Below are 106,997 nucleotides of genomic sequence, written 5' to 3' on the forward strand. Positions count from 1 at the left end.
TTTCTGTATTTGGCTCTGTGTGTGTGTGTGTGTGTGTGTATGTGTGTATGTATGTGTATGTTTGTGTATGTGTGTGTGTATGTATATGTGTGTATGTGTGTGTGTATGTATATGTGTGTATGTGTGTGTATGTGTGTGTGTATGTTTGTGTATATGTGTGTGTGTGTGTATATGTGTGTATATGTGTGTGTTTGTGTGTGTGTGTGTATGTGTGTGTGTATTCTTCTTTCTGTCCACATCTTAAGGAGAGAGAACATTTTTGAGAGGGCTGAAGTGGTAAGCAGAGGACTGCCATGAGATGGGTTTCTGGAACTGAGGGAGAGACAGTGACTGCCCACAATGTGAAGTAGAGAACAGCAGATCTGCCACACACAGGGAACAACCAAGATAGAGCCCAGTGAGTCAGGAGGCTCCTTAATCCAGTCTCAGATATCTCCTTAATATGGAGTCTCAAATGTTGCCTAATCGGACCTCAAAGTCCTGGATCCAAGTGCTCCCCTGCTTCAGCCCCCCAGTAGCTGGGACTCAGATGCACGCCATCATACCCAGCTTGAGATTTCTTGAAGACAAGTTGGCTGAATGCCCGATGGATTTGGCTTCAGTGGAAGGAGAATCGCACGCCTGGAGAAAAGCTCTGGCGAAAAGCTCGGGAACAGACCAGTGCACCACAAGCAATACTTGTTTGTCTGCTTGTTTTTAAAGGTCATTATTGAAAGAAGCCATGCATGACACGACTTGGATAACTATGTGCACTTCAACAGTCACAGGGAAGCTTATATTGAATAGCAACATGATCAAATGTTGAAGTAACCAATTTAAGGAGGCAGGATTGTGTGAATGGTGGGGGCGGGGAAGCACACAAAATGTCTCCCAATGCAGGGCCAGGGCTCAGCAGGAAAAAAAAAAAAAAAAAAAAAAATCACAGGTTAAGTACATGCCATTTGAGAACATAAAGATCAAACCAGTGAGTGGAAGAGGTTTTCTCTCTACAGAGCCCAAGGTAAGCAGGGGATTAGGGGACTGTTTTTGTTTGTTTTACCTCAGTATATACTTGGCCCATGTATTAGAAGGTATGTCCCTGCTGGAGTAGGTGTGTCACTGTGGGCATGGGCTTTAAGACCCTCATCCTAGCTGCCTGGAAGCCAGTATTCTCCTAGCAGCCTTCAGATGAAGATACAGAATTCCCAGCTCCTCCTGCACCATGCCTGCCTAGACGCTGCCATGTTCCCACCTTGATGATAATGGACTGAACCTCTGAACCTGTAAGCCAGCTCCAATTAAATGTTTTCCTTATAAGAGTTGCCTTGGTCATGGTGTCTGTTCACAGCAGTAAAACCCTAAGACATGTCTATTTCAAGACTTTCATAATAAGTGATGACAACCAAGTTAATGGCATAAATACACTCAACTTGTTTTGATAATTGGCAAGGTTTGTATGGGAGAGAATATGTATTTTAAAATGTCAGGGGGCTGGGATGGCTCAGTGGTTAAGACTGCTGGCTGCTCTTGCAGAAGACCTGGCTTCAGTTCCCAACACCCACATGACAGCTTACAACAGGCTGTAACTCCGGTTCCAAGTGACCCAACGCACTCTTTTGGCCTCTGCAGGCACCAGGCCCAAGTGGGGTGCGTGCGTAGGCATACCTGTAGGCAAAGCAGTAATATACAGAAGAAAATAAAAATTCATTTCTTTTTAAGCCAGAAAAACAATCATGCCAGAGGCTGGAGATTCAGCTAAGAGTGGGACTCTTGCAGAGCCCTATTCCCAGCCAGGCTCACACAACCACCCAAAGCTGTACCCAAGGGACCCTACGCCACTGGCTTCTACGGGCACCTGCTCTCATAGGTACATAAACATGTACATGATTTTTTTTAATGAAACTTTTTTAAAAAAGAAAAAATTATGCCAAAGGGGAATACTGTATCCAGCCTTGAAATGAATCTAAGAAACTAGCTAGCAGCGTACAGGCTTCTGAATAAAGGTGTGAAAGGGGAGGCTGGATGAAGTCACAGAGTGACTGAGAAATTTAATCGTTTACCCTCCAGATAGATACAAAGCACCTGGAGTGTGATGCCCCAACCAAAGGTGTCTCGGTGAGCAGGCTCAGGCACATGCTCCTGACTGTGGCCTCGGCCCTCCAAGCCTCAGTTTTTTTCTCTGCAGGACAGTGATAAGCCACTGAGCACAAGGCACACGCCTGTGGCCTTGGGAGTAGGGTGCAGGGAGAGGCACCCTGGGGTTGTCCAGGGAGAGCTGAAAGGGCTTAGGGTCCTTGTTTGAAGAGTGGTCTCCAGCAAAAGCCAAGGGTCTCCTACAGGCTAACCTGTGCAACTGCTCAGTTAGGAAGGTCACCTCTCAGTCAGCTGGGACCGGATGCATTTCAGTGTCTCTCATCACACTGTCACAGACTGAAAAGTTCATGTGGGTACGAATTTATTGACAGAATTTCCTTTAGCAATTATTTGAACACAAGAGAGTGTACTGTACAGCTGCAGACATGACAGCGAACCCACAGGCTCTAAAAGGCTGTAAGGCTTGTCACCTTCAAGGGACACGGGGGAAGGGGAGGGAAAGGGATGGAGAGATGTGGCAAGGGAGAGAATCTTTTAAAAGGAATCTGAGATGTCTTTCAGTTTTCAATTATAGGAAGAAATGACAATACAGGAAGTAATGACATCTGACAATTTAAGCATTTTATCCAGAAACATATATCTATTCCATAGATACCAAATCCATTACCATATAATTGAGTTTGAAAATATACAAAATATTTGTTGTTCTTACATACTGAAATTAAATCCTAATTTTAAAAAGTGCACAGTAAAAACAGCGTAAGGAAACCTACAATATCCACGGGTATGTGTACTGTTTTCCATCTGACTGTCAACATGGGATTCTGTATTTGCCTTCTGTTTACAAACATACTTCAAATGTCTCCAGGTCACAGATAGCACTGGCTCATCCACCAACTCCAACGGCACATGGCTTCCCAGCGGGCACCAGCACTGGCTGTGGAGTCTGGCTCGAGTCTCGGGGCAGAACAGTCACTGCAGTGGCAGGCCTAGGTCATCAACTACCGATTCCGGGTCTTCTTAGAATTTCCCTGTGCAAAGAAAAGTGTCCACCATAAGAACTCAACTTTCACAAGTGTTCTCACAGCGTCTAAAGCAAGCTGCCAGCGGCCTTGCTGTGCCGTGCAGCACGGTGGCCTCCCACACAGAGAACAGCTGACAGACAACCTGCATGGCAGCTGTCACTCAGCAATCACAAAGCTCCCGACTCTCCCCGCTCCCAATCCCAGACCCAATCTCTCTCAGGGCCGAGGGCGGATGAGATAGAAAAGCGAGTGAATACCCAGTTTACCGAAATTCCTTTTCTTACGAAATTTCATGAAACAAAATAGTTTTGGCCCAAATATTTTTGTTGTTGCTTAAATCCACAGGTTTTGGAGCAGTGGCTCTCGACCTTTCTGATCCCCGAGCATAACATTTTTGTTGCGACTTCATAGCTGTAATTCTGATACTGCTATGAATTGTAATGTCAGTAACTGTGTTTTCCAAGGGTCTCAGGTGGCCCTGAGAGAGGGTCATTCAAGCCGCAGGGTGGAAACCGCTGTTTTAGAGTTCAGAGTACTGGCACAGAGCTCTCTCACAGGATGCTCTCACAACGTTCTCCTCTCTCTGGAGAGGGTCGCTTCTTAGGACTACATTCTTTTTTTTAAAATATTTTTATTAGCTATTTTCCTCATTTACATTTCCAATGCTATCCCAAAAGTCCCCCATACACTCCCCCCACTCCCCTACCCACCCACTCCCACTTTTTGGCCCTGGCATTCCCCTGTACTGGGGCATATAAAGTTTCCAAGTCCAATGGGCCTCTTTCCAGTGATGGCCGACTAGGCCATCTTTTGATACATATGCAGCTAGAGTCAAGAGCTCTGGGGTACTGGTTAGTTCATAATGTTGTTCCACCTATAGGGTTGCAGATCCCTTTAGCTCCTTGGGTACTTTCTCTAGCTCCTTTAGGACTACATTCTAATGAAGTCCCTAAATGATAACTTCCACACATTATTTCTTCCCATAAGTGGGCAACATTGGCAGAGTACAGATGCTGAGAACAAGATTACGGCACACATGGTAGAGATTGTACTCAGCATCCAGTGGATAAATGCTCGCTCAGCACAAGGAGACAGTACAGCAATAGAAACAGCCAGAAAGTAGGGTGTGTGCTGGACAGTTTATGTCCAGTTGACACAGCTACAGTCATCTGAGAGGAGGGAACATCAATTAAGAAAATACCTCCATAAGATCAGGCTGTTGGCAAGCCCATAGGGAATTTTCTAAATTAATGATTGATGGGGGAAAGCCCAGTCCATATGGGTGGTGCCATCCCTGGGCTGGTGGTCCTGGGTTCTGTAAAAAACCAGGCTGAGCAAGCTATGAAAAGCAAGCCAGTAAGCAGTACTCTCTATGGCCTCTGCATCAGCTCCTGCCTCCAGATTCCTACCATTTGAGTTCCAGTTCTGACTTCCTTCAGTGATGAGCAGCAATGTGGAAGTCTAGGCCGAATAAACCCTTTCCTCCCCAAGCTGCTTTTGGTCACAGGGTTTCACTGCAGCAGTAGAAACCCTGACCAGAGCTGACAGAGTGGCCCGAGAAGGATTATGAACACCACTCTGAACTAGAGAGGTCTCCTATCTGAATTGGTGTCTTTTGAGACAATGTTAGACTCACTATCCCCCTTGCTGGCCTCCCAGGATGCATGTGTACCTGGGGGAATGAAGGGCTTCTCTGGGATCACAGTCACTGCTTCGTAAAGCCTACACCTAGCTTTCTCAAAGTCATCTACCACACATTAAATCATAGAGAAACTAAGTACGATCTCTTTAGTGTGTGTGCTTCCTACTGTGACTAGAAATATAATCAAGTCATGAAAATAAGGGGAGGCAGTCACAGAAAGGAGCCTGCCCACTCTCTGTTCCCTGTTCCCAAGGTGGCTGGTAACCAGCACAGAGATGGCCCAGATAAGTAGGAGCAACACATCCCCCCCCCACAGGGAGAAGGCAGTGAGTATCCTGAACTGATCGATCCTGAGAAGTGGAAAGTGATGCACAGCACACTCCTCCGATGGAGAACACAGTATATTCTCCAAGGAGACCTCGCTGATCAGAGCCCTGGTCTACACCACTGGCACAAAGCTGCCGCTGTGCCTCTCTACTGCCGCTTCAGCTCACAAATGGGTGCACGAGCTATGGACGTGCAGGGATCATCTGAGATGAGACACAGAACTGAACGCCTTCAAGTTTACATGGAAAAGAAGTCACCATTCAGTAACACAGACATGGAATATGTTAATGTACCCCAGCCTAAGCACATTATCCAGTTATCTAGCGAGACTCCCTCAGACTAAGGATCTCTGAGAAACAAAACCACCAGGAATCCTGGAGAACGCTTAGCATCCCTAGGTTCTATGGACAGCTGTGAGAATAAATAAAAGGCTCTATTCCACTCTGGGGCATATACACAAGATAGCCTGCAATGGTTTGTATGTGCTCAGCCCAGGGAGTGAGTGGCACTATGAGAAGGTTTGGCCCCATTGGAGTAGGTGTGTCGCTGTGGGCTTTAAGACATTCATCCTAGCTGCCTGGAAGTCAGTATTCTGCTAGCAGCTTTCAGATGAAGATGTAGAACTCTCAGCTCCTCCTGAACCATGCCTGCCGAGATGCTGCCATGTTCCTACCTTAATGATTTTGGACTGAAGCTCTGAACCTGTAAGCCAGCCCCAGTTAGATGCTGTCCTTAGTTGCCTTGGGGGGCTAGAGAGATGGCTCAGCGGTTAAGAGCACCTACTGCTTTTCCGGAGATCCTGAATTCAATTTCCAGCAACCACATGGTGGCTCACATCCATCTGCAATGGAATCTGATGCCCCTTCTGGTGTGTCTGAAGGTAGCTACAGTGCACTCATATAAATAAAATAAATAAATCTTAAAAAAAAAAAATAATAAAGAGTTGCATTGGTCATGGTGTCTGTTCACAGCAGTAAAACCCTAACTAAGACACGGACATATCCCACCCCAGAGATGCCTGCACATACAAGTTTATTGCTGCTGTATTCACAGTAACAAGGGAAGGAACCCAGCCTAGATGCCCAACAACAGATAAAGAGATGATGAAAATGTGAGATATTATAATTTCCAATATTATTCAACTGTAAAATAATGAGATCTGCAGGAAAATGGATGGACTTGTGCTACATCCACTCCAGTAGTGACAAGCATGACAGGCCAAAAGCCTGGATGCAGTCCTGAGGCAAAGAGTTTCACAGAAACTTAGTCTCCTGGAACTGTGGCATCCCATAGCACGTATGCTCCAATTTTGTCCTTGCGAATGGATCTGTGTGCTTCCTTTCAGGATTGTTTTGTTATAGGTGCCTCCAAGCAATGACTTGCCAAATACCTAAGCAAAACCGAACTTTGCTTCCTGGCCTTCACCAATGCCCTAGGTAGTCCTTGAGCTGACCCTGGGCTTGGAATTCAGTAAGAATGTTGCCTATTCAGTGACATTCAGAATTGCCTCTGGTATTACACTATCACTTAGAATAAAAGCCAAGTTGCTCTCATATACAGGAATTTACAATGGTTTAGGAAGTAGATCTGGCTGTGGTTTTAGAGTACTGCATTATTCATGAGATGGTTAGCTAGAGTGGAGCTCCCTAATTAGAACCATGACTTGGGTATGAAAGCCTTTGCCCTAGGAGTGTAAAGACCTCACACCTGGCTTCTAAGACTATGGCTGAGCTTAGATAGAGCTGACTTTGTCTCAGTTGTTTTATTGCCTAGTTCCTGCCAGTCTTTGTGTTTGCATTCCTCTGTTTTGTGTAAGAGTCATTAAGCATCCGGTAATATCATTTGTACCTTGCAGATGTGTCACCTAACTTCCCTATTTTCTTCTGTATAAAAAGTTTGATGCTCAATTTGACAAATTACATTCAGATTCTACACAACCTCTCCTGTGTGCATCTGTCTTAATTCAATTCCCTCCAACTCCTTGCCTACCTGTGACCAGAGACCTGTTCCACACAGACAAAGGGACCCAGAGGGTCTGCAGCAGACTTGGGAGGTATAGTAATAGCTAATATTATAATACTATTATGATTATAATAATAATAGAGGTAGCCTAAACTGAAACAGAAAAAGGACCATGTTCCCCCTCATATATGGATCCTAGCCGCTGATGTAGACCTGGATGCATGGACCAGGCAAGCCTAAGTGTGGACATGGGACAACGCAGAGAAGAAACCGAGGGGCTGACAGTGAGTGACGAGGAGGACCATGCAAGCACAGAGACACAGGATCCATGGAAGAGGTTCCTTCTTTTATCTTGTGGTGGATAACTGAATAAAGATGTAATGGAAGCCAGGCATTGGCGCACACCTTTCATCCCAGCACTCAAGAGGCAGGGGCAGGCATGAGTTCCAGGCCACCCTGGTCTATATAACAAGTTCCCAGACAGACAGGGCTACACAGAGAAACCCTGCCTCAGGAAAGAAAAAGAAAAAGAAACAACAAACAAACAAAAAGCATAAAAAGAACAAAACACAAAACAAACAAACAATAAAAAGGAACAGGTAGTGAACGTGTAACCTAGTGAGGCCTGTGGTCTCAGAACGCAGGATTCACTGAGAGTCAAGAGCTTGGGATGGGGTGTTTGAGCGGCTTCCTGAAGCTGTGTGTGGCTTTTATTTGTGAATTAACTAGAATACAGATTGTCCTGAAGAAAGCACTTTGCTAAGGGCTACCCAGTAACCATTAGGGTCTCATACAGAGAGCCCGGCATGCCCCTCCTGAAGCCATCTTCTAGTCCCTCACTCTGACACCATGTCAAGAGGCAGCAAGCCAGACCGCAGCTTAGACTCAGCCAAAGAAATATACTTTTCTTTTGGGAGGGGAAAGTGATGTGAAGGAAGAGGAGTCCCAAGTACTTTCCTCTTACAGGCAGAACAGTGCGGTATTTTCTAGCAGCTGCACTAAACACATCTGTGTGTCTGTCAGGCTGCCCCTACACACCTTACTGGACATCTTGAGCGTGTCAATCTCTTCCCTCTGTTTGGACAGTGTCTCGTTCATGCTGCACAGGTGGTCGCTCATCATGCTCAGCTGATCCTCGTAGCTCCTCTTGGTGGTCATCAGCTCGTCCTAAACAGCAGGGGAAAGAAGAAAGGTCGTCAAAGACCCCAGCCACCACCCAGAGGTATCCTTTAGTACAAATATCTGTGAGAGCAGCCCATCGCGATGCCCCGAGTTGATCAGTTAACGCAGGGTTAAGTAAGGCACTGGCCGAATGGAAGACCCAAGTTAAAAGAACTAGGAGAAAATGTGTCAGCCTTCAAAGAGTGTGCTCATGACTCATTTGCAAAACAATTCAGGGCTGGAGGCTGTAGCAAAAAGGTGTTTGCCTTGGAGTGGGAGGCCCCAAGTTCCATCCCTAGAAGTAAAAAGAAGGTGGACCTGGGTGTGCACACTAGGAATCCCAGCCCTGGGGAGAGGGGGACAGATCCTGAGACTCCCTGATAAACTAGCCAGCCTACTGAGGCAAAGAGACCCAGTCTCAAAAGAAAAAGGTGGTCAGCTCTTAAGGAGCACCACCCAAGGCTGTCCTCTGGTCTCCACACGCATGCTCACACACATGTACCTGTGCTTACAAAATCCAAGCACTCTCTTCTTGGCTGGGTACAGAACTGTCAAAAGTCTGAAGGTGAAATGACACTTCCGAACCTTCCTGGTGTTGAAACCTCTGCCCAGGCCCCAGGCATCTGCACCTTCCCCGAAGGCAGCTCCTCTCCTCCCACCTCCTCTCTCCTCAGCCTCTTGAATAAACTGCAGTAATCCTAACTACCTGAGAACAGGTTGCTGTGTTCCAGCGTTTTCCCATGCCTACCTCTTGTTGATACCAAGATTAGCAGGTTATAGTCACCAAAGCCAAAGAGCACTCATTCATTCATTCACTCATTCATTCATTCCAAAACTCTCTGCTGAATACAGACGGTGGAGAACACAGAAAATGTGGCCCCACCCTCTTGTTTTAACAAGATGAAAGAGGCCAGCAGTCCAGCTCAACGGGGGTTTCCTGAAAGGCAAGGTTTGAAACTGGAATCTGATTTATCTCCTTATGTATTTATTTAATTAATTATATATTAAATTAAATACATATGTTTTATAACCCCACTCAGGTTTATTTAGGTCAGTTCTGAAACAAGACAGAATACTATGTATAGCCCAATCCTCCAGCCAATCCTGAGTGTTCACAAGAAAGGGGAAACAAATAGCAAATGCAGACTGTGAAAGGATTTAAAACTAGCTTCAAGTCAGATACAAAGACGGCCAGTCTCTGTCTGGTCTGAGTAACTGTGACTCTAAGGTGACTGAGAAATAAAGTGGTGTGGAGCATGTGTCAAAGCCAGACATCGCTGCTTCCCACGGAAGGCTGGCTTCACTGTCCTCGCAGAAGTCAGTGAAAAACACGAATGTGCTGAGGTCACACGGAGGAGCTCACCTGAAGCCTGCTGATGTTCTGACTGGCTAGCCTCATCTCCTCTGTCAGTGTCTCCTTCGACTTCTCCGCCAGGGCTAGTCTCTTAGAGAGCGCACGGCACTGTACAATCAAAACACCAAATCTTATCCTCGGAAAGGTAGCAGGTTATACTCACCAAAGCCAAAGGTCACTCATTCATTCCCTCCCTCCCTCCCTCATTTATTCATTCCAAAACTCTCTGCTGAATACCTCTGCACAGCCCCCAGGTATCTACACCTTCAGAGGCGGCCCAGCTCAGCAGTCTAATGGCTAATGGTTACAAAGCGCATAAGAACATTCTCCATGTTCACAGAACCCATTTGTACTAGTGAGGATAAAGGACTGTAGTTATCTCAAAAGTGACCGCAGGCTGACAAGCATGGCAGACTTGGGTTCTAAGTTCTTCACTAAAGGTCTCAATCCCAGAACCAAAATATCCTTATAACCTACCCAATAGCCTCACACGTCCACCTGGGGAGGGCAGGTGGTTTTTCTAGGAGTTTTACTAAACCCAGATGGTGCAAGACAGAGCAGGTGAAAGGAAGAAGAGAAAACTTGATTTCACACTATTGTTCAACAAGGAGGATGTGCAGAGAGAGACACGTGTGAATGCTGTGTGGACACCAGCTGTCTGTTCTCGTACTGGGTGGCAGTACTTCCTGTTTATAGATGAGAACAAACTAGGGCAATCTAAAACCTCTTGTACCATAATCGTGCTGAAAACATTTACTAAAGTAGGCAGATCTCATGAAAACCAGACAGCCTAAAACCCCCTAGTTATTATTTGTTCTCAAGAGAATCTCAGGACAGTTTGTACAATCAATCTAACCACTTCCCTCTGTGCTCAGCAATGAACTCCCAAGAGAGAGAGAACATGCAAGACACAGGCCCCAGGAAGATGACAATCACAGCTGGGACACCAACCCAGAGAGCAGGCAGGGAACCAGAAATGATGGCATCAGCTGCGGACATGGCTCAAGAAATAACAGTCCACTGTCAGCCAGGTCCCCAACTCTCTACACTGTAACATGCAGTCACACATGACCAACCCATCAAAGGTGGGTGCGGCAGCTTCTTAAACATTGGACTAGACACAGTCTTATTTTAACAAGAAAAACTCAAAGTCCTTCTCTACCTTTAGCAAACTGACTGGCTATTAACCTCTTCATTCCTGCGGTGTTCAACACAAGCCTAGATAAAGCTAGTGTGCCATCCCTCCCTTTTTGCTTTAACAACTTAGGTAGTGTAATTCTCCGCCTGCCATCTGTGATTAATTCTTACTATAAAGTGTCGAATCAAAGGCTTAAAGACCCTGCATGCACCCACCCAACCTTCTATCTTCTTTATTTAATAATACTTGATAATGATTAAGATAAGTATTTAATAATACTTATCTCATTCACTTCCTCTCCACACACACACACACACACACACACACACACACACACAAGGATCCTGCAGTCTGGTCCCTGGAACCCATGCAGTGGAAGAGGGTTACAACTCATGTAAGCTGTTTTCTCCCATCTCCCTGTGCTGTGACACTCACACACATACAGAGCAAGCAAACATAAAGACAAAACATATCAGGCACACCCGGCTTATCACCTTGTGCTTGTAAAAGCCCCGTATCTGTGCATGTCCTCTACCACCAAGACAAGTAATCTCTACTAATCCTACAAAACCCGCAGCACGGGGCCATGGAAAGGCTGCCGTAACTCCATCCTCTCTCGGGCAGTAACTTGGAAATGACACAGGAAGCTGTACACTTGATGAAATGAACATTCTGGAGCGGTTCAGACTAATCACCATGAGCTACAAACAATCCAGACATAGAAAGACATAGACAGAAAGTGCAGGTGACGGTGGCTCTCTTCCATCAGATAAGAGAACAGCACAGTGGTCTGACTCTAGCAGGGTCAGGGAGAGGTGGCAGTCTCATCGTGTCCACTCACCTCGGCGTAGAAGTGCACTGACTTACTGTCAGCCAGCTGCAGCTGGGATGTGAGCTCCGCTATCCTGGCCATGTAGTGACTCTTAATTAGGTCTTCACGGGACTCAACATCCGGAGCCTAAACAGAACACGAACGCACCAGAGATGCCAGTGAGCAGGGCAATTCTGGCAAAGGACACAAGGACCACGGCTCAGCCCTCTTTACTGGACCCTCACAGGACCCACACAGTTCCCAAACGTCAGTCATGGCAGGAAAACAGACCAGATTTCCTTAGCCAGCACCTGTGGGTCTGTGTCTTCGTGCTCCCCAGAAGGCAGCAGCACTGTGGTGATATAGGGAAGCCCCGTGGCACCACATTTTTCACTCATCTGTTCATTCATTCATTCATTCATTCATGGTCTTTGAGGTGTTTGCTTGTTTTTAAGTTTGAAGGTCGCTGAGCATCCAGGGCTAAATGCAAATTCACCATCTTCCTTATTGACAGACATGAGGCACCACGCACAGTTCTGACCAGCTTTTAGCAGCTACAAACCTAACTTTCAAAATCTCCATGTTTCGGACAAATATGAGGGCTTGGAATTGGGGGAGGGTATTTATTGGAAACACTCTGTTTTTTATTAGCATATAATCATTTTATATATATAGCACTGGGTTTCAGTTTGTATAAGTATATTATACATTTTGCCTGTGCCCCAATTCCCCATCTTCTCCTTTTTTCCCCCTTCTCCCATTAGTTCTATCATTCTTTCTATAGTCACAGATATGCTTTTCTGTATCTTTATATAATCTAGGACCCACAAATGGAGAAAATATAACATTTATTTTTCTGAGCCTGACCTTATCTACTTTACATGATAATCTCTAGTTATATCCATTTTCTTGCAATATCATTGTTTATGGCTTCATGAAATTCCACTGTGTATACACAGCATATTTTCATTGCCATTTCTCTGCTGACGGGCACCTAGATTGACTGCATGACCTGATCCTCTGAACACTGCTGCAATAAACATCTAAGTGAATAGTGCTGGGCTGTGTTCACTCACAGCCCTTCTAAATTTAGAACAGTAATTTTTTTACCCTTAAATTTTCTTCAGGAAAATGTAAAGCTCTTAAAAATACTAATAAATTAAATAAAACTGCAAGGTTTTATGGCCTTTGTTTCAGACTGGTATTTTCCCTGGTTGCACTACCAATAAAACACAATTGATCCAAACTTAAAAATATACAAATCTCAATATTACCCTTGACATAAATAGGGAAATCACAGAATCTGCCGGCCTCCTAGGACCACAGCATCTACACTAAGCAATGACCTCAGTTACCTCAGTTTTCTTTTTCTGGTCACTTGCAAAACCATGATCTTCAAGTACTTCAAAATTCAAATGTGTAAGCTCACAGAGGCCTAAAAAGCCAAGCCTTCCCAGCTGCCCTCGGCCTCACACACCTGGCACAGATTACAGAGCAATGGCCAGTGGCCAGGCAGGGGTGCATCAGTCCAACTCTGAACGCTGGCCACTGAACAAGACATTTGCTAAACCAGGCTCTAACGTCCTTCTAGTGAAGAAGGATAGCATGCAGGAAGTGAGAAAGGCAGCCTGGAAGCATCGTTGAGAGGGAAGCACAAAGACAGCTACCACACGACTCTGCTCGCAAATCTGCACCACACACAGGCTAAGGAGCACCATGATCCGAGCACACATTACCTCACTGTCTGGCATCCTGGTTAACATCCCAACCTAGAACATAAAGAAAAATCCTGTTAGAGCAGGAGGCTTACATCTCAGACACAGAGGCTAACAGTCTAGAGCGCATGCTCTTCTCAGTCTGTGCTGGAGCACGGAACATTTATATCACGGCTCTGAGCGCTCAGCACAGCTTCTGCCTTGAGGCTGAATGGCCACTGCCAAATGCTCGAGCGAAATGCTGATTAACCCAACAAACTATGGGAAGAGCAAGAGGATGATGGACTCTGACCCTGTTATATCATTTCCAGAGCAGTAGCCAGAGATGGCTGTATGGAGACCACAAATCTAACAATGTGCTGAATGAAAATCATAAAAAAAACCACATAAAAACTCAAAAGGAAAAGGCATACTTCAACATGCTGTTATGAAGACATTAACATTTGAAACTTAAATATATAAGCTTAGGTAAATTATAGGACAACTCCACTTTGTCTGGTTTGCTTTTGTAGATTAAGACTCTAAAGACAGGATAGAGGTGGCTCAATGGTAAGACAGCCTGCCTCATATTCACAGACCCTCGGTTCAATCTTGACCACTACTACCACCACCCCTTAAAAAACAGAAAAGATGTCAAAAACAGGTATAACTACAAGATTTAAGCTACTGTCCAGGGTGGTAGGTTGGGTCAAGGGCAGAAGGACTTAAGGGAACAACTACTGGGTCATTCTAAGAGGGTTCTACTTTACTGTCAGTGGGTTCCACCTCACTCTCATAAGTTCTGACCATCAGGGAGGACCTCCAGCCGGCAGTTCTCACACACTCTCAACCACCCTCAAGTGTACCATTCGTCCATCCCAGGCCTCTGACCACTCCCTTTGTAAAGCTGCGTAGTGTTTGAATGTGCTTGATCTAGAGAGTGGTACTATTAGGAGGTGTGGCCTTGCTAGAGGAAGTGTGTCATTGTTGGTGTGGCTTTAAGACCCTCATCCTAGCTGCCTGGAAGCCAGTCTTCTCCTGCCTGCCTTTGGGTGAAGACATAGAATGCTCAGCTCCTCCTGCTCCAGGCCTGTCTGGATGCTGCCATGCTCCCACCTTGATGGTAATGGACTGAGCCTCTATTTAAAGCAATAGAAACCTGTATGTAATTTATATGGGCTTGTTTATGTCTCTCTAAATTCACAGGTGATGAGGAGGGGCTCTTGGGAGATGGCCTCCTGGACATTTATAAAACAGAGGCCCAGGTTGCTCATTCACTACTTATGCATGTGACAACATGGAGTGCAAAGACAGTCAACAGTGACACGGAAGTACACCCTGGGGAAGCCGGAAGTGCACCCTGGACAGACACCTACCCGCTCTTTGGATTTCCCAGCCTCCTGCTGTTCATAAGCCACCCAGTTTCTACCATTTTGTTGTAGGAGCAGGACTGGATAGGTTGGGTCTTTACCAACAGGAAGACTCACCAGACTGGTGTGCTGCACAGGCTCTGTCGGGACCTTGGCTGCAGCCTCCTCCTGGCTGGAAGCAGTGGGCACCGTCGCGTTCTCCTGGGCCAGCCCAGGCAGCTGGGCACTGCTGGTGCTCCTCAGCTTGTCTGCAATCCGTTGGTTTTCTTTCTCCAGCTTGATTTTGGCTAACTGTGCTTCTAGCATCCAATGTTCTTTCTCCTGCTCCAGCTTAGAAATCTTTTCCAAACTCTGCTGAACCTTGAAAAGCACCAGGGTTTAGAGAATGACAGGGACAGAATGTAGTGGGGACAGAGACTGCACAGAACAGGAGCCAGAAAAACAGCACAGACGAACACTATACAAGGGGACACCAAGGAACAACCTGAAATTCAAAAACTGAACTAACTATTTAAAAGGCTGTATCCATCAACAGCCTTTGTGGGAAGACAGTTCAGACAGAGAAGTGTGCATCTGAGTTTGTTGGCTCAGCACTTCTGTTAACAAACTGGAAGTGCGCACTTACAGTCCCAGCTCTAGGCACTGAAGAGAGGTGGGCCCACAGGGCGACTTCCAGAGCAATGAGAGAGCTCTCTTGGGAAAAAAGAAAAAAAGGTGGATATTGCCTGAGGAACAAGAATGGCTCGAGCCTCCTCTGGCCTCCCTGGGCCTGCACACAGACAGGGAAAAGGAGTTCAAAGGTGAAGGTGGTTAGAAAATCATCCAATAAAGACATGTTCCATGGAACACAGGAAGAATCCTTCATGGACAGGCATGTGTTTCGGTGATCCTCAAGTCTTATATATACTTCCTAAGAAGAGACACCAGAGCAGAAAAAGCCAGCAAAAATGAAAACAAAATCAGAAGCACTAGAATATACCACAGACACCCAGGCCCTGCGTGTCACCAGGCAGTAAGGAGACACAGCCTCTCACTGTGCTAGAGAACCAAGCACAAAGGCAGGTGTTGGGGGACACGTGAACTTTCCCTCATGAGTGATGAACGCAGGTCAGGCCAGAGAGAGCTTATGCACGCTACACAGCAGAACTGCATTTGTAAAGGCTCCATATCGGCCAACAAACAAAACCAGTCTACAAAAATGAATTTAAAAAAAAAGACAAGAAACAAAGGCGATCTGTGGTGTTAGAATGTAAGACAAGAGGCAACCGCAATTACAGAGGACCTGTGGAAGGCCTTGATCCTGGGGCACACCTTCCACAGCGAAGCACCAGCCCTCCACACCCCACCCCGACACACACGCTTCAGAACTTTAGGTCCTGGTTACAGTAGTGAGGTCACTCGTGAAAACTGTGCCATGCATTAGTGATCGGGATACTTTCCTGTATGTTACACTTTTAATTTTTTAAAGTCATTTGGGAGGCTGGAGAGATGGCTCAGCAGTTAATAGCACTGGCAGCTCTTGCACAGTACCCGAATTAGGTTCCTAGCACCCACATCAGGTGCCCACAGAGGCGAGAAGAGGGCATCAGATCCCCCTGCTACATGGGAGCTGGGAATCAGACCAATGTCCTCTGGAAATCAGCCAGTGGGAAGCAGGGTCGTGCTATGGAAAAACAGTCAGTGTGAACCATGGTAGTGCTATGGAAAGCAGTCAGTGTGAACCATGGTAGTGCTATGGAAAGCAGTCAGTGTGAACCATGGTAGTGCTATGGAAAGCAGTCAGTGTGAACCATGGTAGTGCTATGGAAAAAGCAGCCAGTGCTCTTAATGACTATGCCATTTCCTAGTCCTGTGAGAAGAATTCCCCCTAAGTACAATAAGTCAGACATTCAAGTAAATTAAATAAATACCTGACAAATCTAAATTGATCAGTTTATACCAATTTCTAAAAGAAATAGTGCCTTCCATGCCATCTACTGCCCCCGATTCCACTGACCAGCAAAGGGAAAGTCCTACTCACATAAGAGGAAAACCCTGACTGACGAGCCCCTCCCTCCCTCCCCCTGCCTCAGTATTCTGACGTCCATTTGTTGTGCTACTACTGAGCACCAACCATGACAGTATCTAAGGCAAGAAGCCCTAGGTGTCAGTGGACAATGCCTCTGGTCCTCATCCTCTCTCAAACCTCAGCCGTACATGCCACAGACAGCCATCTGACTGCTGGAGCTCTCTGTGCCCCTCACTGCTCCATCTTTAACCCTCCAACAGGATTGACCACCTCTGCCTTTTTACCAGACTCTGTTCCCATACCTGCTGTGCAAGGCCTTCCCGACTCTCTGTAGAGCTGAGAAGAACCCGGCGGTTGGCCACAGCTTCCCCGTAAGGCACAGACTCTGCGAGGGGCTAGGAAGAAAGCACTGTAGTCATTAACACGAAATGGAGTGTGATCCTAAGCCAAGATGGCGGTCAACATGGATGATTTCCTTTATTGCGAGTCAAAGGAAAACAAAAGACAGTTGTCCCCTCTCCAGCTCAAACTCTATGCACTTGAACCAAAACACAGGCGGTGGCAAGGCAGGAAATGCCGAGCAGACAGCCCACAGGCCTCTGCTGTGGGACAAATGGGGCATCCAGCTCAGTGAGGAAAGGAAGGCCTGACAGACAGAACAGAGAGGTGCTTCTCTCTCATGTAGTCATCACAGATCAGAGATAAAACACTTCAAAGTTAGATGAGGAAAGCTATCTAAAGAAAGCACGGCTCATGTTTCTATAACCTTGGGAAAGGGGCCTTGACTGAGAATGACCACCATGGAAGAAAAAGACCTATTGGGCAGAGGGGGGCGGGGGGCGGGGAGGAAGACAGACAAAAAAAAAGAAAGAAAGAAAGAAAGAAAGAAAGAAAGAAAGAAAGAAAGAAAGAAAGAAAGAAAGAAAGAAAGAAAGACAGACAGGAAAAGACCTGTTGCATGGCAAATAACATAAGGATCAAAATGTGTAGAATGCTGACTGTGTCAGTGGGCTTGCTGTCAGGCCTGACAAGCTGAGTTCCAGCCAAGGGACCCCTGTGGCGGAGAGAAGACGTCTTCAAGTTGTCCTCAAGGTTCTACATACATACATGGTTCCTGCGCACTGCTCCTACCCACTCAGAATAAATACAATTAAAAAGTTCTACTCTAAAAACAATACTATACCAAAACAGTAGAGAATATTTTCTACATGAAAAAAAAGATTTTTAATCGTGTTTATGTAGAAAATATATAGAGATAGGGTTTCTCTGTATAGCCCTGGCTGCCCTGGAACTCACTCTGTAGACCAGGCTGGCCTCGAACTCAGAAATATGCCTGCCTCTGCCTCCCAAGTGCTGAGATTAAAGGCGTGCGCCACCACTGCCCGGCTACGACAAAAATTCTTAATACAGGCTATCCAGGAGATACTGGGATGGATAAATTCTTAATACAGGCTATCCAGGAGATACTGGGATGGATAAATTCTTAATACAGGCTATCCAGGAGATACTGGGATGGATAAATTCTTAATACAGGCTATCCAGGAGATACTGGGATGGATAAATTCTTAATACAGGCTATCCAGGAGATACTGGGATGGATAAATTCTTAACACAGGCTATCCAGGAGATATTGGGATGGATAAATTCTTAATACAGGCTATCCAGGAGATATTGGGATGGATAAATTCTTAATACAGGCTATCCAGGAGATATTGCGATGGATATGACCTAGACATACTGCGTAAACGTAAGAAACTGTGAACAAATAGATTTTAAATATTCTTTAAAATTCTTAATATATAGGGAACTCTTTCAATTCTAGCTAGGGATATTTAATTTTAAAAGAGACTTAAACAGAACAAAGGTAACCATGAAAAACTAGTCTACTTCACCAGTCAGCAGAGACACACACAGCACATTAAAACAATAAGAAACTACTCTCTGAGCCAGATGAAATACATACATACTAAGCTTGCGTAGGAATAGGTGAGAGTAATGAAGTGTAGTCTGCATTATTTAAAGTTGCAGAAGTAGAAAAAAATGAAACACATTTGTAATTTTGTCTAACTAGAGTAAGAATCTGTGATGATCACGTGAGAAATGCGGCAGAACGCTGCTTTATGCCCAATCTCACCACTCACGTGACTCTCCCATGTTAAAACTGTCTACATGCAGAAACCTGACTGTACACATATCTCATGTGCACACAGAGACTATAAGACCAAAATGTATGTCTTTTAGAAGTTTACCCTTCTGATGCAATGTGTACATATTTCATTCATATGGCATGTGTGTAGGGTGTGAGCTGTTACAGTGACTGGATGGATGCATATGCATGCTTCTCACCTGACGGCTCTAGTACTTCATTCTGTGAATCAGTAAGGCTTTAACCATTGCACTGCCGGTGGGTATGTAGGCTGTTGCCTGGCTTTCACCCTTACATGCAGTGCTACAGAGAGTATAGTTTGTGTTTTAGGGTTCCAACTACAAAACACATACAGACATTCTTAAGGTAAAACATTCCAGGTAATTTCAGCTTCAGCTCATGGGTAATAATAATTACCAGCCTGACATGTCTGTCTGGACCCTTGGCACATTTATAAGCACCTGTATAAATCTACGCATGCTGTGCAAAACTCCTTTTTGCTATTTTGTAAAACCTAGGTTTCACTGTACACTTTGCTCTTTGCGTTCAGAATGTTTTAGGAGTCTGCCTGTCACACTGCATACGGTGCCCACTGCATCCCTGCTGAAACGCTGCATAGGTTTACAATATGGACGATCCACGGTTCATTTAAGCTTCTTCAGGTGGATGAGCTCTGAGAGCCACAGCCATGTGTAGACTACAGACAAGGTGAGTGCTCAAGCCACCTAGTTTGTATGCTTTATAGTTCTCCATGCCATCTCTTCTCTGAAGGGCATCCCTGGCCATATATAAGGCTACCTGGTACCCTAGAGTTGTCTAACTGACGTCTTTCTGACTTATTCTCCCGAAGAGAATTGATTGAGAGTCTGTGAATACAGCATTCCAAAAGAAGAACAGAAGAAGACATGGATGCTGTGGTGGACCAGCCCAACACAAGACCAAGTACATAAATGATTGTTAGCAGGACCCCACGAACCGTTCTCAAAGACTTCATATAGGCAGCAGCCTTCTTCTTGTACTGCAGCATGCACTCAGCCGAAAGGGGACTAATGAATCCGCTGGCTGTCTTGGGCCCATAGCTCAGTGAAGCAATGAAGTAGTCCACGTTGTTGCCGAAGAAAGATGCGATCTAAACACAGCAAGACAGGAAAACATTGTTCATTCTGCAGTGGTCTGAATGAGAATGGGCCCCAGAGCCTCACATGCTTAAATGTTTGGTTCTCCATTAGTGGAACTGTTTGGGAAGGATTAGGAGATGTGGCCCTGTTAGAGAAGGTATGGACTTGTTGGAGAAAAAGTGTCACCAGGGCTGGGCTTTGAGGCTTCAAAAGCCCGTGCCAGACCCAGTCTCTGTCTACCTACAACTTTCAGATGTGCATTCTCACCTATTGCTCCAGCTCCACACCTGTCTGCCTGTCACCAAGTCCCCTGCCATGACTCATGGACTCACCCTCTGAAGCAGTAAGCAGGCCCCATTTCAATGCTACCCTTCATAGGTTTCCATAATATTTCGTCACAGCAATTGAACTACAAGATTGCAGACACGCCCTGCTCTTTACAGTTTCTGTCCCTCCTCAAAGCTAAGACTGATGCATAATTAGTCTGTAGGTGACTAACTGATACTCTTTTTTGAGCTCAATATGTAGCTCTGGCTAATTTAGAACTCACCATGTAGACCAGGCTAGCCTTGAGCTCACAGAGATCCACCTCCCTAGGATTAAGGGCATGTGGCATGCACAGCTGTAGGTATTTCTCACAAACTATAACTTCTGTAATGATCTTAAAGTATCTATTTTTGTTTTTTTATGTTAACTTTGAATATCTCATATTTCAACAAAATAGATATGACATAAGCCTCTTAAAGTCATAATCACTACCAAAACTTAGTTCTGTACAATCTTAACTTATTAATTATAAGTAGAACAGAAAACAAGACTAAAAGCTCTGTAGATTCTTAGCATTTGTTCAGTCCATAGAACGCTACAAACATCCACAATGACAATTTTTCTGAGCTATGATTTTTAATTCTACAGTGCTACATGGAATGAAGAAATAAAGAAAATGACTGGCTAAATATCCTAGATACAAAAAAAAAAGTTCTGAGGGCTGAAGAGATGGCTCAGCGATTAAGAGCACTGACTGCTCTTCCAGAGGTCCTGAGTTTGATTCCCAGCAACCACATGGTGGCTCACAACCATCTGTCATGGGATCTGATGCCCTCTTCTGGTTCGCCTGAAGACAGTGACACAGTGTACTCAAATACATAAAATAAATAAATCTTTTAGAAAGAAAGGGAGGGGGGGGGGTAAGAAAGAAAGAGAGAGAGAGAGAGAGGAGGAGGAAATTCTGCATGCTGGTGCTCTATCTTGTAAACCTAGATCAGTGTTTGTGAGGGTTCAATCTTGGTAAATATTGCTCAAAACTAAGCAGCCACACTCCAGAAGTCTACACGCCTTACTTTGTATCAATCTTTTACCTCACCATGTGAATGAAACTCAGTGTTAGGAACTATCTGATCCATGTGAGGGAACATTCAGTAGCAGCGGTGGTGTTCTGAGAGGTTGTGGGGTCTTGCTGGAGGAAGCAGGACACTGGGGGATGGGCCTCCTGGTAACAGCTCTCCCGGTTCCTACAGTGCTCTGCTTCCTGACTGCAAATGCAATGTCGCCAGCTCCACATGCTCTACAGCCACGGATCCACCACGCTTTCCCCACCGCTGCAGATCTATCACCACAAAGGAGGAGCCAAGTACAACCACAGACATTGCAAAGTGAACAGGGGAAAGACCCAAGGAACCACAGGCAACCAAGGGATGCTGAGAGTCCCCTGGGAAGAGCACACCAGTTAGTTATCCAAGATCAAGTAAATGGTCAACCCTGAACACATGCATACGAGTGACACGGGCTGAATGCTGTGGGAACCTTTCTGGAATAAGCACTCCATTGCTGAAAATGGAGGAGACAAGATGCCACCAGCGGACTGAAGCCAGGACAGCTCCTGAAAGGTTTCAATCCCAGGTCCAGCTTCCATTCTCTGTTTGTGCTCTAACAAGCAGGGCAGTTTTCACTGGTGTTTATGGCCGGTACCAGGTTGCTAAGGGCAACAACCCATTGTTTCAGCTATTCCTCAAGGTCATTCTGTCCCAGATAGCCAGTGAGATCACGCTTGGAAAATAGTGCAGGCAGTGCTTTCAGTAAATCACTAAAGAAATCACCCTATCAGTACCTCATAATTGGTCTTTTCTTCCTTACTATGCTTCATTAGCAGGTAATACATAGGAGTGTGTGTGTGTGTGTGTGTGTGTGTGTGTGTGTGTGTGTGTGTATGCATGTGCAGAGATGCTCATGTAACAATTAATGAAAAATGAGATCATGAATTTGAAAGACAGCCGAAAGTGGTACATGGGAGGGTTTAGAGGGAAGAAAGGGGAAAGGAAAATGATTTAATTATATTAAAATCTCCAAAGTAAAAGCAATAATTAAAAAATAAATCTATCCTTCCTTTAATTGTTTCTTGCAAGGCATCTGGTCACAGACAAGGGAACTAATCTGTGTAGAGATCACAGGCTCTGTACAAGTACAGGCTCTGTCCAACAAAATCAGCACCTGGGGCTGGGAAGATGGCGACTGCGTTGCTGCCACGCTGCCAAGCTGAGTCCCATCTCCAGGGTCCACAGGGTAGAAAGAAAGACTGACTCCCACAAGCTGTCCTCTCACCTCTTTGGCTGGGGCAAATAAAAATAATGGTAAAGATGTTGTTGTATTATAAATGAGTAATAATATATTACTAAAAGAACCATAGGCTACAGATGTGTGTGTGTGTTTGCACATGTTTATTTGTGTGTGACATGCGAACCAAAAGAGAACTGTTTGGAAGGGGAGAAGAGACCAGTGGGAAGGGAAGGGAAGGGAAAAGGGACAAGAAGGCCATGGGGGTAGAATATAACAAAGTACAGGGACAGATATGTAAGAGATATTATAATGAAGCCCGTTGTTTTGTATATGAAATAAAAACATTGAAAACTACTTTGGTTTTGAAAACTAGTGAGTGAGCCGCTCATTCACCACAGCGCTCAATAGTCGCTGCCATGGGGTTTCAGACAGGCAGATGGTTCCGTGAAAAACACTAGGGGAAAGGTGCTGGGCAATGACAAAGAAAAGTAAGACATTGTCTTAGAAAACAGAAAAGGATACAGCACAGTGGCCGGGGGTCTGCCTGCCAGGCACAGGGCCCTGGGTCAGTCCCCAGACTCCTCCTCTTCTTTCTCCCAGCTACACACACACACACACACACACACACAGACCTTATAGTCCACGGTCCTTTTATACATCAATTTTCCCAACATTTCTTTTTAGGGAGCACGTGCAGCGAGCTGGCTTTACACTCACCTTGCCCGCTCCGTTTGTTAACGTCACTGCTGAGGACAAGATGCAGTCGTTAGTCGTAACTAGCTTCTGTGTTGCTGTTGGAAGTTCATGCTCTATGGAAGCCTTCTGACTATAGTGTTTGGAAATATCTACAAGAAATGATGAAGTGAAAACATGTCTGTTCACATACAAGCCGCATGCAGCTAGCCAGCCGGACCGATTCTCACAGCTGCCCTTCACGATTTGTTAAGTGCATTGGAAAACAATGACTTCAAGAATCAAGACTTTGCTACATCATCTGATCACAAAGTAAACGGGGGAGAGGGGTAACAGAAATGCACAGGTCTCTGTGAGTGTATGCACATATGCGTGCACAGGTGCCCAAGGAGGCCAGACGACAGTACCGGAGTCACTGAAGCTGGAGTTATAAGCATTTATGAGCCATCTGATGAGGGATCTTGGATTGCAACCCAGGTCCTAATGATTAAGCATCAAAAGCTCTTAACCAGTGAACCATCTCCAGCCCCTATATGCAACTTGTAGCACACTTTTCTGTTCAGAGAAAAGTTACAGAGGCTTTCTACATCCCTCAGCCAGATTTCCTCCTTACATAAGTCATTTTCTGTTCTGTTTTGTTTTTCTTTCAGTAGCAAGGATCAAAACCAGGGCCCCCTGTGTTCTGGCAAGTGCTCTAACCTCTGAGCCTGAATGTCCATTTTTACATCGTGGTGTTACTATTATAGCTGTCCCTCTAAAGAACCAACAGGCTGGCACCTGGCTATCGTGTTCCGTATTTGTTTAAATAAACGGCTCAAGCATGCCACAGCATGGGTGTGGAAGTCAGGGGACGCCTACGGTGGTTCTCAGTTCTCTCCTACACCAGGTGGGGTCCAGCAATCAAGCTCAGGTGCTCAGTCCTGGGGACAGACACTTTTATCCACTGAGCGACTTTGCAGCCCTCGGCTTCAATGCAACCCCACATACAGCACACATTTTGATAACTCCCATGCTTTCCTTTCACACTAACAACCTACCACCACCCTGCCTGGACATCCTCCCTACATCCAAATTAGAGCAAGCAACTATTATTGTTCAGGGAAAGGTAGAAGGGTAGAGGGTTACAATGAAGGTTGTCTTAAAAACCAAGATTCTGCCAGGCCTTGTGGTGCAGGCCTTGTGGCAATTCCATTCTCAGGAGTCTGAGGCTACTTTGAAACTAGCCTGGGCTTTAGGGTAAGACCCTGACCAAATAAAACCAAGCACCTAAGCAACAACAAAGAGATACTTCTGTTAACGCCAGTTAATACACTCTGCATTCTCATCACACAACAGGCTTCTGAGGTAGGCAAGCAGACAGACTGAAACCGTTGCCCTAGCAACAAGGCCCCATAGTCACTTCCCTGGATCCTTCCTGTTTCCCGCCTTTCTCTTCTTTTGTTAAATTCATTTTCAAGAGTAGAAACAAGCTTGAAAATGTCATAATGGAACACGTTATTTTCTCACTAAACTGAAAAAGAGAAGAAACAGCAGCGGCAACACAAGGACGGAGGAGCCCAGCTCTCCACCGCCGCCGAGCGAGAGAAGGACAACGCTCTGTCCTGGGCAGCGCAGCAGCATCTTGACTTCAGAAAGTGTGCAAACTAAAGCGTGCTAATGCCTCTAAAGCACTTTAGGCTCCTGAGGATGTAACTGGTGAGTTAAAATGTCAACATAAAGATATTTTGTCATGCCAATCTTGCAGGGGACACTAATTATATCCCTCCTACACATTATACAAAATACTTTTACATCAAAAAAAAAAACAAAAACAAATTATTTCCTGTAAAATAATCGCTATCAATAGTGTGGTGAACCATCCAGGAGCTTAAGCTGGTTACACAGTCCTTCAAACAGCTCCTGTACCTTCCCCTTTCCCACAGTCTCAGAAGGGGAAAGGGGCAGGGGACAGGACATCTAGAAGCAACGCAGCTACAAATTGACTGTTACTAAGAATCACTCAAGAAGCACAAGAAGAACCTTAAGAGACGTCCCTCAACCCCTGGGCCAATTATGTTCTTTGGGGGTGGGGGTGCAATGGTGGCAAAACAGGGTTTCTCTGCATAGCTCTGGCTGTCCTGGAACTCATGCTATAGATGAGGCTGGAGGAGAACTCAGAGATACACGCTGATACATGCAGGGATTAATCGAGTGCCACCACTCCCCAGAAGCCAACTGTTTTTAAAAGCATAGAACCAAATGAAAACTGGACAGGCCCTTAAAACAGACATTTATTTATTATTCAGTCATTTACTTATTTATTTATTGACACAGGGGGTATCTATGTAGGCCAAGCTGGCCTAGAACTCAGAGGTCCTCCTGTCCCTACCTCTCTATACTGGAACTAAAGGTCTGTGCCACTACACCTGAGATCTTTATTTCTTAAATGTTATGCTCAACAAGACCAGATTTAAAACAGGCATTTTAGATACCAAAGTATGAGCTTGGAATGTAGCTCAGTGTAGAACAGTAATGTAACCTGTTTAGGGCCCTAGGTTCAATCCCCAGCACTAAGCAACACTAAGAAGGATGCCAGTGAGGCGCTGGGCACAGTGTGCGCCTGTAACCCCAGCATCCCAGAGCAGAGGCAGGAAGGCCACAAGCTTCAACTATCTAGAGAGATCTACGTAGCCAAGACTACGTAGTAAGGCTGTCAGGATAAGGAGGCACTAGGATACCATTCGTGCATGCTTGAGTTCTAACAAGTATAACAGACTTTGCTGAGTGTCTGATGGGGTCCAACCCCGATTCCATGCAGATCACCACAGCGTGCTTCCTGTGAAGCACTGTGCCAAGGTCTGCTCTTGGGTACTGTGTTTACTTTCAGCAGTGAAGCAGATGGAAGAGCAGAAGGCTGTAGCTGTGCACTTTCACAGAATCCAAAGGCTGCTGAGCCTTTTTCTGGGTCTGTAACCCTCAGCAGTGTTTAAGCAAAATGCAGGCAGATCTCAAAAATGAAGGTTTTCACAGACTCAGGCTCCGGTTCAAAGCTCACCTTTCATGACATCATGAAAGCCATGCAGAGCAGCACCAACATTTGTTAAGACGGAAGTGTAGTTTGTTCGAAGGAGTCCATCTGGCTCTGTACCTAGAAAGAAAACAGTCACAAGTCCATGAGCATTTCCCTGGGAAGGTGACAGTGTGTGCACACATGGACATACACACATCACATTGAACTTACACACAATAAACGAAGAGGAGAAAGTCAGTAACGACTCGGAAGGAAGAGCACAAGTCTGTCGTAAGTGAGCCAAGTCTCCCCCGCCCCAGCTCAGTGCATCAGAAATCCCACCGCCTACAGGCACAGCCCAGCACAAAGGCATCCCTCTCCTGTTTCCGAGATACGGCTGGATGTCTCCTCTTTCTCCCAGCCACTGGCTGATGAGGTTAAGTTCTGATCAGGTCTGGCCAAGAAGTGGGGAGGGACCCCTTCCTTCACCTACTCTCCCACGTCTGAGATGAGGTTCTACCTTGACCAAGTGCTGCGGAGAACGTTGTGACCCTTGTCACCCCTGGCAAGCCAAAGAGACCTGAGATACAACTGTCCCCAACACTTCAACTGAAGCTCTGAGACTGAGCTCTAGAAAGAAAAAAAAAAAAAGCAGCAAGGAAATGCTGTCCCCTGGGAGAAGTGAAGACGTCATCAAGCCTATGGCTCTCACTCAATAAACTGTGGTGAAAGCACAGGAGAGACTGGCCAATTCACTGACCCAGACTATAGGCTGGTAAGTTACCACAGTGAGAAGAAAGACACAGTCCTCTGGCAGCCACAAATCATGAACACTAACCTCAAAAATTGAACCAGCTTGCTATATATGTTAACTCTAAAGAAGCCTGTATTGAATGCAATTGTTTTTAAGTGACACATGCCCCAAAGCCTTCAAAAAAGCCCAGAGCCACAATCAGAGGAGCTTAATCCAGGGTCTAATTAGGGAAGGAGAGGCCGCAAAGTCACTCACTATCATCCTGACTGTGCATGCCCAAGGCTGAGGCCCAGGAGCAGCAGCAGGAGTAAGTCCCAGGCCCCCACAACTACACTGCTTAAGGAAACACCATGTTCATGGGTCAGAAGACCTGAGAAGCAATACTCTCAGTATATTTCCCGGGGCTACTCTAACAAAGTACCTACCACAAATGAGACACTTACGCTATAGAACCCCACAAGCTGCTGCTGCAATTCATAAGAAGGGATCCTGAACAACCAAAACACTCTTGAAAAAGAAGAAAGTAGGAGGGCTCACACTTCCTCATCTCAAAAGTTACTACAAAGCAACAGTCATCAGAACGGTGTGTGACTGCCCAGGAGACACGTAGATTCAGAAACAATACTGGAAGTCCAGGAATAAACTCATACATGTATGGTCAACTGACTTTGAATGAGGGTGCAGGACCAGTTGCCACAATGAACTGTCCTCTGGACACATGGACCAAGATGCTGGGCAGCCACATGAAAAGGAGGAGTCAGAGCCTCACCCTGCACCACACACCCAAATTAACTCCAAATGGATCAAAGACCCAAGTGTAACCATAAACATTGTTAAGCTCTTAGAAGTAAACAAGGCCTCGTAACGTTGGACTTGACAAGGGGTCTTTACATATGGGAAAAGCAGGACCCCTCCCCAACAGAAAGAATTAACAGTTAAACGGATAATTAACAGACTTTCATCACACTTAAAGATATCTGTGTTTTAAAGCATGTTGCAGACAAAGAAAAAACAAGCCCCAAAGTAGAAGAAAATTCAGTGGATCACATATCCAACAAGGGACTTGGCTGTGGAATATATAAAGAACTGTCATAACTCAATGATAAGAAGGCAAACAACTGAACCCCACTTAAAACGAAGAAGAGATCCAAACAGACGTTTCACCAAAGAAATAAACATGCATCTGGCAAGCCAGACAGCAGGGAAAAGGAAGTCAAACCACAGCAAAGGGTCCCTTCAGAACCACTAGGACGGCCAAGACCAAAGTCCAATAACAGCAACTGTTAGTGCGGACGAGGAAAAATTTAACTCTCACATATTGCTGGCAGGAGGAAAATGGTCTTGTTAACTTTTCAGATAGTTCAATATAGCCAACCATCTGACCTAGGTATAGGAGGGTGTCACCAGACCCAGAGAATGAAAAGATAAACCCACATAAAAGCTCATATGCTAATGTCTGTAGCATTATTGTTCGTAATAGTCAAACGATCCCAATTTTTTGATGGATGCACATTGTACTATTTGGTATTCTGCAATAAAAAGGTATGGAGAGTGGACACGTGCTCTACATTTTGCATCAGTCTCGCAAGCTTTATTACATGAAAGCTAACAGACCCACCCAATTACATATAGTGGATCCATTTGTTAATCTGGAGACGGGAATTAGAGAAGTAGCTGCTTGGTGTTAGGCAGGAAAGCTATAGCTAAAGAACTAAAGGGTCTTCAGGCGACTAAATGGTGTAAAGCGGTCTGCACTGTAGGGCAAGGCATGAGCACACTGAAAGCAACTGGGCTGGGCTTTAAGTGGGTAACTGCAGTAGGTAACTGAGAGCACAGAGGAGACAAAAACAGGCGCTTTTCTTTTTTTTGGGGGGGGGGTTGTTTGTTTGTTTGTTTTGTTTTGTTTTTTCAAGACAGGGTTTCTCTGTGTAGCCCTGGCTGTTCTGGAACTCACTCTGTAGACCAGGCTGGCCTCGAACTCAGAAACCCGCCTGCCTCTACCCTCCATGTGCTGGGATTTAAGGCGTGCACCACCACCTGGCTAAGGCACTTTCCTTATGCTGTCGCTCATGTGCCCGTAATCGTCCCTCCCTCCTTCCCTCCCTCCCTCCTTCTCTCCCTTTCCCCTCCCTCTCTCCCTTCTCCTTTCCCTCCCTCCCCCTCCTTCCATCCCTCCTCTCTCTCCCTCCCTCCTGCCTTTAAAGCCCAGGCTGTGAAGAAATGCAGGGAACTTAGGGTACTTTTGCCTCAGCTTCCTGGGTCTCAAGATCACAGATGTACCTCCAGGCCCAGCTAAAACCACAGCATTCTTAAAAACACCACTGAAACTGAAGTCCTCAGTGACTGCCTGAGTATTTTTCTCTAGTTAGGCCAAAGGGAGACAATCCACAGCTTTAAAAGCTCCCATGCGCTGTGGCTGCTACCAAATGACCCTGATGCCCCTGTGGCTCCCTTAGTGAAGCGTTGTTACGCTCACCCTATAAACTGTCATGACTCTACCGTCTCCACTTAAGAAAAGAGGAGAGAGTGTGAATTCATATTTAATGCATGGTTAATGCCCAATAGTTTATCTCACCTTCATAGCACAGCACTCAAATCCACTTACCCTTGAATTCCCTAACTCTAGCTCACTGAATGCAGGGTTTTCTGCCCCCAGACCTTCTGTTCTGCCCACTCTCCCGAGCTGACCCACACCCTTTCCAGCCTCTGCGCTGCCCGGCCCTTGCAGCTGAGCCGTGGGCCGTGGTCTCACTTACTTGGCAAGGCGAGGAGAGTGACGTACGTCTGCAGCTTCTCAAACACGGCTGTCATCCTCTTCACGTCCTGGGACAGCTCCAGGTTCCTGGCTCTCAGTGCAGGTGTGCAGAGGGAAGAGTCACACTCTTCTTCTAAACTGGGAACGGCAGGGTTGGAAGGTGAGCATCCGTCATGACGTCCCTTTTCTTGTCTCTGTGCAGCCCTGGCTGTCCTGGAGCTCACTCTGTAGACCAGGCTGGCCTTGAACTCAGAGATCTGCCTGCCTCTGCCTCTGAATTAAAAGTGTGCACCACTATGCCTGGCTTCCGTTTTTCTTTTATAAAAAAAAAATTTGTCTAAATGTTTAGATAGATAGATAGATAGATAGATAGATAGATAGATAGATAAGAAAAGTAGATACACACTCATACACATATACATATACAATTTTTTATTTGTCTAAATGCTTTGCCTGCATATGTCTGTGTACCATTTGTGTGTCTGGTTCACGAGGAGGCCAGAAGAGGTTTCACATGCCCTGGACCTGGAGTTATGGGTGGTTGTGAGCTACCTACCGTGTAGAAGCTAGAACTCACAGCCAGGTGCTCAAGAAGAACAAAATGTGCTCTTAATCGCTGAGCCACATCTCCAGCATGACAGAAGTGTATTGTTAGGTATTGAAATTATTTTTTGAAAAAGTTATTTATGTGGATGCACATGCCACCGCATCAGTGTGGCCTCAGAAGGCCACCTGCAGCAGTGGGTTCTATCCTTCCGCCATGTGAGTCTCAACAGCCGAGCAGCACAAGTCTTTGCCTACTGAGCCACCGTCTGGACTGTATGACGGTCTTAAAATAGACATGTGTCACGCGGCTTCTCATCACGACCTCTCGCAGGACTTTAAGAGAGTCAACAGTTCCAAGAAACAAAAGCAAAACTGTCCCATTTCCCTATGGATTTGCTTGAAATCTGGTAACAAAACGGTGTGAGACAAACAAGAGAAGGCATGGAGGAGAACCAGGCTGCCTCTGTGCAGCTGACACCAGGGGCACAACTGCGCTGTGAACCTCGGTGGAGATCACCGCAGCAGACAGAGCTGGACACTCCCATGTCTGGAGAGAGGGCACGGGAACGCGGGGCCTGCCTTGCTTTCTTTTTTTTCCTGCTCTATGTGAGTGAATTGTTGGTTCAGTAATAAACACATAGAACCTTTGCTAGGGAAAACCTCAAATTATTTACAGAAGACTTTTCATTTAACTGAATCCCTAAAGAGAATTAAATAAACAAAAACCGGTATTGCTGCTACTATAGGCTCACATTTAAACGTTCCTAGTTGTCTTAGTCAGGGTTTCTATTCCTGCACAAACATCATGGGGAGGAAAGGGTTTATTCAGCTTACACCTTCCACACTGCTGTTCATCACCAAAGGAAGTCAGGACTGGAACTCAAGCAGGTCAGGAAGCAGGAGCTGATGCAGAGGCCATGGAGGGATGTTCTTTACTGGCTTGCTTCTCCTGGCTTGCTCAGTCTGCTCTCTTATAGAACCAAGACTACCAGCCCAGAGATGGTCCCACCCACAAGGGGCCTTTCCCTCTTGATCACTAATTGAGAAAATGCCTTACAGCTGGATCTCATGGAGGCATTTCCCCAACTGAAGCTCCTTTCTCTGTGATAACTCCAGCCTGTGTCAAGTTGACACACAAAACCAGCCAGTACACTAATATTATCAAAAATATATTTTACCATTTTCAACTTTAAGTAGGTACTTTATAAGGTTCTTTAAATGTGGATTCTTAATAATGTTTATTTAACAGTGCATAGTAATCAAGTAAAAAGGTCCATACATAACGAGGGAGGTGAGCTTCAGGGGCAGCCTGAGCCATGCAGCCAAACTCTGTTCCCACCCTCAAAACAAAACCAAACCTAGAAATGTTAACAAGGAGACGCGATTCCATCTCCTCCCTTCCTCTCCCCTAGTCACCTGCTCTATTCAATTCTGCTCCCAAAGGGGTTATTTAGACAGACAGATAGACAGACAGATGATAGAGCATAAAAATACATAGCCAGAGAGAAAGAGAAAGCATAAAAATGATAGCCATGTAAAATATCAAATACTTCCGAGACACGGTTCTTCACTGTGCTGCACACTGACCTAGAGTGTATAATCAGCCTGCCCGTTTCCCACGGGCTGGGGCTCAGGGTGTGCTCTGCCAAGCTGACTTTACAATGCTTCTGAAACACACAGTCTTCTCAAAGAAGCCGCACCAGTACTGTCTATTCTGTTTTAAAGTCTTGTTTTTAAAGATTAATTTATTCACATATTATATATATATGAGTGCTCTGTTTTTGCGCACACTAAAATGAGGGAATCAAATCTATTACAGATGTTTGTGAGCCATCATGTGGTGGCTGGAAATAAACTCAGGACCTCCGGAAGAGCAGCCAAGTGCTCTTAAGTGCTCTTAACTGCTGAGCCATCTCTCTAGCCCCTGTCATAAAGTGTTTAAATCTTCTCATATGCACAAACCTTAGCATCTGCTTACCCAAATACCTGGAAAGCTTAGAATTCAGAAATAAGATGTCACATAAAATGTATTAATTCTTAAAAATGAAACTCTACTTTTAAAATATCAATAGTAAATTTATGTAGTTTCTAATTTTGTAATACTTTATATTTCAAGAAAATTTTTTGTTCCATTGTTTTATTCCTTAATTAAAAAAAAAAAACAAAAAAGGTTTAGGTGAAAAAGATAACTTTGTAGTTTTAGTTCAAATATCAAAGTATTAAAACTTGCCAGATGGGCCTGTTTACGCCTTAATCCTACCATTCAGAAAGCTGAGGCGGGTGGATCTCTATAAATTCATGGTTAGGCTGGTCTGCATTGCAAGCTTTACCAGTCAAGACTGCATAATCAAATCTTGTCTCAAAACAAACAAACAAAAAAGTATTAAAAGTTACAAGCAATTTTATCAAATTTCTAGTACATTTTTATGCCTTTCTAGAAATTTAACATGTGTAGTAAAGGTTCCTGAATATTTAGGGTAGAATATTAAAGGACCTGGGTTCAGAGTAGATAAATATTTTACTTTATAATTTAAATAAGGCAACAATAATAACAATAAAAAGATATCATTTCAAAAATACCTAAGGATTAAGATTCAAATGCAGATGTTAAATATTCTAACTCCCATGTAGATATTAACAACAAAGGAATAATATGAACTCAAAGCCAAAATTTTTCTTCCAAAAAAAAAATGTGGCATTCTCAATTATTGAAACCACTGCTTATGGCCTTGTGCGATGCTAACAGTCGGCAGAGTAAAGGGCAGCTGAGAACCACCTGACTGACTGACTGACCACTCGGACTATTAACTCCAGGGCAAGTCAGGTCCCATCTGCAGCTTCCTCAGCTCCCCGCCTCTAGGGGAATGCATACCTTTTTAACTGATAAGGAAGGATCTTCCTCAGGAAGCGTACGTAGGAAGTTAGATGATCTGAAAACATTTTCAATTTCACAGTTGTCTCCTGGATAAAAAAGCAATTTCACAGTTAAAAGCGTTACCGGCCAATAAGAGCTCCCATTTTCTGCTGTAAAACAAGGAGGGAATTACCAGGACAGTCACAGTATCCTCTGTAATGCTCTCGAACAAGTGCAGCATTCCTTCCTCAAGGGGGCGGACATACGATGCGTTTTCATGAAGGTATTGGGAGAACTGAAAATGAGAGAGAAGCATTTGAATGAATTTGCTGGAAGATTAGCATCAGCATGCAGGAGGTGGACTGGAAGTGTGCTACCTCACTTCTGGAAAGCCCCTCTAAAGTCCCACATAATATTCTGTGGCCCTCTTCCCAATCCAAATCAAGGAAGCTGGAGAGGATGACAGGATGAGCAAACAATCAGGCATTTGAAGAAACAGGAGGAGACAGCACAGCACAGAGGGCCAGCATCCCTGAGCACAGGGTAGACTCTGTGTTATGGCCCTCACTGTTCAAAACAAGCCTGCCTGGCAGCTTTTCGTTTTACTCTGTACACTACTCAAGGTTAACAAATGCCAGGACTGAAATCAAGACGAGTTAAAACGTTTATTATCATCACTGATATCAGTATGCAAACACAGCCCAGTAGCATATTCTGTATGCTTAGCATTTGTGAGGCTCTAGGTTAAATCCCATCATAGGGAGGGGGACCCCACTATATTTTTAGACAATTTAAAAACAAAGGGGTTTCACTTACTAAACATCTCAGCCATCTAGATATGTTTGAGTTCCTGCTGATACACATGCACTACTGTCTTATCTTCTACAACACTCAGGTGACCTATGGGAACTGCACACTAGCACCGTCCTGAACAGCTCAAGCACTCCAGAGTCCATTGCCCACATCCGTAAAGTATGAGTTCTCTGCTACTTTACAACTCTAGGAATTAGTTTACACATTTTGGTCATCTTTTAGCAAAAGGTTTCTAAACCTTCAATATTATAGACTTTTTAAGAAAATCAGAGGGGCTTTCACAGGCTAAACAACAGAAGATGAAATACTGAGAAGTGAATGAATTCTTCAAAATAGTGAGGTGTTCTGCACAAATTCAGATTGCAGAAGTTATTTTCCTGGGCTTCAGTGGACTTGTGGGATGAGAACTGGTGAAAGCCAGGCAGTGTTGAGACACAGAATGGTAACTGGCTAACTTCTGCCCACTGCTCACTGCATGCAGCCACTCAGTACTTCATTCACCGCATATGGATCTACCTGGGAAATGGGCATGCCCCTCTCCCATTTTAAAGACAAGGAAACCAATACAGAGGGATTTAAGTAGAGCTCCAAGGTTGGCACAACATGACAGAGCTAGAGTGGGAATCCAAGAAGTCCGTCTTCAGAGTTCAGGTCTTCGCTAAATTAGTAAGCAGTTGGGGTATCTGCAGACACGAGTATATCCAACCCCTAGAAGTACTACACTATGGACACACACGGGCGCGCGCTCTCACACACACACACACACACTCACTCCAGGAAGAGTTCCTCAAAGTAGAAAAGCAAGGCTGATCACAGGTCACGTGTCAGGCCAGTAGAGCCTGCAACAGGATTCCTACTCCCCTTGTGTGTGAGCTGGCCTCAGTGGCATCCATGTATTATTTCTTGCCTTTGAACACTTCCCACTCAAACTGTTTCAGGGTCAGTCAGTGTGACCAAAATCACAACAGGAATGCCAATGGGGCTAGACAAGGGTCCCATAAGACTATAGCTTCCACATCTTTTGAAGCAAACTCCCTAAGAGATGTTAGGTGTCATGTCATGAGAACATCAAATGCCCTCCAGAGAAGGGCACATGAGGAACAGACTTCAAGCCTCCCTCTAGCACTAAGTTACCAGGCTTGTGAATAAATAAATTTCAGCCTCTTGAGGTAAATCCCCTAGACAGTGCCGCCTTCAATGACTGCAGCCCCAGTGTCAGGGAAGTCAGGAGCCACAACTCCCTAGTCAGCTGACCAGAAAACCAGGGGATAGCCAATGTCTGCTGTTTGAAACTACTAAGTCCAGGGTATCTTACTGTCCAGTCAGACAAACTGGACATACTCATTAGCATTTTAGCTTTTTTAGTTAAATAAACTCTTGCAGACATCTTTATATCCTTTTTAGAATTACCTGGGTAGGCGGGCAAAATCTCTTGGGCAAAAGAAAGCACGGGGACGCCGGGCGTGGTGGCGCACGCCTTTAATCCCAGCACTCGGGAGGCAGAGGCAGGCGGATATCTGAGTTCGAGGCCAGCCTGGTCTACAAAGTGAGTTCCAGGACAGCCAGGGCTACACAGAGAAACCCTGTCTCGAAAAACCAAAAAAAAAAAAAAAAAAAAGAAAGCACGGGGACTGAGGGAAATAGCAAGCAAATCTCTTTTGCTCTCAGTTCAGCCACACCAACCCTGAAGAGCCACCGTACTAACTGGATATGCCCTGTCCCACGAGACGCCTCAGCAGAAGGAACGAGAGCGGGCAGGGTGCAGTGGCTTCCTGGCCCAATGACAGAATCACTGCCACTGCACACGGGACAGAAACATGCCAGCAAATCAGCCCTCCCAGCAAACAAATGGAAACGACCACTGTGCCAGCACTGTCAAAAGGTTGCACAGGTCTCAGTAAGGGAAGGCTTCTGCCCTAGCTCACCCTCCGGGCCTCCAGGAAAGCCACTTGGCTCTCCTGGCCTTCATCCCATTCCTCCCCTCCGGGACGTCACATTCCAGTCACAAGTTCGCTCAGCATCCCCCATCAGCCCCCACCCACCATGCTTTCCTGCTCCACGGTTCCTGCCACACAGCTACTTCTGGGAGTTGAAATAAACAAATACAAACAAAAATCACTACCTCTTTTACTCCCTTCAAATCCTGCTCAGTCTTCAAGGTGCTCAGATGAGAGCAGCACGCACCTCCCTGGCCCACTGGCTCCCACACGCCGACCACACTGGATGCTGGCCACGTGCTCCCTCGCTCATTCAGCGTGTCCCTTGATGGCTCCCTCTGCAGTCTCCTAATAACTCCTCTAGCAATAATCTCGTAACACCCTGCATTTGCCATACACTGTTTTCATGAAGACCATGACTTCCAATTCCTTCCCCGTCTTGGCTCATACACACAAGTAGTCTGGAAAGCATCCCCTATTTGTTGTCCCCATTTGTCCAGGGCAACAGAAGGAATTTTGAGCATTTTACCTTCTGATTCAACGGTGATATAGCGTCTATGGCAGAATCAACAGGGAAAATCTGAATCCTCTGTTCTGTGTAGGTGTGAAAGTTCAGAAGAGCCGGTACAAGATCCTGAACAAAAGCCAGGGCCTGCCCAGCAATATCTCGCATCTTCAGCTTTAAAATGCAAAATACGCAGAGTCAGACAGTTGCTTTCAAACACTTGAACCCCAGTGACACCACGAAGGTCTTACATCCACTTGTTCCCACTTGGATACCGGTGCCCTCCTGTCCAAGTTAACTTAGGAAGCCTACTCCCCAAAACAAAAGCCTGCCTCAAAAAGGAAGACATCCCATAACTCAATTCTAATATGAGAAAATGAAAGAAATATTTTCAAAATCAGTAGTACTATTATGTTAGCACATGCTTTTAATCCCATCACCTGAGATGCAGAGGCAGGGGGATCTCTCTGAGTTCAAGGCCAGCCTGGTCTACAAACTAAGCTCCAAGCCAGCCAGGGATATATGCAGTGAGATACTGTTTCAATAAAATTAAGTCATTGGTATAGTACTAGGTAAAGGTGCTTGCCGCCAGTGCTGCCAAGGCTGCTGATCAGAGTCCAGGACACCATAGGAGGAGAAAATAAACTCAGACAAGTTGTCCTCAGGCCTCTGCCTGTGAGCTCTCCCCACAATAACATAAAAAATAAATTAAAAAAATTTTAGCCGGGCGTGGTGGCGCACGCCTTTAATCCCAGCACTCGGGAGGCAGAGACAGGCGGATTTCTGAGTTCGAGGCCAGCCTGGTCTACAAAGTGAGTGCCAGGACAGCCAGGGCTACACAGAGAAACCCTGTCTCAAAAAAAAACCAAAAAAACAAAACAAAACAAAAAAATTTTAAACCATTAGCACCTGAACTCAATAAAAGCAATTCACACAGTTTAAAGAAACGGATGTGAGTAGCACATGAGCTGGCACACGCGGCAGAGAGCCAACACTGACTTGACTCCGTGGGATGCTGTGTGCCCCGCAGAAACCAAGAACACACTCACTCCATCCTTTACCTGGTGTCGCCTATTGTGCAAGGGAACGTTGAGAGCGTTGTACAGATGACACTCTACAAAACAAAAGGGGGGCGTTAGAGCTCACCTCAGCCTTCACAAGACGAGCAACTGCAAAGTCAGCTTCCTCAGTACCCGAGATGCAGTACCTCAGTCACAGCACGGGTGTGTGTGGTGTGTGTGTGTGGTGTGTGGGTGGGGGTGTGTGTGGGGTGTGTGTGTGTGTGTGTGTGGCATGCACAGGGAATGTGGTCTCTCAGTAAGCAGCAACTGTTTCCTTCTTTAACTCCTGCAGCTCTTGGTGATGTCCCTGCTGTCGTCAGCCATTCTATAAGAACCCTGGCCAGACTGCCACACTGGCCTCCAAACAAAAGGCTTCCCTGACAGAGCCACACTTTCAAACCCACCGCAGCCTGATGCTGCTGGTCCCAGTACCTCAGTTCTCTTCCCCGGGCGGTTCCAGTCTCCTCCAGCCTCTTCGTGTACAGGCTGCCACCTGCCTCTGGTGTTGCCCAGTGCCAGGCAGCACACTGCTTGTAGCTGTTTCTAAGGCCCTTCGCCTCCTCTTAGCACGTCAGTCACTCTGTCCTCTGTTTCTCATCACCTCGGCCTTCTCGCAGTGCCCCTGGAGCCTTGCTTCTTGTCCCTCTGATGCTGGTCTATCACTTCAAAAATGCCCTTTGTTAACAACACCAGAGGCAGGTCTGCTGCACTAGTCAACGTAACTTCACTGGGGCCTTCAATTATGCCAGGAAATCATCTGTCTGCTAGGACCAATCTGCTGTCTGCTAGGACCAAGCCAAAGTGAAAATAATTTTTAAAAAGAAAATATCTGTGTGTGTGAGTGTGATTATATATATATCACACATGTGCAGGTGTCCAGCAAGGCAAGGAGGGATGCAGACTCGCCAGCGTTTGCCTGAGGTGGGTGCTGGGAGTCAAACTCAGGCCTTCTGCAAGAGAAGCACGTGCTCTTGACTGCTAAGCCATACCTCCAGCCCCATAGTGCTCTTAAACTCCCTGACTCCACATCAGAGTCTGAAGTCCACAGCTCAGCTAATCCTCTTCCTGGGCTATAGCAATAGTTCCTCCTGACTGACTGGGAGACCGAGTACATCTCTTCCTCTTCATTCTACTCCTCTCCTCTCCTCTCCTCTCCTCCCCTCTCCCTCTCTCCCCTCTCCTCCTCTCTGAAACAGGGTCTTTCTATATATCCCAGGCTAGTCTCAAGCCTGCACTCTCAGGGCCTCAGCCTTCCCAATGCTAGTATGACAGGAGGCATGCAGCACATATCCAGCCCTCCCTCCTTTACCTAGCCCATAACCGATCCTCTCTGCCCTCGCCCATTTCTTTGCTCCCACTGGCTAGATAAGCGTCACTTTGTCAGTCCCCTAACATCTACCTCTGGGTCCTTGTGCTAGCAACTGAGTAGACATAGAAGTCCTTCCCTCAAACATTACTAGCCCTCTTAAAGTCACAAGATCCAGTCAGCAGGCTCAGCTGTCTTTCCAGTGAACTGTCTCTGACCTCCCCAAAAGCTGGGTGCAGCAATGAACAACATCACCGGAAATACTTCCCGTCATGAAAATCTGTGCTGTTTCCCTGACCTTCCTCTGCCTCCGCCCCTCACTCTCCAAGGGGCCTGCACAGGCCCCTCACACTGTGTCCTTGTTCCCAGGCCCACACAGTGCTCATCGGGGCCAGCAGGACCAGCATGCTTCACTCCTGAGCTATGTGAGACAGTGTTAAACCTTTCCATCACCCGGACGGAGCCCAGGTGCACCTCACTATTCACATCCTGCTCCCCCTCTCCAGTAACAGCTTAGACCACAGACACCTCCCAGAGGCCAGTGCGTCAGAGGTGCAGCGGACATGTTAGAGTGCTATTATGGGTGGAAGGAACGTTCTGGTGAGATCCCATGCAGAAAATTACATCACTGAAAAAGTGCTTTTCAGAGGGATATGGGACCCCAGCCCCTTCCTCTCTCTGCCTCCCTATTGCCCTTACGTGCCACCACCACCACGATGGATGCCCTGCCTTACCACAGGCCCTACAGTGGCACATCTGAACCACCAACAGACACCCCTGAGGCCCTGAGCCCAAATAAACCTTCCCTCTTTTTGACTGACAACTTCAAGTAGTTTTGTCGGGACAGAAAGCTCCCCATCTGAGGTTTACTTCTGTCTGCGCTCCCCGTGCTCTGCCCCTCCCCTCCCTTGCCTCCCCTAGCCACTCTCCTCTTCCACAAGATCCTGCCCCTCCCTGCTCGCTCAGGCCCACATTTCCAGTCAGCACACAGAAGCCCTCTCCTTTCCCACTCTATGCTCCAGACTAACCGTGTAGGTGCAGAAATCCCAGGGCAGGGGCTCACTCAAACAACTCTCCTTGCACCTCAAAGCCGTGTAAATAAGTCCTAAGTCCTTACCCGAGAACTGACTGGCCATTGTCCCTCACATCCCCCGACCAGAGCCTACTGCTACAGTTAACTACCGTTCCGTTCCGCAAACATCACGGTAGTTTTCATCCCATATATTACACTCTCTGAAATTCCCTGCTTCTCTTCCCTCGGTTCTTTCCTGCCTCCTCAAAAACAAACAAGCAAACAAATAAAACAAAACAAAAACAAAAACTGGCTCTTGCACACAGGTCTGGATACTTCCTCTGAGAAGGTTGCTCCAATCACCCACAAGAATGAGGGCCCCTTCCCTTCCCTCGCAACTCCAAGTAGCTCTGTACAGCAGAGACGAATCTAAGCGTCTAAAAACAACCAACCCACGGATGGTGTGACAATAATCTAAAGTTGGAGGACAGGTAATTATTGGAAGCGGAAGGATAAGTGCATATGATCCGGACGTTGCAATGCCCTCTCATTAACTGATAGAGTATTGAGGAAATGGCCTACAGGGCTTCCCAGCATAGCCAAGGTGCACTGCCATCGCTCACCTTAACGGAGAAGATGGTAACAGCACTGTTGTCAAGGGGAAATTTAGGCTGCTGATACAGAAATGGCCTATGCTGATTTAATTATTTTATGTGCTTGTGTGTCTAGCCTCCATAAACAATTAGTCACAAAAACCATTACAATGCACGTCTGTGTAGCACGTGCATGCTCACAGCAGCAGATCCCCGGAACTCGCATTCTACAGTTGTGAGCTACTGTGAGCATGCTGGTCACCGAGCCCAGGGCCTCGGAAAGAGCACTTGGTGCTCTCGTGTCCAGCCCTGTCTCCAGCCCCTCGGCGCCGACGGCAGTGGGCCTTCAAAGCACTGTTTTATCTTCTCTTTCCTCTTTTTTTTTTTTTTTTTTGTTCCCTCTGGGCTTTTCTAAGAAAAATTTAAGGGAACTGAAAATTGAATTTCAAACATAGCTATAGAAAAAGGAAGCAAGTATTAACTTGATTAGAGGCTTCACATTTTAAAGATATTTTCTTTTAAATGTTATTTAGTTTGCTAATTTTTAAAAACTCATTTATTTACTGGAGCAGGTGAGAGCAAGCCCTGACTGCCACGGAGATGGAGTCAAAGGACAGCTTTGCTGAGTCGGTGCTCTCATTCTGCCATGTGGGTTCTGGGGACTGAACTCGGGTGTCAGACTTGGCAGCAAGCGCCTCTGCCACTGAGCCTTCCCACTGGCTTCCCACTGGCTTCCCACTGGCTTCCCACTGGCTTCCCACTGAGCCTTCCCACTGGCTTCCCACTGAGCCTTCCCACTGGCTTCCCACTGGCTTTCCACTGGCTTCCCACTGGCTTCCCACTGGCTTCTCACAGAGCCTTCCCACTGAGCCTTCCCACTGGCTTCCCAAACAAATATTTTCTTTGCTTTCAAGAGTTTCACTTCATTCTTACCTAAAGGCTAAATATCTAAACAGCACATGAGTGCTGTTCCAGAGTACTGTTTAAGTTCTCGTTTGTCACTTCAGGATTCGTGAGCTACGAGGTCATCCCCAGGAATGGGAGGAAACAGAGGCTAGGCTTTGCACCAGCTTCCTGTCACTGGGGATTCCCCCAGGGGATTCTGGGGACAGAGGCAGAAGCTAACAGGCCAAAAAGACAAATCTCACTGTGGGCATACGTACATACCCCCCAAACCCACATCTCACTGTGGGCATAGGTACATACCCCCCAAACCCACATCTCACTGTGGGCATACGTACATACCCCCCAAACCCACATCTCACTGTGGGCATACGTACATACCCCCCAAACCCACATCTCACTGTGGGCATACGTACATATCCCCACAACCCACTGAACAATTTCTCTCATGCAAATGTCCCACCACTTCATATGCAGGTAGGTTTTACCTTGGGATATGAGAAATGCAGTAAAAAGCACGCACTAGACATCTCCCAAGAATACTGGCTTTGGAGCACTCCAGAGATAATTTAAGAAAGAGCCACAGTTTATCAGGAGAGCCAGGCAGAGCCCTACACTGGGTCAATCTGGGTGTTTGTTTGTTTGTTTGGCTGAGAAGATTAGAAATTATCTTAATTTATTGGCTACCACAGATAGACTCAAAGATACAAATAGCAGAAACTTACGTTTATGTAATACCTACTTGTATCATTGAAAGGGACTTTCTCATTGATGATTGATAAGGATTCCTCTAGTCTACCTGACAAATCTTCATGAAGATTCTTCAGCTGTAACTGACTGGAAGAAAAAAGAACCCACAAAACCACATTACTACCAATCAGTGAATCCTCAATTGCTTGTTACCCCAAGAGCTGGCAACGAGCTTTCAGACAGCTGAGCCAACATCTGGGACACTCTGCTGAGAGCTGTTCAAAGGTGACGTCAGGGGGCACCAGTCCCATGCAAAGCCCTGGGACTTCTGGGATCTGCCACGGCAACAGTCTCCTACACAGCCTGAGCCATAGATTTCCTCTCTACTACCCATGTTTATTCAGCTATCACTGCACAGTTTTTAAGTATTATACCAATTTATTTTTTGTTTGAGTTCAAAGGCTTGTGATTTCTGTTTCATTTAGCACAGATAAATACTGAAAAGAAAAAGAAATTGAAAAACATTAAGACTATGAATATCTTTAGTACATTGCTTTGCAATGCTCTTAGGTTTGGAAACCTCTCAATTAGATCCTATAACTTCAATTTTATTCAAAATGTACCATAAAGAAGTTGGCATTGTTTTGTCGGGTTTCCTGCTGAGGAATATTAGGCAGTCCCTGTCCCAGGAGAGTCAGAAACACAAATACCCAGTCCAGTCCAGGAGGCCGAGAGTAAGATTTCCCAGACCTTCTGCAGAGGCCAAGCAGAGACTACTTTGTCAAGATGCTGCGGCCCCACCCCACAGTGACCTGCTCCAGTCTTATCAACTCAGAGACAGAAAAAAAACAAAAAGAGAGAGAGCTAAAGAGAGCCTGGCTGGTGGCTTAGAGCTCATGTTCCCACATTGTTCCCTTAGAGCCCGTGTTCCCACATTGTCCCCACACACCATTCTTCTGTTCGCAGTCGACATTCCTTGGCCTCCTTTTCTAGAGTCTGAGATTTTACCTGAATTTGGGGGGAAAAAAGAAAAGAAAAGTTGACAGTTCAGCCTAGGGGCTGAGCTCCCACACAGCACCTCAAAGCTCAGAGGAGCCGGAGCTAGATCTTAACATGTCACCCCGAGCAGCGGGCTTACTTCTAGCTTTGCCTTGTCATTCTGGAGTTTCTCAATGGTCTCCATGTACTTCCTGGTCAGGCCATCGATCACAGCTTGGTGCTGAGCAGCTTCTGTTTCGAGAGTGGCCAGCCGACTCCTCAGCTCTGCTTCCACGTGCCTGTGATGCTCGTCTGCTTCGAAGAACTGTGAGGAAAAGACACTGACTCTTCTAAAGATCCCAGGGCCAACAAGCAGGGATGGCAGCCACTAATCGTCCTGGGGCTGCAGTGTGGCTGGCGGGAGGTGAGCTAACCATACCAGAGCACTTACTGACAGAAGGAACAGGGGTCTACATTCTTACCCTTCCTCTACAGAGGCGGAACAGCCTACACAGTGTGTCACTGGTCTCAGAGTTAAACACAACAGACAGGACAGTAAAACGCAGCAGCCCACCCCCCACCCCCCCAAACCCATACCTCCTTTCTTTCAGACCCACCAATCTCCACTTGGAACAGCTATTCATAGGCAATTCACCTGAGGCACTGGTCCTAAAACTTACAAAGCTATTTTCCTTAATGAGTCTGATACTAATTAAGAGTTATGAATACTTAGATTTAAAGTGCTCTGAGATCACATTTTTCAAGAATGTTCTGCAATGACATGTAATTTATTTACATGAATGCATGTGTGGAGGTTAGAAGACAAGGGTCATTTTATGGTCCCAGGGACCGTATGAATTCCAGGAGTCAGTCTTGGCAGCAGATACCTTTATGCACCACGCTATCTCGTGGACCCTAAGATCTATCAAAGTTGGGCATGGTGATTGATACCTGAAACCCCAGCACTTGGGAAAGCAAACAGGGGAGCTAACATTCCGAAACCATCCTCAGCTGCACAGGAAGCTCAAGGTCAATGCGAGCTACAAGAAACGCTGCCTCAAAGATAACGCCACCACCACCAAACACCTAACAACCCATGAACAAAGATATAACTAGACACCACAGACCATGGAATAAGCCCCCACCAAATGACCCGTCTCATCAGTTCCTAGGTAAAGTGCCGAGTCTACTTCAACTCCAAAGACTCTGAACACATGTGCATATTCACAATGTCATGGCTTACACATGTGCATATTCACATTGTCATGGCTTGTATATCCTTGGGCCAGGGAATGGCACCATTTGGAGGTGTGGCCTTGTTCGAATAGGTGTGACCTGGTTGGAGTAGGTGTGTCACTGTGGGTGTGGGCTTAAGACCCTCACCCTAGTTGCCTGAAAGTCAGTCTTCCACTAGCTGACTTTGGATGAAGACATAGAACTCTCAGCTCTGCCTGCGCCATGACAGCCTGGTTACTGCCATGCTCCCACCTTGATGATAAATGGACTGAACCTCTGAACCTGTAGCCAGCCCCAATTAAATGTTGTTATTATAAGACTTGCCCCCATAATCAGCTTCCAAATGCTGACACCATTGTATACACTAGCAAGATTTTGCTGAAAGGACCCTGATATAGCTGTCTCTAGTGAGACTACGCTGGGGCCTAGCAAACACAGAAGTGGATGCTCACAGTCAGCTATTGGATGGATCACAGGGCTCCCAATGGAGGAGCTAGAGAAAGTACCCAAGGAGCTAAAGGGATCTGCAACCCTATAGGTGGAACAACATTATGAACTAACCAGTACCCCGGAGCTCTTGACTCTAGCTGCATGTGTATCAAAAGATGGCCTAAACTGGGCGGTGGTGGCTCACGCCTTTAATCCCAGCACTTGGGAGGCAGAGGCAGGCGGATTTCTGAGTTCAAGGCCAGCCTGGTCTACAAAGTGAGTTCCAGGACAGCCAGGGCTACACAGAGAAACCCTGTCTTGAAAAGACCAAAAAAAAAAAAAAAAAAAAGATGGCCTAGTTGGCCATCACTGGAAAGAGAGGCCCATTGGATATGGGGGGACTTTTGGTATAGCATTGGAAATGTAATTGAGGAAAATATGTAATAAAAAATATTTTAACCATTGCATACACTAGCAAGATTTTGCTGAAAGGACCCAAATATAGCTGTCTCTTGTGAGACGATGCCGGGGCCTAGCAAACACAGGAGTGGATGCTCACAGTCAGCTATTGGATGTATCACAGGGCTCCCAATGGAGAAGCTAGAGAAAGTACCCAAGGAGCTAAAGGGATCTGCAACCCTATTGTTGGAACAACATGATGTACTAACCAGTACCCCGGAGCTCTTGTCTCTAGCTGCATATGTATCAAAAGATGGCCTAGTCGGCCATCACTGGAAAGAGAGGCCCATTGGACTTGCAAACTTTATATGCCCCAATATAGGGGAATGCCAGGGCCAAAAGAATGGGAATGGGTGGGTAGGGAAGTGGGGGGCGCTATGGGGGACTTTTGGGATAGCATTGGAAATGTAATTGAGGAAAATATGTAATAAAAATATTAAAAATTAAAAAAATATTTTAAAAAAAGAAAGAAATTAATGTGATAGAGTAGAAGTAAACAATAAAGAAATATGAGTCCAAAAAAAAAAAAAAAAGACTTGCCTTGGCTGGGCTGGTGAGATGGCTCAGCAGGTAAGAGCACCCAACTGCTCTTCCAAAGGTCCTTAGTTCAAATCCCAGCAACCACATGGTGGCTCACAACTATCCGTAACAAGATCTGACTCCCTCTTCTGGTGTGTCTGAAGACAGCTACAGTGTACTTGCATATAATAAATAAAACTTTAAAAAAAAAAAGACTTGCCTTGGTCATGGTGTCTGTTCACAGCAGTAAAACCCTAACTAAGACACACATCAAGCTATGTGTGAGATTTAAGAAACAAATCGCAGCCACAGTACATATTTAAGGACATAGAAGATATTAAAAACCCATGCAGACAACAAGGTAACTATTTAAATTAATTTTTCTACTTCTCAGACTAAAACCCCATTTCTTTTAAAGATCTGTGTGACTGATGTGTATGAGTTTTTGTCTGCATGTTTTGTACCTGCATCATGGGCAGACAGTGCCCCCGGGGGCCAGAAAAAGGATCCCCGGAGCTGGAGTTACAGGCATTTCTGAGTCATTAAGTGGGTGGCAGGAACTGAGCCTGGGTCATCTAGAGAGCAGCAAGCACTCTTCACAAAGCTATCTGCCAGTTACACTGCTTCAGACGCTCACTTATGTATTGTGGGTGGGGGCACATACAGTGCACAGGTGGAAGCCAGAGAACAACCTGTGGGAGTTGGTTCTCTCCTTCCATGGTGTGAGACCCAGGGACAGACATCAGGCCGTCAGGCTTGACAACCGGGGCCTACCCACTGAGCCGTCTTGCCACTCTGTACTTCAGTCTTTTGTCACCTGTATGTGCAGCCGTTCGTTCTCCTCGATTTTCTTTTGCAGGTCTTCATCAAAGACGCTCTTCTGCTCTTGGCTCAACTGAGAAGAAGATTCACCACTTTTCTGAGGAACAGAACAGGTTATGTCCACACAACTTTGATCCTTTAGAGAAACATGCTAAGTAAGGCACACAGCAGCTCTACGACCTTAGTGGTTTGTCTCGTCTATGTATTCACCATTTTCAAGCATCCCGACAGAAGTCACACGGTCCATCACTTAACATTGCCTATGGGACAGCAAAGACTCCAAGACAGAGGAAAAATAAATGAGTTTGTCATTTTTTGCATATGAACTCAGGAGTTGCTGAAAGACAGAACAGCAGAAAACCTGGACTCAGCCTGACCTTTTAGTTTGGGGGAGATTACATTAGAGTCTGAGCTACTGTTACATTCCTTTAAGAAATTCCATTCATTTAGTATTTATTTATTTATTTATGTTCACAAACAAATAAGTCCACATAAACTTCGATTTAGATTAAAAAAATAACCATGTTAAAATAAACATGCTATACACACAAGAAAAAAACTAAGCTTTTGAAAACAATCCCCTTCTTTTTCAATATTAACTTTTCCACTAAGAAGAATGGCGGTATTTAGGAAATCTAAGAACGAACAGTTGTTTCAGGGTGACACACAGAACAGAGACTGCATGGAGCTACCTAACAAAGGCGCTGTGTTTACACTCTATGCCCTTTCTGCATCTCGCTCATCACTTCAAATGAAGTCGCCTGCTAATCCACAAATTGGTGATGAATATAGCTATGTAAGAAACCAGAAGATACTAAATGTCCATCACATTTAAAACACACACACACAAAAAAAAAATACATTAAGCCACATTATGGAATGACTTATTCGTAGTAGTCCTCAGTTTCCCAAACTTGGAAGCTTCAACAGGACTCACTCACAAGTCTTAGGCACCTCTCAGGAAGAACTAATCTGGTACGTTAGCCAGGCATGGAGGCTCACACCTACAATCCCAGGACTTAGGAAGCTGAGGCAGGAGAACTGCTACACATCTGAAGCCAGCCTAGCCCACATATTTAATACCAGGGCAGCCTGGCTGACAGAGTAAGACCCCAGCTCAAAAAAATAAAACAAAAACACCCAATAGTCATGTTTGGAGTCTAGACGGCTATGCCTTCCCAGGGGTCACCTGGAATCCCAAGCACATTACAACTTCCTCGTGACTCTCATATGTATGTGGTCAGCCCTCTTTTGTCCCCTCTTTCCCTAAACACCTTAGAGCATCCTTCTAGACAGATGAATGCCTTTGGGAAAGGAATTACCATATCGCGTGATAATACAGCTTTAGGCACTTTGTGTGATCCCACTTAATCCCGCAAACCTAAATTTCTCAGACCTACTTAACTGATGAAGATAAAGCTAAAAGAGTAACAACCTTTCCAAAGCCATAGATTTGTAAGCAGCAGGCAGAGGATTCAAATTAAGTTTAGCTCTAGAGGACCTGTTCTTGTAGAAGAATTGTTCTCCCCACTACACATCCTTCTTCAGGGTCTCTGTGTGCTTCTTCCAGTCAGCACAGCCTGTTAACACACTTGTAGGACAGAGGTCTATATACACTAACACTTAAGAGACAACAGCTTCCTTGTGTTCTCAAGTACAGAAATACTAGCACAGGGCAACACTGGATCGCAGAGGCCCCAGCTGCTACAGACTTCAGCAGCCACCACTACCACTCACCATGCAGGAATTAAGGTAATAAAGACATAAGTTTTGAGCGATATGAGATATTCCATTGATTTTTCTCAGCTACCACCTCAATTATGTACATGTTTGCTGCTAACAAAATGTTTAAAAACTAGCCTTTCTATGAAAATGCCCTTGAACTGGTCACATGCCGCCTGCCTGTCACTCTAGCACCAGGCAGGCTCAGTCGAGACTGAGCTCCATGCAAAGATCTTCTCTCAAACAGCAAAGAGAAAAGGGAAACACCTCCCAGTGGAGGCATCAACAGCGAGCACCCGCCCTCTGGACTCAGGTACCAGACGCAGGGAGAAATGGGCACTGGAGGGCCAGAGCTTCAAGGGGCCTCTAAGTGAAGCCAGCTGCGCAGCTCCTCAGCACACACGGGGGATGCTACTGAGCTTACCTTGTTTTTCTTGCCTCGAGGTTCACTTAGTGCTAGCTCATCTTGAAGGAGTTCCACCCTCTTGGCAAGCTGCAGATTTCGAAATGTCAAACTGTCCATTTCCTGCTGCAGTTTCCTCAAGGACTGGTCCTTCATTTTCAGTTGTTCCTACATCAAAGTCAAATGGTTTCTCACACACACAGTTTTTCTTTTTCAAGTCTTCGTTCCACCAACATAAAACTAAACACCCTTGCTTCAGGGAAGGTAAGTTATATGTTTATCATTCCCGTTATGTTTTTAGCTATTTTGCATACACAAAAAATATCTCCCAGCCAATCAAATAAAATAAGAAAAAAATATATTTTTTTTTCATAGCAGACCGTTAGCAACTTATAGCAAAATATCTGCAAGCCTGTGTTAAGTCTGTGAGAGCGAGCAGATGAGCCACGGGTTACAAATGTGGATGTTTCTCGGGAATCCCAGACTTACTAACAATACGTCTCAGTGACCAAGAAGTGCAGAATCGATTTATATTCCTTTGTCTGTAAATCCTCTCTGAATTTAATTGAAATCTTATCTCCCTCCTCACCCCCTTTCTTTGTGGCATGCAGTGGACAGAACCTAACCTGGCCTCCGAGGACGCCTGCCGGGCTACACCCCCAGCCCACCAGCCCCCAGGTCTTCTCCGCACACTCAGTCACCTCAGACTCTGCTCTGTCAGCACTTTCAGACTCTGCTCCTCAGCAGCTCACTTTCAAGCTCATGCAAACAGACTCAAAACTCTAACCATCCTAAAAATCTCAACAATATCCTCTCCACTGCCTGCCTGCCACTATGTACAAAGGGCTAAAACAGAAGCTGCTGAGCAGTGGTGGTGCACATCTTCAATCCCAGCGCTCAGGAGGCTGAGGCAAGCAGATCGCTGAGAGTCCCCATCACGTGACCTAGTGAGTAGAAGTCTCTGTTTCTTTTCCACTGGCTACCAGGAAACCCTTAATTTTTACTTGAAGGTTGAAAGTACACATAGGTCCAGCTCAAGTACCAACTATCATCAAACCTCAAATAAAAGTAAGTCCAATCAATGATATTCGCCCCCAGCAGCTCACTCAGGTGCAAACGCAATGACATCAACCAGAGGACACCCTAACGCTTGCGTCTAGCTGGCTGTCAAACTTGCCAGCAGTACCATAATGACAGCAACCTCAGAATGAACAAGGTGAGAGGTCATTTCTTTACACTGTTGCTATGAGCTACCACCAGTTGAATGATGCTCCAAACGTGCTACCCACTCAGTAGCTTCAAAAGAGCTCTGTGCCAACATCTACCCCAGCTTCTGCAACAGGAATGATAACACTATTCATCCCTATAGAGTTGTTGGAAACAAGAAGATAACGGGTGTAGTAATGTGCTCTGTACAGAGACTGGACGTGGTGATGCTCAAAGAGAAAAGTCAGTATCTCAGGACCATGACCATAGCCATCCACACAGTCCAACCAACACAGAGCTATCTGCAAGACCAGAGTCAGGACCATGACCATAGCCATCGACAGTCCAACCAACGCAGAGCTATCTGCAAGACCAGCGTCAGGACCATGACCATAGCCATCCACACAGTCCAACCAACACAGAGCTATCTACAAGACCAGCGTCAGGACCATGACCATAGCCATCCACACAGTCCAACCAACACAGAGCTATCTGCAAGACCAGCGTCAGGACCATGACCATAGCCATCCACACAGTCCAACCAACACAGAGCTATCTGCAAGACCAGCGTCAGGACCATGACCATAGCCATCCACAGTCCAACCAACGCAGAGCTATCTGCAAGACCAAGGTCAGGACCATGACCATAGCCATCAACATGTCCAACCAACGCAGAGCTATCTGCAAGACCAGCGTCAGGACCATGACCATAGCCATCCACACAGTCCAACCAACACAGAGCTATCTGCAAGACCAGCGTCAGGACCATGACCATAGCCATCCACACAGCCCAACCAACACAGAGCTATCTGCAAGACCAGCGTCAGGACCATGACCATAGCCATCCACACAGTCCAACCAACACAGAGCTATCTGCAAGACCAGCGTCAGGACCATGACCATAGCCATCCACACAGTCCAACCAACACAGAGCTATCTGCAAGACCAGCGTCAGGACCATGACCATAGCCATCCACACAGTCCAACCAACACAGAGCTATCTGCAAGACCAGCGTCAGGACCATGACCATAGCCATCCACACAGTCCAACCAACACAGAGCTATCTGCAAGACCAGCGTCAGGACCATGACCATAGCCATCCACACAGTCCAACCAACACAGAGCTATCTGCAAGACCAGCGTCAGGACCATGACCATAGCCATCCACACAGTCCAACCAACACAGAGCTATCTGCAAGACCAGCGTCAGGACCATGACCATAGCCATCCACAGTCCAACCAAAGCAGAGCTATCTGCAAGACCAGCGTCAGGACCATGACCATAGCCATCCACACAGTCCAACCAACACAGAGCTATCTGCAAGACCAGCGTCAGGACCATGACCATAGCCATCCACAGTCCAACCAACGCAGAGCTATCTGCAAGACCAGCGTCAGGACCATGACCATAGCCATCCACACAGTCCAACCAACACAGAGCTATCTGCAAGACCAGGGTCAGGAGTTGACCATAGCCATCCACACAGTCCAACCAACGCAGAGCTATCTGCAAGACCAGCGTCAGGACCATGACCATAGCCATCCACACAGTCCAACCAACGCAGAGCTATCTGCAAGACCAGCGTCAGGACCATGACCATAGCCATCCACACAGCCCAACCAACACAGAGCTATCTGCAAGACCAGCGTCAGGACCATGACCATAGCCATCCACACAGTCCAACCAACACAGAGCTATCTGCAAGACCAGCGTCAGGACCATGACCATAGCCATCCACACAGTCCAACCAACACAGAGCTATCTGCAAGACCAGCGTCAGGACCATGACCATAGCCATCCACACAGTCCAACCAACACAGAGCTATCTGCAAGACCAGCGTCAGGACCATGACCATAGCCATCCACAGTCCAACCAAAGCAGAGCTATCTGCAAGACCAGCGTCAGGACCATGACCATAGCCATCCACACAGTCCAACCAACACAGAGCTATCTGCAAGACCAGCGTCAGGACCATGACCATAGCCATCCACAGTCCAACCAACGCAGAGCTATCTGCAAGACCAGCGTCAGGACCATGACCATAGCCATCCACACAGTCCAACCAACACACAGCTATCTGCAAGACCAGGGTCAGGAGTTGACCATAGCCATCCACACAGTCCAACCAACGCAGAGCTATCTGCAAGACCAGCGTCAGGACCATGACCATAGCCATCCACACAGTCCAACCAACGCAGAGCTATCTGCAAGACCAGCGTCAGGACCATGACCATAGCCATCCACACAGTCCAACCAACACAGAGCTATCTGCAAGACCAGCGTCAGGACCATGACCATAGCCATCCACAGTCCAACCAACGCAGAGCTATCTGCAAGACCAAGGTCAGGACCATGACCATAGCCATCAACACAGTCCAACCAACACAGAGCTATCTGCAAGACCAGCGTCAGGACCATGACCATAGCCATCCACACAGTCCAACCAACACAGAGCTATCTGCAAGACCAGCGTCAGGACCATGACCATAGCCATCCACACAGCCCAACCAACACAGAGCTATCTGCAAGACCAGCGTCAGGACCATGACCATAGCCATCCACACAGTCCAACCAACACAGAGCTATCTGCAAGACCAGTCAGGACCATGACCATAGCCATCCACACAGTCCAACCAACACAGAGCTATCTGCAAGACCAGCGTCAGGACCATGACCATAGCCATCCACACAGTCCAACCAACACAGAGCTATCTGCAAGACCAGCGTCAGGACCATGACCATAGCCATCCACACAGTCCAACCAACACAGAGCTATCTGCAAGACCAGTGTCAGGACCATGACCATAGCCATCCACACAGTCCAACCAACACAGAGCTATCTGCAAGACCAGCGTCAGGACCATGACCATAGCCATCCACACAGTCCAACCAACACAGAGCTATCTGCAAGACCAGCGTCAGGACCATGACCATAGCCATCCACAGTCCAACCAAAGCAGAGCTATCTGCAAGACCAGCGTCAGGACCATGACCATAGCCATCCACACAGTCCAACCAACACAGAGCTATCTGCAAGACCAGCGTCAGGACCATGACCATAGCCATCCACACAGTCCAACCAACGCAGAGCTATCTGCAAGACCAGCGTCAGGACCATGACCATAGCCATCCACACAGTCCAACCAACGCAGAGCTATCTGCAAGACCAGCGTCAGGACCATGACCATAGCCATCCACACAGTCCAACCAACGCAGAGCTATCTGCAAGACCAGCGTCAGGACCATGACCATAGCCATCCACACAGTCCAACCAACACAGAGCTATCTGCAAGACCAGCGTCAGGAGTTGACCATAGCCATCCACACAGTCCAACCAACACAGAGCTATCTGCAAGACCAGCGTCAGGACCATGACCATAGCCATCCACACAGTCCAACCAACACAGAGCTATCTGCAAGACCAGCGTCAGGACCATGACCATAGCCATCCACACAGCCCAACCAACACAGAGCTATGTGCAAGACCAGCGTCAGGACCATGACCATAGCCATCCACACAGTCCAACCAACACAGAGCTATCTGCAAGACCAGCGTCAGGAGTTGACCATAGCCATCCACACAGTCCAACCAACACAGAGCTATCTGCAAGACCAGCGTCAGGACCATGACCATAGCCATCCACACAGTCCAACCAACACAGAGCTATCTGCAAGACCAGCGTCAGGACCATGACCATAGCCATCCACACAGTCCAACCAACCAGAGCTATCTGCAAGACCAGCGTCAGGAGTTGCCACACAGAGCAGGCCACTTGGAGACCGCTTCCTCAGTCGTAGGTTTTAAGCATCAGGAGTCAGTGATCACTTCTTCAAAGGTTTCAGGAAAGATCCAGATCCTACAATTAACCTATCCATTCAAAACCAAGCCAGCATTTATTATACGCCAGACGGATGGGGCAGAGATCAATCCTTCCTTATCCCATTACACCTCAGTTAATGAACGGGAGCTGACGGTGAGCGTACCCCTCAGTGTGCACATCAGCACAGGTCATCACTGCAAGCTAAAGGCAAGAGTAAATGAGCCACAGGAGTCACACATTTGTACTCATTCATAGGGCCAGACTGCTGAGCACTGGGCGTGCAAACACAAACATCAGAGGGCTGCCTGGAACGGCAGACAAAAGGCTGGGTCATCCAGACAGATCTGACTCCACAAAGGAGGCCTCGACCTACAGAAGAAACGCATTACATAAACTCAGTCTTTTTCTACATTTTTTTTTTGCTGAGGGAACATATAATACGCATCTGTAAGCACGAAGGAATGTTAGACACAGAGAACAATTCTACCATTCCTATCCCTAGTAAATCAGTGTCAAGAACGTGGGACTTTACCCCCTAAACCACCTACTTCCCCAGACATAGCAACCTTTGCAACTCCAGGTCCCCGCGGTGCGTACCTTCAGAGCAGCAGAGCTGGCCTGCTCATCCACGACACCTTTCTTCAGAACCTGATTCTGAGCTCGAAGCTGAAAACAGAAAGCAGTCATTACCTTTAAAATGGAGTAACCACTTACAGCCAAAAAAAAAAAAAAACCAAACCAAAACAAAACAAAATAAAAAACCGAAAATCGCAGTTACTTCGTAACGAAAACTTTACATTGAATAACTAAATATCTTCTTGCCTTATATATACATTCCTCTGTGTGTGTGTATGTGTGTGTGTGTGTGTGTGTGTGTGTGTGTACATGAACACACACACACTTGCTTGTGCGAAAACAAGCACTATTTACCCCAAAGGGGGGAACAGATTTAATAAACTTGTCAAATGGAACACAGAAGATAAGTCCTCCAGTGACATATAAACCTAGTCACTAGCAAATGTGTATTCCCTGGGCTGGAGCCCAGTGGCAGGCAGAGCACTTGCCTGAGGTTCTCAGGGTTTATTAAAAAGATAAATAAGTAAATAATAAAACCCAGGTCTCCTGGCTTTGAGTATATCATTCTTTATATGGATTCATATTCTTTATAGCCATGGTCCTGAATTTAAAATGATACAATAGAAGAGAAAATGTGGGGCTGGAGAGATGGCCCAATGGTTAAAGCACTGGCTGCTCTTCCAGAGGACCTGAGTTCAAGTTCCAGCAACCAAGGTCTGGACCCCACTCTCCACGCATCTAGCATCCTCTTCCGGCCTCTACGGTTACTGTATACATGAGTCTTCATGCCACAGACACATACATGCAGGCAAATTCTCATACACATAAAATAAGTCCACATAAAGTAAAATCTCAACATAAAAAGAGAAAATGCCATTTTCTTGAACTTACGGGACAGTTTCATTAGACACAAGTGAACAAAAGACAGAACAAGATGTAAGCAGAGAGTAGAGCGAGAAAAGACTCATCGGACCTGGCACCCAACAGTAGACAGATAACCACCATCATCGCAGGAATGCCTCAGGGATAGCAGACCTTTATCAGCCATCAGCCGAAGCACGTTCAGTTATAAAATAACAGTAGCTCTAAACCCCCTCTACACACACACACACACACACACACACACACACACACACACACAAATACTATCCACTTGCATTGCATCCCAGGTGCCTTCTGTGTGTGACAATGCTCAGAGTCCTCACCTCCACTTTAGAGATGAGGACATCGAGGCACAGAACCGCAATGGAATGCTGAGACTAGGAGCCCAGCAGTTTTTACTGTTGTTACAATGCCAGCTAAACAATGCCAGCTTCTGTTTGAAGTTCTGAGATAAAAGTGGGCTGGTAAAAATGGACCTTCTCCTTGCAAAATGAATTTGAGCTTCTTCCCCATAGTTATTTTTTAAAATATATGTATAACTACATTGTGTGTGTGTGTGTGTCTGTCTGTCTGTCTCTTGTGTTACAAGAGTCTTTCTACTATGTATGTCCCAGGGATAGAAACCAGGTCCTTGGGCTTGTCAGCAAGCCCAGTTGTCGTTACTTGCTGGGCCATCTTGCTGGCCCTGTCATGTTAAATATCAGATAAAAAATAAAACCAGTGGTAAATGTTTACTTATATCTGTAGCTGTATAGCCACTACTGCCTGGTTCTAGAGGATAAAACCCATAGGTTTTCTTTTCTTCTTCTTCTTCTTCCATGGTAAGAAGTAAGTATTCTCTGTGAAAAAGACTGCAGCACAGGTAAGTGTGAGCATATGAATCAGATATGGCTGAAGCAAGGGGCTGACAGGCTAACACCCTAGAGCTCAACACAGACGCTGAATGACTAGGTTCTCCTCTGAGAAACTGAAATGGGATCATTTTTATCGATGAGCTTGAAAATAAAATCTATTTCACCAGGTATTCCGGGTTCACGGATGCCATAACCTGAACGGTCACGGATGGAAGCTCACAAGATCTATGGCAACTTGGGCTGCACAGAAAGTTTGAGGCCAGACTAGACTACAGGAAACCTTGCCTCAACTCTGCATAGCTCAGATCTATCTCCTGAGAAAGGAGAACAGAAGTGACAATTTTCTGTGCCCCCGAAAAAAGTGGGAACATTGAATGCTAAATCTTCATGGGATATTTAAAACAAAACAGGAAGTTTACAATGAGAACGGAGAGACAAGCATCTTTGGCTTCTCCCGTTAGGAAGTGAGAAGTCACAGCTCAGAGCTACAACAGGAAGCAAATCTCAATCCATGCCCCACCATTTGCGAGGCAATATGGACGGGGTCTTCACTTAGACTTCTGAGCTACAGTAGCACGGTCTGCAACATGGGCAAACATCTCCCCTATGCCCTTCTTTCCAAGGACACAATAAGAACCAGATAAGAAACCTACAACAGAACACAGAAAGATACAGTGTCCCACAGATGGGAGCAGAGACCTCAGCATCAGAATGGACTTAAAGAGCCCGTTCTTTAAGGTGTGTTTGTTAGTTTACACATGCATGGCATTGTTCTGAATCAGTGGATCTCAGCCTTCCTAATGCCTCGACACTCTTTAATTCAGTTCCTCATGTTGTGATGACCCCAACCGTAAGATTATTTTCATTGCTACTTCATAACTGTAACTTTGCTAGTGTTGTGAATTGTAATGTAAATATCTGTGCTTTTGATGGTCTAGGTGACCCTGAGGAAGAGTCAAGAAAACGCTGAGAACCATGGATCTGAAGAATATGAGAAAGACAAGGGAGTAAACATCTGGCTATTATTTAAATACAATTTACAGTTTGCCAGAGGTAGTAGCTCACACTGAGAAGCCCAACACTACAAGGTTAAGGCAAGAAGACCGCCGTGAGTTTGAGGCCCGTCTGTTGTATAATAGTGAGTTCAAAACCAACCTCAGTGAGCTACAGGGTGAGACCTTATCTCAAAAACAGAATCTTAAGACTGGACAGATGTCATGAGATCAGGAACGAGTTCAGATCCCAATGCCCAGACACACCTGTCACCCCAATTCTAAGGGAGGGCCAAAGGGGGGTGGATGTGGCTTCCTGGTTTCCGTTCAGCTGAGGAAATGTAAGCCTTACGTTCAGGGGGCAACACTGTCTCCAAGGGTAAGAGGAGAGGCCTATGACCGATGTCCTACTGTGGCCTCCATGCCAGCACCTGCTCACACATGTGTGCTGATACGCACATATACAGATAGACAGATATGTATGTCCTAAAATATAAATCATTTAAAAGAAAACATAAAGTATTTTAAGGTGATTTAGGGATATACTTTATTGCTGTTTTTTTGTTTGTTTGTTTGTTTGTTTGTTTTACATGTAGGCATGACTTTCTTAAGAGGATGGAGAGGTGACTCAGCAGCTGCTGCTCTTCCTGCTCCTCCAGAGGACCCAAGTTCGATTCCCAGGACCCATGTCATGTGAGAGTCATAGCCACCTATAACTCCAATTCCCAGAGGATCTGATGCCTGCTGGCTTCCAAGGGTACCCAGATATAACAAAATTCAAGCATTCACTCACATAGACAAATACATAAGATGTTTAGAAATAAAAGTATTAAAAATCCAATTTTTTAAGGGCTTGGTAAACAAAGGGATGAAATCTGAATGCCTGCGAGCTGATTCAAGGTTGTGTTGAAATGCAGCCATACTTTTTATTTATGTACCACATGAAGTGAAAGAGATGGGCAATTGCAACAGAACCTTATAGCATCTTAGGACTAAATTATTTACTATATATATAGCTCCTTACAGAAAAGTCTGCTGACCTCTGCTCTAAAAGTCCAAGGAAGAGCACTATTTGCATATTGACTTTCATCACGTAGCTTTCTACTTTCTAAGCAATAAACACTCTTGAGGACAGTGCTGCCCATCTACAAGGATGGAAACTTACAAACCAGGCAGCTAGAAGATAGAGTAGCATGTAGTTCAGGCTGGCCTGGAACTCGTTTATGACTGAACATGGCCTCGAACTCCTGATCCTCCAGCCTCTGCCTCCAAGCCCTGGGATCAGCACAGCCACTTCCGTCTTTAGGATGACTCTGACCCCTGTTCTGACTGTGGTCTAGCATATCTTCTCTCCGTGGGATTTGTAAGCTCCTAGCGACTGCCTTAAAGTCTATCGGGCTGCACCTCTACTCATGACTTCCTGTTCCACCAGAACGGCAGAAAAAGATTAAAATATAGTAGTACAATCTGATCGTCCATTTCTAAGGTGTAGTGAAGAACAAAAAAAACCTGGGTTTTCCTGACAACTCAAAGCATAGCTTCTGTGAACCTAGTCAACAAAATTCCCATTAGAAATCTGTATCTAGAAGGCCCGTGAGGACAGGTGGTGCGACACTGCTGGCACTGGGCACTCTCCTGCTCACCAGCACCTTGGCTGCCAGTGCTGCTCCATGATCCAGCACCCTGACACCCATGCTCAGCCTGGTCCTTCAGATGCAGCTGGAGAGGAGGAAGCTGCAGCTGTTTGTTAGTTACATGATTGCCACCAGACACTGACACTTGCGGCAAACAGGTAGAGACTCATTCATGTTGATGCGACTGAGAAGCAACTGCCCTGGGGTCTCTATTACACAGAAAACGACTCTAACGGCAGCACAGCCTGTTCTGAGCAGCAGCGGTTCTTCTGTGCCATCCATGACAAAAGATCAAGGCCATGGATAGAGATAAATGTTTAGCTAATTATTCAAATAAAAATAACAAACCTAGGGCGTCTAAATGTAAGAGCCTAACGTCACTTACACAGGCCTTGTCCAGGATACATCTCCATGTCCTGCCGTGTATTATGAGCCCTCAAGAGCCTGGGGCCTAACTCTGCCAACCAGCCTCAGCTCTCAATCAGGCCTAAGACAGAGATGCTTCTCTGGGGCAGTAAACCAGCTACGTTCCCCTCACGTCTCTCCAGCGGTCTCCGTTAGGATCACAGGCCCAAGACCAGGGTGAGTGACTTCCCAACCGAACCGGCTGTAAGACTCTGAGGGAAGGAGAAAGAACCCTCCTCCCATCCCTTCACACACCCTCTTCCCATCCAACCCCAACTGCCATCGGCGTCAGAACCATTCTTACATGTCTACTTTCATGAAGTAAACGTGCTGACATTTACACACGTTTACAACCCTATAAAACGAACATGAAATATACAGCTTTTCCTCGTCACCAAACACTGTGTGTAAGGAGACAACCTTAAACCTCACCGTAACCTCGATTCAGTTTCTGCATATACGCTGTCTTCAGGTTCTAACTGCAGTGTCCGGCCGGTTCTGAAACATTCTAACCTGATACCGGTATCTGCTGGTCTTTCTCTCAGACAGTTCTACCACAGGAAGTGGGGACAGGGGGCAGGCTACAGACTGCGGACCACTGAGTAGCAGGGGTTATTTTGCCCCTGATAAAGGGAAAGCCTTCTCTCAGGCATGCCTTCAGATAGAACCCTTTCTTCTGGCCCTGTCTTCATGAAAGAAAATTGGCTAAGGCAAAAGTCCTACCCACAAGGCTTCCTTCCCCTCAGCGACTAGAAGAAAAGTCAGCTCAGCCAGAGGAGAACAGTCGGCCAGACCTTGTCTTCAAAGAACAGTTCGCAACCTGTGGGTCTCAACCCCTTCGGGGGGGGGGGGGTCACATAATCCTGCATATCAGATATTTATATTATGATTCATAACAGTAGCAACATTAGTTATGAAGTAGTGATGGGATAATTTTATGGCTGGGGTCACCATGACATGAGGGACGAGATCTACTATTCCAGAACATTTGGTCTTCAGACAGCTAGGAAGGCAGCTTGGAAGAAAATTCCAGGCCTCACCCTGGACCTACGAGACCAGAACCTGAAGGTTAGAGAGGTCTGCTGACTTACTCAGACACACAGGAGACACTAAGCCAGGGTCTCAAATGAGCACTGACCAACAGGGTAGCCATGAACCACATGCAACTTTTCTAATTCTTCAAGATTAAATAAAATGTAAAGTTCACTTCCTCAGCCTGGCTGGCTTCATTCTTTAGTGCTATTCTTCCGTTCATGGGACCAGTGAGGTGGCTCAGTTAGTAAGGGCACTTGTCACCAAAACTGAAAACCCAAACTCCATCTGAGAACCCCGCGTGGTCAAGGGAGAAAACACTGAAACCTCCACATGGTGGCACATGCATGTGTATCCGTGCGCACGTGCATGTACATACACACTGACACATACATATAATAATTAACTTCCACACATGGCTGCCCTACTGAATAGCAAAGAAAAAAGAAGACCGCCCTTGTAATGCAGTCTTACCAGCAGCATTGAACATAGACCAGTCCCACTTTGGCTACTGAAATCCACACATCAGGAATAAAGACAACTGGCTCTCACTCTCATGCCATCTAGACCAGGCCTACTTCTCTTAGCTGGTAAGTTATCAGACCCCCTGCAAAGCAACCTGACCCAAACTGGCCTTTCCCCAAGTGGCTCTGAAAACTTCTCAAAGGCCATCCATCTTCATAAGTAGATGTTTTCATTGCCAAGTAAACTGCTAGGAAAATAAGAATATCTGGCTTCCCTTCCCTACTGGTTCTTAAGACCACAAAGAGAGCCCTAGAAAGACTCTCTCTCTGAACAAAGGCTACTTTACTGATAACATTCTTTGAAAGACGATCCTCGGAGTTTATCACAAGCTCGGGTTTAGATATTAACTATCCCCCTAAGGGTCCATATATAAAAGCTGATGTCTAAAGTAGCCCTGGTTTGTTTGCCTTTGGTTGCAGTTGTTGTTGTGTTTCAATTTTGGTTTTCCGTTTGCTTGTTTGTTTGTTTTGTTCTTATGGGGGTGTGTGAGAGATCCCCAGGACACTAGGGACGTGGGGTTCTTCCTCCGGCCATGGTCCTGGAGTGAGAAAAAAAAGTTTACGGGGAGGAACTCAAAACCCCAACCACTGCTGGGGAGCTACTGGCCGTTGATAACTGTCATGGCGGGGAGGTCGGGGGCAGTGGGGTGGGGAGAGTTGATTTTTTTCTGGGCTGTGGATCCTGGTAGGCTGCTGGGGCTCTAATGAATGGTCTAGCACCATGTGCATGCAGGCAGCTAACTGGACTCAGTGAGGACTCAAAAGAAAACGTGAAGCTGCAAGGGGGGTATGTTGTGTGGTCAGGGGAAGAAGAACAAGGAAGTGGGGTGAATATGATCTAGACACACTGCATACATGTATGAAATCATCAATGAATACAAAATATTTTAAAGCTGAGAGTGGTGGCGCACACCTTTAATCCCAGCACTCGGGAGGCAAGGCAGGAGCATCTCTGAGTTCGAGGCTAGTCTGGTCTACAGAGTGAGTTCCAGGACAGCCAGGTCTACACAGAAAAAAATATATATATACTGTCTTGAAAAACCAATAATAATAATAATTACTTAATTAAAGTTTTAAAATATCTGCTGCAATTTCCTGCATCTTTGTTATTGAGAACTTTACCATACCCCGATCTCTCTGAATACTCCCATAGTTTACTGTCTGTGTTCATTTCGATGCTAGTCCAAAATTAATGTCATTCTTGGGGGAAGAGAGCAAAACTTCTCAGGGAAAAAAATATCTGACCACGTTATCTAGTAAGGAAAGGCCCTTCCCGAAACACAGGATGAGGTCTCTCTGAAGGGGATTAGGAGGAATGCAAACGTTCCTAGTTCAGGACCCGTGCCTGCTTCTCTCCTTCTATATATTAACAGGAAATCTTCCCCCCCCCCCCCCCAGCATCCTAAATAAGGTGGAAGAACAATGCAAGCGCCCTTCAGGATCAGCCCAGTATCTGTGCACCAGGGAAGGGAATTAACAGGTGAAACACCTCTTCCACGGCACGAGGCTATCAAGGGGAGGGACCTAATCTAGAAACTGCTTTACAGTACAGCTGACAGGAAATAAAACAACATCAAGTTCTTGGCCAGTGTGTCTGTCTGTGTATGTGTGAACATGCAACTGAGCGAACATGGCGTGTGTGAGCATGCTTGTGTGTGTGTGAGAGAGAGAGAGAGCACACGTGTGTGTGTGTGTGTGTATGTGTGTAAGCACGTGTGTGTGAGCACGAGTGTGTGTGTGCGTGAGTGCGTGCGAGAGAGAGCACACGTGTGTGAGTGTGTGTGTGAGCACAAGTGTGAGTGTGTGTGTGTGTGTGTGTGTGGTGTGTGTTTGAGACTTGGTCTTACGTTATAGCATAGGCTGGCCTGGAATTCTCTATGTAGCCAAAGCTAGTCTACATAGAGAACTCACAGCAACCCCCCTGGCCCTCACCCAGCCTTTTTGTTTCTATGGTTTCTATGTTCAGAAATGTCTGTGACAGTGGACACGAAAGAATGAGAAATGGTCTGGCCCAACAGGGGAGATGACCCCAAGTCCAGCAGAGCAGACCGCCTTAGCACATCATTCCTACAGGTGTTCTCTACAGCCGTACCCTCATTAACTCTCCAAGGTCACCTGTACAGAATATTTTAAGGAACTAATCTTTGCCCCCATTTTTAGCAAGTTTAACTCCATTAAAATTTTTTCATCAAGTATTCTCAACATCAACTCAAGCGAACATAGGAAACATGCAACTTTCACGTGTTCTGCATCCCTAAATTCCAAGTCTACATCTTTAAAGCACCACTTTGCTCCCACTTGACCTTGCTTGGTTAATGGCAAGCACAATCCTTCACCTCAGAACTTTGTCAAACTCTGTGTCTTCCCTTAATTACCAAGTCCTGGACAGACCTGAGGACAAACAGTTTATACACTGTTCATAGCTTTCCTGAGCCCAGTGCTATGAACGAAGCAGGCTCTCAAAACCGGTAAGCTAAAAATCGTATTGTTAAACCAAAAGTCCTGAATGTAGCCTCTCCTCTCCATTCCAGTCACCAACTTTACTTAAGCCTACATTTTCTTCCCAGTGTGGTCCAACAACCTAACATCTCTATTCCTTCCTATCTACCATATGGTTACCAATTTCCTTCCAAAGAGTAATATTACTCCCTCAGTAAAAGAGACCTTTGGAAGCTGACAAGATGGTTCAACCATTAATGGCACTTGACACCAAACCTGACGATTTCAGTACAGTTCCTGGAACCTACATGGTGGAGGAGAAGAAGAAAAGAAGAAAAGAAGAAAAAGGAAGAAGAAGGAAGAAGAAGAAGAAGAAGAAGAAGAAGAAGAAGAAGAAGAAGAAGAAGAAGAAGAAGAAGATCAACCCCCAAAAAGCTGTCTCCTCCTCCTCCTCGCCATCACATCACCCCACCCCCCCACCCACACACATACACACACAGACACACACATACACACACATTAATAAATAGATGGATAGATAGACGGGTGGACAGACGGGTGGATGGACAGATGGATGGTTGGGTTTCTTCCACCTTCCCATTGCAAACATCTTATCTGAAATCCACAGCCCTCGTGATCTAGCCCACTCTCCCTTCACCACACTCTGCCTGCCATGTATCTTAAGATGTTTTCATGACAGCAAACATAAGCTAACCAATTTACATGGAAAGCTACCACTCTCTTCATCCCCCTTGGGTAAGAAACTTCACCCTTCCCCAGTGACCTCTCCTCTGCGCTACACTGACCATCACTTGCTACACTGTAACATAATTACAGGCCAGGCTAATTTAAGGGTCTATTAAAGGTGATTGTGCAGCTTGAGCTCCGGCTTTCTCAGCTGAGCCTGGCACACTGTTTGTGGGGTGCACATAATAACGTGAGCTTGTTGAACACATTTACAAACCCAAAAGAATAAAACCTTCCGATGTCTTTCATTACTTTAGGAGGTGAGATAATTATTCCAGCAACACGGCCACTGCTCTGAGCCCTTCTGGAACTCTACTCACTGGCCATTTGGAACCAAACTTTCAAAGTTGTTTACCTTCCAGAGATGGAAATCGGCCCCTTACTTTATATGCACGAAACATTTCCAACCAAAAATAGTAGTGGCAAATTTGGGCACTGCCATCCTCCACCCACCCTCCTTCGTCATATGGAACTGTTCCAAACTTCTGGCTCTTTCAAACACGGGAATCCTCCCCCGAAAGACAATGCGCTCTCTCAGACACCGAGCCACACAAGTCTATGAGGATTGCAAACGGAAATACAAAGGGAGTGGACAACGTGAGTGATAAGCAGAAAGCCATCAAGGCTCCCATCTGATGCTGAGGACTTGAGGGTGCACGCTTGGATGCCAGTTTCATTTCTTTATATTTCACTTTACCTTCCCAAATACAAGCTTAATAAAATCATAAAGGGGGATGTCGTACACTTGGGTTTTTTTTTTTTTCCAAATTAGAAAAAGGGCGAAATCTTTTCATTGCTTCTGTGAATGCCAAGATAACTGGAAATTAAACACGACTACCGAATCCTTTTCAAAGGTGTGAGACTCGGCTTTAATAACTTCATTAGAATATTCTTTCAGGCAGAAAACCCTACCCAGAAACTGCACCACCCTTGTCCAAGAAAAAGGTTTCACCATTGAAAGACTGACACTTCAGAAGGCCGGGTCCCTGTTTTGCATAATTCTGTATTTAAGGAGAACCTGCTGTGTGCACTGCCCCATTCCACGGAAGGAAGGTGCAAGAGAAAAAAGACATCAGCCCCACCACCCAAGCTGTCAAAATCAGTGGAGACAACATCTGTATTCTAAAGCACCCATCCCAATGAGGCCGTTTACCCTCCCAAACTGATGTGGTGGCAAATGAGTCGTTTTAACTTTAAAAGCATCTCCTCGGGAAAAGGAGATGGTGATTTCCCCCATCATCGGGCAAACTGAGGAAGCAGAGAGCATAGGGTGGTCCCTCATTCCTTCCTTCCCCTCACGCTAGCACCAAAAGCTGTGCCTTGGATTTTGTCATTCCATTTCTAAGCCTGCTGGTCCAGCGAGAAGGAAGACTCAAACTCCAGCTCCTTTCTGCAGAGACGCACACGGACCCAGACACCGCCCGGCCCTATCTCCATGGAGCTGCAGGTGGAGGCATCGTAATGGTGGAAGCAGGAGGTGGAGAGGAGAGGAGGAGCCCTCAGCATCCCCCCCACCATCCCAAATCTGCTGCCACAGCCAGCTGAGGCCTCCGGGCCAGGAACCCCTGTCTCCCCCACCCACGATGGGTACCTTCGAGTACTCCTGAGCCAGCTTCTGGTACTTCCCCTGCAACTCTGCGGAGGCCATGGCCTCCCCCGCCCCGTCCAGGCCTGACCGCCCGGGCTGCCGAGCCCCGCCCCCCGCCCCCAACCCCACTCTTGCTCCTCCCGGGCAGGGCTCAGCCAGCTTCTGCAGCGCCGCCGCCGCCGCCGCGCCTCCTCCTCCTCCACTTCCGGGTTTCCAGGCGGGAGGGAGGAGGAGCGGGACCAGGGGCGGGGCGACCACCGGGGGCGGGGCGACGTCTTGACATCACCGCCCCGCCCTCTGGTGCTCCGGTTCGCGCATGTGCGGCCTGGCAGACCCGCCTGTGCCGTGCTTTTGCCCCTCCTGAGACCCGGGACGCCATGTTGGGAGAGGCGTGAAGATGGCGACCCGTTTCCGGGCGAGCCAGAATCAAGCGGGAGGAGAATGAGTGCCTACGGAATGGATGGAACACCGAGGGGAGAGACAGAGGATGCAAGGAGAAGCGTTCTAAGAACACCAAGAATTCTGGCTACCCAGTCTCCTAGTTGCCATAGCAACCGCCTGGCGTCAGTCGCTTGCATCTTGGAAGCTTGTTTTCCGCCTTCTCATTCATTATCTGGATACCCAGACTTGTGCTACACTGTAAACTGTCCAACCTACCACATATTTATACCGTTTGCCCTTCTCCCCTTCTCAGATCAGAAAACCTTCATTGTCTTCTGTGTTTTGTTATTGACCTTTCTCTACTCAAATGCCACATGCCCGCCCCTGACCCTTATTCATCTATCAGAACATTTTAAGCCGTAAAAGAACATGAAGAAGTTTCTGAAAATTTCTACCACGCATTGAGATGTAAAAACCGTTAATGTTTTGTTTTGTTTTGTTTTGTTTTTAAACAGCTAAACTAGATATCTTGAGATAACTTATAATGAAAAACTGCTCCTTTTCATTTAAAATATTTTTGACAGTTCTCTTGAGGATTAATGTAGGTATAGCATTGAAGTATTTCTTGTTAGAATAATATGAATGAAGAAAGATATGTGTTTGCTGAGACATAATATGACAGTTGAAACTAATGAACTACATTTGTACACAAACACATACATATGAACATTATGTTAAATAAGTCAATTGCACTGGGTGCAGCTGTATAAACCTGTAATCTCAATACTTAGAAGGCAGACAGGCAAATGGATCTCTACTGGTTTACATATTAAGTTTCAGGCCAGCCAGTGAAACTCTGTCTTAAAAAAAAAAATAGTGAATTGTAATATACGATACATAATCTTAAAAATTATGAAGTGGAAGTAGCCAGACATGTTTAGTCATACCAGCAGTCCTAGCATTTGGGAGGCTGAGGCAAGAGGAAATCAAGTTTAAGAGCAGTCTGGACTACACACACAGTGTGTGTGTGTGTGTGTGTGTGTGTGTGTGTGTGTGTGTATGTATATATAATCTCCATAATATGTGAAATAACATTCCGTTTTTTGTTTTATTTTATGTATGTGAGTACACTGTAGCTGTACAGATGGTTGTGAGCCTTCTTGTGGTTGTTGGGAATTGAATTTTTAGGACCTCTGCTCACTCCAGCTGACCTGGCTCACTCAGTCCCTGCTTGCTCAGGCCCAAAGATTTATTATTATATGTAAGTACACTGTAGCTGACTTCAGAAGCACCAGAAGAGGGCATCAGATCCCATTACAGATGGTTGTGAGCCACCATGTGGTTGCTGGGATTTGAACTCAGGACCTTTGGAAGAGCAGTCAGTGCTCTTACCTACTGAACCATCTCGCCAGCCCAGCGTTATTCTTTTTTTTTTTTTTTTTTTTTTTTTTTTGGTTTTTCGAGACAGGGTTTCTCTGTGTAGCCCTGGCTGTCTTGGAACTCACTTTGTAGACCAGGTTGGCCTCGAACTCAGAAATCCGCCTGCTTCTGCCTCCCAAGTGCTGGGATTAAAGGCATGTGCCATCACTGCCTGGCCCAACATTATTCTTAAACACATGAACATGTAGTAAAAATACAGAGACAACTAGAACACTGGTTGGTCGGTGCCTCTAGCAAAAAAAGAAGGAAATGAAGCAGGACAGAGGAACATCAACTTTATTTCTCTAGGTTTTTTAAAGTAAATATTATTACATTTATTGTGGAGGAAACTCATCTAGGAAGGCTAAGTCAGCCCTGTGGATTATTTAGAGGTATAATTAAAATGAAAGCTGTGCTAGCTAGCTTCTCTTTTATCTGGGAGCAATCCAGGAGTTGTTCAGCAAAGAGCTCCGCCTGTATCGTTTCCTGTACAAACTAAACCTGTACACTTTAGACTTGCTAATCAATAAGCACTGCCATCCAAACTTCCAGAATAACCGTTCCTGAGTAGTGTTAGTTTTCTGTAGCACCACCAAGTGGCAGAATTAAATAGTGTAATCCATTTCCATGGTTTGAATAGGAATGGAAAATTTTTTATTGTTTTAAAAATGTCATTCCAGAAATAAACATTCCAAAGAAAAACATACAACTTTAGCAAGAGAGTCTGTATGAATTCATATTACTGAATTTAGAAATTTATTTTGACTGGCTGGCTGTTTGATCAGACACATTGTTTTAAAACCCTAGTTGGTAAATAAGAGTAAATTAAAATTAAGATTCTCATTCTCAACTAGTATTAAAAAGGCCAGCCACAAAGGGGAAGAAGGTAATATGTACCCTACAGCAGGCTCTTGTCCAAATCTGTAAAGAGCTCCTAAATATTTTTTTAAAGCCATATCTACGTGTTTTACTATTTCAAAGGATGGCTGAGGCATGGGAAAAAGTTAATTGGCAGGTGAGCTTTAATGACCCATAGTTTGGGGGAAAACTCTAGATTATTGAGATTGAAATATTGTGAAGATTAAATTAAAATATTCTGGCTGGCAAGGTGGCTCAGACAGCGCCTGCCATAGAGACTGACAACTGATTTCAATCCCAGGATACACATGGTAGGAGATAGCTGACTCCTGCAAGGTGACCTTGGACTTCTGCACATAAGCTATGGCACACACATACACACATACACACACACACACACACACACACACACACACACACACATACACACAATAAAATCTTAAATAGGCAAAATACAATGCCATTCTGTCAATTGTTGGTTATCAAACCTAATAAGGGCACAGATCTCTAGAAATTCATAGAAATGGAACAAAAGTTGGTTGTTGCTGACTCTGACATGCCGAGTTCATGGTTGGTACTCATTATCTGCAAAATGAATCCGCAAATTTGCATAAAATGTGTGTGTAGCTCAAACACAATACTCACTGGAGCATCTGCAAGCACGCAGAGTAGCAAAGATCTGACTGACCCAAAGCCTATATTCCCAACTGACATCCCGCAAGATGATACTAAGTGAATGCTTTGCATTGTTTTGTTGAAAAGTTTGCTATTTCAAATGGCCCCAAGCACAATGATGAAGTCTGTTCTAGCCCTAGACAATGTTCCTAATGCAAAAAAGGCTAGTTTCAGCTTTATGAAGATCAAAGTGTATGACAAAAGTTGTTAGGCTTTAGTCCAGGCTGTTAGGTGAATATGGTGAGCACTTTGGAGGCTAAAGCAGGAGAATCTCTGCGAGTTTGAAGCCAACCTGGTCTACTTACTGAGTTCTAGGACAGCCTCAACTACATAGAGACCTTGCCTGAAAGAAGGAAAGAAGGAAAGAAAGAAAGAAAGAAAGAAAGAAAGAAAGAAAGAAAGAAAGAAAGAAAGAAAGAAAGAAAGAGAGGGGAGAAGGACGGGAGGGGAGGGGACACGAGAGGGGAGGGAAGAGGAGAAGAGGGGAGGGGAGGGGAGGGGAGGGGAGGGGAGGGGAGGGGAGGGGAGGGGAGGGGAGGGGAGGGGAGGAGAGGAGAGGAGAGGAGAGGAGAGGAGAGGAGAGGAGAGGAGAGGAGAGGAGAGGAGAGGAGAGGAGAGGAAGCAGAGAGCTGTTGACCACTGGTTTAAAATTAATGAAGCAAAAAATATCTATCAAATAACATGCCTTTAACCAAAGTACACTTAAAATGTGGTTATGTATGGAATGGTTCAGGAAAATGTAACCAGATGTTATCAAGAACCTCTGAATTTTCCCCAGGAATAATGCTATTTGTACGTTAGTGCTTGCAGCAATGTATAAGACATATTACGATGTGAATGTACTGATTCAACTGAGTGTAGAGTGAGAACGCTGGAGAACATCTATTGATTAAGTAGACAAGCAATTATGCCATTGGTTTACAGAAAATATGAGAAACACTGTGAGCCTCTAGCCGAATGTTATTTCATGGTGGAGTAGAATCCACCTGTGTTGTCTTAGATGTGGGAAGGCTCCTGCGTTTGCCCGTGTTTGAAAAGCAAAATCTTCATTCAGACTTCACAGCGCTTCTCGAGCCCTCCAAAGTAGGCAATCAGAAAACAGCGGGGAAAGATTAAGAAAGACAGCTAGCTGGTGGGCCTTTTATTACATAGCACACTCTCCTTACCCAATCTGTTTATTTCTGAGACAGTGTCTCACCTTTATCCCAGGCTACCCTTAAACCCAGAATAATCCTGCCTCAGTTTCTCAATGCCTTATGTTCAAACCCTAGAACTGCAAAGTAAGATAATCCATTACTGACTGTCTGGCTTGTTTCCACTCAGGGGTTGTTGCACAGGATGTGTCTATGAACACAGATGAATGGATATCTGTCTGAATCCTTGGTTCCACCCTGCTGTAGGGAAACCCAGAATTTCATTCCTGGGTCATGTGGTGACTTTATGTTCTAGGTTTTAGAGCCAAACCTCCTATTTTCCAGTGTTTTCCTGAGGATTGCACAATGTTTTAATTCTCTACATCCTCATGAGCATTTGTCATTATCTATATTTCTTGTCCAATTTGTCCTAATTATTAAAAAGCAGTGTCTCATTCTGGTCTTCATTTGCATTTCTCTAATGGTTCTTGTTTAGCACCATTTCCTGTACTTACTGCTCTCTTTGGTTTTTTTCATTTCCTTACCTGCCTATGAACTTCACTTCTTGCTTTCTGCCTATGCAACATGACACAGATCTCTGTCTCTACTCAGCTCTCCAAAGTCAGGCCAATACGGCCTTGATCCACAGTTCCACCATGAGAACCAATCTTGAGGTTTCATTGGAGGTTATTGGGCTGCTGCAAAACAGGCCTCTCTGTCTCCCCATCTGTCCACCCTCTCTCCACTCCTCCTCCTAGCTTTACCACTGTAGAATTGTGAAGTTACCAGCATGTATGTTTCTTGCTTTGTGTTCCCTATCATGCTGGGTTCACTCCTGTGCCCCCAATAAAGCAACAAAGATCTATAACCATTGTCATGGTTTGAATATGTTTGGTCCAGGGAGTGGCACTAATTGGAGATGTGGTCTTGTTGGACACGGTGGCAGAAGGCTTAGTGGACACGGTGGTAGAAGGCTTAGTGAACACAGCAGCAGAAGGCTTAGTGGACACAACAGCAGAAGGCTTAGTGAATACAGTGGCAGAAGGCTTAGTGGATACAGTAGCAGATGTAACAACTTCACAAGAATCCTGGAATCCAGCATAGCCACTTCAGAGGTTACATACAAAGCTCCTAGGAACTGTGTCTCAAGTAAAACAAAGTCTAACATGATTAAATGCATAGGATCAGAAGATCACATAGAATAACTAAGGCCATATATGGCTAATATAGCCATAAATCTATGAGGAAGAAACCATTGCAAAAGTAGGAAACACAGATTAGCATTCCTCCAACTTCAGAGACAGTCTATAAAAGAAGATACGTTCCTAATAAAGAAAACGTAGCCACCCAGGCTGTCCATAAGCAGGATACAGCAGAACCCAACTCTTCAACTTTTTGTCAGGGAGTCACTGCTGGTAGAACACCAACTGCCCCACCACTAAAATGGCATCCTGATAGAACTGTTTTGGATAGAACAATGGCCTATGACCCAAAAAAAGTTACAGCCACTAGAACAGAGCAGCTGGATGTGGAGAGCCGTGAGCAATCGCCATAACAAGATGGCGCTGGCTTCCACTGTGCCTAACTGGTAAACATGCAATGTGCGCAGGTGCAAGAGTGAATTCGTGCCAAGTCACTGCCCATTCCGGGGCGTAGCAATGAGGCGATGGGCAAGCAACAAATCAGGTGCTGACACGCCACTCCAAGGTGTATATAAGCAGCACCATTTTCCGGGGTTTGGGGTCTTCCTCCTAATGAAGCAATAAGCTTTGCTGCAGAAGAACCCAGTTGTCCAAGTGTATTCTTGCTGGCAAGAAACTAGCTCAGGACAAGTGGTGCCAAGAGCCCAGGACAGCCATATCATCGCCAGGCGCCAAGGGGACCCCCGCCCCTGTTCGAGGGGCGGGTTCAGAACTGCAGGACGAGATAAGCCCTGTAAGATATGTTCGGTCTTGAACATACTCCAGCATTAGAAGCTTTTTTGTTTGTTTTCTCGGGACTTGTTCTTTTTCTTTTGATTACGTTCTGCTTTCACTGGTGGAACTGCTAACTGATTCTCAGTCAAGGTCAGGCACAGTTAGATAAAAGAGCAGTATGGGAACCTCCCACTCTGTAGTGACCGCCTTATGGTCGGTCTTGAGGCAGTGTGGCCTAAAAATCGCCACTAAGACTATAGAGGGCTTTGTTAAAGAGATAGATCGCGTACCGTGGTATGCGTGTTCAGGGTCATTAACTATCGCCTCTTGGGAGAAACTGAAAGGAGATCTAGTTAGGGAACAGCAGAAAGGCAAACTTAAAGCAGGGACCATGCCGTTGTGGAAGCTGGTAAGATCGTGCTTAAAAGACTAGGATTGTCAGCAAATGGTTGAGGCGGGGCAGAGGGTCCTGGAGGAGGTCCAAGACAGTCTATCAGAGACAGAGCGGGGAGAGAGATTAATAGTTCAGAGGAAACAAGGTGCACCAAAGAATAAAAGCCTTTCCACGGGCCTTGAGCCCGAGGAAAAGAGAAATAAGGGAAAGAATGCCCTGGGAGAGTTTAGAAAAAGGGATGGGAAGGGAGAGATAAAGAGAGATCAAGCTGGGGAGGCCCCTAGGGGAGGGAGCCTCTATCCGCGTTAGATGAGTTTAAGGCTCTAGGTTTTGATAGCTCAGAATCGGATGAGGAGCTTGGCCCCTCTGAGGAAATAGACTTAGAGGAAGAGGCGGCTCGGTATGAGGAAGAAAGATACCATCCAGATGAAGGACAAGCTAATCAGTCACAGAATAAGACAAAAGCAGCTAGAGACGAAAATCAGCTCACTGTGCAGTCTCCGGGCCCTCGACCTCTGGGTCCTAGTGTACCTCCGCCCTATGTGGAGAGGTTCCATTCAGACTCATTCATTTCAAAAGAGGAACAGAGGAAAGTACAGCAAACATTTCCGGTCTTTGAAGGCGCCGATGGCGGACGCATTCATGCTCCGGTGGAGTATATACAGATTAAAGAGCTTGCTGAGTCAGTCCGTAACTATGGAGCCAACGCAAATTTTACTATAGCTCAAGTTGAAAAGCTTGCTACTCTGGCTATAACTCCCAGGGATTGGATGACTGTTGTGAAAGCTGCAGCCCCTAATATGGGAATGTATCTAGAATGGAAAGCTTTGTGGCAAGATTCCTGCCAAGCACAGGCAAGGGCCAATGCTGCCATTGAAGGGGACCAAAGAACATGGACTTTTGAGTTGCTTACAGGTCAGGGACAACACGCTACTAACCAGACAAATTACCATTGGGGAGCGTACGCCCAGATCTCAGCTGCCGCCGTTAAGGCATGGAAGGCACTCTCTAGGAAGGGAGAGGCAAGTGGACATTTGACAAAGATTACTCAGGGCGCCCAGGAGTCGTTCTCAGACTTTGTGGCTAGAATGACAGAAGCGGCAGGGAGAATCTTTAGAGACCCAGAGGCAGCTATGCCTTTAATTGAACAGTTGGTCTATGAACAGGCTACGCAGGAATGCATGGCAGCTATTACACCCAGAAAGAGCAAGGGATTGCAGGACTGGTTAAAGGTTTGCGGTGAGCTTGGAGGGCCGCTCACTAATGCCGGTTTGGCAGCTGCCATTCTACAAGGGCAGAAGCGCCCTGACACAGCTGTGCTCAAACTCTGCTATAATTGTGGCAAACCAGGACACTTAAAAAAGGACTGTAGAGCCCTTGTCAAAAGGAGAGCGCCAGGACTGTGTACTAAATGCGGGAAAGGATATCACTGGGCCAGAGACTGTCACTCAGTCAAGGACATTTGAGGCAGGCCCCTGCAGCCAGGGCTCCCTCAAGCAGCTCAGTCAAGGACATTCGAAGAGAATGAGGGCATTCCAAAAAACGGGTATTAGGGCCCCAGGTCTCAGGGCTCCAAAACATATGGGACCACGGCAGGCAACAGGTGGACCCCACAGTCCGCAGGGAAACAGAAGGCTCAACTGGATTGGACCTCCGTGCCACCACCCGATTCATGATAATGCCCCAAATGGGGGTACAGCCCTTTCCTACTGACTACAAAGGGCCTCTGCCATCCGGAAGTGTCGGCCTAATACTGGGCTGGGCCTCCCTTACCTTACAAGGCCTTATTGTTCACCCTGGAGTCGTAAATCAAAATTATGAAGGGGAACTTCAAGTTCTCTGTTCCTGCCCTCAGGGTGTCTTTTCTATTTCACAAGGGGATAGAATAGCTCAGTTAATAATTTTGCCAAGCCTACATGGCTGTTTTCCCTCCTCTGGTGTCCCTCAAGCTGCCAAAGGGATTGGCTCTACTGGAAATGATTCTGCTTACTTAATAATGCCTCTTGACTCCAGGCCATCCTTAGAATTAGTTATAGAAGGGAAACAATTTAAAGGGCTTTTAGATACAGGAGCAGATAAAAGTATCATCTCTTCCCACTGGTGGCCAAAAGCCTGGCCAGTTATTCAGTCTCACATTCTTAACAAGGGCTAGGCTATCAGTCCTGCCTCACTGTTAGCTCCCATTCTTTGAGCTGGCAAGCACCTGAAGGTCAAATGGGACGATTCACTCCCTATGTTTTACCCCTCCCAGTAAATCTCTGGGGGAGAGACATTTTACAGGCACTGGAAATGACCTTGACTAATGAATATTCACCACAAGCTGTTCAAATGATGAAGAAAATGGGCTATAAAGAAGGAAGGGGATTAGGGAAAGGAGAGCAGGGTAGACTTGAACCTATCCCTCAAGAAGGTAATAATGGGAGACAAGGTTTGGGTTTTTCCTAGGGGCCGTTGAGGGCTCCATGCCCATACCATGGCTTACAGAGGAAGCTGTATGGGTTCCTCAATGGCCTCTCTCCTCTGAAAAATTAGAAGCAACCACAAAACTGATTTCTGAACAGCTACACTTGTGTCATTTAGAGCCCTCTACCTCACCCTGGAATACACCTATTTTCGTAATTAAGAAAAAAAATCTGGCAAATGGCGCTTATTACATGATCTTAGAGCAATTAATGCACAAATGCGCCTGTTTGGGCCAGTTCAGCAAGGGCTACCCTTGCTTTCCGCCCTACCCAAAAATTGGAAAATTAGAATTATAGATACTAAAGATTGTTTTTTCTCTATACCTTTATGCCCTCAAGATAGGCAAAGATTTGCATTTACCATCCCAGCCATTAATCATTTAGAGCCTGATCAAAGATACCAATGGAAGGTCCTACCTCAGGGGATGGCGAATAGCCCCACCATGTGTCAACTGTATGTGCAATTGGCACTTAAGTCAGTTAGAGAGCATTTTCCATCATTACTTTTGATACTTTATATGGATTATATTTTGATTTGCCATAAAAATTCACAGTTATTGCAAGATGCATATCCTATATTAGTAAAAACGTTAGGGCAATGGGGATTGCAGGTGGCCTCCGAAAAGGTGCAAGTTGCTCGAATGGGAGCCTTCCTAGGGTTACTCATTTATCCTAACAAAATTGTTCCTCAAAAATTAGAGATTCGCAAAAATCAACTACATACCTTGAATGATTTCCAAAAATTGCTGGGAGATATTAATTGGCTGAGACCATTTTTGAAAATTCCCTCAGCAGAATTAAAGCCCTTATTTGATATATTAGAGGGAGATACCCACATCTCCTCCCACAGAGCACTTATCCCAGCTGCATGTCAAGCTTTACAAACTATAGAAAAGGCCTTACAATATGCTCAATTACAACGCATTGACGAGTCGAAGTCATTTGAATTGTGCATATTAAAAACTGCACAGTTACCAACAGCAGTCTTGTGGCAAAATGGACCCTTATTGTGGGTCCACCCTAATGCTTCCCCTGCAAAAATCATTGAGTGGTATCCTAATGCAGTTGCTCAACTTGCACTTCGGGGGATAAAGGCAGCCATTACTCATTTTGGGAAAGAACCTCATATGCTAATTGTGCCTTATACCTCTGCTCAGGTTCAAACCCTGGCAGCAACAACTAATGATTGGGCAGTCTTGGTTGCCTCCTATTCAGGACAAATTGATAATCATTATACAAAACATCCAATCTTACAGTTTGCCTTAAGCCAAGCTATAGTGTTTCCAGTAATGACAGCCAAACACCCGCTTGCGGATGGGGTGGTGGTGTATACAGGTGGATCCAAATCTGGCATAGGTGCATATGTAGTAAATGGCCAAGTAACAATATAATGAGACATCACCCCAGGTTGTAGAGTGTTTGGTGGTACTGGAGGTCCTAAAAACTTTTCAGGGACCGCTCAATATTGTATCTGATTCCTTATATGTGGTTAATGCAGTTAATATGCTTGAAGTTTCTGGTTTAATTAGACCCTCTAGCAAGCTTGTTCACATTTTTCAGCAAATTCAGTCTGCCCTGTTACATAGAAGACATCTTGTTTATATTACTCATGTCAGGGCTCATTCTGGCCTTCCTGGCCCCATGTCTCATGGAAATGAGGCAGACAAAGCCACTAGAATCGTGGCTGCTGCTCTGTCCTCGCAGGCAGAGGCAGCAAGGGAGTTTCATAAACGCTTCCACGTGATGGCTGAAACTTTGCGCCGCCGTTTCACTTTAACCAGGAAAGAAGCTCGTGACATTGTCACTCAATGTCAAAATTGTTGTCAATTTTTGTCTACTCCTCATGTAGGGGTAAACCCCTGAGGCATCAGGCCATTACAGGTCTGGCAAATGGATGTCACTCATATTTCCTCCTTTGGAAGAAATCAATATTTGCATGTTTCCATTGATACCTGCTCTGGTGTTATGTTTGCTACACCTTTAACAGGTGAGAAAGCCTCTCATGTTATACAGCACTGTTTAGAAGCTTGGAGTGCTTGGGGCAAGCCCACAATCCTTAAAACTGATAATGGGCCAACATATACCTCTACTAAATTTCAGCAATTTTGTCATCAAATGGATGTCACTCACCTGACTGGCCTTCCTTATAATCCTCAAGGACAAGGCATTGTGGAACATGCCCATCGTACACTCAAGTCTTATTTTATAAAACAAAAGAGGGGAGTTGATGAGACTCTGCCCTCAGTGCCAAGAGTAGCTGTATCCATGGCACTCTTCACACTTAATTTTTTTGAATCTTGATGAGCAAGGTCGCTCTGCAGCTGATCAACATAGCTCAGACCCTGATAGACCAAAAGAAATGGTGAAATGGAAGGATGTCTTATCTGGTCTGTGGAAAGACCCAGATCCTATTTTAATAAGATCCAGGGGAGCTGTCTGTGTTTTTCCACAGAGTGAAGACAACCCATTTTGGCTGCCGCAACGACTCACCCACAAGATATTAATCAAGGATGGTGTGGAAGATGCTGACCTCCCGAGGACTGCTCCTGATTCTGACAATGCTGAACTTCTCTCAGGTTCCTAGTATGATGGGCGAACAGAGATGGGCCATTCTCTCGGCTTTTCCTAAACCAATGCCAGTTCGCCATGATGCTATAGTTTTTCCAAAATTTTTTACTACTAATAAAAAACTGGATTTACCATATTTGCCATTTGACCCTTTATGGGTCCCCTTAGGAGAAAATCGCTCCCTCCAAGAACAGGGTTCTCTATGTTTTCAATTATCGCAAAAGGGGGACTGTATTCAGCTCAGTATGACACGCCACTCCAAGGTGTATATAAGCAGCACCATTTTCCAGGGTTCGGGGTCTTCCTCCTAATGAAGCAATAAAGCTTTTCTGCAGAAGAACCCGGTTGTCTGAGTGTATTCTTGCTGGCAAGAAACTAGCTCGGGACAGCTGGAGGCTAAACATATAGAAGAGCCCACCAGCCCTATGAATTCTCCTATATTTGCCATTAAAAAGAAAATGGAAAATTGAGGCTATTAACAGATCTAAGAGTAATCAATAAATTAAGGCAGCCATGGGCTCTTTACAGCCTGGAATCCAATTGCCTTCATTGTTACCTAAGGCATGGCCTATTATAATGATTGAGTTAAAAGGTTTCTATTTATTTATTTATTTATTTATTTATTTATTTATTTATTTATTTATTTATGTGAGTACACTGTAGCTGTACAGATGGTTGTGAGTCTTCATGTGGCTGTTGAGAATTGAATTTTTAGGGCCTCTGCTTGCTCTGGTCAACTCTGCTTGCTCAGTCTCAGCTTGCTCCGGCCCAAAGATTTATTTATTATTATAGATCAGTACACTATAGCTGACTTCAGACACACCAGAAGAGGGCATCAGATCTTATTACAGATGGTTGTGAGCCACCATGTGGTTGATGGGATTTGAACTCAGGACCTTCGGAACAGCAGTCAGTGAGTGCTCTTACTCGCTGAGCCATCTCGCCAGCCCAAAAGTTTGCTTTTTCACAATTCTTTTGCATGAATATGATAGAGCAAGGCTTGCTTTTCCAATGCCTACTTACTAAAATAACTATATTTATATATACATACACACACACACATATATATATATGTATATATATAATGTTAATAACTATTAAAAGGTACTATTAGAGGGTCTTACCACAAGGAACGTCAAATAATCCTACTTTATGCCAATATTTTGTACCACAGCCACTAGAAGTAATTTGTAAGCAGTTTCTTCATAATTTACCATTATATGAGTGATATATTACTGGCTGATTCAGATAAAGATACCTTAGAGGGGGAAATGCTTGATGAAGTAAAGAGAATTTTACCTTGTTGGGGGTTACAATTTTCTCCTGAAAAAAAAAAATACAAAGAGAAGAGTATAATACTAATTGTCTAGGATATAAGATAGGTCTACAGAATCTTCAACTTCAGAAAGTACAAATCAGAAGAGACCAATTAAGAACTATTAATGATTTCCAAAAATTATTGGGAGACATTAATTGGCTAAGATTAATAACAGGATCAACTACTCCAGAGCTAAGTAATTTATTTCAAACCTTACAAGTTAATAAGGCCCTAAACAGTCCAAGAAAATTATCAGCTGAGGCTGAGAGAGAATTGGCTCAGGTAGAAAAGAAATTACATCATGCACAAGTGGGTTGTTTAGGTCTAAAGCTGGCTTGTGTTTTAGTTATTTTGCCTTCTGCTCATTAATCCACAGAAATTCTTATGCATAAAGAAGATAATATATTAGAATGGATATTTTAACATATAAATAGAATAAAAAATAAAGATCTATGTAGAAAAGTTTTTAATTGATTCTAAAAGGAAAAATGAGACTCATCAATTAATAGGAATAGACCCAGCAGAAAGTGTAATATCTTTTACTAATGCTGAAATTGTCTCATTATGGCCAGAAAATTAATATTAGCAGAGAGTTTGCAGTAATTTGGGTGGAAGAGATTAACAACAAAAAACCCCAAAAGCAGCAACTTCAGTTTATAAAAAGAACTAGTTGGCTTCTCCTTCATAGAGTAAAGGGAAAGCAATTTCTGGAGCCCCTACATTGTATACCGATGCAGATAAGTCAGGAGAGGCACATTATAAGCCAGAAAAAAATAGTTAAATTAGCTCAGAGCTCGTATTATTCAGTACAAAAATCAAAGCTATATGCTATTCTTATGGCATTATTAGATTTTTCTGAATCTCTTAATATAGTCACTAACTCTCACTATGCAGAAAGAATTGTTTTGCATATAGAGACTGTTGAACTTATTCAGGATGGTTCAGCATTAACGTCACTATTTATTCAACTACAAGTAATCAGGAATAGAAATCATCCATTGTATACAACACATAGCCGATCCCTTATGGGTCTTCCAGGTCCTCTAGCACAAGGTGATGGCGAAATTGATCATCTATTAATAGGAAATGTGGTAGAAGCTACAGAATTTCGTTTAAAAATACAATGTTAACAACAAAGATCTGAAGAAAAAAAAAATCTTCTATCACTGGTCAACAAGCCAAGGAAACTAAAAAAGCAACGTACTTCCTATCTGTTCTTCGTATAACCGAACCCCATTACCTACAGGGAGTAACCTAAAATGTGCTCAAAGAAATGAAATTTGGCAAATGGATGTATTTCACTTTGTGGGGCTTGGGGAATTAAAGTATGTGTGCCACGCCATGCCATAGAGACACACTCAGGACTTCAATGGGCAACTGCTTTGAAAAGGCCGATTTTGTAATTACACATTTTTTCAGAAGCTATGACTATTGTGGGCTTAGCTGTACAAAGTAAGACTGGCAATGCTCCAGCAGATGTCTCTAGAAAAATAAAATAATTTTTGCATATTGAAATGTAAAGCATGTTACAGGTATACAACATAATCCGATAGGACAAGCAGTTGTAGAGAGACATAACAGTGCTTTTAAAGAGATGCTTAATAAACAAAAAGGAGTAACAAAGACCCCACCCAGAGGTAGATTACATAACAACTTTATTAACTTTAAATTTTAGTAAGAGCTGCTGAGAGACACTGGATTACAGGGGCGGGGGACGGGGGGGGGGGGGGAACTGCTGGATTAGAACCGTTCATTTATTTTAAGGACATCTGAACTTCAGAAAGGAATGAAGGAAGTGTGTTGCATTGGAGGAGAGGTTTTTTTTCTTTTTCTTTGTTTCAACAGAAGAAGAAAAGCTACGGATGCCATAAAAATTAATCAAGATTAGGTTTGACCAGGGGAGATCTCCTACAAAGTTTGGCAGCAGTTACATGAAGGAAAAAAACAAGAACAATAGCAAACAGGTATGGTATATCCTGTTTGGCCCTGCTACATGGGAACAGCTCTGAAACTGGCTGAGGCCTGAATGCCTCCAGCCAGGACTTCAGCTATGCATAGCCAATAAATCATGTTGGCTACAGAGTCCCCAGGATTTATCATGGCATCCTTTCATATGGTATGGATGGAAATTTATACTATAGTTTGGATATCATCCAAATGGACTTCTAAAGTTTGATGCTTTTTTCCTGCTTAAACATAGAGCAAAGAATCACCTTCAGCTGAATTGTACACATTGCACCCCCCCATACCTGTGCTGATACAGAAATACACCTCCCATACCTGTGCTGATGCAGAAGTGCACCCCCCATACCTGTGCTGATGCAGAAATGCACACCCCATACCTGTGCTGATGCAGAGATGTTTATGACCTGTGGAAGTTTACATGTTTACAGAACAAAAGGACTGGGCACCAAACAAGACAAGACAAGTAGCTTGGGTACCTCAATCTCAGATCCTCTCAATTGCTGTTTCCTCTCTCACACATCTTCCTCCGGGGCTTCCGTAGGACTAACAGCAACCAACCAGGCCTATGGGCTTTTCCAGCCAGGACTTCAGTTAAGCCCTATCTTTTCCCATCACACGGAGGCTGGATAGCAAATGTTACAGCTAGCTTTCCTAGGACTTGATCATTATCTCAATCTTCCTATGGGCCCCCAAAAGATGATGTTGACCCCCAGAGAGCAGGAAGTAATTTTAAGAGAATGACGCCCCATTCTCCCAAGATGGGGTGGGTGGTTTTCAGTTATTCAATGGGTGATAGATGTTTGTCGTCATCTAGGGAGGTTGGTCATAAGTTGTTGATGGTCTTAGTCAGTGAGGAAATAACGTAAAGGAAGTTAGACTCGGGGATCTCTTTCTCCCTTTCTCTCTCCTCTATCCTTCTTTCTCTCCTATCTAGCATTACAGGGAAAGGGCAACAAACTGCTCTTTCCTCAACTGCAGATAGCATGCTGTCCAAACTGGACAAGCAGGACATGAAAGAAGTTGATTTCCAATCTTTGCAAGGACAAGGTAGGCAAGTCCTCTGTAATTCCTGCTTCACATAAAGGTCTGTCATATCCTGAGCCAGAAGGACAAAGATGATGCTCCAACAAACACAGAGAGATCTCGGGTGACTGTCCAGTCAACCAGCTGTCTCTGTCATTTCTCACTTTTGGAAGCTGCTTGCTCTGTACTTTCTGTTCACTCAGGTAATATTTATCCTTCTCAAGTCCCCAAAGACCCCATGTCAGAGGATGACGTTGAAGACTAGATAGTTATAGTCTCACAATTAAGTTTAAGTTGTTTAGGATTTATGAAAATGTCATAAATTATAAAAAGGTATTTTTAGGTTGGTAATGCAAATTATGATAGAAAGTTATTTAGGTACAGAACTTTGGACTCACCAAGATAGGGTGAATAATAGAATACTTTCTCCATGGTTGCCAAATACAAATGGACTGGACATTTCGAATGTAATTCTTACTGATAGTTTCCATAATTGTTCTAACTGTATACAGTTTATTGATGTTAAATAAAGAGCCTTTTGGTTGGAGAGTTTGGTTGGCTCAGCAGTTAAGAGCACTGACTGCTCCTCCAAAGGTCTTGAGTTCAAATCCAAGCAATCACGTGTTGGCTCACAACCATCTGTAATGAGATCTGATGCCCTCTTCTGGTATCTGAAGACAGCTACAGGGTACTTAGATATAATAAATAAATAAATCTTTAAAAAAAATAAAGAAAGAGCCTTTTATCGGACTAAGGGGGGGGGGGAATGTAGGGATGTAAAAGCATCATCTGTCAACAAGAACCTAATGGCCAATAAGCTGAGGCAGGACTAGAAGGCGGGACCTCTGGCAGAGAGAGAGGAATTCTGGGAAATAGTCAAGTGGAATATATGCCACCAAGCTGCCAAGGATGCTGAACATATGAAACTGAAGAGAGGTATCCAGCCATGTGGCAGACATAAAACAGTATAAATGGGCTAATGTAAGTTAAGAGCTAGCCAGGGAATGAATACAGGCTCAGAGACAGACTCTCCACTATTTGGAGGGACCCACGTGAAGACCAGGTGGCTCATTTGCCACATGTGCAGGTCCATCCTGTGCTCACTCTGGCTGGTGATTCTGTCTCTGGAAGCCCCCAAGAGTCCAGGTTAGTTGACTCTGTTGATCTTCCTGTGGAGTCTCTGCCCCCTTTGGATCCCTCAATCTTTCTCCCAGCTCTTCCATAAGACTCCCCAAGCTCCATCTATTGTTTGAGTGTAAGTATCCGCATCTCTTTCCATTGGCCTTTGGGTTGGTACAGGAGACAGCTTCCTGAACAGAACACCAGTGGCTCAGACACCACTGTCAAGATAAATAAATGGGACTTCATGAAACTGAAAAGCTTCTGTCAGTCAAAGGACACTACAGACTGGGAAAACAACTTCACTAACCCTACATCTGACAGAGGGCTAAAATCCAAAATATATTAAGAACTCAAGAAGCTAGGCACCGACAAACCAAATAACCCAATTTAAAAATGGGGTACAGAGCTAAACAGAACCTACCTCCCAGCTCTGAGTATCCGCTCCCATCTGTACAGGTGAGAAAAATGCCTCCAACACTTATCCATACTCTACCCCTGCTACCTGTGATTAAGCCAGGTTTATATGGTGTTGATGCCAAAATCACTGCTCTCACACTAAAGGGAATAGAGGCAGTTTAATCTAGAGGCAAATTTGAGTAGCCATGGGAACAAAGATTTAGGTTACCCAAAATTCCATGTTCCACTATAAAAGCAGTTTCATCAAGTTTTTATAATAACAGAACAAAAAGTCATAAATTAAGTCAATTTTAAAATACACTGATGGGTACAACTGACGTAACCGCAACACAGGAGAGGCTCTCCCACCAGTCTTGGATGTTATCTGAGGCATTCTTAGCTTTTAGGTTGATGGAATCCAGTAGTGTGCTAAGTTAACTGATTATAAAAGGATTTTTATCTATTAGTCATAGGATGTTAGCTCCAACACAGAAGTGGGCAGACAATGGCCATTCAGGGGGCTAAAGCCCAAGACAAGGTTCTGAGGGCTGCAGTGCTAACCAATCAGTCTCTGCTAATTCTGCAGCTTCTTTCCAAGAATTCCCATTGTCAATGGCTACAGATGGAATTACAGTAGCTAATTACGTTTCAAACAAAAGAGAGCGCAGTAGAAAAACTACTTAGCCCGACACAGCTAACTTTGTAGACAGAGGAAGGGGGTCACAAGCGAAGGAACATGGGTGACCTGTAGAAGCTGTAGAAACGAGAGAGGGTTTTCCCTATTGCTTGTGGAAGGAATGCAGATGCTGACATATTCCTTTTAACCCGGTGAGAGCTCTTCCTAACTTCTGACCCACAGAACCACAAGATAATAAATTTGCACGGTTTTAAACTAGCAATTTGAGAAGTAGTTTGTTACACCAGTAAAAACAAGCTATCTCCCAAAATTGAGGTGGGGGAATAGCTCATAACGCTGTACCCAGCTCTTCTCCTATGTCCTAGGGCCATCCACAACTCCTGGCTCAGAGGGCCATTCTGGTCTCACCCCCACCACCCCCAAAGTCACCGGCTGAATCCTGGAACTGGTATAAACTGCAGAGTGCTAATGTATCTTCGTCTGCGCTTGTGAGCACCAACTTACATGTTCAAGAACTGCATAAGCCATTTGCAAAGCGCAACCACTATCAAAAAGTTGAGTACACATTGTTGGGTAATAGGCAGTGGAATGTCACCCTGCCCCGGGTCTGTCCTAAACTTGGGACTTGTAATCCCTGCCACAATGATAGCCAAGCAGTACTTCTTTTCCATTCCCCCACCATGAATGTGCCAAAAACCACTCTGCTCAGTCCACTGCTGTCTCTCTTCTCACACAGAGGTGGCCACCCTTCTGTTCTCTACAATAAATCCCTGTAAGCTTAGATTTTCCAAAGCCTACATTATTTAGGATTCTCGAATGCTTCAACCTCAGCCTCTAGCACACTAACCAGAGGCAGGCAGAAAAATAAAGGTTTATAGAAAAAGGAATTTCTCTTTCCTACAAAGGTTGTGGACCTGTTTAGAAGTAGTTCTTTGGAGGCAATTCCACTCTTTGGTGTTTTGATACCAGAAGTCCAGTCCAGAAGCAAACACCAAAGCACAGATCAATAGTGGTGGCACGATCTGACAGAAACTTCAAGGCTCCAACAAATCGGCACTAGTCAGTGGAAGCAGCCAGCATCGGCCAGAATACCACAGGAAGTTCTTTGTCTCCTTTCTCTCTATGAAGGCCAGCGAAGACCAGTGAAGAGTTGCATGGCCAGCAAAGACCAGCAAAGGGTTACATGGCCAGTGAAGACCAGCCAAGTGTTGCAAGAGGTAGCAATGCAAAAGCATCCTTTCACGGACTGTGGGTTCTTCTTATACATTTCCCAAATGTCACGAGCCCTCTCAGGCCTCTGCCTCAGCAAATCATCCTCTCCCACGTCTGTTTCAACAAAACACCACATGTCCTCTCACAAGACAGATTCCCCCAAAACATCACATGACACAACTGAGTCTCCAAAGAAACCAGGAATTTCCAATTCAAATCTCTTGTGTGAGTTTTGTTGCATGGTGTGACTTTGCGATGTTCCTTGGCTCCCAACCATCAAGGTGCCCTTGCTTTGGAGAAACCGTTACACACAGACTTACAATGAAGTAGAATTTTCTACAAAGAAGTTGTGTAGCAATTTCCTCCCAGAAAAACCTGGTTGGGAAGCTTGTTAACACTGGCTGTTCTAAGACAGCATTTCTCTATCTGTGGATTATGAACCTTTTGGGAGCAAATGATACTTTTATGAGGGTCACCTAAGACCACTGAAAAACACAGATATTTACATTATAATTCATAACAGTAACAAAATTACAGTTATGAAATAGCAATGAAAATAATTTTATGGTTGTGAGTCACCACAACACAGGAACTGGATTAAAGGGTTCCAAATGGAAGTGAAACATTGTATCCTTTGAGGAAGCTCAGTTAAGAGCAGGAAGTAAACAATTCAAAGGCTTCAGGAAGTTCCTGAAACTGACCAGATACAATAAGTTCTACCCTCCTCAAGTATATAAAAGCAGTAGGGACTGATTCGAGACACTCCCAAATCACAGAACCACTTGAAAAGTCACTCCTCAGGGACTCACTTGAAAAGTCATTCCTCAGGGACTCAAGAGATGTCTCAGGTGGAGAGCACTGGTTACTCTTCCAGAGAACCTGAGCTCAATTCCCAACAACACATGGCAGATTGCAGCTGTCTGTAACTTCTGTTCTAGGGTATCTGACATCCTTGACATGCAGTCAAGTCACCAATGTACATAAAATAAAAATAAAATAAAGGCACCCCTCACTGTGGAGCTGCCTGCAAGTTGTGTTGTTCTGTAACTCCAGGGCTCTGTATTCCTCTGCCGCAGGCTATCCCCTTTTTGGGTGTCCTATCTGTGTGGAACGGGTCTCTGGTTGCAGGTGGACAAGGAGTTGGCGAATGACAAACAGAAGCGACACATGAGATTGTGTAGACTCTGAATGTAATTTGTCAAATCGAGCATCAAACTTTTTATACAGAAGAAAATAGGGAAGTCGGGTGACACCCCGGCAAGGTACAAAGAGGTTACTAGATTCTTATACAAAACAGAGGAAGGACTGGCAGGAACCAACTGGGATAAAATTCAGTGTTAACAACTAGGATCAAAAACAGCTCCACCTAAGGTCTACATAATCTTAGAAGCCAGGGGCAAGGGCTTCGTGCCCTTGCCATAGTTCCTGTTTTAGTCTATAGTATAGTCCACCTTCACCCTAGGCCATTATAAATACTTGTTTGTGTATGGGTGTAACTCAGCTACCTATAGTTCTAAGTATCTATCTACTCTGGTTCCTCTTTAGGTCACAAACTTCCTTCTTCCTAGATAATGGTAAATTCCTGTGTAGGGCAATGACTTAGCTATCCATGCCCAAGGTGGGATCAAGGACTGCCTAGAATCTAACTTAGCTATATGTCAAAATATCACTCCTTAGAGCACTTGTAATAAAGCAATATTAAGGGAAAGCACACAGATCCATTTACCAACTAAAGCAAGGACATTGGAGCATTCTTTATACAGGATGCCACAATTCCAGGAGACTAAGTTTCTGTGAACTTTTCACCTCGGGACAGCGCCCAGGTTTTTGGGGCCTGTCACGCTTGTCACTACTGGAGTGGATGTAGCATTCCTCTGTGTGGGCCCTGGTGCTGCAGCTATCTCTGAATCATCTCTGTTGCTGTAAGTAGGCTCTCACCCGGGCCTGTAAGTAACCCAAATAAAGCACAGAGCTGGAAGAGTAATCGCTGTTCCTGCAGAGAAGTCAGGATCTATTCTCAGCACTCACATGGTGGCCCAGACCTATCCATAATTCTAGTCTGACACCCTCTTCTGGCCTCTGTGGGCATCAGGCACTCATGAGGTGTGTGATATACATGCAGGCACATGTATGACACATGTATGAAAATAAATTTACCATTAAAAACAAACCAAGGACAAAAAAGGGCAGTTAAAGACAGCAAGTGCCTTCCCTAAACACCAAGAAGTTGAGAAAGGAAGTTTTTAAAAGCAGAAGCAGGAAAAGTGGTAGTTTTTTTTTTGGTTTTTCGAAACAGGGTTTCTCTGTATAGTCCTGGCTGTCCTGGAACTCACTTTGTAGACCAGGCTGGCCTCGAACTCAGAAATCCGCCTGTCTCTGCCTCCCAAGTGCTGGGATTAAAGGCGTGCGCCACCACGCCCGGCTGGTAGGTTTTTAAAAACCACGGTTTTGTAATTTTTTTTTCTAATAAAAAAAAATGTATTTACTTAGAAGCATTCAGAATGTCAACAAAACAGCCGCAATTTTTTTTTTTATTTTGCAATTACAGAGTGGTATTCAGTCAACAGAATAACAATTATCTTCGTATGAGCTGCGTCAGAGACAACTGAAGATAAAAACAATAAAACCCCCAAATAAAACCAAACTACTGTCCCCATGTATAACTAATTTGTGCTGTGCACCAACAAGAACCTGCTTTAAATTTCCATGCCAATTTACAACCCCCAGACTGTACCAGGCAAGGTTAGTGGCTATTGAAAACACCATCAGGACAGGGCTATCTAAAGACACATTTGGTAGTGTGTTAACTATTGTTTTGTAATTTTTAACAGAACAATTGACTGAAGACTGACAAGTCCATTAGGGACAGGGAGTTGGGCAGGGATGGGACACCATCCTGGCCTATGAATCTGTGTCTGAACTGAGGAATAGCAACTAGGCCATGTGTGATGATGGTCTGCATGAAAATAACGCCCCCCTAGGCTCACAGGGAGTGGCACTATTGGGAGGTATGGTCTTGTTGGTGTATGACTTGTTAGAGGAAGTATGTCACTGGGGGTGGACTTTGAAGTCTCAGATTCTCAAGCCAGTCCCAGTGTCTCACTCTCTTCCTTCTACGTTCCAACCAGGATGTAGAACTCTCAGCTACCTCACCAGCACCATGTCGACCACACGCCACCATGCTTCCCACCATGACCGATAATGGACTAAATCTCTGAACTGGAAGCCAGCCCCACTTAAATGTTTTCCTCTAGGAGAGCTGCTGTTGTTTCTTCACAGCAATAGAACACTGGCTAAGACAGCACTGAGGGGCTTGTGGTATGGGGAAGAACTATACAACAGCACACCTCTGCTGCTGTCACCAAAGGATTTCTCCTGGGCTTCAGATCTACAGTTCACAAGAAACCCAGGATTAGAAGGACACCATAAAGAGGTTGTTCTGTAGAGCAGTAAACTACTACACATCTGCAGTGGAGGAAGAACAAGAAGTGCCTCGGGTGAGGAAGAATATAGGGTTTTCTTACAGCATTACAGATACTGTGACCAGTTATCTGAGAGGAACAGGAAGACCAAGAGAAATGAGAACACAAAAAGATACAAAAGCACTCAGATGCTTTGTTACAATAAAACAAGATGTAGCCGGGCAGTGGGGGCGCATGCTTTTAATCCCAGCACTTGGGAGGCAGAGGCAGGCAGATTTCTGAGTTCAAGGCCAGCCTGGTCTACAAAGTGAGTTCCAGGAAAGCCAGGGCTATACATAGAAACCCTGTCTTGAAAAACAAAACAACACAAAACAAAACAAGATGTACACACAGATTTGCATGCACACACACAGACACACACAAACACATGTGCACACACACATGCACACAAAGATAGACACATGAAAAGACAGAGCAGTTTGATTTATAACAGCTCCACCTGGAAGCAGTCTAACTGCCAAGCAGTGGATATCTATGGATAGGATACAATGTAACAACAGAAAAGAATGAACCACGGTGTGGGGGAAACTCAAAACATCATGTGGAGTATGAAAAGCAGCACACAGCATTCTGCAATTACCTTCTTAATATGTGATTTAGGCCAGGCAAGACACCCAGCAAAAGAACCAAGAACAGTGTTCACTGAGCGTCATAGGGGCCACTCTATGAGGTCATGGACATATTTTTTAGCCTGGGAAGAAAGAGGATCAGTTGCAGCACACTTGTCAAAATTCATCCAACCGTGTGTGGAACGACTACGCATTTGTTTATAAAAAATGTATAGCAATTATTTATCTATGTGCCTATGTGTGGGGATGAGCATGTGTGTGTTCTATAGGCACTCACGTGGAGGTCAGAGGACATCTTGCCCGAGTTTGTTCTCTCCTCCCACCATGTGGCCCTCCGGTGATGGACCTCAGGTTAGCAGGCTTGGCAGCAAGTGGCTTTACCTGCTGAGCTAGCCTGCAAACCCTAGCTGGGTGTTTCAGTGTATGTAGGGGAGTGTTATTTGAGGGAGGGAAGGATGGGTGAAAGAGAAAAGGGGAGAGAGAGAGAGAGAGAGAGAGAGTGCACAGAGCTAAGAGACAGAGCGACACAGTGCTGTGTGGACTTCTGGGACCCACAAACAATTGAAAAACATTTTGAAGAAAATCCCAAGGTGAGCAGGGTGCAATCCCAGTAGACCACTCTAAGAACTGTGTATACTAGATGTGGCGAAGTGCGCTAGAAAAGCCCCATTCATTCCAACAACGTATCCCACAGCCTTAAGGTAAAGCGACATAATACTCACATTGGTTACATTTGTGCAGGGAAGAAGGAAACGGGGTAAGGGGAGTGGCAAAACTGGGGTGTGCCAAACTCCATGTTCTGACACGCAGGCCTAATAGTTACTTTCACTTTGCTCTAGTGTCTATTCTAAAAATTTCACAGCAAAAAAAAAAAAAAGTCTTCGGAATACAGGAGAGAGCTCAGTAGCAGTAATGTTGATCAGACTAGAGACCCCTTCTCTGCTTCGGCTTTGGACAGATTGTTCACTTTTATTATTAAAATCCACACACCTGGTGGGTTATATTTCTTTTTTTTTGTTGTTGTTGGTCGGTTTTGAGTCCCAGGCTGGTCTGGAATTTGCTGTAGAAGCCAGGACTAGCCTTGACGACTCCTCACTCCACCGTCCAAGAGCTGGGTGGGATGGCAGGCATGAACCACTGGTCCACCCACTAACCACTCAATGCCCCAGCCCAGCCAACAGATATTTATTAAGAAATAACCACAAGCTGGGCGTGGTGGCGCACGCCTTTAATCCCAGCACTTGTGAGGCAGAGGCAGGCGGATTTCTAAGTTCGAGGCCAGCCTGGTCTACAAAGTGAGTTCCAGGACAGCCAGGGCTACACAGAGAAACCCTGTCTCGAAAAAGAAAAGAGAAGAGAAGAGAAGAGAAGAGAAGAGAAGAGAAGAGAAGAGAAGAGAAGAGAAGAGAAGAGAAGAGAAGAAAAAAGAAAAAAAGAAAAGAAAAGAAAAGAAAAGAAAAGAAAAGAAAAAAGAAGAAAGAACCACAAACGTCTTACCGCCCTCTCCCCAAGTACTATTTTCAAGGTCTCCGTTCCATTGGCTTTCTCAAGCTGTTTTCTGCCTGGTATAACCTCATTTTGCCACCAGGGGGCGCGCCATCACCAAATTTGCAGCCACTTGAGGTGACAGTCCTTAAACTGGTTACCAATCCTGAGGCACGCCCATGACCACTGGTAGCAATTGTTTAGGCACGTCTCTCTAGTGACTTCATCCCACTAGCCTTGAGTCTTTTTCAGGAAACAATTAGCCCGTTTGAACAGAACAGGTTAGGCAAATTCGTAACTGGAAAATCAGTAAGTCCTTCTGCAGGGCGTGTTGGGACACTTTGCACTCTTTCAGCTGAGTTTGGGTGTGGACCCTTTGTCCTCACGTGATGACTGGGCAAGGAGGCAAATAACTCTCTTTGCAGGCACAACCCTTCCTTTGTCCTGGGCAGCCTGGGCAGCATTGTGGGCGGGGAGCACCTGTGACTGGGATGAACAGACCCAAAGCAGTAAGGGGTCACAGACCAGACGCTGCTGCCCCCTCGGCCTTTCCTTCCTGGAACCCAGCGAGTTCCAGGTCACCTTCAGAAACACAAGCAAGGCTTTTAGACTAGGACAAGGGGCTGGAGGAGAGGGTGAGAGTTGAAGCACCCTTCTCAATGCTATTTGCCTGGGCTATTTCCAACCAGTTCAAGAAAGCCCTTGGAAATACGGGGTGCTGAAGGCCTGTCTCAGTCTGACGGCTGTCTCCCAGATCGTACAATTCAGTCAGGCTGCCCGGTTTTCACTATGAAGCAGCTACATCCAACGCTCTCTCTCAACCCCTGTGAGTTCAGGTTAAGAGTGCTTTGCGGACTCCTAGCAATTCTTTCTAAACTTTAACTACAGTCATACATCCCCACACTTCTGACTCTCACTAAACTCTAAGGGACATAAGGACTTGTTTGCTTTTTGATACACACTCATTTGCCCAGCTAGCCTGGATCTCTAAGAAAATCTAAGGGTGACCTGGAACTCCGGCCTTCCCGAGTGCTGGGATCACAAGAGCTGATCATTATGCCAGGCAAGCACTGAACCCCCATAAAGCCATTTGAAAATTAAAAATATCCTCCATGGCTGTCATTATCTCCCCCAAGACTGTGCAAACAGACCCCAAGGATCGCAGCGCTGGGATGTAAGAAAGTATTTGAGAGCAAGAAACATTCTGGAAGCCCCTCACCACTGAGGCACACTGCCTCTGTGTACAAAACAGGCCTGGGGAGCAAGGGAGAGGAAGGCTTCAGGAAGACAGGAATGACAGCTGATGAGAGAGATTGGGAGGGGCACATAGTCACACCTTCAATCCCAGCACTGGGGAGGCAGAGACTCTGTGAGTTCCAAGCCAGCCTTGTTTACTTAGGGGGTGGGTTCTAGGTTAGCCCTATCTAGAAAGAGAGGAGAGAGAAGGAGGGAAGGGGAGAGAGAGAGAGAGAGAGAGAGAGAGAGAGAATATACCCGTCATGTTCAAAACTGAGAATACAGAAGACCACCATCTTTTGTCCCACATTCTCCAAAGCTCCTGATTCCTGCCCACGCTGGGGCCATCCAAACGGTGCCATCACGAGGACTGTGATCAATGTGATAATTAAATTCTGGCTGTCATGTGCACTGGGCACTGAGGTAGGTACTGAAGAATTCATATACAGCCACAGTCAGGGCTGGGTAGTGAGACGCTCCTGTGATGGAGAGAAGTTAAGAGCTTGGCAAGTTTACAAAGGAGATGGGAACTGATCTGGTCCCCCAGTCAGTGGGTACATGAGTGGCTTACCGAGGGCCACTGGGTTGAGCTATGGGACACAGCTGTACAGAAGATAGTTAAATACTTGACCTCCTGGAGGGGCATTCTAGTGGTGCATGCTACACTAAGTCAGAATTTTGTTGGCAGTAGAAAGGGGAAGAGGTCAGGGGAGTTGGAGAGGGAGAAGTGACACTTGAATGGTGACTCACAGATGAGAGATGTAGGCGCCTGGGGATTGGAAGCAGAGGGTGTGCAGCACATTTGGGGAACAGGGAAGGGAGGGACTAGCTTGGCACAGGCAAGGAAGAGAGAGAAGCAGAGGCATGGGCAGGCTTTTTGAACTGTTCCAAAGGGGGTAACTGTGGGAGTGGCCAGCTACTGGGAAACACGGCTCTAAAAGAGAAATCAAAGCACTAGCTTGTAGCTTTGCTGATTCCACCAGGCACCAGTGTATGTAAAGGTGTAAAGCAGAGATCTAGGAGCGATCGCTCCCCGCTTCAGCTGTTCAGGACGGCTAATGCTGACAGTGTCTGACTCCTACTACAGGGTCACACTTGCTGCAGTGCTGAGGGCAGAGCCTGCGGGGACTAAAGGAGACAGTAGGGTAGAAGCCCGGCTCCAGGGAAGTCTGGTAGCGGGGGTCGGGGTGGGGATATAAGACAGTCTCAGAGGTGAGCGGTAGAGGAGGCCCCGAGGAGCTAGCAGGTTCTGGGCACGACTGAATACACCTGGATTTCTTGGCAGACTGATGGTGGAGTACAGAGGAGAACATTTCAGGGAGGCGCCAAGGTTAAAGGAAAGTTTTGGGGAGAGTACGAAGCTCTAGGAAGAAGAGAACACTGTGGAAAGCGGTGCTTGTAAGCATACCTATTGTGGAAAAGGAAACAAAGAGACGCAGGTGCCAAGGCAGCATTGGACAAACCAGCAGACAGAACTAGACACAGGGCTCTGGGATGGGTGTGCTGCAGAGAGAGCTCAGGACTTGGGCCTGGGTCACAGAGATCCATTAGTGCACATGCACGAGAGAGAGAGAGAGAGAGAGAGAGAGAGAGAGAGAGAGAGAGAGGGAGAGGGAGAGGGAGAGGGAGAGGGAGAGGGAGAGGGAGAGGGAGAGGGAGAGGGAGAGGGAGAGGGAGAGGGAGAGGGAGAGGGAGAGGGAGAGGGAGAGGGAGAGGGAGAGGGAGAGGGAGAGGGAGAGGGAGAGGGAGAGGGAGAGGGAGAGGGAGAGGGAGAGGGAGAGGGAGAGGGAGAGGGAGAGGGAGAGGGAGAGGGAGAGGGAGAGGGAGAGGGAGAGGGAGAGGAAGAGTATGTGGTGACTTCATTTATTACATGCCAGCTAGACACCAAAAAAGTTGCTGTGTTTATAGAAATCCCACAACATCCTTGTGGAAATTTTTGATAATATTTTTACATCTTATTTGCTTGCAAAATAAATTTTACAAATTCCCTTTCATTTTTAGCTTTTATGAGATTACAGTTCCTGTTATTTAGACTGAGCTATATACAATAAATGAGCTTTAAGAAGAGAAATATAAACACCTATCTGCAGTTAAGTATTTGTGATGGCTGACAATGTTCCTGGACGGACAGATGTAAGCCAAATGGTTTGGCTAACAGAAAAAAAAATGATCGTTTGAACATGATAAAGGAGATTTGGGCTGAGAGCAACATAATAGCAATAATAGCGCTGAAAGCTACAAACACACTTTCTGCATGCTTCCACAATTTGTCCTTAAAAAAAAAAAAATCCCTTTAAGAAAATCATTTACAGCTGGGCATGGTGGCGCATGCCTTTAATCCCAGCACTCGGGAGGCAGAGGCAGGTGGATTTCTGAGTTTGAGGCCAGCCTGGTCTACAGAGTGAATTCCAGGACAGCCAGGGCTACACAGAGAAACCCCGTCTCGAAAAACCAAAATAAATAAATAAATGAATAAATAAATAAATAAATAAATAAATAATATAAAAAAGAAAATCATTTACAAAATGCCTCCATTGCTAAACAGGAAAGCAAAGGCTGGCCCGCAGTCAAATGGCTCCATCTCTTGCCTTTGTCCATCTACCACGCTGGGAAAGCCTTACAGGAAGCACGCACGCCCGAGACCCAAGGCGTGGCAGGCCGGGAGGAAACCCTCCATGAGCAGCCCCATCTGGACACGGATGGTACACTTCTGTCGTCCTGGCACTTGAGACACGGAGGCAAGACGATCAGGCGTTCCAGACCAGCCGGAGATATACAGGAAGACCTTGTCTCAAAAAACAGAAATGGGTCTCTGAGATGGCTGCGGGCAGGGTGGCCCTCAATGCCAAGCCTGGCCACCTTGGTTTGATCTCCGGGTGCCACACAGCAGCAGAACAAAATCAAGTCCTACGTGTTGTCCTCTGTGGGAACACAGCCCTGAAGTCTTTGCACACACAGATTTCCCCAGAGAATCCGGGAATGTTAAGCACACAGCAGTCTTTCCAATGGGAAAGTGAGAATTGGAAGTGATCAATAGTCTTGTGATTCTCGTTATCTGTTGGGCCAGGCTATATCAACCAGGACTGCGATATCTAATAGTCTAAATGACCTTTGTAGCCAGAGGCTCCACCAAGTTCTTAATCCAGGACCAGACTTGACTAATAGCCCAAATGGCCTCTATGCTATCTGTATGACTGAGCAGGCCAAAGCGTATCTCAAGAATTCACCGTCAGGGCTGGCGAGATGGCTCAACGGATAAGAGCACTGACTGCTCTTCCGAAGGTCCCGAGTTCAAATCCCAGCAACCACGTAGTGGCTCACAACCACTTGTAATGAGATCTGAATGCCTTCTGGTGTGTCTGAAGACAGTTACAGTGTACTTACATATAATAAATAAATAAATCAAAAAAGAATTCACCGTCTTGGAAGAAATGGTAACAAAGCTGAAGTGAATTTCATTCTGTCCTTGTCTCTCTTTGCTTCTCTGCCTGACCCCTACAGAGACACACACGCCCCCCCCTCACCCCCCCCTCCCCATCTGACTGCTACACACGTGCAATAGAATGCACAGGATACGTACAGGAATGGGGGGGTGTAAATAAATTTTAATTTAAAACTTAAAAAAATTAATAAGCAAAATGGTGGTGTACACAACTTTAACCCCAGCACTCAGGAGGCAAAGGCAGGTGGATTCTCTGAGGCCAGCCTGGTCTACAGATCAAGTTCCAGGAGAGCCAGGGCTACATAGAGAAACCTTGTCTCCAAAAACCAAACCAAACCAAAAAAATACAACAAAAACAAGAAATGTCAAAACAAAACAAGAAACAAGTTGAAGCTAGAAGTGACTGAAGCTGAAGGCTCACAGAGGAGCTGCTGAGCTAGGGGAAGCACAGTTTTTGCCTACTAAGCAGAAGGCCCCGGGTTTGTTCTCAACACCAGAGCAAAATAAGAAAGAAAAAAAAATGAGCTGTAGCTCCACAGCACGCATGCGCGCCTGCCTCCTGAGAGTGTTTGTAGCAGGCGCACTGAGCACGCTGGGGAGCGGCCATCGCGGCCCTTCACTTCCTGTCTGCACTTGAACACAGTTCATAACGAAGGGTTTTCCAGGAATAAAGGTTTCAAAAAGAAGCTGGAACTGTGCCTCTGTCAGTCACAGGGATGGTCATCGGGCGCACATCCTTGTCCTCCCTGCTGCCGCTGCTGCTGTATTTCTGTTGCCCCAGCAATGTTCAGCTCCACTGTCAGGACAAAGCGCAGGGGGCTTTCTGGCCATGTGTCCCAACCTGAGCAGAAAGTAGTATTGATTTGCTGAAGAAGAGGAAGGCTCATGGAGGCTGTTTGTTTGTTTGACTCTCTTCTTCTAGGTTCAGAAACCGTCTGTAGGTACAGACCCTGGCATGTGTGTCACTGCGTAGACATGCAAGCAACATTTGTGGATCTCACGGAAGAGTACTGCAAGATTTCAACATGTTTAGGGATTTTTAATGAAGCGGGCACCAAGAGGTTAACTGGTGTGCACAAGGCAGGGAAGCAGCTTTGGCCCAGAGTCTGCCCTGGGGTTTCTGGCCATTGTTTGCCCAGCCATCACCCGGTTGGTTCTGGGGCTGAGGTTCCTGAAGGGAACGCGACCCTGGGTTTACAGCACTTGCTGGCCCCATGCTGTGCTGGGGCCAGGCCGCACTGGGAGACACTGCTCCTTTGTGCTGCCCTCCTTGGCACAAGAGGAAATCAGGTGGTCTCCCTTCTTCCTGCTCTACTTCGCCAAATCCATCTGAACACATTTCCTGTGCACGGAGCCAGCTCACCAATTATCTGCTCCAATTAAGGACCTCGAGCATGTCTTTAATTCCGCAGTTGCAGCGGGCTGACCATGGCAAAAGGCAAGGCTGATAATTCTGGCTTGCAGGTCTTCCAATGGCCCTGGGCTGCTGCTCTCCCTGCCTTCTCTGTAGCAAGCAGGGCTTCGAGCATCATAAAGGCCTCCCTACCTAACCCCAGCGCAACTGTGACCCTGAATTGACAAGCAACAACCCGTGTGGTCCCTCTGACTGTTCTTCTCTGGAGAGATCAAAAGACAAATAAGGAGGGTGGGGAGGCCATTTCTAATCCAGCAAATGCCTCTCTTGTATGCTACCCTGTAAGATATGATGAAAGGTTTGGGCACTTGCCCTAAATGGGTAACTCCAAAGAGATTAATGTAAGTGTGTTATATGGGAACCAGTTAACACTGCCAATGTAGACATTACTTTGTGGGTGGGGAATAAATCCAAATTAAGATTCAGAAAGCAAAATCCAAGGTTTCTTTGGTTTATATGAAAGTCAAATTCCCAGAAAATTACATGTCTGTTACCACACAAAAAGTATTTGTGCTTATGCATATATAAAATGTTTATAGGGTATATTCATAAATATATCTCACATATGTATATGTTAGAGTCAAAGCACAGTTGATTATAAACATCTTGCTGTCACTGTTGTATTTAAACTTGCATGGACGTAAACAGGATATCCTATATTTACAAATGTAAGACACTACTTTCATTCATTGTGACAAAAAAAAATATATATAACCTTCCTCCCTCCCAAAAATGTCCAAAATGCCCTTAATGTTGTCCTTCAGGGAGCAATTGCTTAGACAAGGTAAGGGTTTGCTTTCCTCACAAGAAAATCAACCTAAGGACGGAGAGTCTTGGGCTGGTTTATCCAAGCTTCTTGCTGCTTCTCTTTCAGCATTCCTAGCCTCAAACTCCACCTCCAAGTTCATAACTACAGAATGGTTGCTAAGCTCCAGCCACTGTGTTTATAATATAAATTGGAAGAAGGAAAGAGAGGGAAGAGAAAGAGGAGGGTGTGGGGAGGAAGGAAAGAGGAGGCTTGGAGTTCTCACCTCAGCTCTGTCCCATTGGCTGTCCCCATGCTCAAGGACATCCTGGAAGTGTGGTACCCACTTGGGCATTGCTGCCTTTAATCTACTGGGTTCTGTAGCAAGAAAGAGCGAGGAGACACCGGGTGGGCAGCTGGTCCCCTCTATGGGAGTGCTTTACCCACTGGCAGTGCCTGGGAACAACAACAACTGAAAATACTGCCAGGGGCTGGAGAGGTAGCCCAGCCATGAAGCGCTCTGGCTGCTCCAGTAACGTGGGAGCATGGCAGCTCACAACTATCTGTAGCTCCAGTTCCAGGGATCCAAGGCCCTCTTTTTTCTGGAGGTACCAGGCACACACCCATGGTAGATATTTATACAGAAACATGAAACATTCACATGCCTAAAATAACATAATTTTTTAAAAAAAGACAGAGGTAGGCATGTTTTAGATGACTTGACCCTGGTGGGGTGTATGAGCTTCCGGGTTTTGTTTTTGGTTTTTTTTTTTTTTGGTTTATTATTATTATTATTTATTATTATTATTATTATGGCTGCTCATCAAAGTTATCTGCTCTGTCTAGATCCTGATTCTAAGCAAATCTGGAGATGGCAAACCACACTGAAGACAGATTTGCTCAACCCAAAACCCCAACCCTTCAAACCCTGTGAAAAGAAACACGCCCATTTCAAATGAGAAGAAGCGAGATGGCAGTGGTACAGTGTCGTACACTGAAACTAGTCATTCAAAGAAGCGAATAGGGATAGTGTCTACACCTAGGGAGCGCTGCTCAGCCTCACAGATGTGTCTGTGTCTTACCTGCTGTGTTACCCATCCTGTGAGGTGAATCCAGGAATGTGGGGAGAGGCGGGTCATTGCACTAACTCCTGCCCTGGGTGTGGAGGGTCGTGTCCCTGACAGCCAGCACAGCACTACTGCATGTAGCCGATGCTCTGCACACAGCCACCTTCTGCCCCGGGAGTCTTCCCTGGGATACCAAGAAGGATACCAAGAAGACATTGTTCCCTGCAGAACTGACTCTCCTATGCTGAGGAGTCAGCTACCCTGCATCTTGGAGCCTGGTGCGCCATATTTCATTTCATCGGTGCCCTGGGAAAAGTTACTGAAATGTGACATGTATCTTTACTTTTAACCTTTCAGAAATCCTACTTGGATGGAAACTGTAGCAAATTCTTAGTGCTTAGACATATTTGGAAATACGAAAAGATAACAAACACATCCTCTATGTTTGGAAAAAATTTAAATCTCTCCTGAGCACCAGTTTGGCATTTTCTTTTCTTTTTTTTTTTTTTAAAGATTTATTTATTATTATACATAGGTACACTGTAGTTGACTTCAGATGCACCAGAAGAAGGCATCAGATCTCATTACGGGTAGTTGTGAGCCACCATATGGTTGCTGGGATTTGAACTCAGGACCTTTGAAAGAGCAGTCAGTGCTCTTATCCTTTGAGCCATCTCGCCAGCCTGGCATTAATTTTCAATGGAAGGTGTTTGGTTTTTTGTTCGTTTTCTTATTTGTTTTGAGACAGAGTCTTGCTATGCTAACCTGACACTTGCTGCTTCAGCCTCCTGAGCTATCATTACTTATATAAGCCACTGGAGCTTTCATAAAACAATTCTCTTCTTTGAATTTACACTGAGAAGATAAAGACATAGAGTAAGCTGGGTATGGTGGCACATGCCTTTAATTCCAGCGCTTGGGAGGCAGAGGTAGGCAGATCTCAGCACTGGAGGCCAGCCTCGCCTACAGAGTGATTTCTAGGACAGCTAGAGCTACAACAGAGAAAACCTGCCTCAAACAAACAAACAAAAACCCCAAAAATGAAATATGTAAAACTAAAAATGTTTGTTAGAACTGGTTTATGATAATAGAAGGATCGGGAGTCACCTAGATGTGATTGGTCCCAGTGTGTACTAAACAATGAATAATGATAGCACATTGCATAGAATGCACCACCCATTACTTCTGTACTCTACCAGCTGCCTGCTGGGGGCCAGGAAGTAAACAAAAGGATATACAAGCAAATAAAACCATGAGACCTCATTCCACACACATGCCGTGGTTTTATTTATTGACGTGAAAATAAACCAGGTACATTGGAACACATCCATGATCCCCAAACTGAGGAGGCAGAGGCAGAGGCAGAGGCAAGAGGAGTCCCAGGCTAGCCAGGGCTATCCATGAGACGTGGACTCCAACCACCACAACAAAACAGAACAGAAACAATTAAAAAATACAAAAGAAAAAAAGAAGGGTAAAGACAATTCACCCAGTGAACTAAAGCAAGCGGATTACAAACCTACAGGAACAACAGCAATAGCAGACATTCAAAGCAAACGGCTAACATCATGCTGGGAGCTTTACCCAGACTAAATGGCTTCACTTAGATAAGAAAAGGACCCCTGTGTTTAAACCTAGATGTGGCTGTTTCCAGTGTGTTCTAAACAATGAGTAACTAGCAGATTCCATAGAATGCACTACACAGTACCTCTGTGGTCTACCAGCTGCCTGCTGGGAGCCAGGCAGTTCCACAGTGGAGCAAACGTAACTTCTCCTTGTGGTCAGTGTGTAAGCTTGAAGATTCAGGGCCTCTCCTTGCTCGGCTCCACCCGTTCTTACATCAGTCTCTAGGCTTCTCAAGATTCTGTGCCTTAGAACAGGGGATGGGAGGTAGGGGCCTGGAGATGGACAGTCGACCGTGCAGGCACAGTCCTGAGACACAACTGGCTCCCGTGGAAACCAGTGGGCCCTGAGGGACTCTCTGGGGATTTGATGAGTTGTTCCTTAGAACCCTTGGTATAGATGTGTAGTACTTACTTTAGTTTAAGTTGTTGATCGCTGTGACAAAAGACCCGACAGAAGGACTTAAGCAGGGGTTTGTTTGGACTGAGGGTTTGACGGTAGATTTATTTCTCTGGTGATTCTAAATCTCACCAGGACTAACCATCACAGATACTGTCTCTTTGGTTGGAAGCTCTCAGTTAGCCATGAGCCCAGGGTTTCCAACAGTCCCTTCCCCTTCCCCCTTTCACCTCTCCACCTCTCCTCCCCTCCCTTCTATTCCCTTCTGCCTACCCACTCAGAAATCTTCTTGTGTAGTCTGTCTACTACAACCCAGGCTGGCTGCCTCCCTGAGTTCACCTGGCCCTAGGAAAACACATATTTTTATCTGCCCCCATTCTTCTCCTCCTCTTTCTTCTTCTTCATCCCTGTGGCATGATACTGTACTATCCAATCTTCACTAGTAGGTGTCTTTTGTAAAAAGCAAACTTCACTCCCTAAATTCTAGGTCTCTGAGAGCCATCTTGGAAGTCCCCCCTGAATGATCTAACTGGGGTGGAGGTGTGCTCTCCCCACCTGTCCCTCAGGAGGAAGTAGAGGCTCATGCTCTCTGAGTTCTCTAGCTCTTTAGCCCTGCAGAACCTGTTTGTAAATCTCACAGTCTTCTCTACATAGTTTGTAAGGGAGATATAACCCTTCAGTTATAGTCAGAAGTCTCGAAAAGGCTTAGTTGGACTTAAACCAAGGTGCTGGCAAGACTGTGTGTTTCTTCTGGAAGCTATAGGGGAGAATCCATTTCCTGTCCCTCATAGCTTCTAGAGGCTGCCGTATTCCTTAGCTCTTGACCCTTGTATCTTTAAGCCAGCACTGATAGATCGAGTCTTTTATATGGTTACTTCAATGTTCTCGTTCCTGACCCTTGCCCACACTTAGGGACATGGTGACCACACAGATAATCTACAATACAACTAGAAAGCTCATTTCTATACAGTACCTTCACTTCCTTTGCCATTAATGGTAATTTGCAAGTTCCAGGAACTAAGAATATAGCCACCTTGCTTGGCACACACTCAATATGTATCCGAGTCACCGGCCCAGCCTTTTGACAGCCTCTAAGAAAGACTGAGGAATTCCCTCAATAGAAAAGATGTGGATTTACATCTGAGTAAGAATTTTCATCAGTTCAGTGCATAGACCACTGATTGGTACCTCATTACTGGTAAAGTTAGCAGGCAAACAGGCCTTTCCAATCTCTAAACACACTTTTAGTTCAGAAAATTCCAAATAAAGGAGAATAATGTTCTTTCAGTTATTAAGATAACACCATTTTTAAAATAGCCACAAATAAGCCAAGTTTGTGACCCACTATTTTTGTTGTGAATATTAATAATCCCCTGGATTTCCCAAGGTTTTGTTATAAGAAATGAATATATTTCAATTATATTAAACAAAAGTCTCTGGGGAAGATGGAAATCCATAGAGAACTCTGAGGGCTGTGGCTCAGAAACAGAAAATCAAATGACGTCTTTCTTTTTACTTCCCCTATCCCTAGGAAAGAGCCCAAAAGGGGAAGAGAAAAGCCTGTTCCATTGGCTTGATGAAAGCAGGCATTAACGAACACAAGGAAACTCGTGTAGCTGTGGTTACCTACCTAGGTAGTCATTCATTTAGTTCTTTACCTTCCCATCCATTTGCCAGCCTACCAACCTACCTACCAACCTGCTTACCTACCAACCTACCAACCTGCCTACCTACCAACCTATCAACCTACCTACCTACCTATCAACCTACCTACCTACCTACCAACTTACCTACCTATCAACCTACCTACCTACCAACCTGCCTACCTCCTAACCTACCTACCAACATGCCTACCTCCCAACCTGCCTACCTACCTACTTATCAACCTCCCAACCTGCCTACCTTCCTACCAACCTACCTACCTCCCAACCTATGTAAATCTTTTTGAGGTTTTTATTTTCCAGAATCTATGTGGCTCATTTGAGCCAATCATAGAGTCTGTGTTATTTCTGTTTCAGTGTTCAACTACATTAAGACAAATTTAATGGCCCTAGATGAAACGGTGGGCAAAGTTAAAGAAAACAATCGCTGAACTCCACATGACTGTCACCTACATCAATCTCTGCACTGGCTGCTTACAGAGAAACTTGCCTACACCTTTTAATGAACTGGGGACTTACTCAGGTCTGAGTTTCCTAGCTGCAGAACAGGTAGTGTCGTAGACTACCTGTGAGGTCTCTGACACAGTTCTTCATGATGTTCTTTTGAGATGGTCCCTTACATTATGCAGCCCAGGTTGGTCCCAGACTCATGGCAATGTTCCTGCCTCCTCTTTTCAAGTGCTATAATTGTAGGCTTGGGCCACTACTTTTTGCTAGGCTTCTGACAATTTTAAGATGCTACTTATCTGTCTTCTATTAGATATCTCTGGACAGAACACCATGAATTAAATTAATCAGCTGATTGTCTTATTCATGCACACAGGTCTATGCTTGTGCCAGGTAGGTTAGTAGGTAGATATAGGTTGTTACAGAAAACAGGATGAGCCCTGTTCTCTAGGGTTCTATCTCACAGCAGCACTCACTGGTCAGTTTATGATCTGAAAAACAAAAACAGAACAAAACACAGAGGAGTTCTCTTAAAGAAATCATCACCATACTATGTAAATGCGAATGGGAAGAAAATAAAGTTAAATGACAAGGGCCCTCAGATGAACAACAAAAACAATGTAAGAGCCCAGTTTGGAGGGAAGCCTCACCACCGGAAGTTCAAACCCTTACCAAAACCATCTAAATAAGGTGATTCTAGAACCCCAGTTTGACACTCTGGACCTGTCTAGCCATGTGCTAAATTCAGCAGTAGAGGAAGGAGGAGGGGCAATTTTGTAGAACTTTTGTTTAGAGAGAGAGAAAGGGAGAGAGAGAGAGCGCGCTTTCTTGTGGGCTTCACCCCACATGTCCAGGCAGCAATTTTGTACAAATGAGGAAGAAGAGCACCTGTCCCAGGTGGACAAACTGCTCAGCGTACCTCATGAAGCAGTGCATTGGACGGACATCCGTCTGTCTCCACACTGCCATAACCGTAGCCTACACTGAGGGAGTGCGGGCTGACCTCAGAGACACTCCCTTTTGTGATACGTGCAGCCTGCTTAGGCAGAACAACCAAAGAGCTATGAGAAAACACCCAGGAGGTCCTAACCGTCTCAGACCGAGGAGGGAATCCCTCCCTCCCACCCCCCCGCCTCGTGTTTCTTGGAGACGGACAGACAGTAGCATTTCCTATCTGGCTTTTGTGCTGAGGTTCCCACCAGTCCGGCATCAGCCAGCATAAGGGTTAAACGCTTTAGAATTCTCATCCACTGAAGGCTGGTTCTTGTTGCCTAGTGACTGCTGCGCGGCTCCCTGCTGTCATTCACCTTGTCTCCAGAGTTATCCTCTCCTCTCATAAAGGAGGTTATGATTGGACAAAGGTGACATCATAGCAGGAGAAGAAATGCATTGCTTTGTCAAGACAACACCAATCAGATGACCCACGAGCTGGTGGCAGCATGCTCTGGATTCCTTTGTTTTAACGTCTTTCACACTGAGCTAACACACTCGATGGGCAGTCTCCTCTCAAACGGACATTTCTTGGAGTGTTAAGTGTTGCAGGTGTTGCTGATGGATTTTTGCCCATAAAAATATTCCTTAAGATCATGTGGATTCTCTTTACACCCATTTAATCAATGCTAGTAGCCCAGCCAACACGGTCCCTGCCAAGGCCTTGGCCAGCACTTGGGAGCTACAGATCACAGGCAGCAAATGACTGCCTGCAGGCTCATTATCGCAGCCCTGTGAGAGGCAGCTCTCCTCGGTGCTAGTGTGAGAAGTGCCTAAAGTGCTTCCGAAGCATCCATCTCAAGGCTGGCTTCAGAATACAGCTCAGGGCACACACAGGAGGCGTCTAAGGAGGAACGCCAGGGAAAAATAGTGATTAAAGTGAAAAGCCTACCTACTTTTAAAACCAAGCAGTTGGACACATCTCACACTGTTTAGATAAGAAACACAGCTCTTTGATTACTTCTGCATAGGACATCTGGAATGTTGGTGCTGCTCTGAGAACTGAGCCTTACACTCCTTATTTTATTCTGCAACTTACACCATGTACACCAAACACGCTGCGTATTTCAGCTACTGAAGACACTGTGCGATTGCAGGGTTTCTTGCAGCCTCATTGTGCTTGGCTGCTGAATTAAATCCTCCGTTAAACACTCTCTCTTCTTGGTAAATATTTAGTATACAGCATTGTCACTGCTGGTATAATTGGATAATTGCTTCCAATTAATGCTCTATTTCAGAAGTGACAACTCCATAGGAAGCTTAGTTGAGCTGTAACAAAGGGAAACCGAAGAGAACAAATTCCGTTTTGTAAGCAACTAGAGAGACAGAGACATGGGGTGTGGGTGGGGGGATATATATTCTCTACAGTCCCGATTATAACATCCGCGAATAATGAAGTGCATGCTGTCAGTTGAAACCCGAGAGGATGACACCCCGCTCTACCCAAAGCTGGCTGTAAGTAGCTGAATATCACTATTTCTTGCTTGAATAACCAGCTTGTTCTTAATGAGAATTAAAGCTAGTCCTGAGGACATTCATCTAAAACCAGGGAAAGAGCATTTACACAGAAGCCAGGTCACAGGAATATACTTAGAATTATCAAGCATTTTCAGGAAAAAAATTCATAAAATTTCCTTTAAAAATCAGATCGGAGGTGGCTGTGCTGCATTCCTTTTATCTCAGTGCTCTGAAGGCAGAGGCAGGAGGATCTCTGTGAGTTAGAGGCCAGCCTGGTCTACAGAGTGGGTTCCAAGACAGCTAGGACTACACAGAAACATTATGTCTTGAAAAACCAACCCAAACCAAACCAAAAACCGAACAAACAATAAAACGACCCAAACAACCCTCCCTAACCCTCAAAAAATAACTCAGATTGGGAGATGGAGAGAGGTCTTGGCAGTTAACACCACTTACTGCTGTCTGAGGTCCCTGTTTTACTTCCCAGCTCCTAGCTCACAAAACACCTGGTAGCTCATTCCAAGGGATCCAAAGCCCTCTTCTGCCCTGCAGTGAGCACCCATATGCACATGTGTAGAGAAGAATATACATACATAAATAACAAGTCTTAAAAAAAAAAATGAAGACAGGGACTGGAAAGATGGCACAGAGGTTAAGAACACCTGCTCTCTCCCAGAAGACAAGGCTTCAGGTCCCAGGGCCAGAGGAAGGGGCTCACAACCATCCTTACCTCCCATTCCAAGGCATCTGACCCTCTTTGGATCCCCACACACCAGGCATGCTTGTGGTATACTGTGGGAAAACTGATAATATACGCTTAAGTCCACTATGACTGGATAGCCTTTGAGCTTGGCGAAATATGGGAGACTCCCTTCTGGTCAGCAGGGCTTCTCCTTCTCTGACCTTGTCCAGGGAATTCTAAGCCCCTACACTAGCCTCTACCTGAGGAATGTCACGTAGCCTCCATTACTTACTTTATAAGATCAATTTCCTTTCTCCTGACAAAACCTGTTCATCTAGCACCTGAGATCCCCTCAATTGCTTCCCCATGCTGAAGAGGCATTCCAGGTACCCTAAGCCCCCAGCCAATGAGTGACCTTTGTCCATCCTGGATGTCCCTACCCTCAGTCCCCCAAAACCTTATGAGCCTTCAATCACCCTAAGTAAAGTTGATCTGCCTACTGACAAGCAGTCCCAGTGTGGTCATTCTGACAAGGGATCCCAAGTATGGTCATTTCCCATACGGACTCACTCACAGGGTTTCCAAACCTTTCCCTACACCTACCTCACTGTTTCTGCTCCCTTTGCCTTTGAGGACTGAATTGGTAGACCATCCACCAGTGTGAGGAGGCCCACAGTGTACATTCATACAAACACTCATACACATAACATAAAATCGATCTTTAAAAAAAGAGCTTAGAAGGGCTGGAGAGATGGCTCAGCAGTTGAGTGTGAACTTCCACAGGATGCGAGTTCTGTTCTTCATGGCCACATGGCAACCCACATCTGTCTGTAACTCCAGTGGTTTGAAGCCCTCTTCTGGCTTCCTTGGGCAATGCATGCATGTGGTGCATAGATGTACATGCATGCAAAACACCCATACATACAACATTCTTTTTAAAAAAATACTAAAAATAGGGAACAGAGCAGAATCCCAGACAGCTTTCTTCTTTCTGTACATTTTGTCCTTTCACCCTCCTATGACCCTCAGACAGACTCTGGCCCTAGACAACTGCCTTTCTGGTTTCTGTTTCAATGTGGCACGACTTCACATTGTCCCGTGTCCTACCTTTTAAGGACGAATGTTCTGCTGCACGTCTCCCCTTTTCCCTTTACCCATCTTCTGATGGACGACGTGCTGTCAGCTAGACGTGGTTCTGTTGAGTAGTGTCACTGTCAATGTTGCCAGGGTTTCAGGGCAGAAGCCCTGGTTTTGCAAGTCTCAACAGATGACTCTTACCCACTTGTCCCAGGACATCAGACATTAAAGGAAAAACAGGGAAATGGGTTTAGTGACACCCTCCCAAGTCTGTCTTCAAGCTGCTGACATTGAGATCCTACAGAACGAGAAGTGAAGGGAGCTGGAGCAGGTGAACTCATCTTGGTCTACTTCTGCAAGGGGATCTGTCAGAGTTACTGTCATCACTGAGAACAATCTGGTTCCCATGAGATAGTAAGTCTTGCTCTGTGGAAAAGCATCGTTGTGATTCCTTCCATCCATCTTGTTAGGCTTGCCATGAAGCTGAAGAGCAACTCAGCTCTTTCAAAAAGGAAAACGGGCAGTAATAGAAGAATCAGACTGGCCAAACGGCGTTGATCAGGCTAGTGAAGGGTGCCTTCCATCCTTCCATACTCTTTTGAGTATGTGCCACAGGGCTCGAACTTGATCACATAATAACCTTATTTTCATTTTCTTGAGTCATGTTCATATTGCTT

At 45.5% G+C, this 106,997-nt stretch overlaps 1 protein-coding gene across 1 annotated transcript; it reads right to left on the reverse strand.

The window, feature by feature from the left end:
* Positions 1 to 2,417: 2,417 nt before the first annotated feature.
* Positions 2,418 to 65,192, reverse strand: Ppp1r21 (protein phosphatase 1 regulatory subunit 21). The gene is made up of 22 exons (XM_021186002.3): positions 65,068 to 65,192; positions 53,989 to 54,057; positions 48,383 to 48,529; positions 46,232 to 46,333; positions 42,932 to 43,096; positions 42,743 to 42,801; positions 41,846 to 41,940; positions 37,290 to 37,342; positions 36,253 to 36,402; positions 33,167 to 33,268; positions 32,992 to 33,080; positions 29,575 to 29,711; positions 26,110 to 26,202; positions 23,100 to 23,227; positions 19,688 to 19,840; positions 16,868 to 16,960; positions 14,675 to 14,917; positions 13,230 to 13,262; positions 11,524 to 11,640; positions 9,554 to 9,652; positions 8,068 to 8,196; positions 2,418 to 3,104 (listed from the first exon to the last, which is right to left on the reverse strand). Exons 1-22 carry the CDS (start codon positions 65,122 to 65,124, stop codon positions 3,075 to 3,077), a joined length of 2,343 nt encoding a protein of 780 aa, XP_021041661.1. The 5' UTR covers positions 65,125 to 65,192; the 3' UTR covers positions 2,418 to 3,074.
* Between the last annotated feature and the right edge of the window lie 41,805 nt (positions 65,193 to 106,997).

This window comes from Mus caroli, unplaced genomic scaffold (genome assembly GCF_978045245.1).
Source record: "Mus caroli unplaced genomic scaffold, Mus_caroli_1 scaffold_18, whole genome shotgun sequence".
Classification (NCBI taxonomy): Eukaryota; Metazoa; Chordata; class Mammalia; order Rodentia; family Muridae; genus Mus; species Mus caroli.

Excerpts from the sequence above, each read along its gene's own strand:
- Ppp1r21 (XM_021186002.3), bottom strand. The coding sequence starts at position 65,124 with ATGGCCTCCGCAGAGTTGCAGGGGAAGTACCAGAAGCTGGCTCAGGAG. Across the intron at positions 54,058-65,067 it reads TGGCTCAGGAGTACTCGAAG|CTTCGAGCTCAGAATCAGGT; the intron begins GTACCCATCGTG and ends TTCTGTTTTCAG. Across the intron at positions 13,263-14,674 it reads CTGTGCAGCACACCAGTCTG|GTTGGGATGTTAACCAGGAT; the intron begins GTGAGTCTTCCT and ends TTTATGTTCTAG.